General features: G+C 39.9%; 2 protein-coding genes and 1 pseudogene across 8 annotated transcripts; 2 read left to right on the forward strand and 1 right to left on the reverse strand.

The window, feature by feature from the left end:
* Positions 1-18,792: 18,792 nt before the first annotated feature.
* On the reverse strand, positions 18,793-22,770 carry SOWAHC (sosondowah ankyrin repeat domain family member C). The gene has a single exon (XM_045835193.1). The coding sequence runs from the start codon at positions 22,590-22,592 to the stop codon at positions 20,979-20,981; it is 1,614 nt and encodes a 537-aa protein (XP_045691149.1). The 5' UTR covers positions 22,593-22,770; the 3' UTR covers positions 18,793-20,978.
* Positions 22,771-23,122: 352 nt separating this feature from the next.
* On the forward strand, positions 23,123-107,005 carry SEPTIN10 (septin 10). Of its 7 annotated transcripts, none has more exons than XM_045835196.1 (12): positions 23,159-23,293; positions 55,189-55,267; positions 61,415-61,480; positions 69,492-69,609; positions 70,018-70,213; positions 72,358-72,544; positions 78,327-78,488; positions 83,461-83,557; positions 84,713-84,881; positions 101,182-101,314; positions 104,610-104,797; positions 106,930-107,005. In XM_045835196.1, exons 3-12 carry the CDS (start codon positions 61,430-61,432, stop codon positions 106,943-106,945), a joined length of 1,317 nt encoding a protein of 438 aa, XP_045691152.1. In that variant the 5' UTR covers positions 23,159-23,293; positions 55,189-55,267; positions 61,415-61,429; the 3' UTR covers positions 106,946-107,005. The 7 variants fall into 7 exon arrangements, with proteins under 7 accessions (XP_045691156.1, XP_045691157.1, XP_045691151.1 ...); XM_045835197.1 differs by having other exon boundaries at positions 23,184-23,293; positions 55,194-55,267; XM_045835201.1 differs by lacking the exon at positions 55,189-55,267 and having other exon boundaries at positions 23,129-23,293; positions 105,319-107,005.
* Positions 61,945-69,072, forward strand: LOC123816305 (annotated as a pseudogene).
* Positions 107,006-144,179: the final 37,174 nt, after the last annotated feature.

Below are 144,179 nucleotides of genomic sequence, written 5' to 3' on the forward strand. Positions count from 1 at the left end.
AAAAAAATTCCTATTTCCTACCTTACCTTCTACTTCCTTCTAAGCAGTAAACACTATTTGTTCTAGCCCAAGTAGATTATTCTTTGTCTCCCAATATGAGATGCAAATTCCAGACTTTGAGTACATGCATTACACTGTTACACTGTTACTGGAACCAATCCTTCTGTTATCACTGTCAAGGTATGGTTCCTAAATTTGGCTCCTTTAATGCTTCCCTTTCTATGATACCACTCCCTCTCTTCTCTGAACATCAATCACACATTAGTATGTGTATCCTGACTTCAACACTGATATTGTTAGTTACCTTTCTGTGTGCATGTGACTTTCCTCCCTATCTAGGTTATAAGTCCCTAACCAAAAACCTTGTCTTGTATTTTTTGGTATACACAGATTTACCACTATGGTCCATAGTCAGTTGTTAATAAGTGTAGTTTAGTTAAGTGGCAGTAATCACTTAGATATTAGAAGTAGAGCTTTGGAAGGAAAAAGGTAATGATCTGAAAGCAAAGTTAAGAAAAAGAAAAGCTACACTGAGGTAATTTGCTGAGAAGAGAGAAAAGTTACTGGGTGACAGTTTTCTGAATACTTTATACTTAGTGTGGAAAGATTTTTGTCTCATGACCTTAGTAGCCATTAATAGATTTCTCCATGGATTCTAAGTAAACTGTCATTTTGTGTACATGCAAAAGACTTTTGCTTTGTGCTTACAGCATTAACATGTCTGCCTGCCTCAAATGTTCAGCTTGCAGAACACACCATCTGGCTGAAATACCCAGAACCACTCACTATAGTGGCCATTACTCGGTTCCTTTATAAACTCTAATTCCTTTTTAAAATACATGTTAAATAAAGGAAAATAAAGATTATTTGAGAAATGGAAAGCCTATTTTTGCCTTACATGATTGGCTAGGTTATTGTCTTTCTTTTCCCCCAATCAATATGCTTTTAAAAAATTTGGTCAATACACATAACATAAAATTTACTGTTTTAATCATTTTTAGCTGAAGAGTTCAGTGGCATTAACTGTATTTGTATTCCATTGTTAGGCAAACATCACCACCATCATCTCCAGAATGTTTTCATCTTGCAAACTGAAACTCTATATTCAATAAAAACTAACTCCCTTTTCCCTACCCAACAATCCCCTGACATCTATCATCTACTTTCTGTCTCTGAATTTGACTTTTCTAAATATCTCATATTAGTAGAGTCATATAGTATTTGTCCTTTTGTGTTTGGTTTATTTCACTTAGCATAATATCTCAAAGATTAAGCCATGTTGTGGTATAAATCAGAATTTCATTCCTTTTTTAGGATGAATAATATTCCATTGTATAAATATACCACATCTTTTTTATCCATTCATCTATCAGTGTCATTTGGGTTCTTACAACCTTTTAATGATTGTGAATAATACTGCTATAAACATTGGTGTACAAATATCTGTTCAAGTTCCTACTTTCAATTCTTTTGGGTATATACCCAGGCAACCCATTATTGGAAGCCATTATTTGCAGTTGTATTTCTTAGATATCCTGAATACTTCCCTTTTCCTTTGACTTATCTTTTAAAGTAATTCTGGAAGATTTCCCTCAATTTCTAGACTTTGGTAATCATCACATAAAAGTAACAGCCTCTAAGTGTCAGAAGATTGTCAGAGTTGATTTGGAAGTAGGAGCCCAGTGGGTATGGATGGGCAGTAAGCCATTGGACCCAGTCCTTCCTGCTACAGCTGGGTATGGTGTAGATTAACAGATGCTTCATTCTACAGGTCTGAGTATTTGGAATGAGTGTTTAGTAAACAGAAATCAGACAGGATGAAAGCAGAACTCAGGAATCTGAGCTTCCTATCAAAAAGAGCTGAATGTGACTGTGATTCATAGGAGCACCAGGAAGTCAGCAGCCTGGATTTGAAGGCTGTGGTGACATACTCTGGAGGTGAAGAATTGCTGTGCCTGTTAGTGAGTAATCACCTCTGCACTGGCTTATATTTATGTTTTTTTCTTAAAAGAAAAGAGAACCTGTAGTACATGCTTACTGTTCAGAGCTAGCATAAGGAATGATTAAATATTAAAGGAAATTCAGGCCTTGAAAACAAAAGGAATCATATAATTCATAAGCATTTATGTGAATCCTCCATTATACTTAATGCACTCAGTTGGAAAAAAAATAGAAGGCAGAAAAAGAATGAAAATTCTCAGTCTAAAATAAAGAACCTAACCCTATGTCTACAAGAACTGGATGAACAACAACAAACAAAGCCCAGAACAAGTAGAAGGATGGAAATAACCAAGATAAGAATATAATTAAATTACATAGAGACTAAAAGAACAATTCAAAGGATCAATAAATCCAGCAGCTGTTTCTTTGAAAAGATAAATAAAATTGACAAGCCTTTAAGCAAACTCATCAACAAAAAGAGAGAGAGGAACCAAATAAATAAAATCAGGAACAAAAGAGGAGAGATTACAACTGATACCACCGATATACAAAGGATTGTAAGAAATTACTAAGAACAACTATATACCAAGAAATGTGAAAACCAGGATGAAATGGAAAAATTTCTAGAAAAATATAATCTTCCAAAATAAATAAAAAAGAAGCAGAAAGCCTGGACAGACCAATAACAGCTGGTGATACTGAAGCAGTAAACAAAAAACTCTGAACACACAAAAGCCCAGGACCAGACAATTTCACAAAACATTTCTGGAAGGGCTAACCCCTATTCTTCTCAGACTATCCCAAAAAATCTAAGAAGAGGGAAGACTCCCAAACTCTTAAGACAAGTTTGATGGATGAGGCCAGTATCATCCTAATCCCATAACCAGAAAAAGATGCAACAAAGAAAGAAAACTATAGGCCAATATTATTAATGAACATAGATGTTAAAATCCTCAACAAAATATTGGCAAACTATATCCAGCAATACATTAAAAGGATCATACACTATGATCAAGTAGGATTCATACCAGGGATGCAAGGATGGTACAATATTCACAAATCAATAAATGTAATACATCACATAAACAAAAGCAAAGTAAAAAATCACATGATCATATCAATAGATGCAGAAAAAGCATTAGTTAAGGTACAGCACACATTTATGATTAAGACACTCAGCAAAGTAGGAGTAGAGGATGCATAACTCAACATAAATAAAGGCCATATATGAGAAATCTACAGCCAACATCATACTCAATGGGCAAAAGCTAAAAGCTTTCCCATTAAGATCAGGAACAAGACAAGGATGTCTGCTTTCACCACTTCTATTCAACATAGTATTGGAAGTCCTAGCCACAGCAATCAGACCAGAAAAAGAAATAAAAGGCATCCAAATTGGAAAGGAGGGAGTAAAACTGTAATTGTTAGCAGATGACATGATAGTGTACATAGAAAATCCTGTAGACTACACCAAAAAAACCCCTCAAACTAATAAGTGAATTTGGCAAAGCAACGGGATTCAAAGTCAATATTCAGAAATTGAAGGCATTTTGTACACCAGCAATGAAATATCAGAAACAGAAATCAGGAAAAAAAATCCTATTTGGTATAGCAACAAGAAAAATAAAGTACCTAGGAATAAACCTAACCAAGGAGTTTTACCTTGTCCTGAGTACAATGACCTGTACTCAGAAAACTACATAACACTGAAGAAAGAAATTAAGGAAGACACAAACAAATGGAAGCATATACCATGTTCATGGATTGGAATAATTAACTTCATCAAAATGTCTATACTACCCAAAGTATTTTATAGATTCAATGCAATCCCTGTTAAAATACCAATGATTTATTTCACAGATATAGAACAAACATTTCAAAAGTTCATATGGAACCTATTTATGGAAGGAAGGTTCCATATGAACCTATTATGACCCCAAAGAGCTGCAGCAATTTTGAGAAAGAAGAACATAGTAGGAGAGATCACAATACCTGATATTAAACTATATTACAAGTCCACAGTAATCAAAACAGTCTGATAGTCACATAAGAACAGACATATAGATCAATGGAACAGAATAGAGAGCCCAGAAATAAACCCATGTCTCTAAGGTCAATTAATATTTGACAAAAGGGGTAGAAGCATAAAATGGAACAAACTGAGCTCTTCAACAAATTGTGTTGGGAGATCTGGACAGCTACATGCAAAAAAAAAAAAAATGAAACCCAACCACCAAATTACACCATACACAAAAATAAACTCAAGGTGGATAAAAGACTTAAATATAAGTCATGATACCATAAAAGTCCTAGAGGAGTACATAAGCAGGAAAATCTCAGATACTCCATACAACAATATTTTTATCAATATGTCCCCTATAGCAGGGGACATAAAGGAAAGAATAAACAAATGGGACTTCATCAAAATAGAAAGTTTTTGCATGGTTAAAGAAAACACTTGCAACATGAAAAGGGAACCGACATGTGGGAAAATATATTTACTAATGATACCTTGGACAAAGGTCTGATCTCCAAAATACAGAGAGAACTTACACAACTCCATTCCAGGAACACAAACAATTTAAAAAATGGGCAAAGGACCTGAACAAATACTTCTCCAAGGAAGACATACAGAGGGCACGTAGACATATGAAAGGATGCCTAGTACCACTAGCTACGAGAGAAATGCAAATTAAAACTACAATGAGATACCACTTCACACTGCTCAGCATGGTCATCATAAATCAACAAACAGTAAGTGCTGACGAGGCTGTGGACGATGGGAACCCTAGTGCACTGTTGGTGGGACTGCAGACTGGTGCAGCAACTGTGGAAAACAGTATGGAATTTCCTCAGAAAACTAAAAGTGGAACTGCCTTTTGACCCTGCAATTCCACATCTGGGATTATACCCTAAGAACCCTGAAACAGCTATCCAAAAGAACCTATGCAACCCAATGTTCATAGCAGCACAATTTACAATAGCAGTAGGAAATCTTACCTTTTGTGACAGCGTGGATGGACCTAGAGGGTATTAGAAATGTGCAAGAAATAGAGGTGGGAAGAACCGAGTGATATGATCCAATTGTCTTTATTTGATGTTGCGCTGAGAGGCAGGCTGAGTTGAGCTGACTTCAGCATGGGGGAAGGCAGGAGAGGGGTTTTTAAAAGAAAAAGTGCAGCATTTGTGAGGGGATAAGGGAGAGGCTAGTCTCTTGTTCTTCCAGGCCGTGCCTCAGGGTTCTAGGATGCAAGTGGGGACAATGGGTTAGGTAAAGGGCCGGGCTGTTCCCAGGTACAGAAGGGTCAGTCTGGCCACCAGCTATTGTGGCTGGCATTGGGTGTCCATTGTGCATGGTGGGAGAGAGTTTCAATTAAGCCGAGTGCTGTCAAGTGAGTTGGGACAACTGAATCATAGGCAGTCCAGAGAGTTGGAAACTGGTCTGACTGGGTCTTTAATTGTCTGGTGGGTTGGGGGATCTGGCCTGACCCTTTCAGAGGGTATTATGCTAAGTGTAATAAGCCAGTCAGAGAAAAAGACCAATACCATGTGACTTTACTTACATGTGGAATCTAATGAACAAAATAAACTAACAAAATAGAAACAGACTCTTAGATACAGAGAAGAGACTGACAGTTGTCAGGAGAGAAGGGTTTTAGGGCACTGGGTGAAAAAGATGAAGGGATTAAGCAGTATATATTGGTTGGTAGTTTCAGAATAGACACAGAGGTGCAGGTTGTAGTCAGTAATGCCAAGATTACAGGGATGGGACCAGGTGGTTGCTGGTGCAGCAAAGGGGACTATTCTGTAGAGTGCATGGTTTTCTGGTCACTTTGCTTCTGATACTGGGGCAGAATGGCATTGAATGCAAACTGTAGTTGGAAAAAAAAAGCTCGAAAGTGATGCAGATATTGGTACAAAGGCCACCTTCTGAGTAGGGTGTGTATCATGAAGTTAAGTTGGGTAAAAGGATATTTTCAACTTCATTACATTTTTTAAATTATTCCAACTTACCTTTTTTAGCATATGAGAGTTCCCTTTGTTTACATTTTCACCAACATTTGGTATTATTAAAGTTTTTTTAGATGATTATAGTTTTTTTTTTCCATAGCCAAATGTACGATATTAAGTTAAACAGAGTTTGAATCATCATCCTTCCATTGATGGGGAGAGAACTTTACTTGAATTTCCTGATTTTGATATGCATCATTAAGGTTAATAAGTGAGATCAGTCTATAATTTTCCTTTCTTGTACTTTACCAGTCTGATTTTGGTGTCAGGATTACATTCAACTTATAAAGTGAAAGTTCCTTTTTATATTCTCTGAAGTAGTATATGACAGGAAGTATCTGTTTGTGGTATGTTTTATTTGAAAGAGTATACACTTGAGAATAGATGACTTTTAATTAAGAATGGAATTTTTTAATGGTTATTTGTTTTTGTTTTTTTTAAAGATTGAGTTTTTTTTTAAGATTTTATTTATTTATTTTTAGAGAGAGAAGGGAGGGAGGGGGGAGAGAGAGAGAGAGAGAAACATCAATGTGCGGTTGCTGGGGGTCATGGCCTGCAACCCAGGAATGTACCCTGGCTTGGAATCGAACCTGGGACACTTTGGTTCCCAGCCCGCACTCAATCCACTGAGCTATGCCAGCCAGGTGGTTATTTGGTTTTTAAAGATTTTTCTATTTCAAGTCTTTTTTTAAACCATTATGTACTTAATATCAGTTTAAAATTATTAGTATGAGTTGCTATATTGCTTTTGTATTCTTTACCTCAATTTTGAAGTTTACTGTATTTTTAATTTTTGGTTTGTTTTGAGTGATCAACCTACTTATTTTTCAATCTTTTAAAAAATGAATTTAAGGTGATTAATTGGCTCAAATGTCAATTTAGATGAATCATACAAGTTGATACAGTGTAGATACTACTTTTAACGTAATTCACTTCTAGATCCAGTATGTTGTCTCTTCGGCAGCTTAGGTGTCCATCAGTAGATGAGTAGATAAAACAACTTTGGAACATTTACACAGTGGAATACTACTCACAATAAAAAAGAAGAAAGTTTACCCTTTGTGACAGCATGGATGGACCTGGAGAACATCACGCTAAATGAAATAAGCCAGTCAGAGAAAGACAAATACCATATGATTTCACTCATATGTGGAACCTAATGAACAAACTGAACTAACAAGCAAAATAGAGGCAGACTCATACATAGAGAGCAGGATGACAGTTAAGGGGTTGGTTAGGGGGAATGACTAAGCAAAAAGGAAGGAGGACTTATGGACATGGACAACAGTGAGGTGGTTGAGGGGAGGAGGGTGTATAAGGGGACTAAATGGTAGTGGGAAAAAATAAAATAAAAAAATTAAGAAAACATGTGATAAAAAAACTCATTAGCATTTTAGAAACACAATTTTAGAGTTCCATAAAAAGTGTGTTTTAGAAAATACAATTATCATTGATATAATTTAATTACCTCTGGTAAGTGAATTCATTTGTATAATCTTGATTTTTAAAAATCGGTTGACACTTCCACTGTGACATGTAAATAGTTAATGTTTATAAAATTTTCTGTGTATACTGGAAAAGATACACATTCATAGTTAGGTACAAGGTTCATTTACAAACATATTGATTAAATAGCTTACTTAGTTCTGGATAGTCTATATCCTTTCCAGTATTTCGAATGCATGATCTACCAGTTTCTAAAAGGTGTTATAATGTTCTGTTCTTCTTTATTAATTTTTTATTAAAATCTGAAAGTATTTAATTTTACCCCATGGGAGCTCTGGATAGATACTAATGATTTTGGAAGAGAAATAGCCCAAAATGCTGAGAGAAAAAGAAAACAAAATTTTAACACTGGACTAATGCAGACTCTAATCAGCAATGTCCAGTGTGTTGTGGATGCAATGAACAAATTCACATGGACTGCAGAAGTCCTGTGGAGAAAAAGGATGGGATGGCCACCCTCTGAGTGAGAGAGTGCCCCGACCCTTGCATGGACAGGCTTTTATTGCTTTCTGGGAGCATTGCATGAAAGAAAGTTCTCATTCATTATGTTCAGGTTTGTTTAGGTGATTAGTTCTTACAGATAACAAAGAAAAGGATGTTGCAAATGCAAGGGAAAAAGTGGTTGAACTGGTTACACTCTGTCCTTGGGAGGTTTAGCACAGACTTTAGGAAGTTACTTCAAAGATATGCATTAAACATTTGCTGCCTTAACTCAGGGTGAGGGAGTTTTAGCAAAAGCAAACCTCAAAGTAGCCTAGGTACAAGGCAGGCTTGGTTCCCCATGGGGAAACCAATCTGTGGGCCTGGTTCCTGTGTGCCACCTCGTGCCTGTTGGTTTTCTGAACCGGGGCTGAGCTACATTGGCAATTGTTATGCAGACCGGTCCCCTATACTGGACTTCTATTTCTGTTTTTTGAAAAACAATTTTTTAAAGATTTATTTATTTATTTTTGGAGAAAGGGGTAGGGAAAGAGAAATAAAGGGCAAGAAACATCCATGTGAGAGAGAAACATTTATACGAGAGAGAAAAATCAATCAGTTGCCTCTCAAATGCATCCCCAACTGGGGTCTGAACCTGCAACCCGGGCATGTACCCTGACAGGGAAGCAAACTGGCGACCTGTTGCTTCATGGGACTACACCCAACCAACTGAGCCACACTGGTCAGGTCAACACTGGACTTCTTTAATTAAACATGCTATGTGTTTACAGTATTTTAAACCATCCACATGATATATCTTTTGAATGTCAAAACAACAATGTGTGATGGGCTATGCAGGATATACCTATTACCTTTAATTTACACATGAACTATTGAAACTCAAAAACACAGTGTGCCTAAGTTTAAATGGCATGTAAATGTCAGATGAATTTTCCAGTGATCAACAGACAGTGGTCACTTTCAAGGAGAAAAGAAGTCAGTTATATCTAAGTAAATCTTTTTAATACTATAATCACCACTGATTGGGGGTCAGATCAACATGAATTGATGAAACTTCTGAGTTATAAGATGGTACAAGTGTAATTAATTTCTATTTAGTAAATACAAACTAGGTTGACAAATTTTTACTTCATTATAGGTTCCAGAGTTAATGAATGCTGAGTGATCTGCAGCTAGGTTTCTGGAACACAAGAATAAGCATCTATATCACAGCATAGTCTACTTAAAATGAACTCCAAGTTTATCCTATCCAACTTTACACTCAGTTCAGGAATTCTCTCCTCACTATTCCACAACAATGGTAGTATTAGCCAGGAATGAAAGGCAGGTTGTGGTGGTTTAAAGTCCTCACCCTTAAATACTCCTTTATTCTGTTCATTTGCTTACTCAAATCTCTCTTCATAATTAGTTAAGAGCTTAATATTAATATAAAGCAAATCTGAATAAGTAGATTTTCTTTGTGTAACCAAGAGGTAGTGAGAGATGTGGAGGACACAGGGAGAATCTGCAGCAATCATTGTAATATTCACACACATCTAGACAATACTTATTACCTCCCCACAAGGAAGGAAAAGAACAGATCTCCAGAAACTCCCAGACAGCTCACAGATTACTTCAAATGGAAACCTGAAGAAGCAGTCTAAGAGGCTGAAATAATGTTTATGAAATCAGAAAGATTGGTTGAAAGTATATATCATGTTCCACAAAGTTGCTCAGAATAATAAAAACAATTGGTTGTGAGAGATCAATTTTTCTTAAAATGAATCATGTTGCCATCCTGCTCCAAAAACCACCAGAGTATGGATAAACTTCATAGCCTAGCATTCAAAACATTCTAAGAGATGGTCCCTACATGCTCTCATAGGCGTATCTACCACTAACCCTCTCTGGAGCATCCCCAGAGTGGAGGTTACCTCAAAATAGTTTTGTATGATGGGCTGGACTGTGGCATTTATTTTTGTCTTATTCTCAGACCACCGTCCATGCTCCCAGGGCCTCCTTTGAACATGTTTTGACTATGCAACTGTCACAGGTGAGCATAGGTAACCAGGTTCTTGGTGATCAGGACAAAGAATCGAACTGAACACACAGAGTTTATAGCAGAGACCATGGGAGCAGGCCAACTCCAAAGAGAGATTGACCTCACAGGCTGGAGGGATTCTATTCTTATAGGGCAGATACCCCTGGCTAGTTTTGGCAGGCTTTGATTGCGCATGTGCAAGTAATTGTATTACTTTAAAGCTACTGCCCATGTGGTCTCCTATGATTTTCCTTGATTGGCCACTGGAGAAGTGGTCACACAATGTTACCAACGGACCCCGCTTCTCCTGGGATCCCCCAGTACTAGGTTCGCCTTGCCCATCGCCAGAGAATTATAGCTTTCAATGTCAGAAATTGGTGAAAAGGAAAGGAATTATTTATTCAAAGGTTATACAGACTTAGAGTAATGACTTAATGTCTTCATTAAAATCCCAGAGTCCCTTAAAACACCCACAAACACACAGTCCTTCCTTCCCCTCTTTGCCTGGTCTGGGGTACCATATCTCAGGAAAAGAAATAGAGGTCCAAGGCTCAGGTAGCCCCCAGTTCCTCCCAATAATCTATGCTCGCCTGGCAGGCCTCCCTTGGTTCCCAGCACCATTAGCTGTGTTGCCGCGATTTCTAGTTCTTAATCCAAAACCACATGGCACCTTCTCATGGCCCAACATCAAGACTCCTTTCATCCCTTTCCTTCCTGCAGCGTCTCTCCTGCATTCTTCCAAAATGCTAAGAGAGAGCTCTGCATAGCTGCTACATCTTGTTTTCCTGCTTCCTACACTGAGTGGCAAAGGGAGACCCAAAGCCTCATGGTTCTTTTTGTCATGGCTGCCGTGTCTGGGTGTAAATCCCAGCACCAATCTTCCTCTGCAGCCCCATTTCTGACTCCTCTTACAATCAGTTACACCTGCCAGCATTCCCGTTTTCTTCCAGCTTTTCTGGGCTGCAACCAGAAGTGTGCAGCACAGAAAGTTCAGGCAGGTGTGGCCCTGTGGCATGGAGCCAGTCATCTCCAAGCTCTTATACAGGTTCTGTAACCAGGGAGAGTTGCCCCCAGTTACATCCTGGGTGAAAGTCACTCTCATCTCCCTGACTCAAAGCATGGCCATAGCTAATTAACATATCCATGAAACCAGTCAAAAGTTAGATATGTTAAATAACCATTCTAGAAGTTATCTGCAAAACTGTTGCTATGCAGAACAACTCTCAAAGGCCCTGCTCCATGTGTCCCATCCCCCAGTTCAGACTTGTGGGTGTGAGGACATCCCATATTTTTAATATTTCCTGGACACCCTGAGTTCTGAACCTCATTACAAATCCTTCTTTGGGCCCCCCCCCCCACCTCGCTGGTTGCACCCTCTTACACATCTGACTCAACCATTAGTGCTTGATTGCCATTTTTCTTTGGTCTCTTATACAGAGACTATGAATTTTCTACATCGCTTCTACAAGACTAGGTGGTAGTCTTGTAAGCTTACTGTCAGTTGACTCTACGTAATGGTCCCAGAGAAGTGGTATAGATTAGTGTTTACCACAAACCTTGGAGCCAAGCTGCCATAGTTCAAGGTCAGGCCCTGTCAATAAGCTTCGTGAATTTGGTCAAATAACCAGTTTCTACATTTTGTTTCCCCACCAATAAAGTGGAGATATCAGAATTAAACAGGGAGGGGAGTTGGGAGAATTAAACAGCTTACCTTTTACAAAGTACTTTATACCTTGACTGGTATGCATAGTAAGCCTCTTGGAAGTAGTAACTGTTTTTAAACAGCCAAAGAAAACCATCAGTGAGGTTTAGAATCTCCTTAGAGCAGATTCATCATGCAGCCTTAGCACTGACCTGCTGACAACCAAATAACTGCCTCTTGATGCAAACTCATTATGGACTGAATGTGTCACCCCCAAATTCATATGTTGAAACCTAATCCCCAATGTGATGGTGTTTGGAGGTAGGGCCTTTGGAGGTGTTTAGGTTATGAGGGTGGAGAGAGCCCTCATGAATGGGATTAGTATCTTTATAAAAGGGACCCCAGAGAGCTCCCTTGCTCCTTCTGCCAGGTGAGGACACAGCATATGGACAAATGCCTATGAATTAGGAAGCAAGCTTTCATCAGACATCGATTCTGCCAGGTTTTTGATCTTGGACTTCCCAGCCTCTATTAACTGTATGGTTATAAGTCACCCAGTTTATGGCATTCTGTTATAGCAACCCAAACGGACTGTCATTTTTTAAAGGATTTTATTTATTTATCTTTAGAGAGAGAAGGGGAGAGGGAGAGAGACAATGATGTGAGAGAGAAATATCGATTGGTTGCTTCTCACACACACTGACCAGGGCCTGAAGTCAGAGCCCAGGCATGTGCCCTGACCAGGAATCAAACCAGTGGACTTTGGCTTTGTGGCACAATGCCCAACCAACTGAGTCATACTGGTCAGGGCCCAAATGGGCTAAACAAAACTTGAAGATCACATTTATCATGTCAGAAATTTCTGGACAAATTTCAAGGGTGCTCAATTATATATTTGTAGACTATTAAACTCAAAGTTTCATAGATACCCAAAAGAGTATCCAAGAGGGCATTTCTGGGTTCTCCGATCAGGACAGCATAAAGTTGTTTAAAAAAAAACAAAAAAAACAAACAACAAAACTTAAATGATCCTACTTCTCTGGTTAACTTCATTTTAAGTCAGGACAGTTTTGGCTAAACCTTTATTAAGAATGAATCCAGTTCTGCCTTCTGGAAAACACTGGTCTGCCCCTCCTCATACCTCTCAGCACTTTGACACCATTTTGTCCCTGCTTCTGGTCTGAATCCTGGTTTCTAGATGAGGCATGGCCATCCTGCCTGCAGAGTCAAGGACTGAGTGCCCTCCAGGCCTGTACTCATAATTGACAGCAGCAGGGTGGGTTATTTAGGCACTATCCGTGTGTGTGTTATCTCTTCCCACCCTTCCCAGACCTCCAACTCACAATAGCTCAAGTGTGTGTGGCTAGAATAGAAGCAAGATTCAGTGCTTGTGAGGTGAAACAGAGTGAAAGAATTTTTATTTATGATCTTTCCTTAGGGGCCAGGTAGTCAGGTTTATCTTCTAGAGTGATGTGGCTAGTAGAGAAGGAATGAGTCATTTCTCTTACAGGGTTCCCTTTTGGAAAGACCACCCTATAATTTTTTTTTAACTGAGGCCTGGTGTTTGGAGAAAATGTGGGCATATATTTCTTGTACTTCCTCCCTCCTCCCATCCTTCAGCCTGCCCCACCCGCTCCAGGATAACCACCATCCCTAATCCTAGTTACCATCTCCTTTCTTTCTTTTTTATTTAGTTTTATCTCCTCTTACAAGCAATTTAAAAATTAACATTTTTCATATCAACTGTCTTTAACTTCATTAAAAAGGGTATTTTACAGCATATGATTTCTGGGAATCTTGATTGCTTTGTAACAGTTCAGGTGAGTGTACCACTTTTTTTTATGCACTTTCCACTTGGTGAGTGACTACAAGATTTCTTCGACACGTGAAGGAATTTCTCTTGGGTGAAATTGCTAGGATGTAGACAATACAAATGTTGGTCTTAACACTCACCAAACTGTTTTCCAAAGTACTTGTACCTTTTTTTACTTCCACTTGTCATTAATAAGGGATTTGTGTGGATCTATACCCTTTGCAAAACTTGGTATTATCATCATTGGCTATACTGTGGCATCTCAGTCTTAACCTGCAAGTCAATTTCCATTTTTATCTTAACAGAAAAACCACTGGGGGTTTTGATTAGACTTTCTCCCTTAAATGTGGCTTCCTAGAGTACTTCTTCCCTGGATTTTGCTTGAGATGCTCATTTGATCACTTAAGCTTATTCTAAGAGAGAAAATACATAATGCTGAACGGCAAGGCTTAGTAACATTTATATTATCAGGAATAAAAAATGCTTTTTGTAAATATTGTTAAATATAGAAAGAATTTCTGGGGGGTATGGGTAATTGTCAGCAGGTTTTTACTTCTTCACAATATGGTAGGAACATAAAAAAATACAGATGAAGTTCTTATTCTATTTCTTGGCATTTTTAATCACGTCTATTTGGATGCCAACAAGAACATAATTTTGTGCTCGGCTTTTTTCTTCTTGTTCTTCTTTTGGTGGTTAGTTCACATTAAAAAAATTCATCCCCAGTTCTTATATCATAGGAAACATGTAATTAAATGAAATTATGGGGGACAATCATAAATGGTATGGAATTTTCAAAGGGATTGGCTTTAGCAAGTCCTTACAGAGGTATCCAAACTTTTGGTGTCTCTGGGCCACACTGGAAGAAGAGTTGTCCTGGGCCACACATTAAATACATTGCGACATGTAATCAGGAAAAAAAGTAAATTCATAATGTTTTAAGTAATTTATAATTTTGTGTTGGGCCACATTCACAGCCATCTTGGGCTGTAAGTGGCCCACCTCTGCTTTAGGAGATAGTGTGCTAAGTATTAGCTTTATCCATATTAATGTCAAAATTGATTCAGTTACACAAAATTCTGTATTGTATACCAGTTGCCTGTTTGATGACATTACAAATGACGCTTGTTCACCAGGGAAAGATTTCAAACAGAAATATTTGTTTTAATTAATTTATTGTTCAGACAAATCTATAGGTAGGAATGGCTAAGTCAGTTATCAAGGAAGGCCTCAAAGAATTAAGTTTGTGTCTATAAGAAGGCTGCAGTCAAGTGAAAATAAATTTTGAAAGTCCTCTGGCTAAGCAATACCACTGAACATTTGGTGAACTGGACCCTTTTTGGGGTGTTGGCCAGGTAACAGAAGATGACACCTTACCAAGACATTTTTGCCTCTTTTCAATGATCTATTTTAACTTTTCAAGTGCTCACATTATGTTATGGTTATCTCTAATCAATTATTTCCAAAGGCTGAGTGTTCTACCTCATGAGATAATCCATAGCATGTTTAAAATGACAATTAGAAACGTCTCTAAGCTAAACTAAACTTCATCTCTCTTTGCCTTTTGGAGTTTCACAAAATAAGTTAGTCACTTGTATACTGACAATATTGTATTAGAATATTTAAAGCCAGGAAACTTCAATTTTCTAACCAGAGTTTCAAATCAACAGTCATCTAAATAACTGACATAATTTCAATTAATGATAAATACAACCCCACAAATAACTCAATTTATTTGCTCTTTATAATCTTAATTTGGAAATTGAAAATTAAGAATGTATAGTTAAAAGATTCTCACAGGGTTTATGTACTGGAGTCAATTGGTAAGGTAAAAGTTTTTTATGTCAGGTTTACTCTTGAAAATCTCTTAAATTGCTCACAAAGCAAATACCAATAGAGCTGATTTTACCTCCAGGATTGGAATAGACTGTTCTTTTCGCTGGACTACAGATAAGCTTCTGCACAGCTAAGGAAAACATCAGCAAAATGAAAAAGGAACCAACCACATGGGAACATATATTTGCCAATGATACCTTGGACAGGAGGTTAAACTCCAAAATATATAAAGAACTCACACAACTCCACTCCAGTAAGACAAACAATCCAGTTAAAAAATGGGCAAAGGACCTGAACAGACACTTCTCCAAGGACATACAGTGGGAGGGTCCAGAGACATATGAAAGAATGCTCAGCATGACTAGCTATCAGAGAAATGCAAATTAAAACCACAATGAGAAACCGTCTCACACCAGTCAGAATGGACATCATAAACAAATCAACAAACAAGTGCCGGCAAGGATGCAGAGAAAAGGGAACCTTAGTGCACTGTTGATGGGAATGCAGACTGGTGCAGCCACTGTAGAAAATAGTATGGAATTTCCTCAGAAAACTGAAAATGGAACTGACTTTTGACCCTGTAATTCCACCTCTGGGATTATACCCTAAGAATCCTGAAACACCAATTCAAAATAATCTATGCACCCCAATGTTCATAGCAGCACAATTTACAATAGCCAAGTGTTGGAAACAATCTAAGTGCCCATCAGCAAATGAGTGGATAAAAAAAAAATTGTGGTGCATTTACACAATGGAATACTGTGTAGCAGAAAGAAAGCAGGAGCTCCTACTCTTCATGACAGCATGGATGGATGTGGAGAGCATCATGCTAAGTGAAATAAGCCAGGCAGTGAAAGGTAAATATCCTATGACCTCACCTATAAGTGGAACCTAGTGAACAAAACAAACAAGCAAGCAAAATATAACTGGAGGCATTGAAATAAAGAACAAACTGACAGTAACTAGAAGGAAGAGAGGAGGATGGTGGGGTGGGGTGGAGAAGGGGAAGGGTTCTTAAGGAAAATGTATAAAGGACCCATGGACAAAGCCAAAGTGGGGTAGGGTTAGGGTAGAAGGTAGGGGTGAGTGGTGGTGGGAAAATAGAGACAACTACACTTGAACAATAAAAAGTAAAAAATAGTAAAAAAAATAGATAATGGTATTATGTCAATGTAAGATGTTAATATTAGGGTATTTAGGTGAGTAGTACATAGGGATTCTTAGTATTTTTTGTAACCCTCCTGTAAATCTAAAATCACCTAAAAATAAACATTTAAGTGGAGTCAAAATCTAAACTACAAAAATGTCAATGAATGGAAAAAGATCATCATCTCACCATTCTGTTTAACATTTTGTAAGACAAGTAGATATAATTACATTATTTATATATTTTTTGTAAATTGTCATTTTTACTAATCAAAATATTATGAATTTGTGACCATCAGAATACAGACTGCTTGGCTGGGGTGGAGGGGAATGGTGGGGGAAAATGCAGACAACTGTAATTGAACAACAATAAAATAATTTAAAAAAAGAATACATAGATAGATACAATGCATTCATTTAGGGTGTATTTTCTATCACCATGACACCAGACAATTTCAATGTGAAACTGATGAATTTGAAACCTATCTGTAAAATTCCTTGACCCTTTCCCATAAGGACATTTAGACCATGGGAAAACATAAAAAATTAAGTGGTTGTTTGGCAGTTAGGAACCACACTGTATGAAGAATAACTCAATTCACTTGGCATGAATGCATTGTTGAAATTATCCATATGATGCTAAACATTACAGAATGTTTCTTTACTGTTTTTCACTTAAAGAAAACACTTATTGAATACCTTCAACAAGCCAGGCATTATGCAAGAGTAGCAGCACTCGTCACATATTCAACAAAAATATGGAAACATAGACAATTTATTAACTGAAGGACGAAATCACTTCATGAGATAAAACTGTCATATAAAAGAGAAGATTAAGGGGAAAAGAGTATGGTAACATGAAAGTGATGTTCTTCAAAAGAAAAATAGTGGATAGTGATAGAAACAACTCTAGTGGTATATCTTGAAAAATAAGTTCACAGTGTCATCTTTCAGTTCTCTAATACTAAGTATTTCATAAAAATTTGTCTCATCATTGAAGGAACAATGGTTTGCAAAGTATTCACTTTAAGATTACCTTACAGGAAGCTCTAAATAATGCCATTTATTTAGCAAAATAAAAAATACTTTCTTACTAGGAAAAATTGCAAATATATCTTCAAATAGGCTGCTCAATGAATCCTTTCAAGGTATGTACTTCTAAGGGAAAAGTCATTTTAGAAACAGAAACTAGACTTATCTAGTATTTCTTATAGTGAAAAATGTTTTATAAATTGCCATAAATCAATAACAACAACAAAATAACCCAGCAGTCATAATAGGATTTTCCCAAGAGAAAACAATGGAGGAATATTACATCAAGTCCCACCTTTCTCTGCCATATGATAGAGGTACAATTTTGTTAAAATAAAGATTAAAGGCAGTCTTGATGAGGAAATGAGTTCATTAATGTCCAATACTTAATGGATACTAAACAGAAAAAGGCATTCCCCAAACCTTTCTGAAGATTCAATCTGGGTAGGGAGGATTCATGATAGGTAGATGGTACATGCAGGAGCCATATACATATTTTTTAAGGTAGTGGTGGAGGCGCTACCTTCTCGATAAGTTGATTCGTCGATCACTAGCGACAAAGTACAGTAGTTCTGTCAAAATTCGGCCATTGGAAGTATAGAAAAGATAATGTGAAAATACACTCAATTTTAGGATCTTACTAACTCCCATTTACTTCATGACCCTGAACAACCATCAACCTTCATTTCCTTATCTGTAAATTAGGAATATACAGCAAGTAACTTTAAGGGATAGGAGATCAAATAAACTGAAACTTCAAAAAGTATTGTATGAACCACAGAACATAATAAAGGACTAGAGAGATTCAGACAACTAAGAGAAAAAAAACTCGTGTGAACAATTTATTTTGACAAAACAAACTACAAACCTTACACTCTAACCAAACTTTTACTTATTTAAAAAATAAGAGACAACGCATCCTGGACTCCAGGATTTCAGGCATGAATAAAAGTCTCAGATTTTCAAGTTATGTAAGATAGCTGCATTTTATATACCATAAATGTGCATAAAATTGTGACATACATTCATCAGTTTCAAATGTACCTATAGAAACACATGGACATTCTTTGAGTTTCTAACCGCTGTTTCATATCAGCAAACATCTAAGTAACTGACACAATTTCCATTAATGGTAAATACAACTCTACAAATATCAAATTACACAAATCATTTGCTCTTTATAATAATTTGGAAGTTGAAAAATAAAAGGATGCAGCAGTAAGAAAACACTATATAAGCACATCATGATAAGGAAATGCTATAAGTAATGATTTTTGAAAATTCAAATTTTATCAGAGGAATTAAAATCTTTAGTGTGAAGAGCAAGTTAAATGAAGTATTGCCTGCATTTCTAAAGATCTAGCAAATCAGAGATTTTGTACAATTAATAACATACACATTTAAGAGATTCATACGGACTGTTTAATAGAATGTTTAAATAGTTCAGAAGTGTCTACTCTTTATAGTTCGTTTTAGCTTTACATGTCAACGAAAGGTAAGATTCCTCAATGTGAAGTTATAGCTTATTCTGCGCTAGATACAGATAACGTGCATACAATTCAGAACAAAAGTTTGCTTTCACCTTCAAGGAACCTATTTTTAATTTACACAAAATTGGATTGTTTTTCACCCCGCTTCTCAAATACATATGGCCCATTTCCATAATCCTAAAACAAAAATAAAGGCATATAAGTTAATAGTTTATATATTTTATGTAAAGTTTTTTCATTAATTTTTAAACAAATTCAATCTAGAGAGGTGTGACAAACTTCTATGACTTAGGAAATTAAAAATCCAAGTCCTCTATAAAGATTGATTGCAATTGTGTGCAAGTCATACATTAGCTCATTCACTCCTGAAACTAAGTTACCCCTTAATTTCTAAAGGCTGCAGGTACTTGTTTCATTAATTATAAAATCAAAAAGACTAAGGGAGAAGAACTTGTTGAAATTAGTTTCCCACAAAAGTTGTTTCAAATATTGTTGTTACAAATAGATTTAATATGCCGGTGACTTAAATTTTACAATAATTATAAAACATTCACACTAATATATTTGAATGGAATGTAATTAAGAATCACATGTAAATCTTTAATTTTAATGAACAGTATTTGTCATTTAATTCAACAGCCAGTGGTATTTAAATACAGATATAGTACCATCTCTTTCTCTTTTATAAAGTGCTATTTTTAACTGGGTAGATTTACTATCCAGCTTTTCAATAACTTCACTGTACATCTATAACAGGGACATCAAACTCATTTTCATTGGGGGCCACATCAGCCTCACAGTTGTCTTCAAAGGGCAGAAATAATTTTAGGACTGTATAAATGTAACTACTCCTTAACTGTTAAGGAGTTGAAATTACATTTGGCAGTTTGAAGGCAACTGCGAGGCTGATGTGGTCCCCAGTGAAAATCAGTTTGACACCTGATCTATAAGATTCCAGGAAGCAATGAAAAATTGGAAGAATTTAGTATTTTAAACATTTGCAAAATACTGCTACAAAGCATAAAGACTATGAGTTTTATTAGTAAAACAAAATGTACCTCAAGTGAGTCATTACGTTGATTTAATGATTACTTCACAGAAGTACAGATTCACTAACATTTATGCCAATTTTCACTAATCATCCAAACCAGAAAAGTTCCTATATGCAGTTCAACTCTAAGCACCAACAAGTAGGATCATGTCAAACAGAACCAATAGTTACATAATTCCAGAATAAAAACTTCAGCAAATTTAGATTTTTAGAATAGCAAAACAAGTTAATAAGAATCAGAACCAAAGGCAGTATTTTACTTAAAAATACCATAGATTGTTAAAGATGTTTTCTTTATATAAAAATTTGTATGGTTATTAATAATGTACCTTAATACTGAGTGCAGTGGTATGAGATATTTAAGAGGAAAGCATACTATAGATTAACTCAAAAGTGAATGTTGTCTATTTTTTCAGTTCAGTGGTCAAACCTGAAATTGCTTTTTAAAAAATAGTTGGACACTACTTATAGTACAAATAGGATACTAATGGAGTTCCCATTTTTACTCATATTATTCTCTAATTAGTATTTTTGCATTCCAACTCTACCTTACCCTCTGTAGCATCTTAAAAATCAAATGCAATTAGTAAAAACTACAGGGAGTATGTAGTTTTGTTCACACTTAACAAATACTAAGTTTCACTACAATTTGCATTTCTTGTTTTTGGAATAGTAACTACTTTCAAAAACATATACATAAAAGTGCAATATTCCTTACTTTGCATGGCATCCAATAATGGGTAAATCAAAGAAACCCTCAGTCATCAATTCTGTACCCCCAATTTTAGACCCATTTCTAGTCCTCGCAAACAGGGACTCCAAGGTAGAGGGCTGGCATAAGGAAAAGAGGCTTAGGTGAAGGTTTGATGAATCACTTGGTAAAACCACCTCACCCAGAATACTACGGGGAAATGTCCCTGACCCATTCCAACCCACCAAGTAGGAATGCATATTTAGCCTAGGTCTTTTCCAGTGTCACTTACTTGCTTACACCCAGTATTCTATTTCGCAAGACAAATACAACTTAGAATTTTCTAAAAAAAATATTTTTACCCGAATACATTGGACTTTGGTCTCAGTTTGAATGAGGATAAGTGGACTTTAAGAGACCGATCCTCTTCTTCCTGCTCCCCTTCCTCCAGAGGCTGCTCTGGGTCTCTGAAAGAGGGTGTGGTGTGTATGATCTGGGTTCGGAAATGGATTTTGTTGAGTCTGGGTTTTATTCGCCCACTAGAGCTGCCTGAAGCTTTGCGACCTGGGTCCTTTACTTTGCTTCCAGTCCATCCCTCAGCCAGGTGATGATGGTGGTGGTGGTGATGATCCCCTCCATCCTCCAGGACATGCGAAAATTTGTGGGAGATGAGGTGCGAAGGTAGTACCTTTGAAAACCTCCAGCGCCCTACCCCGCTGCCCGCTGCGCTGTCCCCGTCGTCCTCGTCTAGGTCTCCTACCAGGTTCTTTATTTCTTCGGCGATGCTCTGACTCAGGTACTGCGAGGCCTTTTTCCCACTGTAGTCCCTGACGTCCACATCTGCGTCATAGGCTCCCACTAGCAACTTCACCACCTCCACGTGCCCATGCATGGCTGCCAAGTGAAGGGCTGTGTAGCCTCCACTTGTCCTGGCGTTGATGTTTACTGGCAGCTGATATTTGTTGGCAAAGTTAACTAGCATGGCCAGCAGCTCCTGCCGGCCGTGCTTGGCAGCCCAGTGCAAGCAGGTGAAGCCAGTGATGAAGTCTCGCTTAGCCAGCAGGCCGGGCTCACAAGTGAGCAACGTTTCTAGGCTGTCCCACTTGCCGTCCGAGGCTGAGAGCATCCAGGCGTGTTCCAAAGGGTCCAGCGTCACGGAGCCTCCGCTGCTGCTCTCCTCCTCCGCCGACGAAGCAACAGATGCGCTGTCCGAGTCAGCCCCGCCTCTGCCGCGTCCTACCCCAAAGAAGCCCCCGGGGCTGCTGCCTCCAGTACAGATGCTCCTCTTCAGCTGCGGGGAGCTGCCCATCACGAGATCCCGGAGGTTTTGGCGAGTAGACCTCGGGGTGGTGGTCCCCCCGGGAGAGCTTTCCCCTTCCGCCTCCTCGCAGCCGTGGGACTTGGGTTTCAGGTCCTCGCTGGTCGCTGGGGCCGGTGCCCCAGCCGGAGGCTGCGCGTCGCGCCGCGCATTTCCCTTGCGGGCCCCGCCATTCATGGGCGGCCAACTCCGGCTGTCGTCCACCACACTGGTCCGCCCAGGAATGGCAGCAGAAGGCTCCCCTCCACGGGGCTCACAGACAGGACCTCCGAGCGCCAACTGCGCCGCCGCCTTGAGGCACAGGCCACTCTCAAGGTCCTCTGCCCGGCCGTCGGGCCTCTCGGGGGCGCCGCCTTGGGGCTCGGCCTCTGCGGTCACCGAGATGTGGGGCAGGTCCAGAGGGGGCGCGGCCTTGGGCGACGGTGGCCCTCCGTAGAACCTCCTCTTGAGGTGCACATACTTAGAGCCATCGGCGGGGTCTGTGCGCACGGTGGCCACCGCGTTCACCAGCTCCTTGAAGCGGGCGCGCTGCTCCGGCTCCTTGCCCAGGGTGCCGGAGAAGTGCTGCACCAGCTCTGAGCGCCGGACTCGGCCCCCGCGCTCCTCGAGGAAGTGCAGCACCGCCTCGGGGCCGAGCTTTGCCCGGCCCTCCATCCGTGGTCTCGCGGCTCGCTCAGTGGCTGGCAGGCAGGCGGTTCAACCTGGCGATGGGTACTGCCGGCTGCCAGGCAGCCGGCCCCATCGCCGCCGGTTCCCAGCTGCGGGTTCCTCAGGCTCCAAATTTCTAGTCTGCCGCGGCAGACCCCGGCAACAGCTCGCCCCGCCGCGCCCAGCGCAAACACGCCTCCGCCCGCCCCGCCCCACTCCTTTCCGGTCCCGCGCTGACCGCAATCTCTGCTCCAGCCAGCCTCCCGCGAAGACCAGCCCCCAGGCACCGCCCACTTCCGGCTCTCTTACTGGCGGTACTAGCTGCTCTCTCGGTCTCCTTAAGCTGGTTGAAGGGTTCCCGGCTGCATTTCTGCGCGTCCTGTCCCTCACGTTCCCAGTGTCCTCCAGTTACCTTTTCCTTGCAAGTCTCAAGAAACAAAGGATGCTCCAGTGAGAGCCTAACTCGCAACCACCTCCAGCTTGGCTCCGCCCCTTCACCAGTCGGTGGAGGCCCGCCCTTCTCGTAGCACCGCCTACGGCCCGCGTCCCGAGCGACTGGCTTGTTCAGCCCTCGCTGGCCCCCTCCTGGCTCCCTCCGTTAGGACGTGCTAGTCTGGGCTTGGCCGAGACCGCTGTTCTGCCGGCCCTCAGCCTGCTTCCCTCAGCTACCACCCGGAACCATGACGTCTGAGGAGGCGCGGCACCTGGTGAGTTTGGGCGACCCTTTCCCAGGGCCTGACTCCCAGGACCTCCGCCTCGGCGTTCCCGGGGTCCTAACGTAATTTCCTCCCGCTGGAGCTTGGGCGGGCAGCTGCTCCCGGCTGCGTCCGGCCCCGGCGGCGGAGTTGGTGGGGACCTGCCTTCCACGGTCTTCTCGGGCTTCGCGGCCGTCGGGTCTGACAAAAGGATGCGAAAACTCTCTCCTGTTGTCCGCGGGGCTTTGGCAGGCGGCCCGCACCTGGCGCTCAGAGTGCCCGGCAGCTCATAGCGCCGGGCGGGAGCGGCTTGCGTGGCTTCCCCTCTTGGCCAAAAGTTGAATCTGAAACTGATCGTGGGTTCTTCGTTTTTATAACGGTTCTGGACGCACAGAGACAATTACTAAACTGTAGTGATCTTTTACAGTTGTGTACCTTTACCTGACTCTGCTCGCTGAGGTCCCGCCGGTTTGTTCACTGCTTGGTGTAACCCGACTGTGCGCTAGTCCAAGACGTCCTCCGCCTCCTTTTCCTAGCCCCGCACCCCCCAACTTTTTCTTTTGCCTTTGCACCCTCGTGCATTAAAATAGCACGTGTGACTGATTTGTTCGGTGGTTTATACCTTTCAAGTCAGTTTTATATATCATTTAATAGTAAGCCAGCCTTTCTGAAAATGCGGTCACAATTCTGTTATTTACCTTTTTCACATTCATTTTCTTTTGAGTATACGTTGAATTTCTCAGAAGCTACAGGATGTGGAATGACCTCACCGTGGGGCCGATGGAATGTGTCTCTGAGAATACTTGTCTTTTAAATATTTTGTTTTAATTTCTTATACTATAAAATCAGTGATTGTAATCCATGCAATCAAAACCTCTTTGGGGACCTGAGACCAAAAAGTTTGAGAACTGATCTAAGCAATCTCCTGAATTTCTTCTGTAGAAACAGATTTCAGATTGTAGCTTGAGAGGGCTGGGAGGAAAGCATTTCATGAACCCACGCATTGGAGATTGTGGTGTGGCAATATTTATTTAGATGGAAATAGAAGACTGCCCCTGGCTCTGACCCATGTGGCTCAGTTGGTTGGAGCATCTCCCCCTAACTGAAAGATTGAAGATTCCTTTCCAGTAAGGGCACATGTTGGGGTTGTGAGTGCAATCCATGGCCTGGGCACATGCAATCCCCATATGAGTGGATTTGGAAGGCAACGGATTGATGTTTTTCTCTTGCATGGATGTTACCCTCTCTCCCTTCCTCTTTCTTTAAAAAGCAATGGAACCTCTGGTGAGAATTTAAAAAATAAAATAAAATACATCCCCTGTGCGCCATCTCCATCAGTTTCACCATGGAAAAAGTCCAACTGTTTCTTCAGCAAGACCAAAACAAAGGCCAGTGCCCAGAGTTTCTGTTTCATATTACAGCTTACTCCTTTGGAGCTCACAGGCAGCTGCTAAGCCATCTCAGTCCCTGTCTAGGTAGTTGAGTGCTATTCAGGGCTGCACTGCTGTACCTATGTAAGAGAGTGCAGCCAGGGGGTCCCCAAAAGAAGAATTTGTAATGGGGTCCAGAACTCAGAGGGTCCTGGAAATATTAAAAATATGGGATGTCCGCACCCCCACAGGTCTGAGCTGGGGGATGGGATACATGGAGCAGGGCCATTGAGTTATTTTGCATAGCAACAGTTTTGCAGATAATTTCTAGAACATTCATTTAACATATCTATAACCTTTAACTGGTTTCATAGATATATTAAATAGCTGTGGCCATGCTTTGAGCCAGGGAGAAGGGAGTGACTTCCACCCAAGATGTAACTGGGAGGCAACTCCCCCTGGTTACAGAGCCTGCCTGAGAGCTTGGGGATGATTGACTCCACATCATGGGACCACGCCTGCCCAGAATTGTGTGGCAGCCCAGAAAAGCTGGAAAATACTGGAATGCTGGCAAGTGTAGCCGATTGTGGGAGGAGGCGGAAATGGGGCTGCAGAGGAAGATTAGTGCCAGGATTTAAACCCAGGAGTGGCAGCCATGACAAGAGTCACACAGACTTTGGCAAAGAATCACCACATAGCTTTGGCAGGGGAAAATCACATGGCTTTGGGATTCTCCTTTTGCCATGCAGCTTAGGAAGCCGGAAAGCAAGATGTAGCAACCATGCAGAGTTCTCTCTTAGCAGTTCGGAAGAATGCATGGAAGACACTGTAGGAAGGAAAGGGGTGAAAGGGCTCTTGCTGGTGGGCCATGAGAAGGTGCCATGTGGTTTTGGAATAAGAACTGGAGATCCCGACAACACAGTTGATGGTGCTGGGAACCAAGGGAGGCCTGCCAGCTAAGCACGAATAACTGGGAAGAACTGGGCACTGCCTGAGCCATGGACTTCTATTTCCTGAGATATGGTACCCCATACCGGGCAAAGGGGGGAAGAAAGGACTGTGTGTGTTTGTGGGTGTTTTAAGGAACTTTGGGCTTTTGATGAAAATACTAATTCATTACTCTTAAGTCTGTATAACCTGAATAAATAATTCCTTTCTTATTCACCAATCTCTAATATGGAGGTATAATTCTGGCGATGGGCAAGGCAAACCTAGTACAGGGGGACCCCAGGAGAATGGGGGTCCATTTGGTAACATTATGGGACCCCTTTCCCTGGTGGCTAATCTGGGAAAATCATGGGAGACCACATGCACAGTAGCTTTAAAGTAATACAACTACTTGTAGATGCACAGTAAAAGCCTGCCAAAACTAACCAGGAAGGATTTGTCCTATAAGAATAGAGTCCCTCTATCCTGTGAGGTCAATCTCTGCTTGGAGTTGACCTGCTCCCATGTTCTCTGCTGTAAACTCTGGGTGTTCGGTTCGATTCTTTGTCTTGATCACCAAGAACCTGGTTACCTGTGACACCTAGGCTCTTTCATGGAGTTTGCATTTGGAGGTCTCAAGGCTGCCTGCTCAAGCAGCTGTTGGACTCACATGTGCAAACTCATGGGACTGGTGTATGTTCCCAGGTGAGAGAGACAGAATGTGTCCTTATTAAGCTGGGTTATATTATCTCAGGCTTGGGACTGACCAGGTACTTTTTAAAACTAACCAATTAACTTCCTAAGTTTTCCTGAGCTTCTGATGGTCCCATCCCCTAGTCAATTGATCCCTTTTCCAGGTTAGATTGGCAGGCTTCTGTGGTCAGGTACCTTCCCTATTGCCAATGTGCTTATCTCACCCTGATGCACTACCACCCCCAATCAGTTATAGCAGTGCTCCTCCTGGGGAGATTTACTGTGAGCTCCATCTTGATGACTATTTGCTGGAGTGTGAATGAGTCTGTAAATGCTATAGCTTCCCGGTGAAGCAAACAGACTTATACTCCCTCATTGATTATGGTTATTAATGTCTGATTGCCTTTGCTTCCTTCCTTTATTAATAACTAACTAACTACCTACCATAACAATAGTAATTTTCAGAATTAAACTTGGGCTGAAGAGAGCACTTCATTTAATTGGTGTTGAATTTCTTATCAATTGCTGCACTTATTTTGCAATACAGAAATAAGGCTACCTTTATTTATTTTCTAATTAAGCTTTTCATGTTGAGATCATGGTAGATTTACATGCAGTAAAGATCCCTGTACCCTTTATTTAATTTTCTTCAATAATAACATTTGCAAAACCATAGTACAATATAGTACTACAAGTAGGACATTAACATCAATATTGTGAAAATAGAGAACTTTCCATCACCATAAGGATCCTTTTTATACCCATTCACACTTCATTTCCATCCCACCTCCTCCTTAACCTCCAACAACTACTAACTTGTTCTTCATTTGTGTACTTTTGTCATTTCATGACTGTGATATAACAGAATCACACAGTACTTAACATTTGGGGATTGGATTTTTTTCTCTCAGCAATCTTCTCTGAAGCTTCATCCAAGTTGTTGCATGAAATCGTTAGTTTGTTCCTTTTAAATTGCTGAGTAGTAGTCCATGGTATGGATATACCATGCTTTGTTTGAAGGGCATTTAGGTTGTTGGGCTATTATGAATGCAACTGGTATAGACACATGCACAGTGTCTATAATGTAATATAACATAATGAAAATATAGGTCTTCAGTTCTTTAGGATACATTCCCAGCAGTACAGTTACTCAGTCATGTAGTAGCTGGATAAAGATTTTTTTAAGAAACTACTAAACTGTTTCCCAGCATTTTGCACATTTTCCATTCTCACCAGCAATGGATGAGAGATCAGGCTCTCCACATCTTCACCAGCATTTGGAGTTCCTATTTTTTATTTAGACATTTTGATAGGTATGTAGTGATTTATTGTGGTTTAGGTTGTATTTCTGTAATAGCTAATGATGTTAAACATCTTTTCATGAGTTTATTTGCCATCTGCATATGCTCTTCAGTGAAATGTCTTTGCCCTTTTTCCAAATGGATTTTTTAAAAATTGTTGGTTATATTTTTAAAAATATATTCTAAATACCAGTCCTTCTTTGATAGGTGATTTGCAAATGTTTTCTTTGTGGTTTTCTCATCTTAATAGAATCCTTTGCAGAACAAAAGTTTTTAATTTTATAAAAGCTTTTTTATTTCAATTTTCCCTCCCATGGATTGTGCTTTTGTTGTTAAGTATAAGAAATCTTTGTCTAACTGAAGATTCCAAAAGTATTCTCTTATGATTTTCTTCTAAAAGTTTTCTAGTCTGTGGAGTTTTTTTTTTTTTAAGATTTTATTTATTTACTTTTAGAGACAGGGAAGGGAGGGGGAAATAGAGTGAGAGAAACATCAGTGTGCAAGAGATACATCTACCAGTTGCCTCTCACACACCCCCCAACTAAAGACCTAGCCTGCAACCTGCATGTGCCTTACCAGGAATCAAACTGGTGACCTTTTGGTTCACAGGCGGGCACTCAATCCACTGAGCCACACCAGCCAGGGCTCCAGTCTATGTTTTGACCCATTTTGAGTTAATTTTTATATAAGCTATGAAATTTAGGTCAAGGTTTTTTTTTTGGGGGGTGGGGGAAACTAGTGATGTTCCAGCACCATTTGTCAGAAGAGCTATCTGTCCTCTTTAGAATTGCTTTTGCGCTTTTGTCAAAACTCAGTTGAACTTATTTTTGTGGATCTCTTTCTGGGTTTTCTATTAGCACAGCTTGATTCCTGTCACTAAATTACAAGTCTTGAAATACAGTATACTGATTCCTCTCACTTTATTTTCAAAATTTGTTTTTTCTATTCTAGTTCCTTTGACTTTAGTTATAAATTTTAGATTAGTCTTATCAAATAATTTTGCTGGGATTTTTATAGGAATTATTTTAAATCTGTATGTCAATTTATAGAGAAGTGATATTTACTACATTGAGTTTTCCAACTTATGTACACATTATTTCTCTCAATATCTTCATGTTTTTTTTGATTTCTTTTATCAGCATTACTTACCATACAAGTCCTACATATGTTTTGTTACACTCACAATAGTTCCCCCATTTTGCCAGTACATACATTCCAAGATCCCAATTAGATTTCTGAAACTATGGGTAGTTATCGAATCCTATATGTGTTATTTTTCTTTCTTATACCCACACCATTTCCACTTAAAAAGGAAGCATTTTACAGCTTCTCTTTGACATATCCAAATTTCCAGCATCACTACTCAAACTTTGGGACTGTTACAGTGTAAAATAAGGGTTACTAAACACAAGCACTGCCGTACTGTTGATCTTACAATTGAGACGTTACTAAGTGAGTAACAGATGGGTAGCTTATACATAGTGTGGATACACTGGACAAGGGGATGATTTGCTTCCTGAACAGGATGGTGTGAGATTTCATAATGTTACTCAAAACAGTTTGCAATAAAAACTTAAGAATTTTTCTGAAATTTTCCATTTAATATTTTCCAACTGGTTGATCATGGGAACTGAAACTATGGAGCAAAACCATGAACAAAGGGGGACTACTGTACACCTATTTCTTTTTAGCAATTGTAAACTCTGTCTATACACTCATTCTTAAAATAACATAAAATGCCTTCAATTGTATTTACCAATCATGAAAAAAGAACTTTAAAATTTTCTTTAACATATATGTTTTTAAAACTAAAGAGAACTTTAGGCATTTTTATCTTTTTTGGACATATGTTTACTTTTTTAGTGGTCTAGTAACCTCTAAAGATCTTTGCAAATATTTAAGTATTTAAGATATGTTATGTGTGGATTCATAATTGAATACTACCAAATGTAAAAGTGCATTTACTATGGCAAGGATTGTAGTGGTTGCATATTGCATATATCCTCTCAACCCCATGAGCTGAGTACTATTTCCATTTTGGGGAGAATGAGGATTATCTTTTCAAACTTTGTTGAACACACTGTCTTTTGTTTATGTTATCATTGTACCTCCTTCCCCCAGGCCCTCATTCATGGCTTTGGCAGTTACTTAGTGCATCAACAGTTTGCATCTGTTGCCACCCATAAACAATTCTAACAGACTTCTTAAGCCATACATTTATATTGGTGAAGATATATTGGTTTGGCTACCTGCCACCTCAAAAGCCAAATTTGTGAAGCTGGTGCTGGTGCAAAAGGAAAGAGGTTTATTCAGTTGCTGCCCAGCCTGAGAGAATACTGGAACTCATTTCAAAGACCATCTCATTAGCAAGACTAAGACAAAAGCCAGTGTCCAAAGTTCCTGCTCCGTTCCAGAGCACAGTTCTTTGAAGACTACAGGCAGTTGCTAAGTGGTCACAGTCTCCATCCAGGTAGTGTAACATGTTCCCACTGCTGTCTGTTTCAGGCTCCTTCCAGGGAGCTTGTAAGTAGAGCCCAAAAAGCCATGGGCATGCGGCTGCTAGGGCTGCAAGGTCGCGTGCTCCCAAGCAAGAAAATGAAGCGAGCTCGCCAGCAAATGTGTCACTAGGTGGGGTAGAGAAAGACAGAGAGAGGGGCTGTGAGTGCAGGTCTTGAGGTGGCAAGTCCACGAGCAAGATAGAACAAGAGCACATTTCTTTGTTCCCCTGGGATTATATTAGCTTGGGTATGGAACGGACCCAGAGGTTTCTCAAAATGATCAACTTCCCAAACTTTTACATGCTTTGGGTGGGTCTTCCTCCCAACCAATTGCTTCTTTCTCCAGCTTAGACTGACAGGCCTCTTTAGCACCTCCTACGCCATTTTTACTTCTAAGGAGCCTGTGCCTGCCTTCCCCTGGTCCCACCCCCAGTCTGGTATAGGAATGACAGGGAGGGCTTTTTCCTCTCCCCAATTATCTTGCTTTTGCATGCTCAGTCTAAGAACCTCCCCTTGCCACCATTCAGCCTGTAAGGGAGACTCCTTGGGTAGATGCTCTGGCACCCTGGACAGACTGTCTACCAGTAACAATGTCATGTTCTCCTCTCTTGTGACATAGGTCATTGAGAGAATTCTAGGGGCTCTTTTAGGAGATGATAGGCTGCTTGTCATATGATAACAGAGAATCTGTTGTATAGAAAAGAATTATAATTCCAGTTTCCACGTAACACTAAGTGCCAAAAAAACCGAATACTGAATTGTAATTTGAACAAATGGAGAAAATATTTTAATCTCATTTTTCATTTGCATATTTTGCTGTACATTTCCTTTATTATTGCTGTTTATAAAAATTGTCTTAATCATTTTGTTTATCCTCGGATAGTCCGCAAGTTTTTTGTTAGCTACTACTTTATTATGTATTAATTACTTTTAGTTTGAAAATTTTGTTATATCTTTATAAATTAACGTTTTCATTGAGGTATAATTTATGTACACTGAAATTTACTCTTTTAAAAAAAGATTTTATTTATTTTTAGAGACAACAGAAGGGAGGGTGAAAGAGAGGGAGGAAAATGTTGATGTGCAAAAGGTACATCGATTGGTTGCCTCCCACGTGCCCCTAACTGGGGACCTGGCCTGCAACCCGGACGTGTGCCCTGACTGGGAATTGAACCACCAACCTTTTAGTTCACAGGCCGGCACTCAATCCACTGAGCCATGTCAGCCAAGGTGAAATGTACTCTTTTTTAGTATAAAGTTTCATGAGTTTGGTAAGTATATATGGTTGTATGGCCACAATTGCAAACATGTAGAACATTTCCATCACCCCTCCTCCCCAAACTTCTTTGTAGTCCTCCTCCTAATCTATGGCAATTACTGATTAGTTTTGTGTTCCTATTGTTTTGCCTTTACCAGAATTTCATATGTATGGAATTATTACAGCCTTTGAGCTGGTTTCCTTAGCTAAGTGTGATGCTTTTGAGATTCACCCATGTTGCTGCATGTTTCTTTTTATTGTTGACTAATACTCCATTGTATGAACATGACACAATTTATTTTGTACATCCTTTCTCCAGCTGAACAACGTTTGGGTTGCCTGCTGTTTTTAAGAGTTTTGAACAAAGTCACTACATAGATTCACGTACAGGTTTTTATGTGAATATAAGTTTTCATTTCACTTGGGTTGATATCTAGGAGTAGGATTGCTGAACATGTTTAACTTAAGAAAATGCCAAACTCTTTTGTACATGTTTGTACCATTTCACATTCCCAGCAGTAATGACGGAGAGTTCCTGTTGTCTGCATACTTGCCACTATTGTCAGGTTTTTAAAGAAGTAATTCTGATATATATTTAGTGATATGTCATAATTTAATTTTGTTTCTCTAATGATTAATATTATTGAGCATCTTTTCATGTGCCTATTTGCCATCCCTATATCCTTGTGAAGTTTCTGTTCAAATTCTCTTCCATGCTTAAAATTGAGTTATTGTCTAATTCCTATTGAGTTATACAAATATTTAAATATATATATATATTTAAAATAGTCATTTAAGTCCTTTATTAGATAAATGGTTTACAGGTGTTTTATCCAAGATTGTGTCTTGTTTTTTTTCTCTTAACAGTGTGCTTTGAAGAACAGAAGTTTTTTTAGTTTATTCAGTTTATCATTTTTTCTTTATAAATCATGCTTTTGGTGTTATAACTAAGAAATCTTTGCCTAATGTAAGGCCACAAAGGTTTTTTTTATAACTTTTCTTCTAGAAGTTTTAGGCTATCATTCATTTTCAGCTAATTTTTGTATATGGTGCAAGGTATGAAGGTATAAATCGAGGTTTGTTTTTTTTTTTGCACATGGGAGTCCAGTTCTGGCATCATTTTTTAAAAAAGAGAATGTCCTAACTTCCAGTGAAGATGGAGGCATAGGTAGATATACTTTGCCTCCTCACACAACAAAAAAAAGGACAACAATAAATTTAAAAACAAAAACTAACTAGAACTAGCAGAAGATCAAACTGTATGGAAGTCAAACAACCAAGGAGTTAAGAAACATTCTTTCAAACTGGTAAGAGGCGCGGAGACCAGCAGCTGGGTGGAGAAGAGGTGGGGGGCATGGCGGAGGCTGTTTCTTCCCTTCACTGTTGGTTCCCTGTGCATTTTCCTTTATTTCACTTTTCATAGCTTTGATTTTTTCCTCTATTTTGTGACCATATTCAACCAATTCTGTGATCATCCTGATTATCAGTGTTTTGAACTGTGCATCTGATATGTTGGCTTACTCTTCATTGCTTAGTTGTATTTTTTCTGGAGCTGTGATCTGTTCTTTGGTTTGGGCCATATTTTTTTTTGTCTCAGTGGGCCTGTGATGTAGTAAGGGGTGGAGCCTTAGGTATTCGCCAGGGCAGAGCAGCCCACATTGCTGCACTGTGGCACTGTCTGTAGGGGAGGGGTCAGAGAGGGAACAATGCCTTTGGCTTACTCACCTCCAGCCCCACTTTCCCACGAACTCTCCTGTGAGACTGGGAGTTTCTTCTGCTGTGGCAGCCCCTGCAGTATTTTACATCTAGGGGTTTTGAACCTTCAGTTTCCTGTTCAGCCAGCCAGCCCTGCCTTGCCTGCATGTTAGTCCGTATTGCCATGTGTCCTCTTTTTTCGGCTGTGCCTCTTCCATCTCTGCCCCTCTTACCAGTCTAGATGGATGTTTCTTTAACTCCTGGGTTGTTGGAGTTCTATGCAGTTTGATTTTCTGGCACTTCTGGTTGTTTATTGTTTTTACATTGGTTGTTAAACCTTTTTTTTGGTTGTTCAAGAAAGCGAGTCATTTTGCCTCTGCCTCCATCTTGGCCGAAACTCCTGAAAAATTTCTCTGGCACTGCATTTCTCTTTGGCCACTCTGCCTCTCCCTCTCTCTGCTCCAGCTGCTAGGTCTCCTTGCTATTCCTCACATACAACAGCACACACCTGCCGCAGGATCTCTGCCGTCCTTAGTTCTTTCTGCCTGGAATGCTTTTCCTCCAGATATCCTTTTCACCAGCTCTGCACCTTTAACCCCTCAGGTCTTTTCAGTTAGACTTCCCTAATCACCCTGTTCAAAATGGCACCCTTCACTCATGCCATCTCCATATTTTTTATCCTTTCCTTCCTTTTTTTAAATTGCACTTATTATTCTCTATTATCATATCATAGCATATGCTTCTCTTTGATTTTTTGTCTCTCTTTCCCTAACTGGAGGGGAAGCTCCATAACAGCATGATGCTTTTCTATTTTGTTAAGTTATATGTTCTCAGTGCTCAGCAAAGTTTCCTGGGACATAGTATGTATTTAATACGTATCTTTTGAATAAATGCATTTGTATAGATATTTGAAGGAGATATATTCTTTTTCTAATTTAGTCTTTGTTAAATTCACATAAGTGATAATATTAATGTATAACAAGAAGAAAAGGAAACATTTATTCTACTCCCCCCCAGAATCAGACTTTGTATATGCTCCCTCATATGCATAAATCATTTTTACTGTAATCATGGAGTCAAAAGTCTTATATGCTTCTTTTCTCACTTAATATCACAGCATATCAGTTCTCTTTATTTTCATAATTTTTCTTATAGTTTTAGTAGTCATATTCTCCATAGTCAATATTTCATATAGACTCTTAGTATATGCAACTTTTTTCTTCCTTTGAAAACTTCTCACATAAAATGAAAATTTATCTGACGTGTTGTATATTCTCACTTTTGAAAGTAGAATGATACCTTTTATACTGCAGTCTGTTGCCAGTATTATAATATTAACTATGTTCAGTCTAAAAAAATCAGCCTGACAGGCTTGGTTAGTTGGGCTCAATTTTTAGTGCTTTTGTCAATGTGGAAGAATTCAAGTCTATGGAATTGGTGAAAACTTCAAAAGTAATGGGAATTACCACTATATTTGTGTTTAATAATCATGTAAAAATTACCCCGATTAATTATACACTTGACTAAAGGTTCAGGTGATTAGGTAGAAAATCCTTGAGGGATCTAAGGTGCTCTTAGAAACCTTAAACTCAGTATTTCCAAAATTGCATCAAACCTGTGCTGATTTATCTCATTTTTTTTTTCTGCTTCACAGTAACATCTGTCAAGTTATTTTAAGACACCCAAAGGCACCTATGGCCTCACTGTAAGGCAGAGTGCATGCCCAGCCCCCTGTTGCCTACTCCAGCTTGATGTCATCTGCTGTTCTCCTTGCACTTGAACTAAAGCCTTCTTAGGCTTAAATGATAATGAGCTCACTGCAGTTTTACAACCATACCAATTATACTTTTTTCGCCTACATTGATTTTCCTACTTTCTTTTCTCATTTGCTAGAAAAACTCTTATTTCTCCTCTAAGTCTCAGCTCAGGTCTTTTGTTGGTAATGCTTTCTCTGACCATGCAGGTTTCATTACACCCTGATACTGCTGCTTCCTGTCTGTAAGTTGTATTTATGTCTTCCACCTGTACTAAAATTTAAAGTGCAAGAATTTTGACTAATTTACCTTTGATCCTCAATGGCTGGGGTCTGTCATTCTGTCCTGAAAATATAAGGCCTTTTAGTAAATATTGCATGTATTGGTAGAATAAATGAAAAGCAGTGTGTTGATAGACTTCACACTAATTTCTCAGTATTTTTTCCCAAATGTTCCTTGTCAATATTAGAATCTTTCAATGAGTTTCTTTTGCCTTTTCCTTTTTTAGCTCCTGTCCCATTAGCTTTTCCTGGGTTAAATAAATCACTTCTCAAATATGATTGTCTTTAAAAAAAATTCCTCATGCAAGGACATTTTCATTTGCTGTTTTAGATTGAGAGAGAGAGAGAAAGGGGGGAGAGAGAAACATCTATGGGAGAGAAGCATCAATCTGTTGCCTTCTAGTGCACCCAGACTGGGGATCCACACCAGGACTGGGATCATAGGCGTCTGGACTAAGGGGGCTGGTGCATGCCCACATGCAAGCTAGGATGAACCTGTAACATACGTATGTGCCCTGACCGGGAATCCAACCGGTCCAAAGGTAGCGACCTTTTGGTTCCGGGAGTGCCAGGGTTCAGCCTCGGCAGGGTCTCAAGGTCCCTGAAGGATGCACAGCTAAGGCGAAGTGAATGAAAAAAGATACCCAGTGGGGTGCCAGAGGGCAGCCAGGCTTTTTGGACCCAACTGACTCACCGAGAAAAATCAATCTTTATTTTTATAGGGGAGGTTATTCAACATTCAATGCATAGTGTAATTATTAAAACAGAAATGGTTACCACAGAAATAATTTCTAAAAACACAGAAGATTTTACAGATCAATCATGTTAAACAAAGAAATAACCGAAAAGTACAGGAGGTCCCACAGATCAACCATATTAAACAAAGGTTATTTTGACCAAGAGGGTCATTAATCAGCCAACAAAGCTATGAGGGCACAAACTTTCAGGTGCCAATTAGTAACTAGGTATCTATTAAGATTCTAGGGATTAGTCTAAATTAAAAGGGTGCAAGGGGTGATTTGTAGGTATATAGAAATCAACTATTATCTATTAAGGTTAAATTTGTCTTGGTTAGGTAACTGTTTTTTTGCCTAGGTTTTTTGATTTATACATCTTGGGGGGGGCCATGTTTTGTGTTTGTTTCCATGTATTGAGATTATTATTTTCAACTAGAACTCCTTGCTTCTATTCACTCCTGTCCAGGGTATGGGAGGGGTAGTGGCTCTAATAAATCTTAAGCTTTCAAGTGGTGACTCCCTAAGAAACATTCCTAGCAATAGCTTCCTTCAGCGTTCTGGCAGTTGGTCTGCCCATAGTTGAATTTTGTCCTTAACTTCCCAGGTGGGGGAAGCAGGCAACATTAGGGTTGCTAGGGTCTCTATTCTGTGGTCAGCAAGTCATTTCGCACAGAACCAGAGGCATTGTGCAGATTTTTTGTTATAACACGAAGGTATCCCAAAATCCCACCCCCTATTGCTAGCAGGGACAGGCATACAGGAAGAGATTGACAGGAGATCCGACCATAGTCGCCTCTGCTGTAAAGATGCGTCTCTTCCGACCTGACTGTGTCAAAGGTCAGCTGTTGATCGGCTCCTGACACAGGTGGATGCTCCAACCACTGAGCCACACCAGCCGGGGCTTGATTGGCTTTCTTATCACCAAGTCTGCATGGAACATGCTCTTTCTCCCAGGAATTCTAGCCATCTACTTTTCATTCAATAAGCCTTGAGATTTAGTTCCAAGAAGTCTTTCCACATCAGGCAGGTGCAATTTTGTTGTCTTTTTCCTTAATCTGCCTTCTCTGTACATGTAGTTTTTGAAAGGTTTTCTTAGGCTCTGCCAAGAAATAAATGCCAATCAGCTACAAAGTTAGACAGTATAATGCTTTTTATTAGAGTTTGCACTTCCAGGGGAAGTTCTCTGGTCCAGAGAAAGGGAGCCAGAGAAGTTGCCCCGAGCAGGGAAAATGGCGAGGTTTTATTTTGGGTTGGCTCTCTGTGGGAGCTGGGGATTTGTCCCTTGTGAACAAAGCAGCAGTATCATTGGTGGCTCTCCTCGTGCCCTGGTGACGTCAGCCATCTCTTCCGTGTTGTAGTCCATCCACCGTTTTGTCCTACCCGGCCCATCCTGATTTTTTTGATAGGACAAGGGGCGCCATGTTCGACCCAGCTACTTCCTGCTGTCAGGGGAGCGTAGTGGGGAGGAGCTAGAGGTCAGCCATTCCTGGTTTGTTAGGGAGGGGCGAGTAGGTTTGGGCCTAAAGCAGCATCTGGTTGAAGGTAACCTGGGAGGCTTCGAGAATTCTATCCTGGAGGAATCTCAGGAAACTGGCCAAACATTAATAGTATGCAGATTATTATGAGTGGCCCTAGGACTGGGGCCAGGGTGGTAAAGAGTAGGGAACACCACCACGAGATTATTGTTTTGAGAGAGGTGGGGTCTTGGCGTAATTTGTCCCTGAGATTCTGTAGGGTATTAACATTTTCCTCTACTATGCTGCTTTCATTTATATAGAAGCAGCACTGTTCCTGCCAAAAGAGATATGTCCCTCCTTTCTCTGCTGTTAGTAGTGTTACAGAACACAACAAGGGGGGCCTGGGACGATATACTATTATTGAAAGAAGGCCCCGGGTCCGTTATGTCCGCTGCCAGAGGAAGGACGTCTCTCAATGCCAGAGATTCGTGAAAAGGAAAGGAAATGTTTATTTAATGCTATATAAACTTCAAGTAGTGACCTAATGTCTTTATCAAAAATCCTGAAGTCCCTAAAAACACTCACAAACACAGTTACAGTCCTTCCTTCCCCCTTTGCCCAGTCCAGAGTATCGTATCTCAGGAAAGGAAATAGAAGTCCACGGCTCAGGCAGTCTTCTGGTTCTTCCCAGTTAGTACTCCTTCTCAACTGGGAGACCTCCCTGTGTTCCCGGCACCCTCAGCTGAGTTGCCGGGATCTCTGCTAAAACCAGGTGGTGGTTCCCCTTCTAAAGCTGTGGGGGTCCCCACTCTGTCCAGGCCTCGTGGTTCTCCCTCTCAGGGCTGCGGGAAGGGGAGAGTCCCCGCTCTGTCCAGGCCTCGTGGTTCTCCCTCTCAGGGCTGCGGGAAGGGGAGAGTCCCCACTCTGCCAAAGCCGCGTGGTTCTCTTTCTCAATGGCCGCCAAGTCTGGGTTTTAAATCTCCGCGGCCAATTTTCCTCTGCAGCTTCATTTCCGGCTCCTCCCACACTTGGCTTCACTTGTTAGAATTTATATCTTTTCAGCTTTACTGGGCTGCCATCTTGAGTCTGAGCAGGTGTGGCCCCATGTCTTGGAGCCAATCTTCTCTGAGCTCCCACGCAGGCGCTGTAGCTTGGGGGATCTGCCCCCAGTCAGGTCTTGGTGTGGAAGTTACTTCCATTCCCCTGGCTCAGAGATGATCACAGCTATTTAACATATCTAAGCGACCAGCCAAAGGCTATAGATATGTTAAATGACCACGCCAGAGGGTAGCTGCAAGGCTGTTGCTATGCAAAACAGCTCTCAATGGCCTTGCTCCATTTGTCCCTTCCCCCAACCCACACCCTGGGTGGGGGGATGGAGACATCTTAAAATCTCCTGGACACCTTAAGTTCTGGACCCCATTTTAAATGCCTATTTGGGGTCCCTCCTCTTGGCTGCACCCTGTAACAATCCCTCCTTTCAGATATACACCCACTTTAAATTCTTTTAAAGGACAATGGACGAAGATCTTATCTTCTCGTAATTGCTTCCGGCTGGAAATGGACGTTGTTTTACCCACCCATGGGTCAGGGGTGCCCTGAAAGGGGAGGGGGGTGCAGCATGGAGGGAGTCCTTCCTGTAAAGGGAAGGACTTTACAGAATCTTGGTCAGTTGGCTGTCACTAGGAAGTCGAAGGTTCAGTGTACAAAGGCTGTCATTACTGGACCGTTGGCATCCTGGTCATATTCTGGAGGTGATAGATTTGGAAAGAATTGGAAGGCACAATTAAATCATAACCACTAAATGACAAAGGCAGGAACTTAAGTAAAGAATGGCTTATCTGGAGGAAGGTGTACAAGGCATGCTACACCTATCCGAAACTCTTGTGGCCCATTACACTTCACTGGGGCTGAGGGGAATATGTTAGGATTTCCCTCCTTTCAGATACTTGGGCCTTTTCTGTCTAAGCCATCAAGACAGAAAAGGCAAAATTAGTTCTAAAGTGAAGCCCACAGACCACCCAAACCATTCACCAACCCAACTACTCAGTTCAGCCAAACTGTTGAGTCTGAGGGGGTGATGATGAAAATGGGCTCTTTAAAGCGAGGTTTATATTCACTCACTCATTCAACCAATTACTCAGGTAATGAAGTCATAGGCATATGCCCTTTGAAAACAGACGAACACACAGGTTAATTCACATAACAATCCCCAAACCAGTCTCTGTGCCTGTGAGACTGTCTTTTGGGAAGACATTCAATTGCAAGGTTCTTCCTGCAATAACATTTAGCAATAGCAATTTCACAGGTCCTCCATACCTGTAAATTGTACATCTTTGGTGATACTACAAACTCAGTTTCAACTTTCAAATGAAAACAAACTTTCAAGACAGTTAGCTGCACCATTCTGATGTCTAATACTAAGCATTGTGATTTTCTTTGAACCACAATTTTTCTCTTTAAGATTACCCTCACTGTTATTAAAGGACTACTTTGAGTCCCACTTTTAATTTTGACTGTTCGTTTGCATAAACACACCAAGAGCAGTTTGGATCACTTATGATCTTTGAGTCTACCTTGCTGGGAGCCTTTAGATTGACTTCTCAGTGCACCCCTCTTGGGGCACAGAAGCAGAGCCACACATCTGCCATCTGGCTTCTCTTGTACTAGTTGTTTCACTCAAATCCTTGAGGCTTCTATTGTGCTTAGAGGTTCCTTTTTTGCCGTGTTTCAGAAAAGCAACCTTCGTTTCTTCCCTGGAAAGACTGTCATGAACCACACAACCAACTAAAGTACCAGGCTTTTTCGTGGGCTTACGCTAGCTTTGCAAGTCAATCCCAGGTCCTCAGGGCTTTCTGGTGACGACCAGAACCCATACATGCCTCCTTCAGGAATGACATTCCAGTCAAAGTCTTGGTTAACAAAACCACTATTCACGGCCGGTCTTATTGGTTTTATGCAAAGAAACCTTATATTATCACTCCTTCAGAATGCCAAATTCTGGAGGGATCAGGTAGGGAGAAAAATACAAAGCGTGAAGGAAGATCTTTTTCCTTCTGATATCCACCAGGCTTCTCAAAACTTTCCTATAGAGTGTGAAGTTTCAACCTTCCCTGGAATCCTCAATTTCCTTTTCAGAGCAGATACAGAGCAAAATCCAAAACATAGAGTTCCAGAATAATACACAGGTAGAAGCATTCTCTTGCACCAATGCGTCCATCGGTGCCTCGCAGAGACATGCTCCTTCAGGTCCGGTCTCTTGGCAGAGACATGCCCCCTTTGCCTCTGCCTGAAGCACTCGTCAGCCCCAAATGACCCTTCCTGGGTCCCGCGTGGCAAAGGCATTCTCCCCAACCAGTTACAGGTGACCTTTCACAGGTCCTCAAATACAGGTTTCTGATCAGAAACAACACCAACGGCAGAGACTTGCTCTCTTCCGATCCGGTCTCATGGCAGAGACATGCCCCCTTTGCCTCTGGCTGAAACACTCGTCAGCCCCAAATGACCCTTCCTGGGTCCCAAGTGGCAAAGGCATGCTCCCCAACCGGTTACAGTGACCTTTTTTAGGTCTTACAGTACAGAAAGTTTCTGATCCAGAAACAAAACCAATGTGAGAATTTTGCTCTTTTCCCATGAAACCAGCAATAGGTAGTTCAGGTTTCCATTACTCCAGGTTTAAAACTTTCACAACCTTTACACATAATTTTACTCATCCAGATTTAACCATCAATCTCTTTTAACCCTGGTTCCTTTCCCACACTGGGAAGGACTATACTTAAACTCAGTACTTAAACTCAGCATGTGGCAGCTAAAAGTCCCTAACACTACAGGTACCTTTCACTAAAAGTCCCTAGATTTGCAGGCACATCCTGCAGCTTTCTGAAGCTTAGACCTTGCAAACACCCTATAAATCAGATGGTCACCTTTGGACCTCAGTTCATGACCTTCAGAACCAGAGCCATTCCAATCAGAGCCAGTTACACAGAGAACCTGACTGATGCAATGCCAGCACAGTAGGAGCACACAGCCCATAATCTGAAGAGAGCCCTTGGCCCACCACCTTGTCCAGTTCCGAGATGGTGGCGCCCATGCACAACCCCCCCTCCAGGGTGGGGCACTCACGTGGCTCATCCTCCATTTTACCCAAAATGGCGACACACCCGCATGGTTTGCTGTCTGATCCCCACCATACATGCAGGCTCGGCCTACAGAGCCTAGGGGTTTGCTTCCTCCCCAAATCTGAGTACAGGTCCCCTTACTGCCACCTGGGCTCACCGAAACTGTAAATAAGCAGACAGGGGCAACCCGGGAGCAGCACGCTAACCAAACTATTATCCACAGCTGCATTATTCCAAAATGGTGTTCAGAAACCAGTTTTCAACCAAACCATTTTCACGTTTCTGCTCCCTCCCCGTTTCATTTCCCTTTCACCTTTCCAGGCATGAGAGGCGGCCGATGCCCTCAGGAGGAGTACAGAGGAATTCTCAAGACTGGGAAAACTCCAAAGTCTCACTCTCTCGCACCTGAGCGGGTCGGTCTGCCACGGACAATTATCGTCCTTTCGTGGTCGCCAAAAACTGTTACAGAACGGAACAAGGGGGGCCTGGGACGATATACTATTATTGAAAGAAGGCCCCGGGTCCGTTATGTCCGCCGCCAGAGGAAAGACGTCTCTCAATGCCAGAGGTTCGTGAAAAGGAAAGGAAATGTTTATTTAATGCTATATAAACTTCAAGTAGTGACCTAATGTCTTTATCAAAAATCCTAAAGTCCCTGAAAACACTCACAAACACAGTCACAGTCCTTCCTTCCCCCTTTGCCCAGTCCAGAGTACTGTATCTCAGGAAAGGAAATAGAAGTCCATGGCTCAGGCAGTCCTCTGGTTCTTCCCAGTCAGTCCTCCATCTCGACTGGGAGACCTCCCTGGGTTCCCGGCACCCTCAGCTGAGTCGCTGGGATCTCTGCTAAAACCAGGTGGTGGTTCCCCTTCTAAAGCTGTGGGGGTCCCCACTCTGTCCAGGCCTCGTGGTTCTCCCTCTCAGGGCTGTGGGAAGGGGAGAGTCCCCACTCTGCCAAAGCCGCGTGGTTCTCTCTCCTAATGGCTGCCAAGTCTGGGTTTTAAATCTCCGCGGCCAACCTTCCTCTGCAGCCTCATTTCCGACTCCACCCACACTCGGCTTCACATGCCAGAATTCATATCCTTCCAGCTTTACTGGGCTGCCATCTTGAGTCTGGGCAGGTGTGGCCCCATGTCCTGGAGCCAGTCTTCTCCGAGCTCCCACGCAGGCGCTGTAGCTTGGGGGATCTGCCCCCAGTCAGGTCTTGGTGTGGAAGTTACTTCCATTCCCCTGGCTCAGAGATGATCACAGCTATTTAACATATCTAAGCGACCAGCCAAAGGCTATAGATATGTTAAATGACCACGCCAGAGGGTAGCTGCAAGGCTGTTGCTATGCAAAACAGCTCTCAATGGCCTTGCTCCATTTGTCCCTTCCCCCAACCCACACCCTGGGTGGGGGGGATGGAGACATCTTAAAATCTCCTGGACACCTTAAGTTCTGGACCCCATTTCAAATGCCCATTTGGGGTCCCCCCCCCCCTTGGCTGCACCCTGTAACAGTAGGTCTAGAGCTCTGCAGTTCTGGAGGGCATCCTGAGCTACCAAGGTTATCTGTCTCTGCAAAGATGCTAGAGAAGTGGCAGAGGCATCAAGGGCCTGTTCCAACTCAGCCCGTAATTGGCGAGTGGCTTGGAGACTGTGTTAACCCAGCGCTGCCTATCCCAGCTGCTGCCAGGGTTGTGGTGAAGGTTACACCTACTAGTATGGGCAGGAAGACAGCTTGTTTTTCTTTATGCCTGGTTAGTTTGTCCCTGAGCTCTCTTTCTCCATAAAGTATAAGCTATGGGGTCAGCACGGTTGGGAAGTAGGGGAAGGCAGAGGCGGAGTTAATGGTCCACAGCAGCGTTCCATTGCACCAAAAAAAAATGTGCCCAGGGGGCTGGTGGTGGTTCCTGATATGGATATAGTTTGATTGCAGGGGGAGGTGCTATCAGTGGCATAACATACCTGTGGCTGGCGTTCAGGATCTTGGAGAAGAGGTACGTCCTTTAAGAGGAAAGGTGTGGGGGAGTCGGTGACATTGAGAGGAGTGGGAATGGCGACTGCTGCGATCGGAGAATGGTTGAGATAAGCACATAAGAAACAATCAGTAATATTTCCTATATCAGTAAGGGTTAGGAGGGAAATACCTTAATGTACAGAGCCGAGCTAAGAGAAGGGGTATTTTCTTGTTTTTCTTGCCAGAGTTTTGTTAGTAGAGACTGTTCATGTGCTAGGATAGTATTTGTCACTATGGTTTTATTCCATGGGCCTGGGACAAGGGCTCAGTATATTTCAATCGTACTCTGGGGGGTTGAGTATGAAAAGTCTTGATATAATTTTCCTTTTACTCCCTTTTCCCATTTGTAACCCCACGGATCTGTGATAGTTAAGGTTCATGGTTGTTGTTTTTTGGGCCATCTATGATGCCTGCAGGAGTAGTAAGGGCAGCCTCCATATGTGTCTGGCCACCACTTGCACCTTTCCTTTGTTTGATTGTAGAGGAAACAGAGGAAACACATAGTGGGGAAATTATCTGAGTATCTGGCACTGTCTAGTCCTCTAAAGCTACTGGCCGGTGTAGAGAGAAAGATGGATGTAGAGCACCCAGAGGGAGGGCAATCCGCAGAAATGACTGGGTGAGAAACCACCCATCCATCTTTGTTATAAGTTTCGCATATGAAGAATCTCCGAATGTATGTGCTTTGTAGTTTTAGGAGTGGTCTCTGACAGACATGGGTGAGCAAGAAGGAGGAGAAGGAGGATCTGCAGAAACTTTATCGGGAGAACCTGGTGTTCGAGTAAAGCAGACTCATATCTCCTATGAGCTGCGCTGACCACTTTTTTGAGGCAGGGGCCGGCTTAAGGCAGGAGAGGTGGACCCACACTGGCTGACCCACTAATTTTGCTTCTGTGGGGGTGGTTAGAATAACAGTATGGGGTCCTGTCCACTTGTGCTGGAGTGGTCCAGGTTGGAGCTCCTTGAATAATACCTGGTCTCCAGGCTGTAGGAGAGTGGCCGGGCCTGTCTCCTGACACCCCCCTACCAGAGGAAGAACTCTGTTAGCGTGCTCACAGAGAATATGTTGGAGGAGAGAAAGATAGGGCAGGTAAGAGGCCAGAGGGGGAGTATGTACTGGCAGGTTATGGTTAATTAGGAAAGGGTGACCGTACAGTAGTTCGAAAGGGCTAAGTCCTGTTAGTTCCCGTGGGGCTGCCCGTATTTGAGTGAGGGCCAGGGGGAGCAGAGAGGGCCAGGGGGAGCAGAGAGGGCCAGGAATTTCTAGTTTCTAGTGTAAGTCTGGTTAGGTGAGTTTTCAGGATGCCGTTAGCCCATTCTACTTTACTGGAAGACTGGGGGTGATAAGGAGTGTGCCACTTCCACGTGATGCCGAGGGAGGTGGAGACCTGCTGGGCGATTTGGGAGATGAAGCCTGGGCCGTTGTCCAATTGGATAGAGGAGGGCAGTCCAAATAGTGGGACCATATGGTTGAGTAGGAAGTTGGCTACCGTATCCGCCGTTTCCCTCGTCGAGAGATGGACCTCAATCCAACCTGAAAACGTCAACAAAAGTTAAAAGGTAACAAATTTCTTATGGGGAGGCATGTGTGTAAAGTCGACCTGCCAATCCTGTCCTGGGAGGTGTCCATGTAGTTGATGGACACCTGGGACTTTGTTACAGAACACAACAAGGGGGGCCTGAGACAATATGCTATTATTGAAAGAAGGCCCCGGGTCCGTTATGTCCGCCGCCAGAGGAAAGACGTCTCTCAATGCCAGAGGTTCGTGAAAAGGAAAGGAAATGTTTATTTAATGCTATACAGACTTAAAGTAGTGACCTAATGTCTTTATCAAAAATCCCAAAGTCCCCCAAAACACCCACAAACACACACAGTCCTTCCTTCCTTCCCCCTTTGCCCAGTCCAGAGTACCGTATCTCAGGAAAGGAAATAGAAGTCCATGGCTCAGGCAGTCCTCTGGTTCTTCACAGTTAATACTCCATCTCGACTGGGAGACCTCCCTGGGTTCCCGGCACCCTCTTCTGAGTCGCTGGGATCTCTGCTAAAACCAGGTGGTGGTTCCCCTTCTAAAGCTGTGGGGGTCCTGCTCTGTCAAGGGCGCGTGGTTCTCTCCTCCTCAGGGCTGCGCATGGTTCTCCATCTCAGGGCTGCGCTTAGCTCTCCTTCTCAGGGCTGCACATGGTTCACCTCCTCAGGGCTGCGCATGGCTCTCCTTCTCAGGGCTGCACATGGTTCTCCACTCTGTTAAAGACGCATGGTTCTCTCTCCCAATGGCCGCCAAGTCTGGATTTTAAATCCCCGCGGCCAGTCTTCCTCTGCAGCCTCATTTCCGACTCCACCCACACTCGGCTTCACTTGCCAGAATTCATATCCTTCCAGCTTTACTGGGCTGCCATCATGAGTCTGGGCAGGTGTGGCCCCATGTCCTGGAGCCAGTCTTCTCCGAGCTCCCACGCAGGCGCTGTAGCTTGGGGGATCTGCCCCCAGTCAGGTCTTGGTGTGGAAGTTACTTCCATTCCCCTGGCTCAGAGATGATCACAGCTATTTAACATATCTAAGCGACCAGCCAAAGGCTATAGATATGTTAAATGACCACGCCAGAGGGTAGCTGAGCTGCAAGGCTGTTGCTATGCAAAACAGCTCTCAATGGCCTTGCTCCATTTGTCCCTTCCCCCAACCCACACCCTGGGTGGGGGGATGGAGACATCTTAAAATCTCCTGGACACCTTAAGTTCTGGACCCCATTTCAAATGCCCATTTGGGGTCCCCCCTCTTGGCTGCACCCTGTAACAACTTGAGGCTTCATTTCTCCCTGGGCAGATGTCTTGGAGCAAATGGCACATTTAGAGTAGTCTTTCTTGATGGCTTGGAAAAGAGTAGGATGAATAAACAAGGGGTCTGGAAACCGCATCAGAGCTTTCGGACCAATGTGCAAAGGTTGGTGAAGTGCAGTGGCTTGTTCTTGGGGTAGGGCTATTTTTCCTTTGAGGACGACCCACCTCTCATTTCCTGGGTGCCTGCCCTGCTGGGGGAGGGTGGAGTACTCTCAGGGGGAATAGGTGGGGCGAATATCAGTGGTCAGAAAGAGGATGGGGTGTTGTGGGGCGTGTGTGGTGAGTTCTCGAGCCGCAGCATCTGCCCGGGCATTGCCGCAGGAAACAGTGTCCTGTGAAGCCTGGTGACCCTTACAGTTTACCACCACTATGGCAGCGGGCAGATTTGTGGCCTGGAGAAGTTTGGCAATGAAATTAACAATGGGTGAACCTTTAGTAGTGAGGAAGCCCCTTTCCTTCCACAAAGCTGAGTGGCTGTGAACAATCAAGAAAGCATATTTGGAGTCTGTGTAGATGGTAACCTTCTTGCCCTGGGCTAGGGTAAGTGCCTGGGTGAGAGCTATGAGTTCAGCTTTCTGAGAGGTGGTACCTTCAGGAAGCTTACTGGCTTCAAGGGTTTCAGTCAAAGTTACTATTGCATAGGCCACTCATCTGCAGACATCAGCTCTGAGCACTGAACTTCTGTTACAGGATGCAGCCAAGAGGGGGGACCCCAAATGGGCATTTGAAATGGGGTCCAGAACTTAAGGTGTCCAGGAGATTTTAAGATGTCTCCATCCCCCCACCCAGGGTGTGGGTTGGGGGGAAGGGACAAATGGAGCAAGGCCATTGAGAGCTGTTTTGCATAGCAACAGCCTTGCAGCTCAGCTACCCTCTGGCGTGGTCATTTAACATATCTATAGCCTTTGGCTGGTCGCTTAGATATGTTAAATAGCTGTGATCATCTCTGAGCCAGGGGAATGGAAGTAACTTCCACACCAAGACCTGACTGAGGGGCAGATCCCCCAAGCTACAGCGCCTGCGTGGGAGCTCGGAGAAGACTGGCTCCAGGACATGGGGGCCACACCTGCCCAGACTCATGATGGCAGCCCAGTAAAGCTGGAAGGATATGAATTCTGGCAAGTGAAGCCGAGTGTGGGTGGAGTCGGAAATGAGGCTGCAGAGGAAGATTGGCCGCGGGGATTTAAAATCCAGACTTGGCGGCCATTGGGAGAGAGAACCATGCGTCTTTAACAGAGTGGAGAACCATGTGCAGCCCTGAGAAGGAGAGCCATGCGCAGCCCTGAGGAGGTGAACCATGTGCAGCCCTGAGAAGGAGAGCTAAGCGCAGCCCTGAGATGGAGAACCATGCACAGCCCTGAGGAGGAGAGAACCGTGCTGCTTTAGGAGAGAGAACCACGCGCCCTTGACAGAGCAGGACAGCGCATCCCTGAGAGGGGGAGAACCATGCTGCTTTAGGGAGGGAGAACCATGCTGCTTTGAGAAGGAGTGCCATGCGCAGCCCTGAGGAGGTGAACCATGCACAGCCCTGAGAGAAGGGAGAACCATGCTGCTTTGAGGAGGTGAACCATGCACAGCCCTGAGAAGGAGAGCTAAGCGCAGCCCTGAGATGGAGAACCATGCTGCTTTAGGAGAGAGAACCACGCGGCCTTGACAGAGTGGAGACTCCCGCATCCCTGAGAGGGAGAACCACGAGGCCTGGACAGAGCGGGGACCCCCACAGCTTTAGAAGGGGAACCACCACCTGGTTTTAGCAGAGATCCCGGCGACTCAGCTGAGGGTGCCGGGAACCCAGGGAGGTCTCCCAGTCGAGATGGAGGACTGACTGTGAAGAACCAGAGGACTGCCTGAGCCATGGACTTCTATTTCCTTTCCTGAGATACGGTACTCTGGACTGGGCAAAGGAGGAAGGAAGGAAGGACTGTGTCTGTTTGTGGGTGTTTTAAGGGACTTTAGGATTTTTGATAAAGACATTAGGTCACTGCTTTAAGTTAGTATAGCATTAAATAAACATTTCCTTTCCTTTTCACGAATCTCTGGCATTGAGAGACGTCTTTCCTCTAGCGGAGGACGTGACGGACCTGGGGGCCTTTTAAATAATAGTATATCGTCCCAGGCCCCCCTTGTTGTCTGTTCTGTAACACTTCCATCTACAAAGTGAGATCTGCCTCAGGGAGAGGCTTGTCAGATATATGATCTAGAGGGTGACCAAGGAAGTCTAGTACTTCTGGGCAGGAGTGGGCAGGTTCTACGTCTGTAGTGGGGGTTGGGAGGAAGGTAGCTGGGTTGAGGTGTGGTGAGAGCTGGAGAGACAGGGCGGTCCCCTCAACGAACAGGAGGTGAAATTCCTGTAGACAGGAGGGGCTTAAAAGAGAGAGAGCTCCATGGGGTAGCAGGTCTGTGAGGCGATGAGAGGAAAATACGGTAACTGGTTGGCATTGAGGGCTTCCTTTCCAAGTTCTGCTGCGCTCCCCAATGCCTGGAGGCATGGTTGCCATCCACATAGGGTAGGGTCAAGCTGTGTTGATAAGTAGGCTACTGGGTGGTATGTTGGGTTTTGGGAACCGCCCTGACTGATATCAGAAGCTGAAACCCCCACCTAGGCTAAGGCTAAGGGAATGCCCTTGGAACTGTAAGCCAGCAAGGAGGCAAAAGCTTATCTCCCTGGCAGGAATTCTGCTTCTGCTGCTTTATTCATAACTGAACCCCAAAAAGCTTGGTCGGTTAGCCAAAGATGGGTAAGATTCCCCAAGGGCGGAACAGCCTAAGACAGGCACGATCACTTTGGGAGGCCCCCCAAAAGAAGGACTTGGGGGGCTGCAGCATAAGGGGGTAATGGACCCTCGCTCCTCGGCTTTGACATAGCCTGAGTTCTCGTCGTCTGGGAGAGAAACTCTTTATCTCTTGGTTGCCTTAGTTCCCTTGCTCCACCTAAGCCTGAAACAATGACAGGGTGATGCAGCTCTGTGCTGAAAAGGGCAGATTTCCTGGGTGATCAGGCCTAAAAAAGAACATGTAAATTACTGTGAAACCTGCTTTGTTTAGAATGCTCTCAGTTGAATGAGAGGGGTCCAAGGAGGAAGTTATGTTCCTCAAAGTCTTATAGCTCTTTGACCCCGAGTCAAAATAGACCGGTAGAGTTCCTTGTTTTCTATGATTCCTTACTTCCCCCTAATGAGTACTGTACTTTACCTGAATTATTATGCAAAAGGAGCCCAATAAAAGCAGGTATGGACTGTAAATCAGTGCGCTCCTCACTAGGGGGGGTGGCCATTTCGTCCCTACTTCTCCACAGAAACTAGTTTGTCTCTGTGCATGTTTTTTCTCGCGTGTTTTTCGTTGAGCCATCCGCAGCGTTCCGTGGTCACTGCTGGCCGGTGACCCACACAACAGTTGGGCCTACCGGCTGAGCCAAGACTCCAACCACAATTCCCTGCCTCTCATCTGAATAGATGGAAAGGACAAGAGGGAATGGGAAGACTAAGGGAGGGGGCCTGTAACAAAGTGCCCTGCAGGATGGTAAAGGCTTTCTGCACTAGCTTGGGAGATGTGAGGGGGCCTATAGGAGTGTCTTTAACTGCTTCATACAGCGGTTTGGCGAGCAGGGCAAAGTTGGGGACCCAATGCCTGAAAAATCCAACTAGCCCTAAGAAAGATAGGATTTGATCTCCAGTCGTTAGTGGTTGGAGATTATGGAGGAGTTGAGTGTAGTCCACTGTAAGGCTGTGCGAGGTAGGGGAGAGAGAGAGACCTAAGTAGGTGACTTGCTGGCTTGACAACTGAGCTTTGTCAGGAGAGACTCAATATCCTCTTTGGGCAAGGAAGTTAAGGAGATTAGCAGCGTGTTGTTTGGAATCTTGCAAAGTGGGGCTGCAGAGGAGGAGGTCATCTACATATTGGAGGACTTTGCTGGAGCCTAGGTCACAGGAGGCTAAGTCTCAAGCTAAAGCCTGACCAAATAGATAGGGACTATCTCTGAACCCTTGTGGCAAGACTGTCCACATGAGCTGTTGTGACAGAGCAGTGTCTGGGTCTGTCCATGTGAAGGCGAAAAGAAACTGAGACTCTGAGTGTAGTGGGATAATGAAGAAGGTGTCTTTGAGGTCTAGAACTGAGAAGTGGGTTGTATTAGGAGGAATGTGAGAGAGACTAGTATAGGGGTTAGGGACTACCGGGTGGATAGGGATGACTGCTTTGTTGATGAGTCTAAGGTCCTGGACCAGGTGGTAGGCTTCGGATGGTTTTTTGACCAGGAAAATAGGAGTATTGCATGGAGAATTGACAAGGACAAGAAGTTTCTGGTTGAGGAGGCAGGTGATGATGGGTTGTAACCCCTTTAAGTTTGTGTGGGAGACAGGGAATTGAGGTCGGGATGGGAAAATGTGCCGTTTTAGGCGGATGATGACCGAGGGGTGATGAGAAGCTATGGTTGGGGTAGAAGTGTCACATACTTGTGGGTTGAGAAGGGAAAGGGAAATAGGCGGAGCTGAAGGAGGAGTTGGGTTTTCTAACAGGGGGAGGATAAGTGAGGAGGAAGGGGTTGGGTTTTGCATGATCTGGAGAGTGGCACCTTATAGTTGGAGAACATCCCGTCCTAGAAGCAGAATAGGACAGGAGGGTATGCCAAGGAATGAATGGAAAAAGGGAAAGCTGCCCAGACTGCAGTTAAGCAGGGGGGTTCGCCACGGGCAAGATGGGGTCCTGTCAACCCCCATAACCGACATCTGGGAAGGAGTAAGAGGTCCTGAAAAGGATGGTAAGACAGAGTAGGTAGCCCCCGTGTCCACTAGGAAAGAGGTAGACTTACCTGCTACTTGCAATGTTACCCTGGGCTTGGCGAGGGTGATGGGGGTCTTGAGTCTGGGCCGCTTCAGATATCTAGGAGTCTGAGAAGTTCCAGCACAGCTAGGGAAGAGTCCACACCTTGATCAGTGGTCCCCCGCATGGAGATGCCAGGGACAAGCCTCTAAGGGGACAGGCATCCCTCCAGTGGCCAAGCTGTCAGCAATCGGGGCAAGGCTTCGTTGGTGGCCAAGGTTGAGGACACTGGCGGGCCCAGTGCCCTTCTTTGCCACACTTGAAACAGGCCCCCGGTGGGGTGTTCTTTGGCCCAGACTTAGGCTTTGCCCCCGTACTGGTGTTTGCTGCCAGCTGCAGGGCCGCCAGCATGGCCTGGGTTTGCAGGGCTACCTTTTGCTGTAGGTGAGCCTGGCAGGCAGCCTCAGCCTCTGCTTCCCGGTTATTGGAAACCTTAAATGCCATATTTACCAGATCTCAGATGGGGGTTTGGGGGCCATCCTCGGACTTTTTCAGTTTCCTTCTAATATCTAGGGCCGACTGGGAGATAGAGTGAGTAGCTAAGACAGTGGCCCCAGCGTTAGAAGCCAGGTCAAGGCAGGTGTGGAGCACCATTGCCTCGGTTAGTCTGTTGAGAAACAGCACCGGATTTTCTCCGGAGCCTTAGGTGACCTCTCTGAGCTTATCGTAATTGACTGCTTTCTGGGCATATTGGTGCATACCTGCTATCAGGCACTAGACCATTTGGTCATGGTGCCTCTGACCCGCCTGTCCTACCTGGTAGCCCCAATCTGGGTCCACCTCTGGCACGGTTTCAGCCCCTACTAGCATGAGGGAATTTGTGGCATGGGTTTGGTCTGCATGAGCCCTAGCTGCAGTCCAGACGCAGTAGCGCTCATCTGGGGTCATGGTGGAAGTTCAAATGATATGCAGGTCATGCCACATAAGGTCATAAGCCTGGACTAGGTACTGGAATACCTTGATAAAATTGGTAGGGTTAGTGGAGAATAAGCCTAGGCGCTTTTCAGTTGAAGAGAGGTCAGTTAGTGAAAAAGGGATGTGAACCCGAATAACACCTTCTGTTCCCGCTACTTCTCGGGGGGGGGGCAAATACGGGAGTCTAGGGGCTCTAGATTCAGGTGGGGGCAGGTGTGTGAGCTGACTGGGGAAGAAAGGTCTTCAGAGGAAGGGGGAGAATCCTGTTGAGAGGGGAGGGCTGGGACTGGAGTGGCCATTGGCGGGAGCTGATAAGGAGGGGGAGAAGGAGGGGAAGCAAGATCTTTAGGGGAATCAGAAAAGGAGGAGGGAGGTTCTGGAGCAGTAGGCTTAGGAGGCCGGATGGGTTCAGGGTTCAGGTGAGGAGAGCTTGGGCTGTGGAGCATTGAGTGCACAGATCTGGGCGGGAGCGCAAGGCCCAAAAGCCCTAAATGTAGGGGACCTCAGACCTTTTGCCAGTCCGTCTGCAAAAATTATCTAGGCCAGTAAGGGTAGCGAAATCGAAGGTGCCTTCAGGAGGCCAGATTTCACGATTATCAAGCAGATACAATGGCCAGGCATAGTGGACAGAAAAATCAGCTATTTTCACTTGAGGCCAGGGTCAATTGCAAGCAAATTTTTCAAAAGGCACCCCAGAGGTGACTTAGGATCTGTCTTGGACCCCTGCCCCCCCATTCCTAGTCCCAAGGATGGAAGATCGGTGACCGAGAATTGGCGTCCCACAACTCAAGTCACTGACCAAGTTGAACAGAAATTGAGTTCAAGGCTGGGGGACATCTCCACCCGTTCTTGAATCCCAGGGGGAGAACAGTTCCTCCTGGAAGGGCAAACCGTGACGTAGTGCTACGATTTTCAGTAGGAGAGCAACCTCTCTGGCGGACGGGGACGCAGAGTTGGAGTCCAAGGACCAGGAAGTTGAGGGACGGCGGCACTTACCCTGGTTCGGTGTTTGGACTGGTGGGGTGGCCGCAAGGCCTCCTCGGAGAGCAGGGAGAGGAGCGGTCTTCAGCAGACAGCAACTCCTCCCAGGTTTCAGCACCAAATGAAAGGTTTTCTTAGGCTCTGCCGAGGAATAAATGCTAACCAGCCACAAAGTTAGGCAGTATAAAGCTTTTTATTGGAGTTTGTGCTTCTGGGTGAAGTTCTCTGGTCCAGAGAAAGGGAGCCAGAGAAGTTGCCCTGAGCAGGGAAAATGGTGGGGTTTTATTTTGGGTTGGCTCTCCATGGGAGCTGAGGATTGGTCCCTTGTCAACAAAGCAGCAACATATCATTGGTGGTTCCCCTCGTGCCCTGGTGACGTCAGTCATCTCTTCCAGGTTATAGTTCAGCCTCCATGATTGATTGTAGTCCAGCCGCCATTTTGTCCTACCCCGCCCATCCTGACAGTTTTCATGACTCATTCATTCTCCATCCTATCACATACTTTTTCCTCACTGCTTGCTCATTGGTGTACAGTCATAAAATCTGTGTTGAAAGAGACCTTAGAAACATTACGTTTTGTTTCCCACTCAGTGCAGGAATCAACTCTACAGTATGCCCAGTTGACAATTACTGTGTCAACTGGTTGAACCCCCTTACCCATGACCAGCAGCTGAATCCTTCACATGGCAACCCATTCCACTCTTGTTAATTCTAGCCTTTAATTTCTCTTCATTGTGTCAAATCTGATCTATTTATGGGTCCTAGTTTTTCCCCTGAGAGATGCATTTCCATAAGACTGACTCTAGATGTTTGAGTACACTTTGCTGTCCCTTGATGGTGCAATAGGCTAGCAATTTCGGGAAGGTAGAATCCCTTAACTCATACATTATTAGAATGTAATTTTTATTTATTTATTTTTTATTTATTTTTTTTTTAAGATTTTTTTTTATTTATTCATTTTAGAGAGGAAAGGGAGGGGGAGTGAGAGAGAGAGAGAGAGAGAGAGAGAAACGTCAATGTGCGGTTGCTGGAGGTTATGTCCTGCAACCCAGGGATGTACCCTGGTTGGGAATCGAACCTGGGACACTTTGGTTCCTAGCCCGTGCTCAATCCACTGAGCTACACCAGCCAGGGCAGAATGTAATTTTTAGAAGGCTTAAAAATTTAATGTGTAAGATGTAAAGTCATAAAACAACTCGGAAAACATTTAGATCAGGGGTGTCAAACTGACTGTCATCAGGGGGCCACATCAGTCTCCTGGTTGCCTTCAAAGGGCCAGAATAATTTTAGGACTGTTTGAAGGCTGAAATAATTTTAGGACTATATAAATGTAACTACTCCTTAACTGTTAAGGAGTTGAAATTACATTCGGCCCTTTGAAGGCAACCATGAGACTGATGTGGCACCCAGCGAAAATGAGTTTGACACCCGTTATTTAGATGCATTTTTAAACCTCAGTGTGTGGAAAGATTTTCTGTACATTAAGAAAGAAACCATAAAGGAAAAGATTGATGGATTGGACTCTGAAAATTGAAAAGATCAGTGACCAAACAGAAAAGACTTGCAATAACCATGACAAACTTATATCCAACAGTTCTTAGAGAAACTGAAAAGAAATACCCTGATAGGCTAGTGGGGGGAAAACATGAACTGGTGATTTATGAAAACGTACTATATACTTTTTAGGTCAGTAACCTAAATAAAATTTTCAAAATACCAGAAGGCAAATTAACTTGTTAGTTTTTGCCTATCAAATTGACAAACACTTACAAATTGTTAATACCCTGCCTGTATTAATGACTATATAATGAAATGGACACTTTTTTTATAACTACTTTTGGAAAAGTAAGCAGGTACATACAACCTTTGTGAGGTGCAGTTTGGCAATATGTTTATATCTTTCACCAGTATTATATTTTCAGAATTTACCATGAGGAAATTAACAGATGTACAAAATAACTGATACTTATACAGGCGTGTTCCTTTGGATCCTCTGAGAAGTAGATGCTGACTAATTGGAAGTGTAAGATACAGATTGATTCAGGTTGGAAGATGGGAGGAGAGGTAATGCTTCTGAAAGTGAAACGGGGAGGAAACAGGACTGAAGAGGAAAAGCCTCCAGGCTTGATGCAGATTTTGACCTGCTGTGAAAAGAAATGTTAGGAAGCAGAATTGGGCAGAGAAAGCCTCCCAAGTTCTTACTTACCTGGAAAAGCCTGGGACAGCACAGTGGAGAGCTTTGACTGCTTGTTGGTTTTGCCTCCTTAGGGCAGAAGGGGACAGGCCCTGACACCCTTGTTGGCCTGGGTCCTTGGCTAGGAGCTACCTGGGAAGAAGGTGGTCTTGGGTGAGTATGGTGCAGGCCCTGAAGGCTCTGCTGCTGAAGGTTGTCAGCTAACTGCATTCCTCCTAGCCAAAGGTCAAGTTCTTGCTGAAAGGTAGACCTGAGTGGAGGATCTCTTTGGCTGCAACAACAGGGACATTTACTGTGGTGTTATTAAAACAACACAATTAGAAACATTATTTTTTTCCTATAATAAACATGAAATATTCCTGTTCTAATTCAGGGGGGAGGTAGTTTCAAAATAAGATTACATGCGTATTTTAAGCAGCAGTGTAATACTGTAAGCTTTTGTTAAGCTTGAAACCAGAAACTCTTTTACATGAACAACTATCAAGAATTTTCGTGTCTTGATATTTTGACCCTGAATATTGGACTTTTTATTTATCATTCAGCTTTTGTATTTATTGGAGATGATGTAAAATTGAGGAAAATTGATGTATTAATGGGACTTGGACTACCCTACATTGTCCTAGGCTGAGACTGCCCTGGGGAAGATCCAGGCAGGGCATACACACAGGAAGCCAGTGTGTTGAGGCCAGGGTGTCACTTTGCCTTATATTTCCAAGTCTTCTGATTTTAATTGATTCTTTTTTCCTGGGTTGCAATTAGTATCCACTTCTAGAATCATCCTCAACATAATTTAAAGAAGGTACTATTAAGAAGTGTTGCGCGTGGGTCACCGGCTAGCAGTGACCACGGCACACTGTGGATGGCTCGACAATACGCGAGAAAAAACACGCATGCACAGAGACAAACCAGTTTCTGTGGGGAAGTAGGGACAGAATGGCCACCCCCCCTAGTGGGGGAGCGCGCCGATTTACAGTCCATACCTGCTTTTATTGGGCTCATGCTACATAATAACTCAGGTAACGTACAATACTCATTAGGGGAAGTAAGGAACATATAAAACAAAGAACTCTGCCGGTCTATTGAGTTGGGGGTCAAAGAGCTGTAAGGCTGAGGAACAAACTAGCTTCCTCCTAAGACCCTCCTCATTCAACTAAGAGCATTCTTGGACAAAGAAGGTTTCACAGTAATTTACATGTTCTTTCTTAGGCCTGATCACCCCCGGGAAATCCGCACTTCCCAGTACCGAGCTGTACTTCCCCGTCATTGTTTCAGGCTTAGGTGGAGCGCGGGAACTAAAGCCACCGAGAGATAAGGAGATTTTCTTCCGGACGCTGAGAACTCAGACTTTGTCAAAGCCGAGGAGTGAGGGTCCATCACCCCCCTTTTGCTGCAGCCCCCCAAGTCCTTCTTTTGGGGGGCCTCCCAAAGTGATCGTGCCTGGCTTGGGTTGTTCCCCCGTGGGGAATCTTACCCGTCTTTGGCTAACCGACCAAGCTTTTTTGGGGTTCGGCAGCAGAAACAGCATTACTGCCAGGGAGATAGGCTTTTTTCTCCTTGCCGGCTCACGGTTCCAAGGGCGTTCCCTTAGCTTAGCCTAGGCGGGGGTCTCAGTTTCTGATACCAGTCAGGGCGGTTCCCAACAAAGAAGGTACTATTACTACTTATATGAGGCAGCCACTAGCCTGCAGTGACCATGAACGCTGCAGATGCTCAAGACACGAGAAAGCACACACGTGGACTACTGAGCCCTATGGAGAAATAGGAATGGAATGGCCACTCTCTCAAGAGGGGAGCGCCACACCTTCCCGCCCAAGCAGGCTTTTATTAAGAATACAGATACAATTTGTTGATTACAGTCTGGCACAGAAGATCAAATGAATAGGTAGCTTTCAAAGGGCTGACAGGGCTCACACTGAGTTTTTGGGGTTTTATCACTTAAAAGGCTACGGGACCTAAAAGCTAGGTTTCCTGCCTGTGCCTTCATATTCTAATTCAAGAGCATCCTCCAGCAGGCAGGTCTCACAGGATCTTGCTGTATTCTATGCTCCAGGTCTAATTACCTCGGGGGTCCGCCGACTCTGGTCTGGACTGCACTGCCCCTGTTATTTCCACAGGCCTGAGTTGGGCAGAGGAGACAAAGGCAGCCGGGAGACTTGGATTTCTCACAGCCAGAACAAGGACTCAGGTTTTGTCAAAGCTGAGGGGGCAGGGGTCGATGTCGATCACCCCCTCATTTCCACAGCCCCCTGAATGTCTTCCCTGGTAGCTTTTCCCATGTGATCGTGTCTGTCTTAGATTCATTCTCTTCAGAGAATTGTTACCTGTCATTGACTATCTGCCCAAGCCATGGGAGCCAGGCAAGGAGCAGGCAGCACTCCTGCCAGCGAGATAAGCTTTGTCTCCTTAGTGTCTCCTGGTCTGGAGGTCTCCCACTCAGCCTTAGCCAAGGCGGGGGGCGGGTTACAGCTTCCTGACACCAGGCAGGGGCGGACCCCAGAACTTATATTTAGGAAAATTTTAGATCAGCACTATTAATTTTAAAGTTTCCTTAACCTGTAGATTTAATCAAATGATTTTTAAAGAATGAGCCTGTGTAATCTTTCAAATTATTGTTTTAAGCCAAAAAACCCTGCTCTCTCAAAAATCATTAAATAGGCCCATATTTGCTTCTATTTCTTGGATTAACTTTATAAAGATAAAAGTTATGTGAAAGTGAAGTTAAAATGAAGCTATCTTTAAAGTCAAGTTAGAATTCTTAGAATTCAGTTCCTCCAAGGTTCATTGTTGTACCTTGAGCCTATAAGGCAGTTTCTGGGGAAGGTTTCCAAGTAGAGTAAGGAAAGTTATCTAGGGTCCTGTTGTGAAAGGATCACCAAATGCTTTCCTGTTAATTGGCTGGGAGGAAAAAGGTCATGTAATACATGTCTCCCGAAGGACCTTAGGACAAATTCTGTGCCACCTCTCTTGTGTTACCCATACTCCCCAAACTGAAATTTTGAAGAAGGCAGAAAACCTGATTTTCCTTCAGCTACCCCAGAATGTTACGGCACTTTTTTCGATGATACATTATATACTACAACTTTAGGAAATAAATACATTTGTATTAGACTTTGCCAGGAGTTAAAGCACTGTTTAATATTTTTTCCTTTTAGGTAGTAAGTGTATATAGATTTAAATATATGTATGTTTCTACATGTATGGTGTACATATGTATTTAAGATAAAAATACAGAAAAGGCAAGCTGTGTGACTGTGTAGTCAAGTGGAATAAGATTATGATTGCTTGTTAGGAGTTTGTGTTTCTATGAGATAAGTTTTTAAGGTCAAGTGTCATCTCTTACTCCTCCTAAGACCCCAGTATCCAGCATAGTGATTTGCACATAGTAAGTAGGTGGTCAGTGGTAGAGCAGACTGGAATTCCTCTTCCAGCTTTGTTTAAATTCAGGCTTCACCACTAGAGGGACTAGGTCAGCTCTTGTCTCTTACTATTTCATGTTCGGTAATGTCCTGTTAATTTATTAAAAATTGTTTTCATTCTAAAACTTGTTTTGGATATTTAATTAGTCAAGTAATACCAGTGGAAAATATTAAAAACAACTATTTATAATACTTTTATATGACTGATTCTTACTTCCTAATCAAAACGTTTATCCACAAAGATTTTAAGTAGGCTTTTTGGCATGTATTCAGAAATACAGGAAATGAATAAACAAAAGCAGATATTTGATAAGAACTTAATGACAGAAATGTAACCAGGTTTTATTAGTCAAAGGTTAATGACAAGTGATTACAAACCTATCTTTATTTTTTCTAAGTAAATTTTACTTACTGAGTTAAATCAAACTATTTACTGAGCAGCATTTCACAAAAATCTAGTCATATGTTATCCACTATATTAAAAACTGACAACTACTTTCTTACTGTAATTTTTAAAAGTTTAATTTTAAAACTTTCAAAAATTTTTAAATTTTAATTTTAGTTAAAGTTATACAGTGATAAGTGGAAATAATACAGCCTTCAGTGAATTAGATGTGTGCCACCTACTTCCACCACTGATGTAAGCAAATAGCATGTTACATGAGAAAGTAAAACTGAGCATGGAATGTTTATTGGCAAGGCTCTGCACAGGGCCTCCACACAGATACTTTCCAGGGCACTTCTTTGCCTTTAACACAAGCCAGACCCTCCAGGTAGACATTTCAAAGTTCCTCAGTTAGCTCCTGGTATGTAGTGTCCCTGATCTGTTTCTCAACCTCTCTCCTAACTGGGCAGCAAGAGACCAATGAACACTTCTTTTTGTTCCCAAATTCTTATAACCGGTATTTACTTTCTGTACAGATGAACTTCTGTCTCCCTTCTGGTGCTCATGGGTGTTTTCTACGTTAGGAATGACCTCATCTGATGCTTTATAACCTTTCTGACTCATTTAATATCATTTTCTTCTTAGAAACTGCTCTGGCCTTTAATTATCTCCTCCTCCTCCAAATCTCCGTAACTACCACTGCTCTGTTGTAGTCACTCTCACCTTTCTGTTCTGGCATAGGAGAGGGATATGATCTACTGCTTGTGTGCCATGCAGTGACTAGAGTGAACAAGCTTGTTACAATGGCAGGGCACTGGCTAGAGGGAGTAAAGTGAAGCATATGTATAGTTAAAAACAAAACCTTAGACCAGTCTGATGTGCTTTGTATCATTATGTACTTCTTTTTAAATTGTGTACTTTTACATAGGGACATCTTCCAAATGATAAGAGGCATTTCATGTTGGAACAGTATGTTCAGTCAACTACTCAGGATTTGGAAACACTGTATATGTAGTGGTTACTTAACAAGGCTAGATTATCCAGATGTACCAGAGGAAGGTTGTTGTTAGCATTCTGTAAAATCCAGTCATGAAGTACCTGTGTGTCTGCTTGGGATTGCATTCATACCTCAGGGGCAGGGGGATGGAATTGGGGAGTGAGGTGCAGAAACACCACTCCTTTACTGCAGTGGTAAGGTTCTTCCTTTTATCACTGTAGCATAGATCATTGTAATCAAAGACCAGGGGACTGCTTAAATAAAGATGGGACATCCATATATACTTTAGTATATAGAACAGAATGCTATACTATAGACACAGTGAAATACATCTGGGTACTGGTGAAACAGTCTCCAGGACAGACTAAGCAGAAAAACAAAACAAAATAAAACAAAACAAAAAAACCCAAAAGCAAACAAACAAAAAAAACAATACAGAGCAATAGGCTATTCCCATAAACAAAGGAGGACTGTGTATTTGTGTTTGTTTCTGCATGTACGGTCTGTCCTTGTAAGGGGACATGAGTCTGGTGGCCTCTCGGGAGCAGAACTGCTGAGGTACTAGAGAATCAAAGGTAGGAACGGAACTTATTGTGCACTATATTCTCATTGGCCCTGTTTGCATGTTTCCTGACCACATCCACATTAATACTACTTTTTAAAAGTGTAGACATTTCCTCAGTGTCTTGTGCGGTAGTCTGAAGTAGTAGTGCCTTCTGAGGCAGCATTGGAGATTGACACAGTTTCTCTTATACCTCTCTTCCCCCATTCCTGATTGTTGCAAACACAGTGAATATGTATTTCATTTACAACCTGGGACAGCGGAAGGAAGAGCTTTGCTGTCAGATCAGACATATATTCCACAACTTACTGAAATGAGTTATTTAACCTTTCTGAATTGTAGTTTTCTCATGCGTGCTGTGGAAATGTATAGCTGGATCTGTTGTGAGGTTTAAATAAGAAAATGTAATGAGCTAGCATAGTGATGGGAATATAATAGGAGTTTTATAAATGAAAATTGTTTCTATTTTAATTGGATAACTAAGGAACGTATTCACATTTTAAAATCCTTAACTTTTTCAACTATACTGAAAATTTCCTCTAGTATCCTATAGTGCAATACACTGAATTTTGAGTGCCTCTTAGCTCCTAGAGTATTTTTTAAGTGAAATAGCTTATTTTCCATTTTTAACCTCATAAAGTCTTTCAAATAAAAGTAATGTTCTTTGTCTTCCTGTATGTAAATAGGCATTTACTATTTTAAAAATATTTTTTGTGTATATGGTTAAATGTATTAATGTATATTATATGTTGAATAATATATGAGTATTATTTATGCAGATATCTGTCTAGTAAGAAACGTTTTAAACATGAGTCAGTTGTGTAGATTACAAGTCAAAATTTGGTAATAATGACAATATTAGAATTCCTTTTCATTGTAAGTATATTAATTAGATACAGGTTTTTTTAGCAATATCTGTATTTTCTTTTCATTTTTTCAGCTCTTCCAGTCTCACATGGCAACAAAATCTTGTATGTCCTCCCAGGTATCTGATGATGAAAAGAGAGTGAGTATATAGATGTATGTTGTACTCCAAATGCCCCTGTTTTCAAGATAACTATTCAGAGACAGGAAAGACTTTTGTTTGTACTTACCTTGAATGTGAATTAACTTTTATGTTGATTCAAGTTAAAAATTAATGATGGATTGAATAATCATGTGTCCAATGTCTATCCCACTTGACATTAAGGACATTAAAATTCAAACTGAAGAGTAGCACTGCTTTTGAGGGGTATACTTGCAGAACTTGGTTGATGTAGATAACTCTTTTAATTCTCTAGAGTATAGGAAGTTGTCTTCCTGAGTAACAAGATGAGACCTTAATATTTCCAGGGTCCTAAATGCACCTGGAGGGGAGGGATGTGTTTTAGTAATTCATATTTAAATTTATATTTAAGTAGAGAAAGTAAATTTAACTTGGTGAAAGAGAGCTGTCCATTTCTTTTAGAAAGAAAAATTACAAATGTAAGCATGGGTAATTCAATAAGATTAAATAATTTCCTTATGGTCTGTCCTTTAGTTAAATCTCTCTATTTTTCTCTCTTCCCCCACACATGCTAAGGTTCCCACACTTTTGATAAATCATAATTAGACCACCAAATAGCCATCCTTTTCAGTCTTTTCTCTCATTGGTAATAATAGTATATTTCATCTTTATTTTATCCCCTTGAGGACTTTTTGAATTACTCTTTTTTTAAAGATTTTATTTATTTGCTTTTAGAGAGGAGAAGGGAGAGGGATAGAAAGAGAAACATCAGTGTGTAGTTGCCTCTCATGCTCCCCTTACTGGCGAGCTGGCCCACAACCCAGGCATGTGCCCCAACTGGGAATCAAACCAGCAACCTTTTGGTTCTCAGGCTGGCACTCAGTCCATGGCGCCACACAAGCCAGGTCCTTTTTGAATTACTTCTAATCTGTTTTCTAACAAGTTACTTTTGTGAAATTACTATCACAATTATTAGCAATCTTTTAGTGCTTACTCCTCATTTTCTCTGGCCCCTCTTCATATTTTTGAAAAGTTTCTTTTGTTTTCATGACATTAAAATTATATAGCTTTAGAGTTCCGGCCAAGATGGAGGCATAGGAAGAAATGCTTATCTTCCTTGCACAGCCGAAAGAAGGATAGCAACCAATCTAAAAACACTAAAAAACCAGAAGTGCCAGAAAAATCATACTGCATGGTACTGCAACAACCAAGCAGTTAAAGAAACATTTGCCTGGATTAGTAGGAGGGGCGTAGCCAGGCAGAGAGGTCACACGGCAAGGCTTCAGACTGTGCACATAAGGCAGGGCTGGCTGAACAGGAAACTAAAGACTCGAAGCTAGCTGTAAATGACTGTGGGGGTTGCCATGGCAGGAGAAATTCTCTGTCTCACATGACACAATTCTTTGGAAAATGGGGCTAGAGCAGAGCAAGGGAGCATATTGTTCCCTCTCTGACCCCTCCCCCACATACAGCGCCACAACACAGCAAAGAGGGGCTGCACCCTGGCCAATACCTAAGGTCCTGCCCCCTTACACCATAACTACCCAAAGTGAAATAAAGCAAAATATACAGGGAACCAACAGTGAAGGGAAGGACTCAAATCAATTATTTAGAACCAAAGGAAGAAATAAATATTCAACCAGAACAGAATGAGTAAACAAGAATTAAAAATGAGCAGTGGCTTAGGAAACTCTGGGACAACTTGAAACATCCCAACATTTGAATCATAGGGGTGCCAGAAGAAGAACAAGAGCAAGAAGTTGAAGACTTATTTGAACAAATAATGAAGGAAAACTTCCCGAATATGGCGAAAGAAATAGACTTCCAGGAAGCCCAGAGAGTCCCAAAGAAATTGGACCCAAAGAGGAACACACCAAGGCACATCATCATTAAGGTACCTAAGATTAAAAATAGAGAGAAACTTAAAGCAGCAAGATGAAAGGAGAGAGTTATCTACAAAGGAGTTCCCATAAGACTATCAGCTAATTTCTCAAAAGAAACTTTACAGGCAAGAAGGGGCTGAATAGAAATACTCAAAGTCATGAAAGGCAAGGACCTACATCCAAGATTACTCTCTCCAGCAAAGCTAGCATTTAGAATGGAAGGGTAGATACTGTGCTTCCCAGACAAGGTCAAGTTAAAGGAGTTCATTATCCTCAAGCCCTTATATGAAGTGTTAAAGGGACTTATCAAAGGAATAGGAGAAGATCAAAAACTATGAACAGTAAAATGACAACAAACTCAACTATCAACAACTGAACCTAAAAAAATGAAAACGAAAACTAAGCAACAACTAGAATAGGAATAGAATCAGAGAAATGGACATCACTGAGGCAGGGAGAGGAATAATGTAGTGGGGAAGGTATAGGTGATTATAGTTGGTAGGCATAAAATAAACGAGGAGAGGTTAAGAATGATATAGGGAACAGAGACATCAAAGAACTTACATGGACATGAACTTAGGTGGAGAATGCTGGAGGGTTGGGGGTGTGAAGGGCAGAGGGGGGATGAAGGGGGAAAATTAGGAAAAGTATAATAGCATAATCAATAAAATATACTTTTAAAAAATTATATAGCTTTAGAGCCTGAAGGATTTCTACAGCTATTTGGTTCAACTTTTGCACTTGCTTATTAGACAATAACTATTATTTTAATCTTTAATACTTTTATGACTGGGGAAAATAATGTTTCCTTACTCTTTTTTAATTATAAAATAATATGCTTACCTGACTTAAAATTATTTAAAGGCCACAAAAGAAAATACAGTGTACTGGTTTTCTGTTGCTCCATAACAAATTGCCACAAATTTAGCTGCTTAAAACAGCACCTGTTTATTAGCTCACACTTCTGTAGATCAGAAAGCCAGGCACAGCACAGCTGGCTTCTTTGCCCAAGGCCTCACACTCAGGATGTTGACTGGCTGGGTTCTTACCTGGAGACTCCCCTTCAAAACTCAGGTTATTGGCAGAATTCAGTTCCTTCCTGGCAAGTTAGTAGCAGGTCCTCATCATTCTTAGGTCCTTGTCATGTGGCTCCCTTTTATCCATACAGCAAGGGAGAACTTGAATCCCCTTCTTGCCTCAAATCCAATTCTTTGGAAGTTCTCAGCTCTTTCTATACTACACTTTGTGACTGTAGCTTTGAGTAGAAACTGTAAGTCCTTTAATTTTGTTCTTTTACAGAATTGTTTTACTATTCTAAATCTTCTACATTTCAGTATAAATTTTAGGATCAGCTTGTCAGTTACTATTTTGACAGTATATAGTTGGATTTGGTTATTTTATCCAGTTTGACAGTTTCCTTCTTTTAATTGAAATGTTTAGACCTGCACTATCTGGTATGGTAGCCATTAGCCACATGTGGCCCTTTAAATTTAAATTAGTTAAAATTAAATAAAATTTTATTAAATTAAGTTCCTCTGTTACATTGGTTACATTTCAAGTGCTTAATATCTGCATGTGACTAGTGAGTATCTGTTGCACAGCTCAGGTATAGAAAATTTCCATCATTGTAGAAAGTCCTATTGGACAGTACTGGTTTACATCATTTATCTTTAATTTAATTATAGATATTGCTGAATTTAAGCCTATCAGTTTGCTCTTTGTCCTGTTTTTTTCTTTCCTTTTCCTACCTTCTTTTAGATTAATAGAGTTTTATGATTGCATTTTATCTTCCCTATTGGCTTAATTAGCTGTATTTCTGGTTTTCTAAAAAAAAAAATTTAAAATAGTAATTGATACAGGCTTCAACTGACATACCACCTTCAAACAATATTATAGTAGTTCATGAATAATACAGAAACATTACAACAGTATATCTCCATTCCCCTTCCTATCCTTTGTGCTGTTATTATCATACATTCTATTTCTCCATGTATTATAAATCCTGTGATAATTGTTGTTGCTTTAAACATTCAATTATATTTTCAAGAAATTTAAACAAGGAAGGGGCTCTCTCACATTTATGCATTTTATTATTTCTAAAATTTTATTAAGTTTATTGGGGTGACATTGGTTAATGATATTACATAGGTTTCTTTTTTTAAAATTTGTTGTTCAAGTACATTTGTATCCATTTCCACCACACCATATCCCCCACCCCACCCATCCTTGCTTCCTACCCTTGAACCTACCCCCTTTGGCTTTGTCCATGTGTCCTTTATAAATGTTCCTTAATGGCCTTCCTCCTATTATCTCCCTCCCCACTCCTCTCTAGTTACTGTCGGTTTGTTCTTTACTTCAGTGTCTCTGGTTGCATTTTGCTAGCTTGTTTGTTTTGCTCGTTAAGTTCCACTTACAGGTGAGATCATATGGTATTTGTCTTTTACCACCTGGCTTACTTCACTTAGCATAATGCTCTCCAGTTCCATCCATGCTATTGAAAAGGGCAGGAGCTCCTTGCTTTCTGCTGTGTAGCATTCCATTGTGTAAATGTACCACAGTTTTTTGATCTACTCATTTACTGATGGGCACTTCCAATACTTGGCTATTGTATATTGTGCTGCTATGAACATTGGTATGCATAGGTTCTTTTGAATTGGTGTTTCAGGATTCTTAGAGTATAATCCAAGCAGTGGTACTGCTGAGTTTACTGCCAATCTGAGTTTCCACCTATTATTGTTTCTCTTCTCTTGAAGAACTTTTAACATCTCATATAGTGTACATCTACTTACAATGACTTTTCTCAGATTTTGTCTAAAGACATTTTGCCTTCATTGGTAAAGAATATTTTCACTTGATAATAGAATTCTTGGTTGCCGTTTTTTTCTTTTGGCATTTTATTGATATTCTTCTATTGTTTCTTGGTTAGCATTGTTTCTTATGAGAAACCTGTGGTCATTTTATGTTTTACTTATGTATAATCTGTCTCCCATACCTGGTTGCTCATAAAGTTTCCCTTTATCCTTATTCTTAAACAGTTTGCTGTAACATGCCTACTTGTGGGTACCTTTGGATTTTTCCACTGTAGTTTGCTGAAATTCTTTGATCTCTGAGTTCATGTTTAGAAAATTGGAAAATTTTCAGTCACTCTTACTCAGATACTTTCTTTCTTCCTCCCCTTGCCTGTCTCCTTCTTCACCTGAGGTTTCAATTATAGGTATGTTAGATTATTTGTTATTGTCCCATAGGTTTTTGAGTCTCTGTTATAGTTTTATTTTTTTCTGTGAGAGAATTTTAGCTTGGATAATAACTATTGCAACAAATCTCTGTTCCATGGTTTGATCTTCCTTTCTATCTGTTGCCTCTAGTTGTTGAGAGCTTTCTTTAATATCTCATGATTCCCTCTGACGTCACCTATTGTGTCCATCTCTCTTTCCTGTGGAAAAGTGTATATTTTTCTTACTTAGTATGATTACAATAGCTATTTTAAAGTTCTTATGAGATAATTCAACTTTCGGTTTATTTGTGGATCTCTTTCTGTTGAGGTTTTTTTTCCTTGAGTATGAATTCACCTTTTCTGCTTCCTCCTATACGGTAGTTTTTGATTGTATAGGAGATGTTGTGAATGATACATTGAGGAGGTGCTGGATTTTATTTTCTTCTTCTGAGGAGTGTTGACCTTTTTTCTAACAGGCAAGTTATTAGCTGGTCACATTGATTATGTTGAGCTTTTGTTATAGTCATTGTTAGAGCAGGTCTACTTCAGCCATGACTTCTATATAGGGAGCATTTCTGACTCCTGGGATGTGATTCTTATTCCTAACATACAGCCCATTAAGGTTTTCATTGGGAAGCCTTAAAGTGTTTGCCAAGCACCTTTAATTTACAGACTCAAAATTCAAGCCTCCCAAAATGGCTCTCTTGAACACTCTGTGTAACTTCTTCCTATTTTTCCCCTGCTAGGCTATTTGTATTTATCCTATACATATGCAATTCAACAGTCAGCCAAGGATTTGAGGGAAGTGTATTTACAGGTTTTGGACTCCCTCCTTTCTATAATTTTCTCCTTCATTTACATGGCCTTTTCTCCAACTGACTTACCAACCCAGTAGGACTGCCACTGGCATTTTGAGCTCTATCTTCCTTTTGCAACAATGACTGGGGAGTGCCCTCAGGGGGAAAGCTAGAAAATATCTTACCTTACATATTTTTCTTGTTTCAAGAGTCTCCCCTTCAATGCCTACCAGCCTTTGGTTGTACTCCAGTACTTGAAAAAATTGATTATAGTTATTATTAATAGGAAGGTTAGGTGACATTGTTATTCTGCCATTACTGGGTGCTAGGACTGTACCTATAATTTTATATTGTACTTTTTTCATATAACATGTTAATATAAGAACCAGTGGTCATCCATTGACACATATGAGAGTATTCCAAAAAAGAGGGAATCATCTGGCAAAAATGTCGTTTTGTTTGCTGTGTTTAAGGCTTCCATTCAACCAGATATTGTGAAGTTTGTTCACACCAACTTGTGCAAAAACAGTAGACAGCCCTATGCTGTCACTGAATTGGCAGGCCATCAAACCAGTCTTAGGTACTAGCAGAGCTATGACTCAAATTCCCAGAGTTTGAGGTGGTGGAACTCATCAGTCTGATCAGGGTGCTTTTGGATATATGTGTCATCCACATGTTTGCACCAACCAAAACCTGGTGCCATTGGCTCCACAGAGTGAACATGATGTGCCATCAAGCTCTGCCTTGGCTGCACTGGTCATGTCTAAAGGTCATCATATTGAGGAAGTTCCTAACTTCCTTTTGTGGTTGAAGATAAAGTTGAAGGCTACAAGATCAAGGAGGCTGATTTGCTTCTTAAGAAACTTAAGGCCTAAAATGTTATTATAAAAAAGTCCGTGCCTCTCAGTGAATGAGAGATGAGCACAATCAGAAACCATCGTGGTATCCAGCACAGAGGACCTTGCATTATTCAAAACAGAATTTTTAAATACAAAATTGTGTATTTATTCTTACCTATTTAAACTTCAGTCACCTTCAAAGTACTCTCCATTTGATGCAATAAACCTATTGAGATGTTTTTTCCACTACTCAAAACAGTTTTTGAATTCATTGATTTTGATGCCTTTTAGTGTTTCTGCCATTTTTTGTGTCCCCTCTTCCACATCGGCAAACCATTTCCCTCTGAGAACTCTTCATCTGGGGAAAACACAAAAAAAGTCTTTCTGGGTGAAGATAGAGTAAATAGGGTAGGACATGGGTGTCTTACCATTTTTGGTCAAAAACTTCTGAACACTCAGCTTGCAGTGTGGACAGGTGCACTCATAAATCACTCATTATGAAATGGGCAAATGTGTTGAGAGAGTCAAAAAAATTCACTGAAGTCTAATGCAGCCTGTCACAATAATGCCAACTGGTACACTCATACAGATGGGTACCTAGAACACTCACCTAACAGGGGAAGCCTATATGCTATGAGGGGCTCACCCACCAGAGGATAGGTGGGGGGGTCCTCCCTCATATAATGAGAACAACAGTATCATCAAAGCCTTTAGAAACATCCTTGGAATTTCTCTGCATACTGTAAACAAACTGAACACTTTGAAGCTTGCTCCTGATGGAATTGTGGGCTGTTACTACTACATTTGGATTAGAAGTACTTTCTGTAAGCTAGATGATCTATATGGCACTACCACAGAAGAAAACAAACCTGCAGCATAAACTTAAATTTGTTTATTCCATAAAGGTCAGATCACTATGAACAACTAATTTTGAATAAAAATCTGATCAAAGGCAAAAAAAAAACAAACCCAAATTAAAATGTTATTAAAAATGTATCACAAAATTACTTTAAACATTTTGTTTTACAAATGAATGCCACAGTTCTCTTTTGGATATTTTCCTCTTTTGAAAATCAAATATTTTAATGTTATAAGTAGTGCTGAAATCTCATTATATGAAAAGAAATACATGTTTTGAGGGTCTGGACACATTTCTCACAAATTTACTTAGTTGTATCTTGGGAAGGTAAAATGATCTTAAAATTTTAAGTTTCTTTGATATATTTATTCTTTCAAACTTCCTTATATCCTGTCTTAGTAAAGGTTTTGTTTTTGTTGTTGCTATTTTTTTTTCTTCAGAAAAGAGAAAATATTCGTTCTTTGACTATGTGTGGCCATGTTGGTTTTGAGAATTTGCCTGATCAGCTGGTCAACAGATCAATTCAGCAAGGCTTCTGTTTCAATATTCTCTGTGTTGGTGAGTGCCAGACTCTTCCTCTAAGTTATTCCTTCATGTTCCTTGTGCTCACTCATTCTTGTAAGTTGTGTGGTGCTCATGTTATCAATTTGAGATCATGATCACAGATTTTGTTCAGTTACTTAAATTTTATGAGTTTTGTTTTTCACCTGTACTGCTTTAACTTTTTGTTTGTTCTTTAAGCATTTCAGTACTGTAGAGTTCTGAGTAACTTAGCATACTTACTCATTTTTATATTCTGCTAATGACTTAGTGGACTGACCTTAGCATGTATTTCTTCCATGGACAACTCAGCCTTTGAAATATTAAAAATATTTGGGATCCTTGAAACCACTCTTAAGAGTTTACAGTTCTATTTTTTCTCATCCATCCTGTGCACCTGTGAAAATGTACCTTTGTTTCCTTCAGGGGAGACTGGAATTGGAAAATCAACGCTGATTGATACATTGTTTAATACTAATTTTGAAGACCATGAATCCTCACATTTTTACCCACATGTTAGACTTAAAGCTCAGACATATGAACTCCAAGAAAGTAATGTTCGATTGAAATTGACCGTTGTGAATACAGTGGGATTTGGTGACCAAATAAACAAAAAAGAAAGGTACATGTTTTCTTCTTGTAGTAAAACAAGTTTTTTGTTTTTGTTTTTTTTATTTCAGGGCATTTGTATTCTCTTGCCATGTGCTATGATTTGATTTTCTACTATGGAAATCCATACCTTTCCTCCCGGACTTTTAATTTTTTTAATCATTAAGCAATATTTTGTTCTAACAAATTGACATTTTTATATTCAGTTACCTAATTTCTCTAGAATAGTTTGAAATGTGTCATTAAAATATCTATTTCAGCAAAAATAGTTTTAATTATTTCCTGATATGCCAATTCATTGTATTTTAAGTGATTTGTACTAATTTTCAGGCAAGACTAAATTCAATGAGGGAAAAAAACAAGACATACAATGGCAAATATCTAATGGCCAAATCCATGGATTTTTTTTGAAATTCTAACCAAATTAGCCAGGTACATTATAATGCATTACAGGAAAGTTTTGATAATGAAGTTTCTTTTTTATATTATGTCATTATTCTGTGAAATTTAAACTAAGAAAAGGGGAAACAGACTGGGGTAAAGCAATAACTTTTGTTCTTATTCCTTTTCTAGAAAGGATGTATTTTCATTATTAGAGGTAATTTCCTGCTTTTCTAAAGTTTGCTTCAGAGAGAAAATATTTTGCATAATAGAGTTTTTACATAAAGAGTTGTGTAACTTACACCCGCCTTTTTAGCATATTTGTGTGTTCTGCTTTAAATTTCAAGAAATGATTTATGTGCATTTTTTGAAGAAGCAGATTAGTGACAGAGACAAAGGCCTGTGACATGTTGCTATAAGTTATACTAATTTTTAAAATAATTTTCTATATGGCGACCCTGTATGGCTTTATAAATTTATACTTTTTTATAAAAGATTGTATTTATTTATTTATTTTTAGAGAGGGAAGGGAGGGAGATACAGAGAGCGAGAGAAACATCAATGTGCGCTTGCTGGGGGTTATGGCCTGCAACCTAGGCATGTACCCTGGCTGGGAATCGAACCTGCGACACTTTGGTTCACAGCCCGTGCTCAATCCACTGAGCTACGCCAGCCAGGGACATAAATTTATACTTTGATATCTGGCAATTTTGATGCTCTCATACATGGAATCTTTTAAAAGTATTTCATTTTCTATGGACATATTGATTTAACATATAGCAACTTCTGTAAATTCTCTGATTAATTCCAACAATTCGTCTTTAATATTGTGTAGATTTTCTATGTATATACTAGTATAATTATAAATAATGACATTTATGTGTCTTTTCAGTTCTTTTGCTTTTCTTTTTAAATGTTTTATTGATGTCTAATTTACATTAAAATGCACCAATTTTTTAAAGTGTATAATTCAATTAATTTTGACAAATGTATAGCTTTGTAACCAACACTGTTGTTAGAATATAGGAGAAGTCCAGCATCTTGGGTACTTTCCTCACATACATGTACATGTGCACATCAGTGCTTCACCAAAGCCAGAAGGGGATCCCTTTCTAGATCTCCAGTACGTTCTGTTGGTGCAGCTTCTTTTTTCCAGTGTTCTTATCTATAAATTCTAGTTGCTTTGGCCTCCTTGAACTGCTATATATATCTCTTCAACTCAAAGAACTGGCCAGGATCTGTTCTCTCTTTGTTGCTATGCCCTGGAAACTGAAACCTAGGGCAAATTACTATGGACATAGAATATTATTTAACTGAGAAAAGGCATGAGTATCAATAACTTAAAAGATATTTAAGTCAAATTCCATAACTTCTTGCTTCTTGCATTAGATTTGTATGGCATAAAAATCAGTAACATATCAAGGAGGAAAGGCATGTATCAAATGAAAGTATCAAATCAGAAATGCAGTTAAATGTGGGAGCCTTGTTAGTAAGGGATCCGTTATGTGAATGAATGTGAGAATGAAGCAATGTAAATTCAATATCACTTCTATAAAACAGTTTAAAACATGGGTTATCCTGATAGTTTTGAAGTACTACCTCTGTACATGCATATTTTGCACAATTTGTTTTATTACTTAAAGTTATCTGTTCAGCATAGATACTGTGTTTATTAGTTGATGAAAATATAGATCTCAAACTTCAGAGTTATATAAATATCTTATTAAGGTAGCATGAATATGTTGTATTCAATATTTAAATAATTATTATTTTTAGCTACCAACCAATAGTTGATTACATAGATGCTCAGTTTGAGGCCTATCTCCAAGAAGAACTGAAGATTAAGCGTTCTCTCTTTAACTACCATGATTCTCGTATCCATGTGTGCCTCTACCTCATCTCACCAACAGGCCACTCTCTGAAGACACTTGATCTCTTAACCATGAAGAGCCTTGACAGCAAGGTGGGTTTGGAAAAGGAATCAACTTATCTTGCTTTAATATTTATTTTGAATTATTAAAGTATCTTTATGATAATATATGTATAACATTTATTTTGTGCATTTTTAAAACGTTTGATAAGTTTTAGTCTTAGGTTATTTTCCAGAGAAATTCAGTTTAAAAGATGAGATGCAAAGAAAAAACATTAATACAAAATTTTAGTTCTTTTTTAATGATTAAATTGCATGTCAGAATATGGGGATTCATTTACATATTCTTAAAAAATCTATCAGCACTACATTCCTTTTAATTAATTACTGAAGAATACTCCATTTTATGGGTATTTCATATTTTATTCAACAGTTAATGGGCATTTGGGGTTTTGGCTATCATAAATAATTCTGCATGGTCACATGTTTTTAGTTCTCTTGGCTATATACCTAGGAGCAAAATTGCTGGGGCACATAGGGTATTAGTTTGTTTGCTAGAGCTCTATTTTGCTATAACAAAATACTACACACTGAGAGGCTTAAATAACAAATTAATTTTCTCACAGTTCTGGAAGCTAGAAGTCTAAAATCAAGGTGTGAGTAGGTTTGGTTTCTTCTGAGGCCCCTCTCCTTGGCTTGCAAATACATCCACAAACACTAATTTTGCTCTTGCTAAAATTGTTTACTTTTGATGACATAACTTCTAAGGCCTTATCATATTAAAAAGAATTGAGAGAGCGGAAAAACGGGTGTACACACACGCAGGACAGAAAATCCCTTTCTTCACATTTGGTTAATAATACTTGGAAACTTCTTTTTAGAATCTTTATACCACTGGTATTTTATAATGGCCAGCATGTAGATGGACAGAGTACAACTAGGACTGTCTGTTCCTCTCTATACAGTAAAAATACTAGAGTCCAGAGTCCTGGTGGAATTTAGTTTTGGAGACTGGAAGTTCAAGATCAGGGTGCCAGCATGGTTGTGTAAGGGCCATCTTCCTGATTGCAGAATTCTCACTGTGTCCTCACATGGTGAAAAGGCCATTTACATTTTTTAAATGTGGAATTTATTTGACAATAATTTTCCTTTATGATACTCTTAAGTGAGAAGTTCATTGACAAAGATTAATATCTAATGTTTTATCACATCATTGCAAATTATATTTTAATGTGAACCATACCAAGAAAACCTATTTTTAAATTTATAATCCAAGGAGATATATATAAATTCAGGGAGCTATAAAAATATTCTCTCCAAATGAACTCTGTGGATTTTTGTCTAAAAGGTGGTTGAAGGCTGCTGTCTTATACTAAAAAAATACACAGGTTTTCTGTAACTTCTGAGAGTATGAGAAATTCAGCTTTCATTATCCTGGCTAATAATTTTATGAGATAGTATTCAGAAAGCAAGGGCATTCTGGCCATTACTACTTTCTATATGGACATCACTGTGGAAAGCAAGAGGACCTGCTAGGGAAGTCTTGGTACATAGATTTATTTACTTTTTACTAGTCATAGTCCCTGGTTTTAGCAGTAACTTGATGAAGCTTATATGATAGCCTGTTCATTTGATAGATTTTCTAACCATTTAGCCAGTTATTTTCATTGTTCAGTCTGATTATATGGAAGTTTAATATTTATTAATGGAACATAAAAGTACGAATGTGTAACTTTATCTTAGCAAGACAGAAGTAATATGATATAGTTTGTATAAATATCATAGCATTTGGTGTTAGTAAAGGCTGGTTTTAAATATTAACTCTGTCACTTAATAGCTATATGTTCTTGGATAAGTTCTTTAGCCCTCTCAGCCTCAGTCTCCTCATGTCTAAAATAAAACTAAGGAGTTATGTTGTGTCCTCCAGCCTATAGGTAGTGATGCTTTTGGTCAGGAATGCCTGAGGTATTCTTCCAAATGTATTTACTCATATTGTGAACCCCACAGATATCGCTCCCCGCTGCTGCTGCCACCACCAGGGTTGATGTCATGGCTGGACCAACCCTTGTGGTTCTTATTATGATCTCAGGTTACACTTCAACAGAAAACCATCAGAAAACTTTGAAGAACAAGATTTGTCACTTGTAGATCCTGGAGGGTACACAACATACCCAAGGACCTACAGGGAGGACAGGAGGAGAAAGGGAGGGAGGGAGTATGAACCTGGGGCTCTGTGTTTATTAGTGTTCAAGGATGGGGTGTCTAGGGTTTTACGGATTGACTTTTTTTCTCCAATCTTATTTTTTTTTATTGTTCAAGTACAGTTGTCTCCATTTCCCCCCTACTGCTCTTTGTCTTTGTCCCTGTGTCCTTTATACATGTTCCTAAAACCTGCCCCCCCATTATCCCCACCCTCCTCCCCTCTGGTTAATGTGAGTTTGTTCTAAATTTACTCTTTGTTTGCAAATATAAAACATAAGAGTGGGAGTTGGAACACAGGAAGAGAGATGCATTTTTTAGATTGCTCCAGCTTTCTAAAAGGGGAACTTCATGGGTGGGGCAGCCTGGCTCCTTACCTGGTTGTTTTGCTAGTAGCTTTGTCATATACCTGGGGATACATTTATGCAAGCTTGATGTCTTTAAAATGGATACCTTGGCAATCAAAAGCTTAATATCAGGCACTTTTATTACAATCAAAAAGCTTAATGTTAGGCACTTACACTGCAGCCTGCTTTCTGCTGTTTATTGTGGACACAATTATAAGTTTTTAACTTGGCATAATTTACTGAATATTCAAGTACATGATTTTGAACTTGGCATAACTTTTTATGTACCATACTCTGACAAATTTACCATGAAAGCTGGATACCTATAATTTTAGAAAAGTTTTCTGTCAAGTTTTCATGGGTAGTTAGAAAAATCTTTACTTTCTTTGGAGCATATTAAGACTAATAAATCCAAATATACCAATGAATCAGTGTGAAGTTGAAAAGAGAAATTTAAGAATGGGAATTATGATTTTTACTTTTCACTTTCACCCTGAGAATTGTATTGATATCTTACTCTGTTGACACATATAACTAGTTAGCCTGAAATCTTCTCTAAAAACAAACTAAATAAATAAATAACCAAAACCAAAACCTACAAACCCCTAAGTTTGTGTAGGCATCAGTCTTTTATGGAGACATTAATCTTAGAGAATTAGCTTTTCGAGTTAATTAGCCTTCATGACCTCAATTTTCCTCTCTGAGAGGAGACCATCCACAAATATCAGTTGGTCGTAAAATTTCCTTCCTTTGACACCTAGGCAGGAGTCATGACAGTGGGGCACAGATTGTGTAGATTCTTTGGTGAAAGGGGACCTGCTAAAATGAAGCAGAAGAAGAAACTTAACCTGTTTCATAGTTTTGTGAGGGATCAATCATCGTAATTACTTAGTGCTTAAATTACTAAGAAATTAAGTTAGTAAATTAAGCAAGCACTTTCAATGACATTTTACTTATTTGTCTATGACAGGATTTTACAAGACCTTGAGAGAAGAAAATGTGAGATTTCTAAACCAAAAATCAGATGAAAGATTAATATTATAAAAGGTGTACTTTTAATTTACTTTAAGTATGTTTTATTAATTATGCTATTACAGCTGTCCTATTCTTTTTTCTCTCCTTTATCCACCTCCACCTGCCCATTCCCTTCCGCATTCCTCCATCTTATTTCATGTCCATAGGTCATACATATAAGTTCTTTGGCTTCTCCATTTCCTGTACTGTTCTTAACCTCCGTATGTCTATTTTGTACCTGCCATTTGTGCTTCTTATTCCCTGTACCTTTACCCCCACTCTGGTCCCCACCTACACCTACTGATAACCCTCCATATGATCTCCATTTCTGTGATTCTGTTCCTGTTCTAGTTATTTGCTTAGTTTGTTTGGGTTGTTGTTTTTTTTTTTTTTCAGGTTCAGTTGTTGGTAATTGAGTTTATTGTGATTTTATTGTTCATAGTTTTGATCTTCTATTTCTTAGATAAATCCCTTTAACATTTCATAAAATAAGGCCTTGGTGATGATGAACTCCTTTAACTTGACTTTATCTGGGAAGCACTTAATCTCTCCTTCCATTCTAAATGATAGCTTTGCTGGATAGAGTAGTCTTGGATGTAGGTCCTTGACTTTTATGACTTTAAATGTTTCTTTACAGCCCCTTCTCCCCTGTAAGGTCTCTTTTGAGAAATCAGCTGATAGTCTTATGGGAACTCCTTTGTAGGTAACTTGCTTTTCTCTTGCTGCTTTTAAGATTCTCTTCTTATCTTTAATCTTGAGTAATGTAATTATGATGTGCCTTGGTGTGTGCTTCCTTGTTCCAACTTCTTTGGGACTCTGAGCTTCCTGGACTTATATGTCTATTTCCTTTGCCAAATTAGGGAAGTCTTCTTTCATTATTTTTTCAAATAAGTTTTCATTTTGTCGTGCTTCCTCTTCTCCTTCTGGCACCCCTGTGATTCGGGTGTTGGAACATTTAAAGTTGTCCCAGAAGTTCATAAGATTCTCCTCAGTTTTTTTGAATTCGTGTTTCTTCATTCTGTTTGGTTGAATGTTTATTTCTCCCTTTTGCTCCAGACTGTTGATTTGAGTCCTGGTTTCCTTCCCTTCACTGTTGGTTCCCTGTATTTTTTTCTTTATTTTACTTTGCATAGCCTTCACTTCTTCATTTTGCTGCCATACTCAACCATTTCTGTGAGCATCTTAGTTACCAGTGTTTTGAACTCTGTATCTGATAGGTTGGCTATCTTCTAGTTGCTTAGCTCTTTTTCTGGAGCTTTGATCTGTTTTTTCATTTGTGCCTTTTTGTCTCGGGGCACTGGTTAAGTGTTACGGGGCAGAGCCTTGAGAATTCATCAGGGCAGGGCAACCCACTTTGGTATGTTGTTGTGCTGTATTTGGAGGAGGGGTCCAAGAGGGAACAATGCACTTGCTCAGCTCTCACCCTGCTTTCAAGAGACTGACCATTTCTTCCACTACAACAACCTCCATAGATTTTTACAGCCAGAGGTTCTGTGGCTTTATTTTCCCTGCACTGGGACCCTGAATTCCACTATCTGTCTTGTGCCCTGCTGTTCCTCCATTATCCATGCGCAAATGTGGGAGCACCCAGTCTGCCAGTCACTGCCTTGCCACATGTCCTCTCTGCCCCAGCTTCCTGTCTCCACCCTTCCTACCAGTCTGGATGAATATTTCTCCTTTAACTCTTTGGTTGTTGGACTTCCATACAGTTTGATTTTCTGACAGTTCTGGTTGTTGTTCGTTTTTAAATTGGTTTTTCCTTCTTTTGGTTGTGTGAGGAGGTGAAGCATTCTATCTATACCTCCATTTCGGCTGGAACTTAAAAAGCTGTAGTTTTTAAAAGCACTTATTGTAAGGCCAGCATCTGTAGGAATGATTATGCAGGACCAGCATCTGTAGGAGTGACTGTGTGGGGTATGTGGTAAGAATGACAGCTAATGATTATCTAGGTCAACAGTTGGCAAGGTTTTTCTTAAAAGGGCCAATTAATAAACAACTCTAGGCTTCTCAGGCCACATGATCTCTGATGGAATACTCATATCTGCTATCATATTGTGAAAGTGGCCATAGACAACATGTAAATGAATAGGCCTAGCTGTGTTCCACATAATCTTTATTTATATAAATAAATCTTTATTTATATTAATCTTCATTTATATAAATATTTACTTACATGAGCTAGACTGTAGTTTGCCCATCCTGTGATCTAGGTTAAGGAAATTTGTCAGAGATTTAGTGGTTTTTAATGCAGAAACTGCAGGATGAAAAAAATACATCTTCAATTATGTAATTTTGTTTTTCTTTATTCTTAATAGGTGAACATTATACCAGTGATTGGCAAAGCAGACGCAATTTCTAAAACTGAATTACAGAAGTTTAAGATCAAGCTCATGAGTGAACTGGTCAGCAATGGTGTCCAGATATACCAGTTCCCAACAGATGATGAAACTGTTGCTAAAATCAATGCTTCAATGAATGTGAGCTCCTAACAATATTAATTGTTGTACATGTAGAAAATAAGTAATTTGTAGATAACATTGTTGCTAATATATTTTAACTGAGGCCTTCCAAAAAAACTAAAGGTAAATTTTCAAAAAGTCCAGTATAGGAAAATGTTCTGTTTTCTCAAGTTAGAAAAAGAAAAATAAGAAAATACTTTCTTTCCTCCCTACTTTCATGTAGGTGTGGCTCAGTTGGTTGGGCATTGTCCAGCAAACTGAAAGATCACTGGTTCAGTTCCTGGTCAGGGCACATGTCTAGGTTGTGGTTCCTTCCTGGTCGGGGCATATATGGAAGGCAACCAATAGATGTTTCTCTCCCTCTCTTTCTCCCTTCCTTCCCCTCTATAAATGAATGAATGAATGAATGAATGAATAGCGATACATTGTTATACTGCAGTACTCCTTTTGTGGAACCACACTTCATTGCCTTAAAGATACTTTTCTATTCTTTATAAACAGGAGAAGACTTTATGGCCTTCTTTGGATGCTATAGAATCTTAAAATCTTTAAGGAGATCTTTCTAATCTGTTATTTAAATTCATTCTCCCTTACAGTGTCATGTGTACATACTAAATTTTCATAGAACTTTTAGTTTACTGCTACTGAAGGTGACTAAGTTCTTTGTGTTAATTTCTTCAGGCTACCACATTTGTTAAATATCTTGTTATATTTTGAAGGATTGTGGGTTTTAGAAACAGATTTAACCATATTCTTTTGAAAGTTATGACTGTCCTCTAATCTTGCTAAGTCACCCACAAAATTGGGTTAATAATACCTATCTTAAGAGTTATTGAAAAGATACAAATTTTTATAAATATTTTAAAATTTTTATTCATTTTTTTAGAGAGAGGGAGAAAGAGAGGGAGAGGAACATTGAGGTGTGAGAGAAACATCAATATATTGCCTCTCTCGTGTCCCCAACCAGGGACCAGCCCCACAACCCAGGCATGTGCTCTGATTGGAATTGAACCAGTCACCTTTTGGCTCACAGGCTGGCAGTCAATCCACACCAGCCAGGGCCAGAGGCTAAAACTTTTGTGCACTGCTTAGCATGTTGACATTCAGTAACTAGTCATTCCATATCTCTTTTTTCCCTTTTTTGACTTTTCATACTCCCATTTATTTTAGGGTACTTAAACTAGATATATAAAAATCTGATTAACGTAATTACAAGTATAAGTAATCTTAATTCTTATGTGTCATATTGTCTTTATATCTAATTTTGTTTCTGTGTCCATCTGGAATATGTTTCAGAAGGGCACAGTTAAGAGACTAATAATGTCACTTGTTAATACTAAACACAATACTTAATATTTTTTACATTAGACTTTTCCCTTATATTAATCCTCAACTCCAGACAGTTTTCTCATTGACTCTGAATCAAGGTATGTTTTTTCAAAATTTTCTCCTTACTAAGCTAGTTCTTCCTCTCTGCTTGATTCATCTTTAGTCTGGGTTGTATCTTCCTGCTAACAGTGATCTTTCATTTCTCTAAATTTCTGTAACATTTATTATATTTAGCATTAGTTTGGGACTTAAATATTATTTTATATTAGTATCATGTCTGTGTACAAACTAAATATAGATATATACATAATCTAGTTGCATATATGTGTTATATGTAGTGTATATATATTTATATATTTACACACACGTACATACTGTGGTCAGGCACAAGTAACACCCCCCTTTTGTTCTTTTAAAGATTTTATTTTTAGAGAGAAGAGAAGGAGGGAAATATCAGTGTGTGGCTGCCTCTTTTGTGTGCCCTACTGGGGACCTCTCCCAAAACCCACACATGTGCCTCGACTGGAAATCAAACCTGCGACCCCTTGGTTCACAGGCTGGCACTCAATTCACTGAGTCTCACCAACCAGGGCTATGCCCCTTTTTTAATTACAAAATCTTTAGCATGTAATTCTGTAACATAACAATATCATGCTAAAGCACACCATTATGACATTTTAGGTAAAACATTTAAATTAAAAATATAAATTAATTATGCCTGTATTATTACTGTAGCAACCACACTCAAGCAGGCATTACATATATATGAGTTTGTTTGGAAAAAGTTCAACCATTGTTAATATAATGAGAACAGTTTCTGCGACATTAGTATAACCTGGGAACCCAAGAGAGTGGACTGGAATACACATGTGTGGACAATGACAACTTCACTTACTAGTCAGTGGGGGAGGTAGATACTCATTCGATGAGCATGTGTACTGTGTGGTTGTTGCATTCAAAATAACTGAGCAAGTAGAACAATGAATCTACATCAGCTTTTCTGTTAAGCTTGAACATTCCTCCATGAAAACTGTTCAGATGATTCAGAATGCTGCAGCTATTGGCAACTGGTGATAGGCAGCTTCATCACAACAATATGCCTGCTCATTCATCACATCTTGTGCAGTTTTAGTAAAATATGAAATCACCCAGGTGACTCAGCACCTCTACAGCCCAGATTTGGCAACCTGTGGCTTCTACCTTTTCCGAGAACTAAAATCACCTTTGAAAAGGAAGAAATTTGAGGCCATCAGTGTGATTCAGGAAAATACAACGGGGCAGCTGATGGCAGTTGGGAGAACTATGTGAGGTCTCTAGGTCCCTATTCTGAAGGGAACTGAGGTGTCATTGTCTAATGTTTCTTGTATCTTCTATCTTCTTCAGTAAATATCTCCATTTTTCATATTAGATGACTACATACTTTTTGGACTCTGTGTGTGGGTGGGGGGGCTTGTATTTCTTCACGATTATCTTTGTCTTTTATGCCAGAGATAATTTTGAGGGAAATAATACCTATATTACTTATACTGGAATTTTTAAAAATATATTTTATTGATTATGCTATTACAGTTGTCCAATTTTCCTCCCTTTATTGCCCTCTGCACTGCACACCCCCCTCCGACCTGCATCACCCCCCCTTAGTTCATGTCCATGGGTATATATAAGTTCTTTGGCTTCTACATTTTCTGTACTATTCTTAACCTCCACTTGTCTATTTTCTACTTACCATTTATGCTACTTATTCCCTGTAATTTTTCTCCCATCCCCCCAACCCTAATCCCACTGATAACCCTCCATGTAATCTCCATTTCTCTGATTCTGTTCCTGTTCTAGTTGTTTGGTTTGTTTGTTTGTTTGTTTGTTTGTTTGTTTTAGGTTCCATTGTTGTTAGTTGTGAGTTTGTTGCCATTTTACTGTTCATATATTTGATCTTCTTTTTCTTAGATAAGTCTTTTTAACATTTCATATAATAAGGGCTTGGGGATGATGAACTCCTTTAACTCAGCCTTATCTGGGAAGCACTTTATCTGCCCTTCCATTCTAAATGATAGCTTTGCTGGGTAATCTTGGATGTCGGTCTTTGACTTTCATGACTTTGAATACTTCTTTCCAGCCCCTTCTTGCCTATAAGGTTTCTTTAAAGAAATCAGCTGGCAGTCTTATAGGAACTCCTTTGTAGGTAACAGTCTCCTTTTCTGTTGTTGCATTTAAGATTCTCTCCTTATCTTTAATCTTGGGTAAAGTAATTATGATGTGCTTTGATGTGTGCTTCTTTGGGACTCTGAGCTTCCTGGACTTCCTGAAAGTCTATTTCCTTTGCCAGATTGGGGAAGTTCTCCTTCATTAAGTTTTCAATTTCTTGCTCTTGTTCTTTTCCTTCTGGCACCCCTGTGGTTCAGATGTTGGAACATTTGAAGTTGTCCCAGAGGTTCCTAAGCCTCTCCTCAATTTTCTGAATTCTTGTTTCTTCATTCTGTTCCAGTTGACTATTTATTTCTTCTTTCTGGTCCTAACCATTGATTTGAGTCCCAGTTTCCTTCCTGTCATTGTTGATTCCTTGTACATTTTGCTTCATTTCACTTTTCATAGCCTTCACTTTGTCCTCTGTTTTGCAACTCATAGTCAATTCTGTGAGCATCCTTATGGCCAGTGTTTTGAACTCTGCATCTGATAGATTGGCTATCTCTTCATTGTTTAGTTGTATTTTTTTTTCTGGAGCTTTGACCTGTTCTTTCATTTGAGCTGTATTTTTTTTTGTCTCATGCACCTGTTATGTAGTCAGGGGTGGAGCCCTCCATATTCGCCAGTGGGGGTCAATGCACATCACTGCTTTGTGGCACTGTATGTGGGGGAAGGGTCTTAGAGGGAACAATGCACTTACTTGTTCAGCTACCGTCCCACTTTCAGTCACTTCTCCCACATCCCCCAGGCAAATTGGGCCCTCCTGGTGCTGATTCCTGGGTGGGTAGGTTTGTGTACATTCTAGGACCCTCTGGGTCTTTTCAACAAATTCTTGTGAGGCTAGGAGTTTCTGCTGCCGCTGCAACCCCTACAGGATTTTTCAATCAGATTTTGAGGCTTTCTTTCCCTGCTCTGGAATTCTTGGTTCAGTTTGATGGTCTGTCTTTCTCCCCAATTTTTCCTCCCAGTTTATCTGCCCACAAATATGGAACTGCCCAGTCTGCCAGCTGCTGACTTGCCCACCCAAGTCCTATAGCCACTGCCTTGCTGTGAGTCCTCTCTGCCCCAGCTGCCTGTCTCTGCCCCTCCTACCGGTCTGGATGAGTGTTTCTTTTTTAACTACTTAGTTGTCAGGCTTCCATACCGTTTGATTTTCTGGCAGTTCTGGTTGGCTTTTGGTTTTCAAATTTGTTGTTGTCCTTCTTTTGGTTTTGCAAGGAGGCACAGCATATTTACCTGCACTTCCATCTTGACTGGAAGTCTGGAATTTTTTTTCTAGGTTTTATTTCTATAGCATAATGCTTTTTGTTGGGAGGATATTCAATAAATTTTTTCTTTATAGGGTCTGAAAATGACTCTTGTAGTAGAATTGGCACATATTCACTGTCAAGTTTGAAAATCTGAGGCAGAGCAGATCATTTGATTTTAATAAATTTGCTATTTAATTAATTTCCTCTGTTATATTGTGGTTTCTTTCTAGGGACAGTTGCCATTTGCTGTTGTAGGAAGTATGGATGAGGTAAAAATTGGAAATAAGATGGTCAAAGCTCGCCAGTACCCTTGGGGTATAGTACAAGGTAAATGAGATAAACAATGACTAGAACTATTTTGTAGTCTCAAAGTTGCAGTCAATGCATTCTTTGAAGTGATGGTTATTTTTTATTATGATTCATTGTCAGAAAAATTGGCCATGTTCAATTTAATCAAGTCTGTAGAGACCAGGCAGAACCTCCCCATTACCTGCTCAGGTGTACCAAGACATTTAGAAGGTGGAACAAATTGATCAGGCATTTTGAATAAAATTTGAGTGTAAATAGTAGTGTTTAAACATGATACATAAACTAATTACTAGGTAATTCTAGGGTACAATAAACCATTGTATAAATTTATATATTTTTACTACAAAATATTGGCAATTATTTCTAAAATAAACCAGTCAACCAACTAAAAAAATGTTAGGATTTATTTAGCATTATAGTGAGTAAGTAATTAATACTCTGTGGTTCATTCACTTGTTATGGTAATGAATGGGGAATGGATTGCCCTTGGTAATACCAGTTTCACAATGCTGCTTTTTAAATTGACAAATTTCATAATACATGAAAAATATTAAAAAGTTTAACATTTTAATGTATAAAATATTTAAAAATAACTGTGCTTAAACAGTAATATATTCATCTGTACTCTTCTAGTCACCATAAATGTAGGAGGACCATGTAAGTTTATTCACTAACTGTCTAACACAGGATTGTAAATGTGGCATTGTGTAAAAAGAACTTGATAGTTATAGTATACACAGATGGGACTCTTGAGTATGCGGAATTTATTACTTTGAAGTTTTACTTTGAAGTGAAACAATGTTAGATATATTTTCAGCACTATGTTAAGTATCCTGAATGTGGTTTATGAACTTCTAACATTGTATTAGTGAAATAACTGGAGAACATAGTAACATTATACAGTGCATTTCTTTCACATTTTTTTGTTTATCCATTTGCTACTAAATTTAAAGCAAGTCTTCCAGCCTGATAATTAATGTTGCCTATAATTCGGTATGTATTATACAAGAGTCTTCCTTGGTTACATGTATAGAATAATCGTAGCTCTTAAGCAGAGTTATCATTTAACTGTTTGTTATTTCAAATATTTTCATTTACTCATTCATTCAACAAATACTAATTGTGTGTCAGAAATTAAAAACTTGTGTTGCTGTTTCTTATTTTTCTGGCTAGTGGAGAATGAAAACCACTGTGACTTTGTGAAGCTCCGGGAAATGCTCATTTGCACAAATATGGAGGACCTGCGAGAACAGACCCACTCTAGGCACTACGAACTGTACAGGCGCTACAAACTGGAGGAGATGGGCTTTACTGATGTGGGCCCAGAGAGTAAGCCACTCAGGTAAGGGATTTCTCTGACAAATAAACCAAAGAGAGGAAGTTAGAGGGTATTGTGCCTTTTTATATATCCAGAATGATGGAATATGTGTTTTTTCAGAAATTTCCCAATATGACATAGAACCATTTGTTTATGATTATTGGGCTTCTTAGATTACTTGAAGGCTTCTTGTTTTTAAGGGTCTCTAAGTCCTCACGTGACTCAAGGAGTTACGTAGAATGAAGAACATGGCAAAAGGCTGCTATTTCAGTAAATGCTAAAGTGAATACTGGTAACTAAAGGTAAACTCTTTTAATTTGAGTTTTTTTTTAATTTATCTGAAAAAGATAAAAGCATATTTATCTATTAACATAAAAGAAAGTTGGAATGTGAATCATATTAAATAAATTAAAAGCTGTTAGTTTTTATCCTGATGAATATTTTAGAATGACTTAAATTTAAGAAAATATAAAGGAAGAATGAAAGTACTTGTAAGGAGTCAGAAATTAGACTGTTTCTTAAATATTACAATATAGATACAAGAATTTTGGAACCTGATGACCTTTTTATGAGAGTTAAATACTATAAACTTGCCTGGTAATTTCTTATGCTGCTACATTCTTTTATTTATTTATTTATTTTAAGATTTTATTCATTCATTTTTAGAGAGGGAAGGGAGGGAGAGAGAGAGAGAGAGAGAGAGAGAGAGAGAGAGAGAGAGAGAGAGAGAGAGAGAGAGAGAGAGAAACATCAATGTGCAGTTGCTGGGGATCATGGCCTACAACCTAGGCATGTGCCCTGACTGGAAATCGAACCTGCAACATTTTTGGTTCGCAGCCTGTGCTCAATCCACTGAGCTACACCAGCCAGGGCTCCTTTTTTTTTTTTTTTTTTAATTAAGACATGTAAACATGAAATTCTAATACACTAAGTTATATTTGACATAGCATTACAGAACAGTTTTTGCATGGAGGAAAGCATGAGATCTTTAAACTATTTTAAACTCTGCTGTGAAACTAAGGGGTTTTTTTACATTTGATTATTTGCAGTTCAGTAATTTTCCTGTGTCTTTGTGTTTACACAAACAGAAGGAGGAGAAGAACATTAAATTGATGCTGCTATTCCATATGACCTGATTTAATAGATGAGGTTTAATTTTTAATATTTTTCAATCTGTGGATTTAATTAGTGTTTTAGCTCTGGAAGCATAATAAATTAAAAATTGTATGTACTTAATCCCTCCTCACCTGTTCAGGAATGTTATACATCTAGTTATGGGCCAATTCTAGTAAAATGATTATGTTCTCTATTGAATATAAGTCCTCTAGAGTTGACTTCTGTAATGTTTCCCAGAGGAGGCTTCGCTTCTCTTTCTTTTGACTCTCAGGGTCAATTCAGAAGTCTCTGTGTGCATTAATGTGAGAGCAAGTGGAACAGCCTTGTAGTATTCCAAGAATGGGGATTCAGGGTACCTGGCAGATCACTTATCAGTCACCTGTGGATTATTAAAAAATGCAGGTTCAGAGTTTCTAGGGATGGAGTCTAAGAATCTTCATTTAAAGTAATATTCCCAGTTCAGTCATTTAGCAGATATTTACTGTTTGTCTGCTATCTATCTGCCCAGCATGATGCTAGTCACTAGGTATGTATGCACTGTAGGATTAAAGAGAGACCCTGCCCTTGTTGAGCTTCAGAGGTGGGAGTGGGACAAAGACACTCTGGCCCTGTGTGGAGAATAGAGTATGGGATATGGTCAGAAGTGGGAGTTAGGGGACCAAATTGGGAAGTCACTATATTAGTCTAAGAAGAGAAGAGAAGGATTAGGGTAGTAGTGGTAGTGGTGGTAGTGGTTGTCAGAAGCACACTTAGGATTCGTAATTTGAAGGTAAAGTTAATAGGGCTCATTGATGGTTGGACATAGGACATAAAAGAAAGAGATGAATTGAGGATGACTCCAGTCACCATTTTGACCTGAGAAACTATATGAATGGTGGTGATGTTTATTGATATGAGCAAGATTGGGAAAGGGGTAAGTTTGGGGTGTTGCGGTTAGTAGAGAGGTTAGAGACATGTTGAATTTAAATTGCTTATAAAATATTTGGGTGAAGAATTTGAGTAGGTTATTTTCAAAGTAAACCGGGAGCTTGGGGAGAAGTTAATTTGAGATTCAACAGTGAATAATACTGAGTAAAATTATTAGTATTTTTAAAGTGTCTACTATTTACAAGGCTCTGGATTAAGTGCTGGAGATACAATACTGAATGTGGTCATTATGTTGCAACCATTCAAGGTCAGACAGGTTCATGGTATTCAGGCAGAATATTCATGGAGCCATTGGGATGTCTGACATGCCTTTATTCACAGGTGGGCAAGCCACTCATGCTGCAAGCTGCATATCCCCCTGCTTGTCTCTGCGTAGCACAATTTGTGGCTCTTGCTGTGTAGCATGGCACATGTTGTGGCATCCAGCAGGGAGCCTCTAGCCCCTTTTTCTATATTTTTAAAGATTTTATTTATTTTTAGATAGAGGGGAAGGGGAGCAGAAAGAGAGGGAGAGAAACAGCAATGTGTGGTTACTTCTTGTGCCCCCCTCCTGGGGACCTGGCCCACAACCCAGGCATGTGCCCTGACTGGGAACCGAACTGGTGACCCTTTGGTTCACAGGCCAGTGCCCAATCCACTGAACCACACCAGCCAGGGCCCCCTAACCCCTTTTAAATACTACAGCAAACAAAGCTGGCAAAAAGCCAGAAAATTTTATAAAATAGCATAATTCTGCACATGTGAGCACAGTTCATGTTATGGGAACAGTTTATTGGACCAAGTCTCAAGGCTATGAGAACACTACTAATCAGGCCTGTTCAAGGTTATGGGAACACTGCTTCCCTTAGTTACCAAGACACCTGGGTGAAGAGGCCAGACTGCCTCCACTTACCCTACAGTCATACAGTTTTGGCTGTCATGTAGCTTAAATTCTTGTAGGGAAGGGCAAAATCAAACAGCTAATCGTACAATAAATTATATTTGTGAAATGTGCGCTAACAAGAGATAGTGTATAACGGGACAGTTTTCTGGTTTAATCCAGAAAATTGGGCAAGACTCCCTTGAGGCAGTTACAATTTTGAGCTATAATAACATGGGGAAAACAGAGCAAGATATGTGCAAAGATCTGTAGGCAGAGAGCAAATGGCATCTTTAAGACTCTGGAAGAAATTCAGTGCACCTGGAACGGAAATGGTGGGAATGGCATGAGGTTGAGAGAACAGGTAGGCAGGAGTCAAACTATGGAGGCCCTGGTGAAGATTTGGTCTTTGTCCTAAGGGAAAGGCAGAGTCACTGAAGGAATGATATCATAATGTCATTTTTAAAAAATCACTCTTACCTATAATGTAAAGAAGGTATTAAAGGAGTGTACAAAGATGCTTAAGAGAAACCAGTTGGGAAAGTGTTGCTGGGACTAAAGTAACAGCAATGAAAATAGAATTGGTCATGTTTGAGAGTCTTCTAGAAGATGAAACTGAAAAACTTAGCAATTGTGTAGATATGACAAGATGAAGAAGCAGGAGATGCCGGAAGATGGTAGAGGAAGACTTACAGTCTCCTGGATTTATGGGGGAGGGGGTTGTATATTTTATTGATTATGCTATTATAGTTTTCCCAATTTTTCTCCCATTATCCCCCTTCCACCCTGTATCCCCCAACCCTCTAGCATTCTACCCCCCCCACCCTTATTTCATGTCCATGGGTTGTATATATAAGTTCTTTGAGTCCTCTGTTTCCTATACCATTTTTGACCTCTCTCTGCCTATTTTATGCCTATCAGTTAATGCTTCTTATTCCCTGTACCTTCCCCCCTATTCTTCCCCTCACCCTCCCCACTGAAAACCTACCATGTGATGTACATTTCTCTGATTCTGTTCTTGTTCTAGTTATTTGCTTAATTTTTGTTTTTGTTGTTTTTCTTTTTTTTAGGTTCATTTGTTGATAGCTGTGAGTTGGTTGTTGTTTTACTGTTCATTGTTTTTGATCTTCTCCAATTTCTTAGATAAGTCCCTTTAACATTCATTTCATATAATAAAGGCTTGGTGATGATGAACTCCTTTAACTTGATCTTATCTGGGAAACACTTTATCTGCCCTTCCATTCTAAATGATAACTTTGCTGGAGAGAGTAGTCTTCGATGTAGGTCCTTGACTTTTATGACTTTGAATACTTCTTTCCAGCCCCTTCTTGCCTGTAAGGTTCCTTTTGAGAAATTAGCAGATAGTCTTATGGGCACTCCTTTGTAGGTAACTGTCTCCTTTCCTCTTGCTGCTTTTAAGATTTTATCTTTAATATTGGGTAACTTAATGATGATGTGCCTTGATGTGTTCCTCTTTGGGTCCAACCTCTTTGGGACTCGTGGGTTTCCTGGACTTCCTAGAAGTCTGTTTCCTTCACCAGATTAGGGAAAATTTCCTTCATTATTTCTTCAAATAAATTTTTAATTTCTTGCTGTTGTTTTCCTCCTTCTGGCACCCCTATAATTCAGATATTGGAATGTTTAAAGTTGTCCTGGAGGTTCCTAAGCCTCTCTTCATTTTTTTTTAATTCTTGTTTCTTCATTCTGTTCCATTTGGATGTTTATTTCTTCCTTTTGTTCCAAATCGTTGATTTGAATCCTGGTTTCCTTTCTGTCATTGTTGGTTCCCTGAATATTTTGTTTTATTTCACTTTGGGTATCCTTCATTTGCTCTTTCATTTTGCGACTGAGCTCAATTAGTTCTGTGAGCGTTTTAATTACCAGGACTTTGAACTCTGCATCAGATAGGTTAGCTATCTCCTCACTTAGCTCTCTTTCTGGAGTTTTGCTCTGTTCTTTCAGTTGGGCCCTATTTATTTGTCTCGGTGTACCTGTTATGTTGTAAGGAGGCATGGCCTTAGGTATTCACCAGGGCAGGGCAACCCTCCTTGCTACACTGCCTGTGGGGGAGGGGCCAAAGAGGGGATAAGGTAGCTCACCTTCTTGGCTCTAGCCCCACTTTCCAATGAACTCCCATCTGAGACTGGGAGTTTCTCCCATCACGGCAAACCCCTGGCAGTGGTAGTCCATAGTGAGCTCTGAGTCTCAGTTTCCTGTTCAGGCAGCCCCACCCGCACAGTCTACCACCTTGCCACAAGTTCTCTCTGCCTGCCTGTCTTACTGGTCTGGTTGACTGTTTCTTTAATTCCTTGGTTGTCGGAGTTCTTTGTAGTTTGATTTTCTGGCACTTCTGTTTGTTTATTGATTTTTAGATTGGTTGTTATCCTCCTTTTGGTTGTGTGAGGAAGTAAGTGAAGGGTTTCTACTTATGCCTCCATCTTGGCCAGAACTCAGTTTAGTGTCCTGGATTTATGGTTTTTGAGTAGGTTGTGCCATTCATCAAGACAGGTGTCTCTGGAGGAAGTAGCTTTTTTGACCGGGATGGGGGCAGCAGTGATTGGCATGATGGAGATTGTAAGCTCAGTTTGGAATCTGCTGACTTTCAGTTTTCCACTGAAACATCCAAGTGAAAATGTAAAATGGCACTTTGGATATTTAGCTGGAGCCTACAGTAGAGGGCTGGGCCAAAACAATTTATTTATTTTTTGTTTATTGTATTAGAGTTGTCCCATTTTTCCATTTGCCCCCCTCCACCATCCTACCCCTCTAGCCCACTGTCAGTCCCCTCTCCGTTGTCCATGTCCATGAGTCATTCATACATGTTCTTTGACTAGTTCTTTCCCCTTCCTTCCACCACTCTCCCTTCTATTCTCCCCTCCTTCAGCTATCAGTCTGTTCTATGTTTCCATGTTTCTGGTTCTGTTTTTCTTGTTAGTTTATTTAGTTCATTAGATTCTAGTTATAAGTGAGGTCATGTGGTATTTGTCTTTTGCCAACTATCTTATTTCACATTTAGATGGTTCATTGAATATATGAGTATGGATGAGATTGCATGGAGAGAGAAGTACATCTGTAAAGAAAGATGCCTTGAAAACAGCCTTGAGTCCCTTTAATATTTGTCAGCTGAGGAAACAGATAGAAGAGATTGAGAAGCTTTGGGTAGAGGAAGGAAGGAAACTAACAGTGGCATGTCTTGAAAGCCAAGTGAAGAAGATTTCAAGAAAAAAAGAAGAGGTCAGCCATGAGGTTGAGGATCAGGTTTTCACTGTTTTAAGTGCAGCAGTACAATACAATCCAGTTGCCTCCTTTATAGTTCTTAGAAAATAACGAAGATCACTCCATCTAAAACAAAAGAGCAATAGTTGGAAGACTGCATAGGCCAAGACTTACAGATTCAAAGGGAATGTTTAGAACAAGTAGAAACAAGTTTTATTCCAGTGCTGAGAGTGGAAGGAATGAACTGAAATCATTTCCAGCCTCTTTGTTCTCTGCTCAACAATTCATAGCCCAGGAATAGGCTATCAAGTGTTCAGTAGGCTCAGCTTAGGACATGTACCCATGTTTGGGCAAGGGGTGGGATGAACCTGATTAATTGTCCCACCAGACTGTATCCATGGTGGAGAGGTAGTGCTCCAAAAGGTAATCAGAGTAATGATACCAAAAGGAGGTAGATAGGTGGTAGGCAGTCAGTCAATGACTGCTGAGACCATCCCTTTATTGAGCATTTCATCAGTTTGAGAAGCATCTGCTTACTGATCAGTTAAAAAATGGAAAATTGGAAAAGGGGTAACCAGTTTAGACCAGGTTACACAGGTCAGATATGGAGCAGTGACTGTAGGTTGCTTGCAGAGGACAAAAACAAAAAGCAAAAACAATGGGGAGGTAAGTGGATACCATGTGAGATAGCCTTTGCCTACATGCCTAGGAGTCCAAGTCCTGTGCCCTTTTCAGGCCTGCTCTCCTTGAGACAGATGACATTTCATTAAGGGGAGCAGGCCTGAAATGTATGCATTTCTTGGGTCAGGTACAGCAAATGTCTCTTCTCTTGGTACTTTCTCATTTGCAGATAAATTATTTAATAAAGCTTCTATAGTTCATTATAGCCTGACATCTTAGGAAGGTTTTACTTTTGTAGCTTCCAGAAGTTACATCCTATTTTCTGGCGAATCTTTCCCATAATTTGGGGTATATATAACAATACTCAATATAATTTGCTTGGCATGTAAAGTCTGTCTCTCAATATGAATCTGTATATGAATAAAAAAATAGTTGTATGAACCTGTTAGGATGGCTTTTGTTTCTCTTTACTACCCAGCCCTCTTCATTGCCAGTCCTTCAGCTTATTCCATTTACATTTTATTGAATGTTTCTGCCAAGTCATGGTTAGTGTTCTACTCTATTAGCACTGATCATGGGCTTATTATGAAATCCAAGTAATTGGCGTTATGTTTTACTTAAATCCCCAAGTTAATTTAGTTAACCTAACCCATCTTGTTCCCAATCATCTTTAACATTTGAGTAGAAAATCACTGTCTTTGAAGTGTTTTGAGGCCTGGTTTTAAAAGGAAGGATTTTGTAGTATTTTAAAGTTAGCTTAAGTGTTTAACATAACTTTTTCTTTCTTAGAGTTATAAGAATTTTTCTTTTTAAAATTTATTTTTTATTGTTCTTTAAGTACAGTTGTCTAAATTTTCTAGCCTAAGCATTTGCCTGACCAACTCACCCCCACCTCCCACCCTCAATCCTACTCCCCTTTGGCTTTCTCCATGGGTCCTTTAAACATGTTCCTTGATGGACCTTCCCCTACCTGTTTTTCCTCTTCCCCCTCCCTTCTGGTTATTCTAGGTTTGTTCTTTATTTCCATGTTTCTGGTTATGTTTCGGTTGCTTATTTGTTTTGTTGATTAGGTTCCACTTACAGGTGAGCTCATTCGGTATTTTTCTTTCACCACCTGGTTTATTTCATTTAGCATAATGCTCTCCAGATCCATCCATACTGTTGCAAAGAGTAGGAGCTCCTTTTTTCTTTTTGCTGCATAGAATTCCATTGTGTAAATGTACCACAGTTTTTTCCTTTTTTTTCCAATTTAATTGTTGTTCAAGTACAGTTTTCTGCCTTTCCTCCTATCCCAACCCAACCCCCCAGCGCTCCCCACCTCCCTCCCATTTCCACCTCTCCTTCCCCCCATTGTTGTCCATGTGTCCTTTATACTTGTTCCTGCAAACCCTTCACCCTTTTCCCCTGAACTTCCCTCTTCTCTCCCCTCTGGTCATTGTCAGCCTGTTCTCAATTTCTGTGTCTTTGGTTATATTTTTGTTGATTAGGTTCCTGTTAAAGGTGAGATCATGTGGTTTTTGTCTTTCACTGCCTGGCTTGTTTCACTTAGCATAATGCATTCCAGTTCCATCCATGCTGTCACAAAGGGTAGGAGCTCCTTCTTTTTTTATGCTGCATAGTATTCCATTGTATAAATGTACCACAGGTCTGATCCAGTTATTTACTGATGGGCACCTAGGTTGCTTCCAACACTTGGCTATTGTAAATTGCGATGCTATGCATATTGGGTGCATAGATTGTTTGGTGTTTCAGGATTCTTAGGGTATAATCCCAGCACTGGAATTGCTGGGTCAAAAGGCAGTTCCATTCTTAGTTTTCTGAGGAATTTCCATACTGCTTTCCACAGTGGGTGCACCAGCCTGCATTCCCATCAACAATGTACAAGGGTTCCCTTTTCTCCACAACCTCGCCAGCACTTGTTGTTTGTTGCTTTGTTTATGATGGGCATTCTGACTGGTGTGAAGTGGTATCTCATTGTGGTTTTAATTTGGATCTCTCTGATAGCTAGTGATGCTGACCATCCTTTCATATGTCTCTGGGCCCTCTTTATGTCCTCCTTAGAGAAGTGTCTGTTCAGGACTTTTACTCATTTTTTTATTGGGTTGTTTGTTTTCATGGAATGGAGTCGTGTGAGTTCTTTATATATTTTGGAGATCAAACTATTGTCTGAGATACATTGACAGATATATTTCCCCATACAGTTGTTTTTTTTTTAATTTCGCTAATGTTTTTGTTAGCTGTGCAGAAGCTTTTTATTTTGATGAAGTCCCATTTGTTTATTCTTTCCTTTATGTCCAGTGCTCTTGGGGATATATCAGTGAAACTATTGCTCTGGAATATTTCTATGGAATATCTGAGATTTTCCTGTCTATGGTCTGCTCCAGGACTTTTATGATACCACAACTTATGTTTAAGAGTATTATCCATCTTCAGTTTAGTTTTGTGCATGGTGTAAGTTGTTAGTCAAGTTCATTTTTTTACATGTAGCTGTCCAGATATGCTGACAACATTTATTGAAAAAGCTATTTTTACTCCATTTTATGGTTCTCCCTTTTTGTCAAATATTGACTGTAGAGACTTGGGTTTATTTCTGGGCTCTGTATTCTGTTCCACTGACCTATGTGTCTCATCTTATGCCATTACCAGACTGTTTTGTTTACCATGGCCTTGTACTATACTTTTCTGTGAGGTATGATGATCCCTCCTACTTTGTTCTTCTTTCTGATAATTGCTGTGGCTATTCAGGATCATGTATGATTCCGTATAAATTTTTGAAATGTTTCTTGTATATCTGTGAAATATGTAATTTTATATTTTAAGAGAGAGTGCTTTGAATCTATAAATTGCTTTGGGTAGTGTGGACATTTTGATGATAATCCTTCCAATGCATGGACATGGTATATGCTTCCATTTATTTGTGTCTTCTTTAGTTTCTTTCTGCAGTGTTGTGTACTTTTCTGAGTATAGATCTTTTACCTCCTTGATTAGGTTTATTCCTAGGTACTTTATTTTTCTTGTTGCTAGCAAATGGGATTTTTTCCCCTTATTTCTGTTTCTGACATTTCGTTATTGGTGTACAAAAATGCCTTCAATTTCTGCATATTTACTCTGTATCCTGCTGTTTTGCCAAAATCATTTATTAGGTCGAGCAGTTTTTTGGTGGAGACTATAGTGTTTTCTATGTACACTATCATGTCATCTGCAAACAATTACAGTTTTACTTCCTTCTTTCCACTTTAGATGCCTCTTATTTCTCTTTTTGTCTGATTGCTGTGGCTAAGACTTCAATACTATGTTGAATAGAAGTGGTTAAAGAGGGCATTTTTGTCTTGTTCCTGATCTTAGTGGGAAAGCTTTAAGTTTTTGTCTGTTGAGTGTGATGTTAGCTGTAGCTTTTTCATATATGGCTTTTAATATGTGAGGTACGCTCCCTGTACTCCCACTTTGCTGAGTGTTTTTATCATTAATGGGTACTGTACCTTATCAAATGCTTTTTCCGCATATATTGATATGATCATGTGATTTTTGTCTCTCCTTTTATGTGATGTATTATGTGTATTAATTTTCAAAAATTGTATTATCCTTGCATCCTTGGGATGAATCCCACTTGATCATGGTGTATAATCTTTTTGATGTATTTCCGGATACTGTTTGACAGTACTTTGTTCAGGATTTTAGCATCTGTGTTCATCAGCAATACTGGCCTGTAGTTTTCTTTGTTTGGTGTATCTTTATCTGGTTTGGGGATTTGGATGATGTTGGCTTCATAAAAAGAGTTTGGTAGTCTTCCCTCTTCTTGGGTTTTTTTGAATAGTCTGAGAAGTATAGGTCTTAGCTCTTTGTTAAATGTTTTGTTAAATTCTCCTGTGAAACCATCTGGTCTAAGGCTTGTGTGTATTGGGAGTTTTTTCATTACTGCATCAATTTCACCAGCTGTTATCAGTCTGTTTAGGCTTTCTGCTTCTTCTTGGTTCAGTTTGGAATATTATATTTTTCTAGAAATTTTTCCATTTCACCCAGGTTTTCAGATTTTGGGGCATATGGTTGTTTATAGTTTCTTAAAATCCTTGGTATTTCTGTGATATTAGTTGTAATTTCTATTCTTTTATTTATCATTTTATTTAGTTGGGACTTCTCTTTTTTTTCTTGATGAATCTGCTTAAAGACTTGTCAATTTTGTTTATCTTTTCAAAGAACCAGCTCCTGGTTTATTGATATTTTGAGTTGTTCTTTTACTCTGTCATTTAATTTAGTTCTGATCTTGATTATTTTCTTACTTCTACTTGCTTTGGGCTGTCTTTGTTATTGTTCCTCCAGTTTTTCTAGATGTAGGGTTAGGTTGTTTATTTGAAATGTTTCCATCTTTTTTTAGGTAGACCTGTATCACTATGAACTTCCCTCTCAGGTCTGCCTTCGCTGTGGACTGTTGTGTATTCATTTTCATTTGTTTCCAGAAACTTTTTGATTTCTTCCTTGATCTCATTCATCATTAAGCCATGCATTGTTTAATGGCATGCTATTCAGTCTCCATGAGTTTGAATGTTTTTGAGTTTTTTTCCTTGAGGTTGGTTTCAAGTGTCAAGCCCTTGTTGTCTGAAACATAATTTTTTGTGTCATAAAAGTTTGTGTCTTTGGAACTCTCAATAAATACATAGTTAATTTCTAAGTATTTAGTCTGCAGTAGAACTGTAAAAAGTCCATCAGGCTTATTAAAACTACATGAAACAAAATGAAAGGACTGGAGTGGTTTTCTTGGTCAACATGAGCATCTGAGAATTATTTTTCTTCCTTTTTGGGTTTCAACTTTGCTTTTAATTGCTGATGTTTGCAACTATACTACCATGTTATATACATTAAACATTCATGACAACAAGCTACTTTTATACTAGAAAAGGGAGTAGTATAGCAAAAACACTGTTTTTCATTTTTGTTTGATAAATAAACCCATTATAGTACTGCTGGCCAAGATGGAGGTGTAGGTAGACACACTGAGCCTCCTCGCACAACCAAAATAAGGACGACAAGTGAGAAACAAAATAACAACCAGAACTGACAGAAAATTGAACTATATGGGAGTCCAACAACGAAGGAGTTAAAATAGACACATTCATCCAGACCAGTATCGGACAGCCAGGCAGAGAGGGGTCATAGCACAAAAAGCAGTGGCACTAAGAGTGCAAGGCACTCCAGGCACTCAAGAAGGCAACGGGTGGACCCTGGGCGCACAGGCGGCGACTGGCAGACCCTGGGTGCAGGGTGGCAACAGGCAGACCCAGCAAGGATGTGATTGTGAAGCGGGACACTGCACGCAAGGCGCCTGGCTGACCTGGCGGTCCCACATTCACATGTGCAGATAAACCCGACAAAACTGGGGAGTGAGACAGACTACCCAACCCAGGGTCCCAGCGCCGGGAAATAAACCTTCAAAACACCGATTGAAAACACCTGTGTAAGTTGAGGCGCCAGGAGGAACTCTCAGCCTCACAGGAGAGTTCATTGGAGACACCTACAGGGTCCTAGAACGTACACAAACTCACCCACACAGGAATCAGCACCAGAAAGGCCCAGTTTGCTTGTGAGAAGCAGCGGAAGGGACTGAGAGCCGACAGAGAGCAAGCGCCATTGTTACCTCTCAGACCCCACCCCCACATATGGTGTCACAACCCAGCAACTGGCTTGCCCCGCCCTGGTGAACACCTAAGGCTCCACCCCTCATACGTAACAGGCACAAGACCAAAAAAAAAAAAGGCCAAATGGAAAACCAGATCAAATCTCCACAGCAAATACAACTAAGTGATGAAGAGATACCCAGCCTATTAGATGCACAGTTCAAAGCACTGGTGATCAGGATACTCACAGAATTGGTTGAATTTGGTCACAAATTAGATGAAAAAATGAAGGCTACGCTAAGTGAAATGAAGGAAAATGCACAGGGAACCAATAGTGATGGGAAGAAAACTGGGACTGAAATCAGTGTAGTGGAACAGAAGGAAGAAAGAACAACCAAACAAAAGAATGAAGAAAGACAAATTCAGAAAACTGAGGAGAGGCTTAGGAACTTCCAGGATATCTTTAAATGTTCCAATATCCAAATTATAGGGGCACCAGAAGGGGAAGAGGAAGAACAACAAGTGGAAAAGTTATTTGAACAAATAATAAAGGAGAACTTCCCCAATCTGGCAAAGGAAATAGACTTCCAGGAAGTTTAGGAAGTTCAGAGAGTCCCAAAGAAGTTGGACCCAAGGAGGAACACACCAAGGCACATCATAATTACATTAGCCAAGATAAAAATGAAGGAGAGAGTCCTAGAAGCAGCAAGAGAAAAGGAGGCAGTTACCTACAAAGGAGTCCCCATCAGACTGTCAGCTGATTTCTCAAAAGAGAATTTACAGGCAAGAAGAGGCTGGAAAGAAGTATTCCAAGTCATGAAAGGCAAGGACCTACATCCAAGATTGCTCTATCCAGCAAAGCTTTCTTTTAGAATGGAAGGGCAGATAAAGTGCTTCCTAGATAAGGTCAAGTTAAAGGAGTTCATCATCACCAAGCCCTTATTTTGTGAAATGTTAAAGGGGCTTATCTAAGAAAAGAAGATAAAAAACATCTATAGTAAAATGACAGTAAACTCCTCACAATTACTAACAACCACACCTAAAACAAAAACAAACGAAGCAAATAACTAGAACAGAAACAGAACCACAGAAATGGAGATCACATGGAGGGTTAGCAACAGGGGAATGGGAGGAGGAAAGAGGGGGAAAAGGTACAGAGAATAAGTAGCATAGATGGTAGGTAGAAAATAAACAGGGGGAGGGCAAGAATAGTATGGGAAATGTAGAAGCTAAAGAACTTATGACACTTGGACATAGACTAGAGGTGGGAATGTGGGTGAGAGGGGGTGTGCAGAGTGGAGGGGAATGAAGGGTGGGAAGTGGGACAACTCTAATAGCATAATCAATAAAATATATTTTAAAATAGAAAATAAAAGTTTCTGTTATTTAAATGAAAATAAACCCATTATAGTAAACAATGGTTGATTAGTTTTACAACAGTATATAAACCATTTCCTTTCAGATCTAAGGGTTTCTTTGCCATCTTTTGAAATATAGTATAGGTTTCTGTACTTGCAGTTAGGTTTATAATTTACAATGTCCAAGTTAGAAAGACTGTGGTGAGATGGGAAATATGCAGAGTAGTCATTCTTTTGGTCTTTTGCTGAGGCTTCCCTTCAGGGTAGTCTCATGATGGTAGTTAGGAAGATGGCTTTGCGGCTGGTCTGATCTGGTTTGCACCTCACCTTTTAACTTACCAGCTTTGTTACTTTGGACAGATTACCTCTCTGAGCTTTAGTTTTCTGAACTGTAAAGAAGAGTATTGACATTTGTTCTTCATGGTTGCCATTAGTTGCCATGAATTAGGTAGTGACAAGAGTCCGGAAAAGTGCCATGCTCATAGCAACTATTCAATAAATGTTAGGTCTTTTTGCTGGGTAGATTTATTTTGCCCCTAAGGAACTCAAGTGCTAATATAAATACATTAATCAGAACTTTTTAAACTTATATTTGATATGAATTCAAGATGTTATTTAAACCAAGTTTGTCATTAAAGAATACCAACCCTGTGTTGGACCAGCCAAATGTGGTGAAGTTTCTGAAAATGATGAAAGTAGCCAGATAGATTTAGACTTTAGAGACATCTTTAAAATAAGACCGAAACAAATACCAAAAAACAAGAAACCTGGTAAAAACTAAAACGCCCCCTTGAGATTTGAAGCATTTATGTGGTTATCTAGAGCATTTTATATATTTTATAAGCTTTACTCTTTTTTAACTTCTTACTGAATTTATTGGCGTGACATTGGTTAATTAGATTATGTAGGTTTCAGGGGTACAAGTCATCTGTATATTGTATTTTGTGTTCACCATCCCAAGTCAAGTCTCCTTCTATAACCATTTATCTCCTGTTGCCCTCTTCTACCTCCCCCCACCTCCCTTTCCCTCTGGTAATCAGCATACTGTTATCTGTGTTTGTGAGTTTATTTTCATTTGCTTACTCCCTTCACTTTTTTCACCCAGCCTCCCAACCCCCCTCCCCTCTGACAGCTGTCAGTCTGTTCTCTCGATCTGTGAGTCTGTTTCTATTTTGTTTGCTAGTCCATTTTGTTCATTAGATTCCACATATGAGTGCAATCATATGGTACTTGTCTTTCTCTGACTGGCTTATTTCACTTAGCATAATGTTCCATCCAGGTCCACCCATGCTCTTAAAGACAGTGTTTAGTATCTGTTCCTTCTCTGAATACCTGCTTTGTATTCCACACTCACTAGCAGCTGTGATGACTATTATGCAACATTTCTTACTCTATTTTTCCTTGAACTTATAGAATTCTATACTTAAAAGATTTATTTCTCCTGTTATAATGTTTAAAACTAGTGAAATTTCTTAATTTATCATATTTCAAATAGGACAGTCTTTATTCTGCTTGGTTAAATTTGGGTCTATATCCTGACAATTTCTGTCATTAAATAAATATTTATGAAGAAATTGAAATGTCTAGAGAGCTCTGCTGCAGAAGGGGGTTGCTAAGATGATGATCTATTTCAAGAGAGGCAGGTTGGATATAAATGTCAGGAGAGATATAAACAAAGTGCCATGCAAGTGCTTGGAAGAACAGCTAACTCTAGTGGGGGAGGCTGGAAAAGACTGTAGTGGAAGTTGCATTTGAATTTGGCCTTAGGAAGACCTGGGTAGAATGAGGGGTGGGCTCAGAAGAGGGCAATGACATTGGTAGCAGAGGAGATGCAACAAAATAAAGCATGAAGTGAGTGGCATTTTAGGAACAATGAGTAGGTTGGTATGGCTGGAACCTAAGGTGGTTTGGGTTTTTTTGGTAAGAAATGAATGTGGAAAGGTGGAATTAGGCCTTATTGTTAAGTTTCATAAGTGTTCTTTAAATATGTGGAACCTCGTTCTGCAGAAAACATCACTCTAATGCAGAGAAAAAAGATAGTGAGCTCTGTGGTCTTGGTGAAAAAATTTTAGTAGTGATGAGCAACAAAGCGAAAGAAAGAACTAAAAGCCCAGAAATAAATTACAAGATTATTGCAGTAGTGAAGATAGAAAATCATAAACATCAAGTTGGGCTCTAACAGGATTGCTGTAGCCATCCTAAGGATGGATTTAAATGATGTGTCAGGGTCACAGGCTAAACTCACAGACCTTGGTGATCAGATTCAAAGATAAGGATAAGGGAAATGTCAAAGATGACTTCAGAACTTTGAGCTCAGTTTCCAGACACAATGATGCCAAATTAACAAAGATGAAAGAAAACTTTCTTTGACATAAAATGAGAGTACTTATAGTGAAGGACTTGACAAAGCAGAATTTTCAAAATTCTAGTGCTCTCTGATAGCTATAGCACTGGTGGCTTTGTATGATTCCTGATACAGGAAATCTCGTGTTTCAGTTGCTCTATGTAAGAAGGTGTTGATACATGGTATAGTTATGAGGCTTAACCTGAGATATTTGAATTTTTGCAAATTTGTTATACCATCTTTTTAACATGAGAATACTACAAAAACTGTTTAGTCTTCAAGAGACCTACGAAGCCAAAAGACACGAGTTTTATGGGGAACTCCACAGGAAGGAAGAAGAGATGAAGCAGATGTTTGTGCAGCGAGTAAAGGAGAAAGAAGCCATACTAAAAGAAGCTGAAAGAGAGGCAAGTGCACTAGTTTAATGGGATTTGCATTTTTAGGTGTCCTAAAAATTTGGTGTCCTATTAATTTGGGGGATTTATCTCAAGAACTTAGTTGAGATGCATTTGTAGACTAGTTGTTAGTCTTTAAAAACTAGCTGTTTTAACACTTAGTCTTTTAAAAAATCATAGATGAAATCAAATAAAAATTTTGGACTTTATGAGCAAATGGTCATCCTTTACAAGTGGGTTACCAAGAACTTGTAATACACCAGTTTACTGAGAAGTTTTGTAAATATCTTAACCATGAGCCAGAAATGTTTTAGCTGTGGCTCGATGAAGCCCTTTTTTTTTCTTTGAGAGAGAGTTTTTGAGAGTGGTTGGGATTGTGTTTTGCTGTGAAATAGATAACTATAAAAGCTGTTTAAGAAACTTTTTGAGTTTGAACTCAGGCTTTCTAGGTAAGTTTCCTGGTGTAGATGACCTTTGGATATAGCCTTGGCACAGGTAAACATCAGCAGTGAATTCCTGCAGTTTTGTTTGCTTCTCATTCTTTCCTGCAGTTTTGTTTGCTTCTCATTCTTCGAGCAACAATTTTAGTTTTATTTATGTTAATCTATTTTCTATAAATCTGCAGGCCTAATTGCAATGGCTACTTGTAAGCTATTCAGGTGAGACTCAAAAAGGATGAGCTGAAAAAAAGGATTTCAAGGAGAAAAGAGAAATGTTAATACAAATGAGCTTTGTAACCCAGGAGTTCCTAAAGAGTTATTTGTAATTTAATTTTACAAACTTATTATTTCAAGTACACTTACACTATTTGATATTTAAATAGTAAATGGTTTTGTAAAATTAATACTCTACTAATATATCCTATTTGTAATTTGAATTTTGATCTTTTCTTTTAAAAAATTTGAAATAATAGGAAAGTGAAAGTACAGAGTAACCCTGTGTCCCTCCCCACACCTAGCTTTATCAGTGAACATTCTGTCATCTTTATTTTAGTGTGTATGTGTGTATCTGTGTGTGTACATACATATATAACTTTCCTTGGTCATCCAAAGCTGGTTGCAGACATCATGACACTTCATCTCTGGGCATATCAGTTTGCATCTCTGAAGCTTAGGTGTATTTTTCTTCATAACCATAGTAACAATATCATGCCTTAGAAAATTAGTAGGAATGCCATAATCTCACCTAATTTCCAGTCCATATTAAAATTTCCCCAGTTGTCTCAAGATTGTCTATTACTGTTTCTTTTTGTATGTTAATTTTTTATTTTTGTTTTTGAACCAGAATTAAATCACATGTCTCTTATTGCATTTGGGTATTTTTTTTCTTTAGTCTCTTTTAAACTAGTCCCTAGTTTGTAATTGTTTCTAAATACAAATATTGAGGAAGGAGTTGTGATGAGTAGGAAATAAGGATGTTGATATTCTATCTTTAAAATGGTACTGGAGTAAAATTCTTTCAAGAGTTTCTTTCTCATATATCATGATTCTTAGTTTCTCTAATGAAAGAGAATTTAGAGAAGTGATTCATAGATGAGTTTTAATTTTTAAAATCTCACATAAGAATATTTCACATACATGTATATTGTTTAAAAGGAAATTAAACAGTCAGAGTGTCCAAATGATTAAAAAAAAAGAAAAACTATTTGTCAGTAGGTCCTTTGTAGAGTTTTATTTTTGTGATTCAAGTGCTGTTTTTCATTAAGAGTATATATTAAACTAACAAGTTAATTTAAAACTAAGTTATCAATAACCAACCATGGCAAAAGAGTTCTAAACTTTTAATTATATATAGCTTTAGAGGGGGTAGATTACTGGCTGGTTTCATTGATGTTACAAAGTACCTAATGACCAGTTTTCATGCTGTGAAGCCAATATTGTTGATACTTTAGAGTCAGTGTCAGTCAGCTGAAAAAGGGCACCTAGTCAATAATCATCACTCCATGAGACCAGATTTATCTACTAAAGAACTAAGGAAGACAGTATAATGTATTGCCTTAATTAGAATGATTTTAGAGGGAAAGAGGGCTTATTAATAATTACACTAGAGCAATAGATAGGTGTAAACCAGGTCTCTTCAGGGTAAACCAAGACAGCTGGTCTCCCAATATTTGGCTGCTAACATTTTAAAGCTAGTTATGTCAGTAAGATACTTGCAATCATTAATTAAAAGATAATTTTGGTAACCCAAAACATTATTTAATTCTGTATTAGGGGACCTTGATATTTAAAATATCCTTGCCAATATTATTATAAAACAAATACTCTTAAATTTATCTTTTGGCCTCACTTAATCTGCTTCAACCTTATACAGTCTCTATTTAAATACTTCTACCAGGGGGTTTACTGGCTTGCAGACACATGTTCTATATTTGGAACATTTAGTATTTATTAAGATGGAGTTCAGCTCTCTCCAGTTCCTACTGTCAGCCTCTGATTTTAGTGAAATGTTTCCTCAATTGTTATATGCCACCTTTTCTAGAAACTAAGTTTTAATTTTGTCTGAATATTAGGTTGCTACCTAGAACTAAAGATACTAATTTAAAGTTTCTTTAACCAGACTAGAAGATCAGAGAAAAACAGATACCTTTTTTTTATTTTTATTTAGAATGCTTATTTATGGGACACAGCTAATTCATATGGAGTCCACTGAATTCCCTAGATTTTTTTCCAGATCAACAATTAAACCATGGAAATCTTGTGTTATAATGTTATAAACTTTTGTAAAACTCATTGTAATGGCTTCATTAACTGTATTCAGCATAAATGTATTATTTTTTAACTTTATTTCTATTATACACAAGCTTTTTTTTCCATTATGGGGTAAACTCTACAGTGAGTATTTTTACTGTAAATTTAGGGTTTCTTAGTTTAAATTTCAAGAAGGTCAATGACTGAAAAAAATAGAATAGATTTTTAAGATTCTTGATTTTAATGGACAGTTTTGCTTTCTAAACATATTTTTCAGCATAATTTTCAATAACTATTTTACTACCGATGATAACTTTATTTGGAAAATGAGGGTTTCTTTTTTGATAATTTGCCTGAGGTTTGTTCATGAGGCTGTGGGGGTTTTTTATTGTTGTTGTTATATTTTGTTCATGCATATTTTTGCATGGGAACTAATTTAAAATTAAAGTTTCTAAATCAGTCTCATATGTAAATTTTCCCCTGAAGCTTCAGGAAGATGGTATAGGTTATTGTTATTGTATATGTCACTTGAGCAGTGTGTTTCAGAGTAGGAGAACATTCCTGTGCTTCTGCTGCCATTCTCTGTCAGTAGTGAGAACTGCTCCTTTGTTTCACAGTTACAGGCCAAATTTGATCACCTCACAAGAGTCCACCAAGAAGAGAGAATGAAACTTGAAGAAAAGAGAAGACTTTTGGAAGAAGAAATAATCTCTTTCTCTAAAAAGAAAGCTACCTCTGAGATATACCAGAACCAGACCTTTATGGCGATGGGCAGCAACTTGAAGAAAGACAAAGACCGTAAAAAGTAGGCCATCTCCAACCACCTGTATCTGGTAGCCTCATCCCCATCACTTGCTGTCTTGTTGCCCTATTTGATCTTTATAGTTTCTCACTGTTTATGTCCTATTTCTTGTCTGCCTTCTGTACTAAATGTCAGCTCCTTGAGAGCAGAGACCTTGTCTTTCTTGTTCACTGCTGCTTCCCTGGCATCTAGAACAGCACCTGGCACACATTAGGTGCTCATTAAATATTTGGGAAAATGAATGAACTATATAAAAATACATCATAATGTAAAAAGGGTCAGTTACCTAGGGAAAAAGTCAGCTGCTCTTATTTCATAGCCAAGCCTATGGCTGTAACACACATCTAATATCTACTGACCTACCATTAGTTACATTGAATTTTATGTCTAATTGGAAGCTGTATACTTTCTTGTGGAATCAGGTGTAAAATAATACTTGATTTTAAAAAAGCTAATTCTTAGGTTCACTTTTTTAAAACAAATTCTACTGATAATGATTTTGTGAGAATTTTTATTTTAATAAGGGAACCAGGCTATCGATTCGAACTCCTGTGCTTTGATGTCAGAGCTTGTGAAACCAATGGTGGACGTAAAGATGCAGAGGAAGGTAGAGAGGGTACCAGTACAATGGGGTGGCCATGAGTAGCATTTGGATGATATTCTCAAGGCTTATAGGTTTGGGGTATGTGTTACAATCGAACTTAACCAAAGTTTTAGAAAATAAGTTTTTTTTTCCTCTTTTGTACTTTGTACAAAAAGAACAAAATTCTCCCACTTAAAGTTTCTCCCACTTAAAATGTCCCCATCAGTTTGCCTATCTGACTATTCTCATAATTCATCATTGACTTGTATTGGGAATGTTTCTTTGTGGGTTTTTGCCTCAATTTACTCCAACTATCTCTGCTCTAGCAGCATCAAGTCCTCCTTATGTTCCTCACAGAGCAACACTTCTGGTTAATTTTATCACCCAGCTTACGATATTTTGCCATATATAATGTGCAGTTTTTTGCCAAAATTTTTGAGGGAAAAATAAGGATGTGTATTTTACATAGGTAGTACTAATTCCATATCTAGATAAATGTTTTCAATTATTTTATTTATGCTTATGCCTTAAAAGTGTAGCTCTAGTTTTGTAATTACTTGTTACATAAAATTTCTTGTGCCATAATATATTTAAAAAATGCTAATATTTCTTTATAATACAAAAAAAACCCAGTATCTAAATATAAATAAATAAATAATTGAACTCAAAAATTAAAACGAAAGATTTTTTCCCTGAAAGTTTTGGCCAAAAACATGGGCATGCATTATACACGAGAGCACATTATGCATGACAAAAGTATGGTGCTTCTAACCTAGCATTTTCAGAATATTGTAACTCAGTTTCATAATAGGAAAACATTCATTTGGTCCATGGTAGCTTACCAATTTTGAACTATGGAGAAGTAAATCCAGAGGGTTTTAGTGTATTTCATTGACCTGTGGATTTTACAGCTTTTGATGGAAGACAGAGGAATTCTCATAAATGATATTTTAATATAAGCTCCACAGGGGCATGGATTCTAAGTTTTCTTCATGGATGTATCCCTTCCCAAAGCCTAGAACAGTGTCTGGTACAATAGTGGGCATCCATTATTTGTCAAAGGAATAATATGACGTTTATTCAAATATTGAATTTAAAAAGATAAAACAATAAATGTAATTTATTATTGCTTTTCATTATGCTTTGTCTTACAAAGCTATGGGACCTATTACCTTCTTTTTATCTTAATCCAATGTTAATAAAATTGGATTCCCCCATATTTATTTTATATATGAAAGACAATTTACACTTACCTTGTGGAAATTATCATCCTCCTTCACTTGAGAACCATTGGTATGAGCTGTTGCTGACAAAATCAGGGCCAAGCCCATAGCTTTTTGAGAGCCCAGAATTCATCCTCAAGAAAATAGAGTTTGGTGGAGGGGGGTTTGCCTCTCTTTCCAAAGTTCCATAGTTAGATATTCTACAGAATATTAATTAGATGTATACTTGTTCTTTGTGGAAAAGTTTTGTAAAACTAATGATTCTAGTAATTTTTATTTCTTATATGGTTTTATATTGTGCCAATCAAATATTTTTTTTCTCTTTCCAGCTCCAATTTTATGTAAAACAAATGTTACAGATCACAGAAGGTCTTCACAAGCAAAGTTATTAAAATGTTAGAAGTATGCTGTGATTTTTCTTGCTTATTTTATTTGCTCTATCTGGCAAGTGGCCAGAGTTACTGCCATTTATGGAAAAATACTTTAAGTATAAGGTCAATATATAAGCCAGAGTGGATGATAGAACTTACATATTCACTGTTAGAAGTTTTTAAGGTGCTGGTTTGTGATAAATGTAGGTCCCTGCTACCGATTTGTGGTCACTTTGCAGAGCATACTACCACAGAGCAGTGTCAGTACTATTGAAAATACTGAACTTCTCCATGTTATTATGGCTGTCTGATTGCATTCATGCTCCAAGATGAACCTTTTTCTTATACATACTAAAGGTAAAATTTGGGGAATATGTTTTAAAATGTATTATGTACCCGAAAGTCTAACCTCTTAATAGTTTTATAGAACTTTTAATTTTTGATATAATTATCTAGTTGGTAACATGATGCTAAGATTTTTGTATCAAATTTTATATAACATGACAGTCTTCTGTGCTTCAGCATGCCTTCTTGTGATTGATGTATTTTTGTGGTGAAAAAAATATGTTTAAAAGTAAATGCATCCAAGTATATAAACCCTTTTTCTAGTGATAAGTACTTTTGGACATGGGTGTTATGCCAGTGTTTTTTTTGGGATGTGTTATATATTCTTGCTTAGAACTCAGTCTTCCAGGGGAAAAATAATAAGATTGAATTATCTTACTAAAAATTTTGCGTAACAAATAGCAATGAACATCTGAATACAAAGATACAAAAATTTAGATAATTCATATCAAAAAGGATAATTGAATTCAGTGCCTTAGTAGTACTCTCAGAACAATTAACTTTTTTTAACAGTCATACGTATACAATTTTTTGTTTTTGTACTTAAATATTCTAAGCTGACAAAATATACCTACACAGTTTACTAAAATGTGTTTAAATTATATTAACTTTTTATTTACAAACTATCATCTTAACATTTTATCAAAATTAGTTCATTTAATTATGTTTGAATTATTTTAAAACAGGTACATTACCATTATTTTTCAGTGTTTAACTTAGCCTATGTTAGATTCTAAACAGCATTTTGTTTTGTTTTTTTATGAAGTTGTGTATATTGCAAATAAAACCTTTTGTTTTCTAGTACAATTTATCTGGACAAATAATTTACTTTCCATCTTTACATTTGAAATACACAAATGCCACTTTGCCTTTTTAAACTGTAGTAAAATAAGTTATAAGTATCACAGAGAAAGCTATGCACTTTCTTCTCAGAATCAGTAATGCCCAGGTTCTAGAAGGTGAGGGCAGGAGGGCTGGTGAGCCCCTGAGGGCAGGTAGCCTGTTGTGCAGAGCCCAGCCAATGCCATAGCATTGAGCATTAGCAAGGAGGGTCATCCAGGAAGCTCAGTGGTGTAATGGCGGTGGTGGTTATTTGTAGGCATCAAACTCTGTACAGAACAGCTGTCCTAAACTTTAATAAAGTTACTTTTAATGTCAGATTGGTTGTTGGTGTATTCAGACAAAGTTATTCAGGTTTCTAATTGAAAAGATATGGAAAGCTGCCTAAACCTCTTCACTTAACAGAAGGGTAATCACTTTATTTTTTTTAAGATTTTATTTATTTATTTTTAGAGAGGGAAGGGAGGGAGACAGAGAGAGAGAAACATCAATGTGCGGTTGCTGGGGGTCATGGCCTGCAACCCATGCACGTACCCTGACTGGGAATTGAACCTACGACACTTTGGTTCGCAGCCTGCGCTCAATCCACTGAGCACCGCCAGCCAGGGCCGGGTAATCACTTTATTAATGACTCTGCTATGAGAAAGACTCACCATGTGTGCTTCATCTACAATATGACTCTTTCATTTATTTCATCTATTTGGGATTCCAGGTATAATTTTATTTTAAAAGAGTTGTGCTGCAAAGAAAGCAATTATAAAGATAATTGCACGGTGATATTCAAATTCTCCTTACAAAGTGAGTTATTATATACCAATGCTTAAATTAACAAATTTCGTGGGAACAAAATAAAGCTAGATATGTTTTCTTTATATTTTTTCCAATAAGGCATGTGAGACAGAATTGCCTCTCACTACCAACCATTAATCTTTATACATACTATCCTTAATTTTAAGCTCTTTCACATAGACTGTTATTTCAGTTTCAAAACGACACAAAGGAAAAAGCATTACAGGTATTATTAGTATCCCCATCTTGAAGATGAACTTAATTTAGGTCCTGTGTTCTTCTTGGGCTAGAAGGCTATCCATGTCCTTTTGGAGCAACAACAATAGTAACAAGACAGACCAGATTCGTTCATAGAGTACTCTCAAAGTTGCTCCTGCCTCTATTCACAAGGGCACAATAGAGCATCCAGGGAAGTGACTGGGTCTTAAAACATTAGAAATAATTTTTCAAATGCAGAAATGGAGAAAGGCAATCCAGGTATAAGGAATAACATGTTTTTGATAAAATCTGTTTACTCTGGAAAGTAGCTAAATATGAATAGAGAATATAGGGGAGATATTCTCTGACTGGGAATTGTGTCATGCGTTGGGGTGTGAGGTTTTAGAAGCAGGTCAAGAACAGACCGAGAAAGTTTGTAAGCCCAATCCCGCAGGCAGTAGGAACCATGGAAAGATTTAACCTTACGTGGTCAAATATTTCTACAGAGTTCATGGGAAAGATAAACTAGAGGAGGAACTATGTCAGGGGCAGTCCAACTCATTAGACTATAGCCTAGGCCAGTTGTTCTTAATCCTGAGTATACAATAAAATAATGTAAGTTGAGTTTTTTTAAAAATACTGATGCAGCCCTGGACAGTGTGGCTCAGTTGGTTGGAGCATTGACCTGCAAACCGAAAGATCATGGGTTCAACTCTTGGCCAGGGCACATGCATGGGTTGCATGTTCGGTCTCCAGTCAGGGCATGTACAAGAGGCAACTAATTGATGTTTCTCTCCCCCCTCCCTCCCTTCCCCATTCTCTAAAATCAATAAGCATGTCCTCAGATGAGGCTAAAAATATTGATGCATAAAGGAATATATAGTAATGGAAGTTGTCATTAAAAGGATAAATCTAAACGACAAATGACTAAAACAATATGTCTCTCATGGTTAGGAATATATAAAGAACATTAGTTTTAATACAACACAGCAGTGGCCTATTAGGAGAGTAGGGCAGATCAAATGGTCTAGGTTCTTGTGTTAACTAGGATGAGGATAAAAGTCCCAGTTCACCAGGTAACATGAGACTTAAAAGAGTGCATGTAAGTATGGTCAAGTGTGTAAATATGGTAAAGTAAGTATTTTCAAGCAGTAGAAAGAATGCTAGTCTAATAAAGGATAATCCAAAATAAAAAAGAAAATAAGGGAAATAAAATAAGTATAACACCAGAAAACATTTAGTAATGTGATAGATTTAAATCCAAATAAACCAGTAATTACATGTACTACATGCTCTAATTTTTTTTAGATAAAAGTTTTTAAAAACAGCTATGTGTACCTCACCAGAGAGAGGTCTAAAACTTTATGTCTTAATAGACAGAAGAAGGGGAAAGGAAAATGAACATCATACAAATTTTAACCAAAAGATAATGATTAGCTATATTTCTGTGTGTTAAAAATTTTAAGACAAAAAGCATTGCTAGGGATGAAGATGTATACTTCAAGTAAGAATATATAACAACTCTAAAATTGTATGTGATGTAGTAGCTTCAGCAACTCATGGGTCAGAGAAGAAATAAAATAATTAGAAAATATTTTGAACTGAATAACAATGTAAATATGATATACCACAGCTCATGCAAAGCAGCTAAAGTCATACTTCACATCAAAATTATAGTCCTTAGAGTTAGTATTAGCAGGGAAAAAAGGCTGAAAACCAATATTCTATACATTCATCTTAAAAAGTAATTAAAGAGGAATAACTAAACCCAAAGAAAAATAAATGAGGAATTAATAAAATAGAAAAATATTGGAAGTTCTTACATTTTAAAATATTAAGAATGATAAATCATGACAAGGATGATAAATCATGATAAGAGAATGAGAAGAGGCATGGAATGACTAAAATTAAAAAGAACAACAAACCTGACACTAGAAAAGAAAGGGACATGGAATGGCTAGAAATAACATTTTACATTGCTGGAAGGAATGCAACATGATTCAAGCATTATGGCAATTTCTTATACCTTTACCATATCTGTTAGTTTTCCATGGCTGCTTTAACAAGTTACCACAAACAGTGGATTAAAATAACAGTATTCTTACAGTTTGAGGGGTCAGAAAGTTGATATGGGTCTCAAAGAGCTAAAATCAAGGTGGGGATAGGGCCATGTTCGAGGCAAGAATCCCTTTTTCGGCCTTTTCTAGCTTCTGGAAACCACCTACATTCCTTGGCTCATGATCCAACCTTTTTTAAAGCCACCAATGGTGAGCTGAGTTCTCACACCTGATCAGTCAGACCTTTTCCTCTTCCTTGTTCTTCCACTTAACTGAGCCCACCTTCATAATCTCCTTATCTGATGAATAGCAACTTTAATTCCCCTTTGCTGGGTAACCTAACATTGAGAAAGTCCAGATTGAGATCTTTAGGGGAGTGACATTAGAGGAATGGTGGTATGAGAGATCCCCTTGATCTCTCCCCCCGAAATTTCAACAAGTATATCAGCTATAACTCAACAAAGGAGTTCCTGTTCAACATACAGGCGTGCCAAAGAGATCCCTGCATTGAAGTGTCTAACGGTGGGCTAAAGGGAACAAACAAGAGGCAAGAAGGGAGGAGAGCCCAAATGAGACACTGACACAGCCCTGCAGCCCAGAGTTTACAGTGGACTCAGCTTGAAGAAGGGAGGAAGCCAGCTGTGCTGATGCCTCCTTTGGCCACCAGGGAGGAGCAGAGAGTCTTGGTGGACCTTTCTGCAGGAGTGAGCTGTATGAACTGCAGGTGAGAGGCCTGAGCAAGGACATAGTGCAGGGGTTTTGCAGTGACTGTTGTCTGTCATGTTGTCATTGTTTCAAACAAAGAAACGGAGCCACAGAGCTCTGATGCCTTTTAGACTACCAAAACTCACCTCTTGTGGTCCTTGGTATCGGGTCTAGAGCACATTGTCTCCAAACCCAAGAACTGTTAATATCAGAATTGCTATATCCCTCTGTGACTGATCCCCTCTTGGGATTAATGGCAGTGGAACCAATGGAGACCTGAAGTTGCCATTACTGAGAGGATAAAACAAATTCCATCGCTAAGCATCACAGCTATACTAATGACAGCCCTGGAGGTCAGCTTTGGGATTTCACCAAGCTTTACAACTCTTGATTCAGTGCCACCTACTGGAAAATAGTAAAAAGACCTCTTCATAGAAATCTAGTGAAGTACAATTAATACATAGATGCCTAGACAGAAATGGAGCCCATCATATACCATGAATAACCAAGGTAGCGAGGCAGCTTAGAAAATGAAAAATCTCCAGAAAGTGAACTGGAACACATGGGAATCGGTGATATATATGACAGAGCATTCAAGTTAGCAAGTTGTGAAAATATTCAAGGAGATGCGAGAAAATGCAAACGGGCAATTTGATGCATTGAGAAAAATTAATGAAAAAAATACCAAATAGATTGAAACTAAAAAAGAACCAAACAGAAATCCTAGAAATGAAGTATTCCAGTAAAGGAGATCAGGAATGAACTACTGAGCATAAAAAACAGCCAGCCAGATGGAGGAAAGAATTAGTGATATTGAAGAGAGGAATCTAGAAATGATGCAGAGGGAAGAAGAGAGATATCTGAGCATAAAAAAAAAAAAATGAAAGACCTCTACAAGAACAATCTGACTCCATCAGAAAGCACAATATAAGAATAATAGGCATGCCAGAAGAAGAATAGGCAAAAGAAAACAGCTTGTTCAAACAAATAGATGAGAACTCTCCAAACCTATGGAAGGAACTAGATCCTTAAATCCAAGAAGGAAACAATACCTAGTGACCTTAATCAAAAGAGGCCCTCTCCAAGGCACATTTTCTTAAAACTCAAAAATAATGACAAATTCTCAAAGCAGCCAGGAAAAGAAAAAAAGACAGTGACCTACAAAGTGAATTGCATCAGATTATCATTGGACTTTTCAGTAGAAACTCTGCAAGTTAGAGAGAGGGAAACCAAATATTCAAAATATTGAAAGAGAAATTACAAGGCAAGAATAATATGCCCTGCAAAGTTATCCTTTAAATGTGAAGGAGGAATAAAAACCTTTCCAGGCATACAGAAGCTGAGGGAATTTATCACCAGAAAATCTGAAAACAAACAGCAAAAGGTCACAACATTTTGAGTGAGATCACCAAAGAAACAGCATAAACAGATAATTTGTGACAACAAAAACAGAAGGGGAGGGGGCAAAGGCTTGAACTGGCAAAGAAGGATGGAAGTAGATGCACTCAAAATTAACAAACTATGGTATATGTTCAATTTCTTTCTCATAAACGTTAAGGTAACCACACACAACAACCCCAAATCTGAAACACATAACTTAAAGAAGAAACAGAATAGAAGTATGGAATACTACTAAACAAAATCAACAGACAAACACAAAGGAAAATAACCAGTTTTCTGGGACAGAGATGCCAGAAAACAAAGAATAAAATGGCTATAGGAAATCCTCATTAATAATAACCCTAAATGTAAATGGACTGAATTCACCAATAAAGAGTTACAGAGAGCAGATTGTGTCTAAAACAACCCTAGCAATATGCCTTCAGGAGACATCGAAGCTGCAAAGACAATGGTAGATTTAAAGTGAAAGGATGGAAACTAATTCTCCAAACAAATAACATCCACAGAAAAACAGGTGTAGCCATATTTATATTTGCCAAACATATGTTTATTTTTATTTTACTTTATTTTATTTTATTTTAATTGTTGTTCAAGTAGTTTTCTGTCTTTTACTCCCAACCCGCCCATCTCCCCCAGTCCTCCCTACCTCCCCCCATTTCCACACCCCCTACATTTTCTCCATGTGTCCTTTATACTTGTTCCTGTAAACCCTTCCCCTCTTCCCCTGAAATTCCCTCCCCTCTCTCCTCTGGTCACTGTCAGCCTGTTCTCTATTTCACTGTCTTTGGTTATATTTTGCTTGCTTGTTTTGTTGTTTAGGTTCTTGTTAAAGGTGAGATCATATGGTATTTGTCTTTTACCGCCTGGCTTATTTCACTTAGCATAATGCTTTCCAGTTCCATCCATGCTATCATAAAGGGTAGGCACTCCTTTTTCTTTCAGCTGCATAGGATTCCATTGTATAAATGTACCACAGTTTTTTGATCCATTTACTGATGGGCACCTAGGTTGCTTCCAAAACTTGGCTATTGTAAATTGTGCTACTATGAACACTGGGGTGCATAGGTTCTTTTGGATTGGTGTTTCAAGATTCTTAGTATATAATCCTAGCAGTGGAATTGCTGGGTCAAAAGGCAGACCCATTTTTAGTTTTCTTAGAAAATTCCATACTGTTTTCCATAGTGGTTGTACCAGTCTGCAATCCCACCAACAGTGCACTAGGGTCCCTTTTTCTCCACAACCTCTCCAACACTTGTTTGTTGCTTTGTTTATGATGGCCATTCTGACAGGTGTGGTATCTCATTGTGGTTTTAATTTGCATCTCTCTGATAGCTAGTGATACTGAGCATCTTTTCATGTGTCTCTGGATCCTCTGTATGTCCTCCTTGGAGAGTGTCTGTTCAAGTCCTTTGCCCATTTTTTAATTGGGTTGCTTGTTTCTTAGAGTGGAATCATGTAAGTTCTTTATATATTTTGGAGAGTAAACCCTTGTCTGAGGTATCATTGGCAAATATGTTTTCCTATACAGTTGGTTCTCTGTTTATTTTAATACTGTTTTCTTTAGCCATGCAGAAGGTTTTTATTTTTATGAGCTCCCATTTGGTTATTCTTTCCTTTATGTCCCTTGCTTTAGGGGACATATCAGTAAAAATGTTTCTGTGTGAAATATCTGAGATTTTCCTGCCTATGTTCTCCTCTAGGACTTTAATGGTGTCACAGCTTATATTTAAATCTTTTATCCACCTTGAATTTATGTTTGTGTATGATGTAAATTGGTGCTCAAGTTTTACTTTTCTTGCACATAGCTGTCCAGTTCTCCCAACACCATTTGCTGAAGAGGCTATTTTTACTCCATTTTATGTTGCTTCCCCCTTTGTCGAATATTAATTGACCATAGAGATTTGGCTCAATTTCTGGGCTCTCTGTCCTGTTCCATTGGTCTATGTGCCTGATTTTATGCCAGTACCAGGCTGTTTTAATGACAGTGGCCTTGTAATACAGTTTGTTATTAGGTACCAATCCCTCCCCAGGAGGGATTGTGATCTCTCCTACTTTGCTGTTCTCTTTCAAAATTGCAGCAGCTATTCGGGGTCATTTATGGTTCCATATAAATTTTTGAAGTATTTGTTCTATGTCTGTGAAATATGCCTTTGGTACTTTAATAGGTACTGCATTGAATCTGTAAATTGCTTTGGGTAGTGTGGCCATTTTGATGATAATTCTTCCAATCCATGAACATAGTATATGTTTCCATTTGTTTATCTTCCTTGATTTCTTTCTTCAGTGTTGTGTAGTTTTCTGCATACTAGTCTTTTACCTCCTTGGTTAGATTTATTCATAGGTATTTTATTTTTCTTGTTGCTATATATCGAATGGGATTTTATTTCTTGATTTCTGGTTCTGCTGTGTCATTGTTGGTATACAAATATGCCTTTGATTTGTGAATATTGATTTTGTATCCTGCTGTTTTGCCATATTCACTTATTAGGTTGAGCAGTTTTTTGTGGAGTCTATAGCATTTTCTTTTTTTTTTTTTTTAAGATTTGATTTATTTATTTTTAGAGAGGGAAGGGAGGGAGATAAAGAGAGAGAGAGAAACACCAATGTGCGGTTGCTGGTGGTTATGGCCTGCAACCCAGGCATGTGCCCTGGCTGGGAATTGAACCTGTGACACTTTGGTTCGCAGCCCGCACTCAAAATCCACTGAGGATTTTCTATGTACACTATCATGTCATCTGCAAACAATGACAGTTTTGTTTCCTCCTTTCTGATTTGGATGCCTTGTATTTCCTTTTCTTGTCTGATCTCTGTGGCTAAAACTTCCAATACTATATTGAATAGAAGTGTTGAAAGTGGACAACCTTGTCTTCTTCCTGATCTTAGTGGAAAAGATTTTACTTTTTGCCCATTGAGTATGATGTTAGCTGTAGGTCTATCATATACGGCCTTTATTATGTTGAGGAATGCTCCCTCTATTCCCACTTTGCTGAGTAGTTTTATTATAAATGGGTGCTATACCAAATGCTTTTTCTGCATGTATTGATATGTTCATCTAGTTTTTGTCTTTGCTTTGTTTATGTGATGCTTTACATTTACTGATTTGCGAATATTGTACCATCTTTCCATCCCTGGGATGAATCCCACTTGCTTGTGGTGTATGATCTTCTTAATGTATTGTTGGATGCGGTTTGCCAATATTTTGTTGAGGATTTTAGCGCCTATGTTAATCAGCGATATTGGCCTGAAGTTTTCTTTCTTTGTTGTGTCTTTATCTGGTTTTGGGGTTAGGATGATGGTGGCTTCATGAAAAGAGTTCGGGAGTCTTCCATCATTTGTGATTTTTTGGAATAGTCTGTGAAGGATGAGGGTTAGCTCTTCCTTCAGTGCTTTGTAGAATTCTCCTGTGAAACCATCTGGTCCCAGGTTTTTGTGTGTTGGGAGTTTTTTTTATTACTGCTTCAATTTCATCTGCTGTTATTGATCTACTCAGGCTTTCTGCTTCTTCACCGAGTTTTGGAATATTATATTTTTCCAGAAATTTGTTCATTTCACCTAGGTTTTCAAATTTCTTGGCATACACTTCTTCATAGTAATTTCTTACAATTCTTTGTATTTCTGTGGTATCAGTTGTAATCTCTCCTCTTTCATTTCTGATTTTGTTTATTTGCATCCTCTCTCTTTTTTTTCTTGATTAGCCTGCTTAAAGGTTTGCCAAATTTTTTTTTTATCTTTTCAAAGAACCAGGTCCTGGATTCATTAATCCTTAGAATTGTGCTTTTAGTTTCTATGTCATTTAATTTTGCACTGGTCTTGGTTATTTCCTTCCTTCTACTTGCTCTGGGCTGTCTTTGTTGTTGTTCCTTGAGTTCTTATAGGTGTATGGTTAGGTTATTTGTTTCAAATGTTTCCGTTTTTTTTAGGTAGGCCAGTATCACTATGAACTTCCCTCTCGGGACTGCCGTTGCTGTGTCCCATAAGTTTTGGGTTGTTGTGAGTTCATTTTCATTTGTTTCCAGAAACTTTTTGAATTCTTCCCTAATTTCCTTGTTGACCTATTCTTTGGTTAATACCATGCTATCCAATCCCCATGATTTTGAGTGTTTGGGTTTTTTTCCCTTGGGGTTGGTTTCTAGTTTCAGTCCCTTGTAGTCTGAGAAAATGCTTGGTATGTTTTCAATTTTCTTGAATTTGTTGAGGCTTGTTTTGTATCCTATCATGTGGTCTCTCTTTGAAACTGTTCCATGTACAGTTGAAAAGAATGTGTTTTTGGCTTCTTTGGGATGAAGGACTCTATATATATCAGTTAAGTCCATTTTATCTAGGGCATTGTTCAGTGCCTCAATATCTGTGTTGATATGTTTGGAAGATCTGTCCATTTTTGACAGTGGGATGTTTAAATCCCCTACTATGATTGTGTTGTTGTCAATATCTTTCTTGAAGTCCTCTAAGATTTTCTTTATGTATTTGGGTGCTTCTATGTTGGGTGCTCCTCTGTTGGGTGCATATATAAACATTTACAATGTTTAGGTCTTCTTGGTGGATTTTTCCCTTGAGTATTATGAAGTAACCTTCTGGGTCTCTCTTTATGGCCCTTTTTTGGAAGCCTATTTTGTCTGATAGGAGTATTGCTAGCCCAGCCTTTTTTCCCTGTCTGTTTGCTTGGAAAATTTGTTTCCAGCCCTGCACTTTCAGTCTTTTGTCCTTAGGTGGGTGTCTTGTAGGCAGCATATGTGTGGGCCATGCTCTCTTACCAATTCAGCTATTCTGTGTCTTTTGATTGGAGCATTTAATCCATTTACATTTAAGGTTATTATTGATAAGTATTTATTCATTGTCATTTTCATGCCTGTGTTCCACTCTCTCTCTTTTCCTTCTTTTCCTTAAAGCAGGCCCTTTAGCATCTCTTGCAGGGCTGGTTTGCTGGAGGTGTATTCTTTTAGACTTCTTTTGTCTGGGAAGCTCCTTATGTGGCCTTCTATCTCGATTGAGAGCTTGCTGGGTAAAGTAGCCTTGGTTGCAGGCCTCTGGTTTTCATTACTTGGAATATTTCTTGCCATTCTCTTCTGGGTGTGGAAGGCTGCTTTGTGTGGCGTGAGCCCAGCTCCCACTAGGAGATGCACAGGACCCACACCCACAGATAGGTTTTACTATGGGGAATCAGGCCTGCAGTGTACCTAGGCTGCTATAAGTCTTGCTTTTAGCTGAAACTCCCTCACCCTGAGTTGAGGACATTTACTGCAAAGCAACTTGCTAAAATCCATGCCAAACCTTCCAAGGATGAGTGTAACTGGTCCAACTACTTTTGCAAATACCCTCTTCTATGATATGATTACCAGCATCCTCTCCTTTGTTTTCTGTATAAGGTAACCACCTCAAGTGAGCCTGTGCATAGTTAATGAGGACCTTCTTGTAATGTACCCAGTAAGACTATAAGCTCATTGGAGTGAGGGCCAAGGCTTTTGCCCCCCTTGAGAGAAAAGCCATGCCATCCCTTTTCCTCCACTGGATTTGGTAATCCGTGTGAATGTCTCATTTTTTCCATAATGATGTGGACCCCACAAGCCAGGATCCGCATCACTGGCTTGGAGCATTTCTATTTAGAAGTCAGCTGCTAACCTTATCGGGGCTCCCTTATATGTTACTTACTATTTCTCCCTTGCTGCCTTTAAGAGTATTTGTCCTAGAACTTTGCCATTTTAATTATGATGTGTCTTGACGTGGGCCTCTTTGGGTTTCTCTTGATTGGGACTCTCTGTGTTTCCTTGATTTGCATGACTTTTTCTCTCATCACATTAGGGAAGTTTTCCATCATTACTGTTTCAAATAGGTTTTCTATCCCTTGCTCTTCTTCCGCTCCTTCTTGTATCCCTATTATATGGATATTATTACGTTTCATATTGTCCTGCATCTCTCTTAATCCCTCTTCATTCTTTCTGACCCTCTTTTCCTTTTCTTGCGCATTTTGGGTCTTTGTTTTTGTTTTTGTTATTTTGGTCTTCAGCTCGCTGATCCGATCTTCTGCTTCATCAATCCTGCTTTTGATTCCTTCTACTGTGTTCTTCAGTTTAGAAATTGTATTCTTCATTTTCGCTTGGCCCTTGTTGATAGTTTGTTTCCTTTTTCGTGTTGATATAGTTTGCAATGAGTTCATTGTAGTTTCCCTGTAGCTTTTGGTAATTCTCTGTGAACTCATTGAGCTTCCTGATAACTATTGCTTTCAACTCAATATCTGATAGTTTATTCTGCCTCTATTTCATTTAGCATTCTTTCTGAGGCTTCCTCCTTTCCTTTCATTGGGGGACTGTTTCTTTGTGTTCCCATTGTTTGTGAGACTCTTCTTGTTAGCTTCAGCTTCTTAAATTGATCTGTTCTGGCTCCCTGGGTTTATTGCATGATCTTCTGTGATAGAGTACCTGTGAGAGTCAGTGGTGCAGTCTCCTTGGTCTCCAAGCTCACTGGTCTTGGGCTGTCATTTAAGTTGGCTGTGTGTTTATCTTTGGGTTTTTATTGCTCTTAGGTCTTTCTTTGGTTGGTCCTTCCCACCAGCTGGTTAACTGAGGGTCACTTTGTCCACCACCTCTTGTATTTTGTTGTGCTTGTGAGGGCAGGTTGTGTTGAAACTGGTTCTTCTGTGTGTATTAGGTTTTAACGATTCTCTCTTGCTCTTGTTCAATTGTTTGTATTGGGTAGTTTCTCCACTATTTAGCTGTATTTCTAGATAGGTCCTGGATTGAGAGTCATGTGGTTTCTAGTCCCTCCTTCACCTTCTTCTGTTGTTATCTGTTAGTGGTTCCTTTGTTGTTGGGTTTCTTCTTCCAGTGGGTATCCTGATGTTCACTGCTTCCACCTATTCTTTTTTGTGATTATTTGGAGGGGTAAGGCAAAATGGTTTAAGACAATAGGAAAGTATTCTATGATATTTACAGTAGCAGCTGATAGAGAAGAGATAGGAGATCCTTTTGCTATGTATAGTGTTAACCATGATCTTCCACCCAACTAGCCACTTTTTAGAAAGGATAGAAAGAAGATAAGACTCTTGTTGGGGAGGGAAGTATTGTGAGTTGGATCTAGAAAGCAGTGAGGCTGTGGGAGATGAGATTCTGAGTTAGGGTGAGAGTAAAAAATAGTACATAGGTGTAGTGTGTGAGAGAATAGAGTTAACCACTACAGTAATAAAGTTCAGGAAACCGTGAAGTGAGCTAAGATCTGGGACAGGTGTTGTGAATATTTACAATTGTATGGAACAGCTATTATTTACAGTAATATTCAAGCGACAATCATATGACAGAATGTATGTGATCTGGATAACAAGAATAGGGAGTATAGGACCTTGAGTAGTGTGCTAATGGAACACAAGTGAAGTGAAGGATAGTAAATTAGCAAGACACTATCAAAGAGAGGACAGGGGAAACCTGTCAAACGATACAATATAACCAGCTAATTAAAGATGACTATACACACAAAAAAAGAGAAATACAAAAATAGTATTAAAGTAAGAGATGTAAGAATAATGAAAAAATAATACAAATATGCAATAACTTGTATGTTCTCTGTGATAGCAAAGAAATTTGTCACCCTGTCTGAGCTGTTGCGATGCCCCCTCTTTGGGTCCAACTCTGGTCTTCTCACAGTTCCAGTTTTTTTTGTCTCACTTGTAAGTGTTAAAAAAAAAAACAAAGCAAAATAGAAGAAGGAAGGAAGAGGAGATAAAATTGAAAAGCAAGGAGGAAAGAATAAAACAAAGAAGGAAAGAGAGGAAAAGGGAATTGAAAGATAAAAAATTAATTAAAATTATAAAATTACTTAAAAAATAAAAAAGGCTCTTGTTGGTTTCAAACTGGCCACACTGCTTTTTCTCGTCTTGCTGGCTGCATCAGGCTGAGGGGAGATTGGTCTGGCTTTTCTCCCTTCCCGATCTGCACTCAGTCAGCTTCTTACACACTCTCCCCAGAGCTAGTCTGGCACCCTTCCCTGGCACCTTGAGTGTAGTATACGGGCTTTCCTGAGATCTCACTTTCCCCAGAGGAAAATTACTGCTGTGGACTGGGGTGCAGGAGCGCATGCACTTAGCCAGGATGCCTCAGTCCCGGAGGTTTGGGTGCGTACCCTTCCTAGTTCTGTGGGAGTGCTCAGCTCCTTTCGCGCAACATCGGGATCCCTGCCTGGCTGGGTGGGGAGTAAGCTGGAGTGATTGCTGCAGGAGAATTTCCCAGACAGTGTCTCTCTATTCACTCCCTTTTTGAGAAATTCCTCCTACCCAAGCCTGCTGCTCTGTGCAGTGGTCTGGCTTCTTGCACAGCCAATTCTCTAGCACAGCCAGCTCTCCAGCCAGATCGGGGACTGTCGGGGTCAGGGCCCATTGCTGCACAATTCTGAACTCTCCCCAACTGGCATCCACAGATTCCGTGGATGCTCACAGCCCCTGTGTGTTTGCCACTTAGTCCTTATTTCCCTCTCCGTGACTTCAAGTAACCAGATCTCTCCTGGTGCTGCCTAAGCCTTGTTTGGGCTGGGAGGGATCAGTTGACCTAGTTCTCCCCCAAAGACCCTGTGGCAGACCCGGTGCATGCCAGGCCTGGGGCTGCAGCTACCCTGGTCCCTGTGCTGGTCCCTAGGACCTTATTGTCCTGAAGCACTCTCCTTACTATCTGGTTTTTCAGTGTCTGCTAAAATTTTTGGTCTCTTATTTTCATATATGCTGGGGTACTGTTGGCTATTTGCTCTGTTCCTCCATAGATTCGCTAGGTTTTTCTTCCATGTGTAGGAGAAAGTGGAATCTGCTTCCTCCTACCTTGTCTCCATCTTCCTCTAAATATCTGCCAAACACATTTAAAGATAGCAAGGGTAACAGGAGAGAAAGATGGAGACTTTATGATAAAGAGGACACTACATCAAGAAGACATAATACATCTTAATATATATGCATACAATCATGGAGTACTGAAATATGTAGTGCAACTACTAACAGAAGTAAAGGGAGAAACAGACACAAAAATAGTTATTGTTAGGGATCTTAATATTTAACTGAAAGCTCTAGATAGGTCATTTGGACAGAAAATCAAGAAAGATCAGCCTTAAATGACCCATTAGATTAAATGGACATAATTGACATATACAGAGCCTTTCATCTCAGGACATCAGATTGTTCTCCAGTGCACATGAAACATTCTCAAGGATAGGCCATATGTTGGGTCACAAAACTAGCCTCAACAAACTCAAAAACACTGAAATTTTACCAAGAACATTCTCTGATCACAATGCCTTGAAATTAGAAGTCACCTGCAAAAAGTAAGTAAAGAATCCCATAAATATGTGGTGATTAAACAACATACTACAAAAAATTGATTGGGTCAAGGAAGAAATAAAAGGTGAGATCTAAACATGTAGGGACAAATGAGAATGATATACCAAATCTTCTGGGATGCAGTGAAAGCAGTAATAAAAGAAGTTTATATCATTATAGGCCTATTTAAAAAATGAGAAATCATAAGTAAACAACCTAACATTACATCTTAAATACCTAGAAAATGAACAAATGGGACCCAAAGTCAGAAGGAGAAAGGAAATAATAAAAATTAGAACAGAATTGAATGAAATAGGGAACAAAAAGACTATAAAAATTGATACAACAGCCCTGGCTGGCATAGCTCAGTGGATGGAGCGTGGGCTGGGAACCAAAGTGTCCCAGGTTCGATTCCCAGCCAGGGTACATGCCTGGGTTGAAGGCCATAACCCCCAGCAACCGCACATTGATGTTTCTCTCTCTCTCTCTCTCTCCCTCCCTTCCCTCTCTAAAAATAAATAAATAAAATCTTTAAAAAAAATAAAAAATAAAAAATGATACAACAAAGAGCTGGTTCTTTGAAAAAATTAATAAAATTAACAACCCCCTGGCTAGATTCACTAAGGAAAAAGATAAAAGACCCATATATACAAAATCAGAAACAAAAGAGTAGTTACCACAGACATCACAGAGACACAAAGGATCAGACTGTGAAAGACTATATGCCACCAAATTCATTAACCTAGAAGAAATAGTAAAGGTCCTAGAAGTATGTAACCTTCCTAAGACTAAATCATGAAGAACTGAAAAATCTAAATAGACTGATCAACAATGAGGAAATTAGAGCAACCAATAAAAACCTCCCCCAAAATAAAAATCCAGGACCAGACTGCTTTACCAGTGAATTCTATTAAACATTTAAAAATTTAAAACTTATTCTTCTAACTCTTCCAAGGAATTGAAGAAGAGGCAATACTTCCTATCACATTTTTGAAGCCAACATAACCCTGATACCAAAACCTGGCAAGGATAACACACAAAAAGGAAAATTAAAGACCAATCTGTTGAATACAGATGCAAAAATCCTAAACAAAGTACTAGCAAATTGAATACAACAATATATTTAAAAATAATGTATCACCATCAAGTGGGGCACAAGGATGGTTCAACATATGCAAGTCAATCAATGTAATGTACCACATTAACAAAACAAAGGATGAAAGTCATAATTTTATCATTAGCAGAAAAAGCATTTAATAAGATATAATCTCCATTTATGATTAAAACAAATAGGAATAGAAGAGAAGTACCTCAACATAATAAAGCCATATATGACAAACCCTCAGCCAATATCATGCTCCATGGCAAAAAACTGAAAGATTTTTCCTTAAAATCAGAAACAAGACAGGGGTGCCCATTCTCACCACTCTTATTCAACATAGTTCTGGAAGTGCTAGTCAGAACAAAAAGGAAGAGAAGGAAATAAAAGGCATATCATTTTGGAAGGAAGAAGTAAAAGAGTCACTTTTGCAGAGGACATGATTTTGTACATAGAAAATGACCAGAGGGTAGCGGGGAGGGAGGTAAGTGGGGAAAGAAGGGGAAGGATCTAGGCAAGAAACAGGTATAAATGACCTATGGACATGGACAATAGGGTAGGGATTGACTGTGGGAGTGGGGGGTGGGCAGGGCAGGGGAGAGCAATGAGGGGAAAGTGGGACAACTATAATGGAACAATAAATAAAATTTAAAAATTAAAAAAAAAACAGAAAAGAAAACTTTAAACAGTCCATGAAAAAAACTTAGAAACAATAAACAAATACAGTAAAGTTGCAGGATACAAAATCAATGTACAAAAATCCACTGCTTTCCTATATACTAAAATGAAACTTCTGAAAAAGAAATTTTAAAAATTGCCTTTGTGACTGCAACCACAAGAATAAAATACCTAGGAATAAACTTAACAAAGGACGTGAAAGACCTATATAATGAAAGCTACAAAGCCTTATTAAAAGAGAATGAAAAGGATACAATGAGATGGAAAGACAGTCTTTGTTCATAGATTGTAAAAATCAACATAATTAAAATGGCTATATTACCCAAAGTGATATACAGATTTAATTCAACCCCCATCAAAATCCCAATGTTATTTTTAAAGAATAGAACAAAAAATTATTAGATGTATATGGAGCCACAAAGGACCCTGAATAGACAAAGCAATTCTGAAAAAAAAAAAAATGAAATTGGAGGTATCACACTACCTGATTTCAAATTATACTGTAGAGCTACAATAATCAAAACAGCTTGGTTCTGGCAGAAAAACAGGCACATAGATCAATAGAACAGAATTGCAAGCCCAGATATAAAACCACATGTATATGGGCAGATAATTTATGACAAAGAAGCCAGAAACAGCCAATGGAGAAAAGAAAGCCTCTTCAATAAATGGTGCTAGGAAAATTGGAAAACCATATACAAAAGAATGAAACTAGATTACAGTTTGTCCTTGTGTACAAAAATTAATTCAGAGTGGATCAAAGGCATAAATATAAGATCTGAAACAGTAAATTACATAGAAGAAAACACATACTAAAGTTATGGACCTTGGTTGTGGAGAACATTTTATGAATTTGACCCCAAAGCAAGGGGAGTAAAGGCAAAAAGAAATGAATGGGACTATCTCAAACTGAAAGGCTTCTTCTACCTTTTAGGGGGGAAAAAGGGATGATATTTACAAACAATAGCTCCAACAAGTGTTTAATATCCAAAATATATAAAGAACTCAAAACTACACCAAACAATACAGTTGAAAAATGGGCAGAGAACCTGACCAGACACCTTTCCCAAGAAGACATATAAATGGCAAACAGATACATAAGATGTTCAACCCCACTAGCTATTAGGGAGATACAAATCAAAATTATAATGAGATACTACCTTATACCTGTTAGAATAGCTATCATCGACAGGACAAGTAGTAACAAGTGTTGGAGAGGATGTGATGAAAAGGGAACCCTCATTCACTGCTGGTGGGAATGTAGACTAGTATAGTCACTATGGAAAATAGTCTGACAGTTCCTCAAAAAATTAAGAATAGAGTTGCCCTGGCTGGCATAGCTCAGTGGATTGAGCGTGGGCTGTGAACCAAAGCATCGCAGGTTTGATTCCCAGTCAGGGCACATGCCTGGGTTGCAGGCCATGGCCCCCAGCAACTGCACATTGATGTTTCTCTCTCTCTCTTTCTTCCTCCCTTCCCTCTCTAAAAATAAATAAATAAAATCTTAAAAAAAAAACAGAGTTACAATATGACCCAGCCATCCCTCTCCTGGGTATCTGATAAGGACTCCAACCAGTGGGATCTGTGATGTTGTGGATGCAATGAACAAATTCACACAGACTGCAGAAGTCCTGTGGAGACAAAGGGACAGCATGGCCACTCTCTGAGTGAGAGAGTGCTCAGACCCTAGCCTGGACAGGCTTTTATTGCTTTTCTGGGAGCATTACCTCAGGGAAGGTCCTCATTCATCATTGTCAGGCAGTAATGGTCAAACAATAGGTAACATTCAAAGAACTATGAGGGCTTATTCTGAGTCAGGGTCAGATAGCTAAAGGGCCATAAAACTTTGGGAAACAAACTCATTTCATGCTTGGACACTTATCAGAAAATTGAGGACATTCTTAGCAAAACAGGTTTCCCAGGATTTTATGCATTCTTTCTTAGGCTTGATCACCCCGGGGAACACCTGTTCCTGCCCAGGCCAGCACCACCCTCCAGCATTTTTTCAGGCTTAAGTCAAGCAGGGGAAGTGAGGCAGCCTTGAGATTAGGAGACTTCTTACAGACAGAATGAGGACTCAGGCTATATCAAAACTGAGGGGTGAGGTTCCATCACCCCCTTTTTCTATAGCCCCCAAGTTCTTCCCTGATGACCCCTTGTGACTGTGCCTGTCTTAGGTCATCCCACCCTTGAGTAATCTTATCTGTCATTGGCTAACCAGTCATCCACCCGGGGCCAAGCAGGGTAAAGTAAAAGGGGGCAGAGGCGCTTCTCCGACCAGGAAGATAAGCTTTGTGTTCTTAGTGGCTTATGGTCCCAAGATCTGTTTACTTAGCCTTAGCCTTGGGGGGTTACAGTTTCTGAAACCAAGCAAGGTGGTCTCCAACAGGTATCTATCTGAAAACTTAAAAACATGTATTTTCAAATATATATACACCTCTATGTTCATTGCAGCATTATTCAGTGGCCAAGACATGGAGACAATCAAAGTGTTCTGCAATAAAGGATTAAAGAAAATGTGTTACATATATACAATGGAATACTACTCAGCCACAAGAAAAACATAGGTGGATCTTGTAAATATTATGGTAAGTGGAATAAGTCAGAAGAAACTAAGAGCTGTAATATTTCCCTCATATGTGGGATATAAAACTGAAACTCAGATACACCAGTGTGGTGGTTGCTAGAGAGAAGATGATGGGGGAGGTGGAGGAGGCCTAATATGGTGATGGAAGACAATTTGACTGTAGGTCATGGTCACACAGTGCAATACACAGATCTAGTAGTATCATAGAAATGTACACTTGAAATCTGTATGATCCTGTTAACCAATGTCACCCCAATTTATTTAATTTAAAATCTTTAAGGAGACATTGTTCTGCCTATCATGCCATACAACCAAGCAATTCCAGTCCTAAAAAATGCATTGAAGATAAATGAAACTACCTGTTCATAGAAGATCCTGTATTTAAATGTTTATAACAGTTTTTTTCACAACCTGCCAAACTTGAAACAACCAAAATGTCCATTATCTGATGAACACATAAACAAGTAGTTCATCATACAATGAAAAGGGACAAGCTACTGATACATGTAGAAACATGAATAAATCCCAAGGTAGTATGCTAAGTCAAGCCAGACTCAAAAGGCTATCTGGAGGCCCCTGGGAGAGAAGTGATGTGTGTCTCTTTACCAAAGCTACTTCATCTATTCACCCTCTGTTTGTGGTGGTGGATCCAGTGGCAAGGCAAGTGGGGCAGGGTCTGAGATGTTGCCACCTTCCTTCCTGAAATGGCAGTTAGGGAGCCAGAATGCAAGGGACCTGTCTCGCAAAGCAAGAAGGTCAGTTCTTCTGAAGGTAAATTAATAAGTAAAATAATTGAAACAAACTGCCTTGCCTAGTTGTCAGATCTTGTGCACTTATCGCTTATATAATACAGATATATTGTGCCTGCTGCCTATATATTGTCTCTCAGCTTTGAATTCCTCTTCCATCATCTGCTCTGTGAAAGTGAAGATGGGCCCTTTAAAGGTGCTTCCTTTGTGTACTGGCACATGTTAAGTTTGTCACCAGAGGGCACAGGAAAGAGGTGTTTTTCTCTCCAGTTCCAGGATGCTCTTTCAATAGGTTCTTGAGAGCCAGGGCCTCACTCCGATTGTATTGTAGCAGACTGCCTTTGCTGAGGTCTCTCTTGTGAACAGCTTTTCTGGATTTAGTTTGTTAATATTTTATTTAGGATTTCTGCAACTCTCTTCATGCATAATTATCCTTTTTCAAAAGGATAATTTATTAGGCTTAGAAATGAAAGTCATACTGGTTTTATAAAATGATTTTAGGAATGTTTCTTTACCTATTCCTGGGGAATGTATTTGCTTCCTATTATTGCTATAGCAATTTACAACAGACTTAGTGGTAAGACCAATACAAATTTATTTACCTTATAATCTCTGTGGTCAGAAGTCTCACTTTGGTCTTATCAGGCTAAAATCCAGCAGAGAATCCATGTCCTCACCTTCCCCAGCTTCTGGAGGCTGCCCGCATAGCCTGTAAAGTGGCATCTCTCAGGTCTTGCTCAGCCATCACATTTCCCTCTGACCACCGCTGGGAAAGGCTCTCAGCTTTTAAGGACCTAAATGATTAGACTGGGCCCCCCTAAACAATCAGGCCATTTCCCCCGCACAAGGCTGTAACCTGAACCACATCTATAAAGTCTCTTTTGCAAGGTAAGTTTCCAGGAACTGTGGCATGGACATCTTTGGGATGGGGGCATTGTTCTACCTACCGCAGGGAAAGTCTATGAAAGAATGGCTTTCTTCTTTATACATCTGGTAGGATTCTTGGATCAGGTTATTGCAGCCTAAACTTTATGCAGATTTCAATTATGGATTGTCTTTTATTATGAAAATTTCCATTAACTCATATCAGTAAGTTAATTTTAAAAATGAATTTATCATTTCTTCTATATTTTGAAATGTTTTGACATTTTAATACCTATAGGATCTATAGTGATTATTTTTTTATTCCCATTGTTTTTGCCTTATAACTTTTCCTTTTTAAGAAAAAAAGCCAGACTTTTTGAAGTGCAATTTACATTCAGTAAAAAATCTTCTAGGTGTGTAGTTGAATGAAATTTTACAAATGTATGTAGCCATGTAACTGTAACAGGGTGCAGCCAAGAGGGGAGCCCCAAATAAGGATTTGTAATAGGGTTCAGAAGAGCTTGGAGATAATTGGCTCCACACCACAGGGCCACATCTGCCCAGAATGCTGGCAGCTGTGGCCAGTTGTGAGAGGAGCTGGAAATGGGGCTGCAGAGGAAGATTAGCACTGGGATTTAAATGGAGGCACAGCAGCCATTGGGCGTCTCTCTCTTGGGACCACACGTCTGTTTAGAACTATGCAGTTTTGGTGTCTTGATTGGACCATGAGGCTTGGGTGAGAGTCAGGACCACGAGACTTTGGAAGTGCTCCCTTTTGCCACATGGAGGGTCCTGGGAGGACTGTGTGCATTTGTGGGGAACTTTAGTTTGTATTATTTCAAATGAATAATAAATTCCTTTCCTTTTCACTGATCTCTGGTATTAAGAGACATCTTTCCTCAGGCAGCGGGCAAAACAAACCCAGATAGGTGGGGAGGAACCCCCTGGAGACTATAATATAACCACCACCACAATAAAGATATGGAATATTTCTACCACTCCAAAAGCATTCCTTGTGTGCCTCCTCCTCCCATTCTCTACAGGCCTAACCACCACGGATGATTTCTGTCTCTATTGTTTTGCTTTAGCATATAGTTATATGACAAAAATGTCACATAAATAGGAGTCATATAGTATAGCCACAGCCCCTATCCTAATGAAAAAGGATATTTTCTCTGTTAAATCTTTTACTTTTTTAAATAAAGAAATGCAGACATACCGAGTGGAACTGTGGAGCCACTCATTTAGACATAGGTGGCTCGTGGCTCTTCTTCCACAAGTTTCCACATAGAGTGCTTCTAATTATAGTGCATCAGCTCCATGACCCCAAGTAGATGGCTTTAGTCCTGAGTGTCTGTGGCTCTGAAGATCCACACTGTCTTGTCCCACTTGCTGAGCAGCCAGTCAAATTCATAGACATAGAAAACATAGACCATTTTAGCAAACATAGATTTATAGGTAATATTACTATCCAAAAAGTTCCTAATTGTTTACACAGCAATCATATTCTTTCTTGAGTAAACATTTCATTTTTCATCTCAATACACAGTTTGTGCTAATAATCAGATCCTGCCTTCCTTGATCAGCAAAAAAACTCTATAGCCCCCTTCCACACCTTCCCTTTTTTGGTTTGGCCAATAAGAAGTTCAGAGTTTGATTTAGTGCCTAATACCAGTAATTAGCTCATCTTTAATTCCTAGTACATTTACCTCCCTGCTTCCCCTGTAAGGTTTCTGATAGCTTAAAAAATTAACTGCCCTGTTCATATGTGATGTGTTTTTACTATAAAGTTACCATCTATTTTTAAAGATTGTGTTTATTTATTTTAGAGAGGGGAAGGGAGGGAGAAAGAAGGAAAGAAACATCAATGTGTGGTTGCCTCTCATGTGCCCTCTACTGGAGACCTGGTCTGCAATCGAGGCATGTGCCCTGACTGGGAATCGAATTGATGACCCCTCAGTTTTCAGGCCAGAACTCAATCCACTGAGTCACACCAGCAAGGGCCTCATTTTGGTTTTGAATTTGGCAAAGCAGGCATTCTAAACAAGCACACATAGGAAATATATGTCCTCTAATTCTGTTTTATATTTCCCATGTCTGCTTAGAGATTTTTTTTTGTGAAGCTTAGCCTATTGCTTCATTTATCCATTCATCCAGTTTCTTCATATCTGTTGTGGCCTCTACAGGCCCTTCAGTGAGCATGATGGTGGCGCAGCCAGATCCAGAATCCTCTGGTTGAGGGCTCTGGTGGGGGAAACTTAGGATGGTGCACCCAACCTGGACTTGGTGGGGTCTCAAGCAATCTTTCCAGGGGAATTGACATCTGTGTGAAGGCCTAAAGGATGCTGGGTCAGCCAGAGGAGAGTAGGGGCTGTGTGCTTCAGGCAGAACACAGTCACCAAGGAGCACAGGCCCATTCCCTGACCTGTGAGAGGTTGGGGAATAAGCAAGGGTGAGGACAGCAAAGATCTTTTACCTGGTGTGAAAGGTTTTGGACTTTACCCTAAGGGTAATGGGAAGCCATTAAAGAGTTTAATAATGGGTATGGCTCCATCATATCTGTGTTTTGGTAAAAAGTCCCCATGGTCCTGTGTAAAACTGGATTGAACTACAGGTGTGAGTTGGTGCGGGGGGAGGGAAGGTTGGGGGAGCAACTGGGCTATTGGAGGGCTCAAGGTGGTAGAAATGACATGGGCTGGGCCCAGAGGACAGGAGGAATATTAGAGGGCTCCTGGGGAGACAGGATGGTGGGATGGTCCTGGCAGGACATGAGGTGGGAGGGCACCAAAGACAACTGCCTGGATCTCTGGCTTATTCACTTGAGCATATGGTTGTGTTACAACCTAGGGCAGGGAAGCTAGGGGCAGGGAAGCCAGGGGCAGGAGCAGATTGTGGAATGAAGTGGCAATGACTGGAGAGCAAAGCAGGAGGTCCTGAAGAGATAGATACCACGTGCAGATGATACTGGAGGCTAAGGAGAATGTGAGATCACCCAGGGAACACATGTAGAGAGAGGGAAGTTCCCCCATCAAATCCAGAGGAATAACATATTTAGGTACAGACCAGGAAAAGGAACCTGCAGCAGAGTCAGAAAGAACAGCCAGGATGGGAGGAGGAAAGCCAAGAGATGTGTATCCTGGAGAGAAGAGGCAGAGTGGACAAGAAGGACTGCTTTTAAGAATGAAGCCATCACATGCACAGTGCCAGGAGTGCAAGAAACACATGTAGAATTGGGATTTCTCCTCAGTGATGTCACTCATCACCAGAGCTAGCAATGGGACAGCAGTTTCATCAGAGGCTGGAGTGGGCAGAGTTGGATTCAGAGGGTGGATGGAAGATGGATTCAGAGGTACACATAGTCAGTGGACTTGACTAAGAAGGTTGGCTATGACAGGGAAGAGACGGGGAGTCAGCTAGCTTTACTAAGTAATAAGTCACCCCCAAAATGCATACAAAACAACCATTTGTCATTTCTCACAAGATTTCAGATTGGCTAGATAGTTCTGCTGATCCAGGCCAGGCTCCCCTGAGCTGGGCTGGAGTTCATCCTGGGTCTGCACTCAGCTGCTCCCTGTCACCCCACACCCATCATTGAGAGTATGAGCCTGTTCTCATGGTGGAGATAGGGGTACAGGTTGCAGATGGAAATTTGTAAAGCTTCTGGAGGCCCAGGCATCCAATGGCAAACCATCACTCTCACTGAATGGCCAGTCTTGACCCAAGAAGTAGGAGGTAGATCCCACCTTCAGTGGGAACAGCTACAGAGCTGCAGTAGGAGAAGGCAGATGGAGGCAAGGGGAAGTGTGGCATCATGGTCACTTTGTCCTCAGTCCACCGGGTGATACACAGCATCTCTGTTCCCCTTTTGCCCTCTACTGGCCCCTTCTCTACACAACAGCCACAGTGGCCCGATCACAGCTATGACTGCAACATTCCCAGGCCTCAAACCTCTTTGTCCTGATTGTGGCTTCAAGTAGTTCAGCTTCCTGTAGGATCTGTTTCCATATGCTGTGGGATCCCCCAGTGATGTACTGGGCTATTCTAGTTTCCCAGAAAGTGTCAACTCTCCTTCCTGAGGCCTCCCCACAAGCCCTCTCACAGTGGATGCTTTCCTATGTGTTTACACGTTTTTTCAGTGATTGCCTTTCTAGAAGCAGCCCTGTAAGGGCAGGGGCTTTGCTGGCCACATTAACCTCGTATCCCAAGGTGGTCACATACCTGGTCAGCAAGCATTTGCAGAGTGAATAAACAGACACTGGACCAGCAGAAAGGAAATAAGAGACCAGGGTTATTTGGGGCAGAAGTGGTGAGAATGCCTGGAGGTGCTGACAGAGAAGACCAGCTTCAGTGGGCCTTGTCCACATGGGGCAGGTGCAAGGTCACCAGCGTGTCATGAGCACGTTGTCCTCTATTGCCTGCCTTTCACTTCTCTTTAAGGCCTATTAGGACCTCCACAAGAGTGTGTGATAGAATTCATTAGTAAGCCTATCAGCTGTGGATTTTCATAGATGCCCCCAGGTTAAGGAAGTTCTATTCCTAGTTTTTGAGTTTCATTTTGAGTTAGGAATCAATGCTGGATTTTGTCAAATGCTTTCTCTATATCTATTGAAATGATCGTATTTTTTTCTTTTTAGTTTATTTATTTTTATTGAGATAATTAACATATAACATCGTGTATGATTAAGGCGTACAGCATGTTGATTTGATACACTTATATACTGCAATACGATGATCATTTTAGGTTGGCTAAAACCTGTATCACATCACAATTATCATTTCTTTTTTGTGGTGGGAAAATTATGACATGGTCTCTTAGCAACTTTGACGTTTAAAACGGAGTATTATTCTCTGTAATCTCTATGCTGTGCATCAGAGCTTCAGAACTTATTTGCCTATTAGTTGCAAATTTATACCCTAAAATAATAAATTTCCAACTCCCCCAATCCCAACCCCTGGTAATCACCACTCTACTTTCTGTTTATATGAGTTTGGCCTTTTTAGATTCCACTTACAAATAGCATCATGTACTATTTGTCTTTCTGTGTCTGGCTTATCTCAGTTAGCTTAATGCCCAAAAGGTCTAGTCAAAGGTCTAGCAAAATTTTCTTCTTTCTCATGACTGGATAATATTCCCTTGTGTATATGTGTATCACATTCTCTTTATTCATTTATTCATTGACACACTTAGGTTGTGTCCATGCTTTGACTATTGTGAATAATGCTGCAACAAACATTGGCATGCAGCTATCTCTTCAATATTCTCTTTTCATTTCCTTTGACTATATACCTAGAAGTAGAATTGCTGGATCATATGGTATTTTTACTTCTAATTATTTGAGGGAACTCCATACTGTTTTCCACAGTGACTAAGCCAATTTATATACTCACAGTGCACAAAAACTTATGTATTGTCTTCTTCATAATAGCTATTCTAGTAGGTATGAGGTAATAGCTCATAGTTTTCATGGCTTTGATTTGCATTTCCCTGATTAGTAATGTTGAGCATCTTTCCATGTACCTGTTGGCCATTTGTATGACTTATTTAAAAAGGCCTATTTAGTTATGCTTCCCATATGGTAATTGGATTTTTTTGTTATTGAGTCATAGGTGTTATTTATATATTCTGAGTATTAACTTCTTATCCAATATATGGTGTGCAAATACTCCCCCCCCCATTCTGTAGATTGCTGTGCATTTTGGGGGTGGGGTTAAAATATATATTTTTGATTATGCTATTACAGTTGTCCCATTTCCCCCACTTTAGTCCCCTCCACCCTGCACACCCTCTCCTAATGGCAACCCCCCCCCCTCCCAGTTCATGTCCATAGGTAGAACATATAAATTCTTTGGCTTCTCTATTTCCTATACTATTCTTAACACCCCCTATTTTCTACCTACCATTTATGCTACTTATTCCCTGTACCTTTTCCCTCACTCCCCTCTTCCCTTCCCCACTGGTAACCTCCATGTGATCTCCATTTCTGTGATTCTGTTCCTGTTCTAGTTGTTTGCTTAGTTAGTTTTTCTTTTTGTTTTTTTTTAGGTTCAGTTGTTGATAGTTGTGTATGTGTTGTCATTTTACTGTTCATATTTTTGGTCATCTTCTTTTTCTTAGATAAGTTCCTTTAACATTTCATATAATAAGGGCTTGGTGGTGATGAACTCCTTTAACTTGACATTATCTGGGAAGCATTTTATCTGCCCTTCCATTCTAAATGATAGCTTTGTTGCATAGAGTAACCTTGGTGGTAGGTCTTTGCCTTTCATGACTTTGAATACTTCTTTCCAGTCCCTTCTTGCCTGTAAGGTCTCTTTTGAGAAATCAGCTGATAGTCTAATAGGAACTCCTTTGTAGATAACTTTCTCCTTTTCTCTTGGTGCTTTTAATATTCTCTCCTTATCTTTAATCTTGGGTAAAATAATTATGGTGTGGCTTGATGTGTGCTTCCTTGGGTCCAACTTCTTTGGGACTCTCTTAGCTTCCTGGACTTCTTGGAAGTCTTTTTCCTTTGCCAGAATGTGGAAGTTCTCTTTCATTATGTTTGCAAATAAGTTTTCAATTTCTTGCTCTTCCCCTTCTTTTTCTGGCACCCTTATGATTCTGATGTTGGAACATTTCAAGTTGTCCTGGAGGTTCCTAAGCCTCTCCTCATTTTTTGGAATTCTTGTTTCTTCATTCTGTTCTGGCTGAATGTTTATTTCTTCCTTCTGTTCCAAATCTTTGATTTGAGTCCCAGTTTTCTTCCCATCACTATTGCTTCCCTGTACATTTTCCCTCTATTTCACTTTTCATAGCCTTCACCTTTTCCTCTATTTTGTGACCATATGCAAACATTTCTGTGAGCATCCTGATGACCAGTGTTTTGAACTATGCATCTGATAAGTTGGCTATCTCTTCATCTCTTAGTTGTATTTATTCTTGAGCTTTGATCTGTTCTTTCATTTGGGCCATTTTTTTTCTTGGTGTACCTGTTACATAGTAGGAGGCAGAGCATTAGGTATTCATCAGGGTGGGGCAACCCACATTCCTGTGCTGTGGCACTGTATGTGGGAGAGGGGTCCAAGAGGGAACAATGCTGCTTTTTCAGCTCTCTGCCAGTTTTCAATCATTTCCTCTGCTACCCATAAGCAAATTGGGCCCTTCTGGTGCAGATTCCTGGGCGGGTGATTTTGTGTATGTTCTAGGACCCTGTGGGTCTCTCCAATGAACTGTTCTGTGAGGCTGGGAGTTTTTACCACTGCCTCAACCCTCACAGATTTTTTTCAGTCTGAAGTTTTGAGGCTTTATTTCCTCACGCTGGAACCCTGGATTGTGCAGACTGTCTCACTCCCCTGTTGTTCTTCCCAGTTTATCTGCACACAGATATGGGACTGCCTGGTCTGCTCACCACTACATTGCCGCGAGTCCTCTCTGCCCTGGCTGCCCGTTTCTGCCCCTCCTATCAGTCTGGATGAATGTTTCTTTTTTAACTCCTTGGTTGTCAGACTTCCATACAGTTCAATTTTCTGGAAGTTCTGGTTATTTTTTGTTTTTAAATTTGTTGTTGTCCTTCTTTTGTTTGTGCAAGGAGGCAAAGTGTATTTACCTATGCTTCCATCTTGGGCGGAAGTCTTCCTAAATGTGATATTTTCTTAATCAAATTTTTTTCTTCCTAAAGAAATTCCTTTAACATTTTTTGTAATACTGGCTTGGTGGTGAAGTGGTTTTCTTTTTGGTCTGGGAAGCTCTTTATCTCTCTTTCAATTTTATATAATAGCCTTGCTTGGTTAAGTAGTCTTGGTTGTAGGTCCTTGCTTTTCATCACTTTGAATATTTTCTGCCAATCCCTCTGGCCTGAAATGTTTCTGTTGAGGAATCAACTGACAGTCATATGGACATCTCTTGTAGGTAACTAACTGCCTTTGTGTTGCTACTTTTAAAGTTCTCTCTTTGTCTTTAACCTTTGCCATTTTAATTATGATGTGTCTTGGTGTGGGATTCTTTGTGTCCATCTTGTTTGGGACTCTCTGCACTTGCTGAAATTTGATGTCTGTTTCCTTCACCAGATGAGGGAAGTTTTCACTCATCTTTTCAAATACATTCTCAATAACTTTCTCTCTTTTCCTTCTGGTACCCCTGTAACAGAAATGTTGTTATGCTTGATGTTGTCCCAGAGGCCCCATAAACTATCCTTACTATTTTAGGATTCTTTTTTCTTGTTGCTGTTCTGATTGGGTGTTTTTCACTGCCTTGTCTTCTAAATTATTAATTCAATTCTCTGCTTCATCTAAACTCTTGTTGATTCTATCTAATGAATTCTTAATTTCAGATACTGTATTTTTTAATTTCTGGCTGTCTTTTTTATATTTTCTATCCTTTTTTTATGTGTTCCTGTCTCTTTATTAAGTTCTCACTGAGTTCATCTGTTCTTTTCTTAAGTTCATTGAGGAACCTTATAACCAGTGTTTTGAACTTTACATCTAGTAGATTGCTTGTTTTCTTTTTGTTTAGTTCTTTTTCTGGAGTTTTGTCCTATTCTTTCATTAGGGACATGTTTTGTTTTGTTTTTTTGTCTCCTTATTTTGCCTGCCTCCCTGTTTGTTTCTATGTGTTAGGTAGATCTACTGTTAATTATAATCTTGGCAAAATAGCCTTATGTAGTAGGTGTCCTGTGGGTCCCAAAGGCGCAGTCTCCCTGATCACCTGTGCTGGGTGCTTCAGGGGTGTCCCTTTGTGGTTTGTGCTCAAATACCTATTGTATTTGAACCTTGATTGTTGCTGTTATGGCAAGGAGTAGAATTAACCCTCATGCTGACTGATTGTGAGGACTGACTGTGACCACAGTGGAAGAGATGTTATGTTGGGGCTGATGCCATGTAGCAGTTTTACTTTAGTGGGCATCTGGTATCTGCCAAGTCCACTCTGTCATTTGTGGTGCTAAGGCATGCTCTGGTGTGATCTGAAGCCAGCCACCAGGTACATTTGTTCTTGTGCCTCAGGAGAGGCTCCAGTGCAGGCCAAAGTCAGCTGCTACCTGTATCTGGCTCAGGGCCACTTGGTTAGCTACCTACCAAGTGACCTTCAGTTGGTAGCTTCCTATACTGGGTTTGAATGTGCCTGGGAGTGGTTATGCTGTGAACTGAGGCTGGCTGTGATGTGTGGGTCACTGGCCAGCAGTGATCACGGAACACTGCGGATGGCTCGTCAAAACACAAGAAAAAAACATGTATAGAGATAAACTAGTTTCTGTGGAGAAGTAGGGACGGAATGGCCACCCCCTCTAGTGGGGAGTGCGCCGATTTACCATCCAAACCTGCTTTTATTGGGCTCATTTTGCATAATAATTCAGGTAAAGTACATTACTCATTACGAGGAAGTAAGGAACAATAGATAACAAGGAACTCTGCGGGTCTCTTTTGAGTCAGGGTCAAAGAGCTGTAAGACTTTGAGGAACAAACTAACTTCCTCCTTGGACCCTTCTCATTCAACTGAGAGCATTCTAAACAAAGAAGGTTTCACAGTAATTTACATGTTCTTTCTTAGGCCTGATCACCTGGGAAATCCGCCCTTTTCAGCACAGAGCTGCACCACCCTGTCATTGTTTCAGGGAACGAAGGCAACCAAGAAATAAGGAGATTTTCTCCCAGACGATGAGAACTCAGGCTATGTCAAAGCCAAGGAGCGAGGGTCCATCACCCCCTTTTGCTGTAGCCCCCAAAGTCCTTCTTTTGGGGGCCTCCCACATGATCGTGTCTGTCTTAGGTCATTCCCCCCTTGGAGAATCTTACCTGTCTTTAGCTAACCGACCAAGCTTTGGGGTTCAGTTATGAATGAAGCAGCAGAAGCAGCACTCCTGCCAGGGAGATAAACTTTTGTCTCCTTGCTGGCTTACGGTTCAAAGGGCGTTCCCTCAGCCTTAGCCTAGGCGGGGGTTACAGCTTCTGATACCAGGTAGGGCGGTTCCCAACATGGCTGCCTCTAGTGCTGGGCTTGGGGCCACTTAACAAGAGATATAGGGCACACCTAGGCCAGCCACTCCTTGTTTGGGGTTTGTGGACTTCCGGGAGATTTCAGGAAATTTCACAGTGCAGACCAAGGCTGTCTACTTGTGAGAAACAGCCCCTGAAAGAGGTTAGGGTGGTACACAATTCAGGTGGGGCTAAGTTTTAGAAAAATCACCAGGGTTGGGCTATAGCAGTGTTATCCAGATTGATGGAGAATCAGATATAGTGCTGGCCTGCTCTTGCAGGCTGGAGGAGGGAGGGTTTACCAAGGAACAGTGGAGTGGTACCTGGCAGCACTTTAGTCCAGACAAAGCTGCCTCTCCAGCTTTTGCCCTTAAGTTACACAATTCAGTTCCTCCCCATATGTCCCTGGCACTTTTTGAGCTGCTCTCTCTTCTCTGGAGCTTAGGGCAAGTGTTTGTGTGTAGGTGAGTCTATGTGTAGGCCCTTTAAGAGGATGCCTGTTTCAATAGCAGCCCTCCATCTCTCCCAAACCGAGTCCCTATTTGATTTTTAGAACCAGCTGTTTTGGGGACTCTTCTTCCTGGCCCTGGTGCTTTGGGATGGGGATCCCTGTGTGGGGCTGGGAACCCTTGCTTCTCAGGAGGACCTCTGCAGCTAAACTATCCCTCCCAGTTCTTAACTGCCACACATGGGTGTGGGACCAGCCCATTCTGCATGTCTGTCCCTCCTACCAGTCTTGACTTGGCTTCTTCTTTGTAATCTTAGTTATAGGAGTTCAATATTCAGGTGATTCTCAGGTGTGGCTATTCTATAATTTAGTTATAATTTTAATATGTTCATGGGAGAAGGTGAGCACAGTATTTACCTACTCACAAGTCCACAGTATATTTGATCTTGCTTTAAACAATTTACTATTTCATGGCAATTTTTAAAGTAGAAAAAAACAATATTTTATGTTATTCATATATTTTTCACTTTCAGTGATTTTTATTACATTGTGTAGATTTGAATTTCCTCTAGGTATGTTTTTCTTTAAACCTGAAGAACTTCCTTTAACATTTTTGTTAAATATTATTAGCAATAAATTTTTTTCAGCTTTTGTTTGTGTCAAGGTCTTTTTTTGGCCTTTGGTTTTAAAAGATATATTCACTGCCTTGGAAGTCTAAGTTGACTTTTTTTTTTTCATTCAATACTTTAAAAGGTGTTATTACCTTATGGCTTGCATTGTTCTTGATGAGATATTTTCCTCTCATTCTTAATTTAGTTCTACTCGATGTAATGTGCTTTTTTTTTCTCTGACTGCTTTTAACTTTGTTTTTACATTGATTTTCAGGGGTTTGATTATAATTTTTGTGTGTATATATATATGCATATATACACATACACATCATACATACACACCATATGTGTGTATATATTCATATATATGGTGTGTATGTATGATGTATCTGTGTATGTTTTTATGTTCTTCTTGGGACTCATTGAACCTCTTGTATCTGTATTTATAGCTTTCATCAAACTTGAAAATTTTTGGTCATAATTTCGCCAGTCTTTTTCTGTCCACTTTTCTTATTTCAATTACATGTCCTTTAGTATTGTACCATACCTCACTGTTGCTCTTTTAATATTCTCAGTTTTTGTTCCCTCTGTTTCATTTTGGATAGTTTCTGCTGCTCTGTCTTCAAGTTCATTGATTTCTTTCTCACAAATCATCTGATCTGTTGTTAGGAGCATGAGGATATTTTTCATTTCAGATACTATATTTTTCATGTTTATAAGTTTGTGTCTTTTACAAATCTTTCAGTGATTTTTTTCCCATTATGTACATGCTTTTCTCTACCTTTTTAAAATTATAGACTGTATTTATAAGAGTAGTTTTAATGTTTTGTCTACTATATCAACTATATCTTTGCTGGTCTGCTTCTATTGATTCAATCCTATATTTCTATGTTTTTTTGTATGATTGGTGATTGTTTATTGGATTCCAGAAATTTACATTATTACAAATGGAGTACTAGAGTTTGTTGCATCTCTTAAAACATGTTTGCCTTTCTTCTAGATGCAGTTAAATTCCTTGGAATCAGTTTAATCTTTTTGAAACTTGTGTTTGCACTTTGTCAGACAGATTTATTCTGGAGTTAATTTGGTCCCTTAGTGAGACCACACCCTTCCACAGGATCTAACAGCCTCTTCTATTATGAGATCACTCTTGCTTGCTTGTGGGAGCACAAACAGTTCCTGGTTCTGTGCCCATTCTGGGAATTGTTTTGTCTGATTCCTGATGATGGCTTTTCCCCCAGCTTGTATCATTTCTTCACATATTTGTGCAGCCTGATATTGGAGTTTAAGGGGCCTCTCTGAAGATCTTGAGGGCTTTCTTACTCTCTGCATCTCCCTCTTTTCTGGTTTCCTGTCTCACATATTCTGCTTGTCTTGTCCTCTGTCTCTATAACTCAGTAGGTCCTAAGGTTCTGTTTGGGTTCCTCTTCTTTGTAATGAAGACTAGAAACTCTCTAGGCACTTGCTGAGCTCACTTATGTTATTCACCACCCTCCACTGCTGCACTTTTACATGTTGAATTCTGAAACCCCAGTACCTCAGAATGTGACTGTATTTGATGTATGGCCTTTAAAAATGTAATTAAGGTTAAATGAGGAAACTAAGGTGGGCTCTAATATGACTGGTATCCTCATAAGATGAGGAGTTTGGGATACAGACACAAAGGGGAACCATGTGAAGGCATTAAGAGAGGGCAGCCATCTGCAAGCCAGGAGGAGAGGCCTCAGGAGAAACTAACCCTGTCAACATCTTGTCCTCAGACTTCTAGCTTTCAGAACTATGAGACAATAAATGCCTGTTGTTTAAGCCATCCAGTCCATGGTACTTTGTTATGGCAGCCCTAGCAAACTAATACACCTCCTTTGATTCCCTTCTCTCTGGAATCACTGTTCTGATGTCTGTGTTCTAATGTGTTAGATTTTATATGGCTATCTAGTTATGTAAGGTGGAAGGGTAAATCTGATTTCTGTTTTTCCATTATGTCCATAGGCCGAAGTCAGAACTGACCTTTAATCACTCAGAAATATCTGCTCAATCTCTATGTATGATTCTCTATGTAAGAGGAGATGGCTATTCACAGAACATCAGATTAGAAGGAAGTCTAGTAGGGATTATAAAAACACAGACTACTATAAGAGAAGACTCAAAGTTAAAGTGATTTGAATACATAAACATTTATTTCTCTCTCATGTAATACCATAGGTAGCCCATTCATGGCAGCTTGACTGGGTCAGAAGGTCCCTCCTTCTTACCTTTCTGCTATCTGAAGAGTTGACTCCTGTGTTCATATGTTCATGGCTTTCTCCATGTGCATATTCCAGCTTGAGAAAAAGAAAGTGCATGCAGCTTTCTACTCACAGTTTCTGCTATGGCCAGGTCTGCAGTAGGCAGTCTTGGAAATGCATTTAGGGGACCATATGTACTCAGATAAAATTTTTATTTCCATGGAAGATGGGGACAATGATAGCAGTCCATGCCACATATACAAGACTTCTATATGGTAAGAGAAAAGACACTTTTTAAATGGGATGCAGGAGTGAACTTACCTGCATAAAATCCTGTTCACCAGGCAGTATAAACAGTAGCTGAATTTTCCAGGATGGAGCCAGTAACAGTTGTTTTGGGATGGTGCATATCCACTTGTCTCATGGCTGAGAAATGGCTGTACTGAGATATCCCTCTGTGATGTTCTCATGCCTGATCTTGGGTAAGAGGAGGTGAGGAATGAATAAATCTGAGAGATACGGCCCAAAATCAAATTCTAAGACATTATGAAAATATAATCTATGGTAAATATAAAATGCAGGCATTGAGTGTAATAGTTGAACTATTGAATTTATGTTGTAATATTAATTCTGGATCATAATTTTCAGTCTAAACATCCTTACAAGATTCTCCAGGATTTTTTTTAACATTACACCCAAATATAACTGGCAGCTTGTAAGTTGTTACAAAAATATTAGAAAACAGAAAAGTTATATTTGCCTAGGAGATGTAAAAAGAACCAAGTGCACATGGTCCAAGGCCTCTTTTATCATAGGGAGTTTGAACTATCCTGACCAAAGACTTTATCACAGGTTATGGGGGATGCCCATGCAAATGGGTTTCTGTCCTTACCCCTGCTTAAAGGAGGATTCTTTCACATGATTTTTATGTTAAGCTTCCAGCTAAGATTTCATTTGAATAAAAGGTTCTAGGGTTTTGAAAGTATAAAGTATAAAGCAGCTCTTTTACAATTTACTTGGTTGATGTAACTTGAATGTTTATATGAATAGATAACTCCAAAGCCTATAAAATAACCTGAAGGGATACCCACCTCCTTTCCACATTCTGTCCCTTTATCCTGGGGGTCCCTTCCAAGGTCCAGAGGCAGTTCCAACTCCTGAGCCCCAAGGACATGCTCTGTTATCACTAACCATTCTCCAAGCTTCACAGCTGCATGTCCTTTGGTGGTTTCCCACACACCCCTACACCATGCCAGCCACCTCAGCTGGACTGTCCATGGGGCAGGTGACCAGTGCAAAGTACAGTGGAACCCTCTGCATATTCCCATGTAGGCAGTTTTTCATTCACTAATGTCATGTCATCCTTTTGAAGGAACCTCAGTCACTCTGCAAAAGATCTTTGGTTAAGTGCAATAAACTTGTTTCTATAAGTTTTTAATAATATTTGAATTGGTTCATTAATCACTTCTTTTGAGGTAACTGTGACCTTTACTGTGGCATCATTTTTATCTACCTGTCCTACTAAGCTTTAGGGCATTGACAGATGTGATATTTCTGCCTTGATGGGTTCATCTAAATCATAGAATGCTCTACTAGGCAAGGCCCTGTGGTATGCCACTATAACCAAAAACTTCAGATTGAGAGTGATTTGACTTGGCCCCATAGAAGATTCTAAATCCTTTGATTAAAATCTAGGTCCTTTTATGAGTCACTGAAAAAATATAAATCAATCACAAACATCTGAAAAGTCATTTCCAGACTGATTTACATTTATTAGGGCTACGATGCATATTTAAGAGTAACTGAGTTCAAGGTAATGTATTGGATTTGCCATGATTTTAATAACTCAGTGTTGCGGGGTCTGCCCACCTTCTTCTCTTGTAAGTGTTCAGCACTACACTGGCTAAAAAGTGAGAAGAGACAAGCAGCCAAGACTGAGCCTTGCAGAGTCTGCACCTCTGCAAAGAGCATGTCCTGAACACTTGAAAGGGCTGACATTAGATATGAAGCCAGTCTGCAGAGTGCAGAGTGATGTTTCCACATCAAAACCAAGTGTAATAACTTCAAGCCAAGATGGAGGCATAGAAAGACACACTCTGCCTCCTGGCACAGCCAAAAGGACAATTCAAAAATAAAAAACAACCAGAACTGCCAGAAAATTGAACTGTATGGAAGTTCGACAACCAAGGAGTTAAAGAAGATACTCTCATCCAGACTGGTAGGAGGGTCAGAGTCTGGCATCTGGGGGGGAGAGGACTCGAGGCAAGGCAGCAGCTGGAGGACCCAGCACCAGATTGTGGAGTGGGGCATGCAGGGTTGCAGCTGGCCAGCAAGGCTACAGTGGTAGCTGGTGGAGCAGGCAGTCCTACATTCACATGCAG

Source organism: Phyllostomus hastatus, unplaced genomic scaffold, assembly GCF_019186645.2.
Source record: "Phyllostomus hastatus isolate PE091 unplaced genomic scaffold, TTU_PhHast_1.1 phas_contig_2, whole genome shotgun sequence".
NCBI classification, from domain to species: Eukaryota; Metazoa; Chordata; class Mammalia; order Chiroptera; family Phyllostomidae; genus Phyllostomus; species Phyllostomus hastatus.

Excerpts from the sequence above, each read along its gene's own strand:
- SOWAHC (XM_045835193.1), bottom strand. The coding sequence starts at position 22,592 with ATGGAGGGCCGGGCAAAGCTCGGCCCCGAGGCGGTGCTGCACTTCCTC.
- SEPTIN10 (XM_045835201.1), top strand. The coding sequence starts at position 23,267 with ATGACGTCTGAGGAGGCGCGGCACCTG. Across the intron at positions 23,294-61,414 it reads CTGAGGAGGCGCGGCACCTG|CTCTTCCAGTCTCACATGGC; the intron begins GTGAGTTTGGGC and ends TCATTTTTTCAG. Across the intron at positions 72,545-78,326 it reads TGAAGAGCCTTGACAGCAAG|GTGAACATTATACCAGTGAT; the intron begins GTGGGTTTGGAA and ends TATTCTTAATAG.